Below are 133,468 nucleotides of genomic sequence, written 5' to 3'. Positions count from 1 at the left end.
GCATGTGTATGGAGACATGGTCGGACTGGAGATCTGGAGTTGTCTCCGTGGTTATGTGCATACGTGCAATAGCTCCATGAACTAGTATTTTGTCAGGTTTGGTGTCCTGCTCCCTCGGATGTTGAGCTATTCGAGTGGGCCCCTCAAATTTGACTTGAAGGTATGAGCTGTCTATTAAGTATTCTAGTAGTTTGGGGCCATTTTTGTTTGTCACAGGATCTCCCATCAGTTCGCTTTGGCTCTTGAGATCACTGGCTAGGATGAGGTTGTGGAGCGTCGCTAGATGCGTGAGGAGGGGGAAGGAGTTTTCTATTTTTTCGTCTGGTGGGTTGTAGAACGTTGCTATGTTGAAGGGAGGGTTTGAGTTTACGGTTATAGCGATGGGTGAGGTGATGTTATTTTGTAGGTGTAGGGGGATGGATAGGATAGTATGAGGAATGTGCTGTTTGATGATGATTGCCGTGCCTCCTGTTGGTGTTGTGCGATCGTTTCTTATTGTAGTGTATCCGGGGAAGTAGATTTTGTTGTTTTTGGTGAGGTTTGTTTCGTTTAGGATGATGATGTCCAACTTGTGATCTTTTATATATTCTTGAAGTTCTATTTTTTTTCTAAGCCCTTGTATGTTTATAAACATAATGTTTATTGAGTTGTCCCGCTGTATGTTTCCCTGCATTATTTGCGTTGTATCTGGTGTGGTTCTAGTCTGCTCCATTTAGGTCGTCTGAATTGGTCGTCTCTTTCCTAGTTTGTGTTTCTGCATGCGTGCTGGAGTGAAAGGCGATGTCTTCTGTTAGTGGTTCTTTTTGTATTGAAATATGTCCTTGGTTCGAGTATAGAATATTTATTCGGGATTTGAAAATGGCCTCTGTTGCCTTTCTAATGGTGTCTGATAGCTGTTTCTCTTCCTGTGGGGGGCAGTTTAATTTCAGAAGAAGGGCTACCCATTTCATAATTTTGGTTGTGGCATCTTCTATAACTTGGTGTATGTCTGATTTTTGTGTGGATGGCGTGCTGTTGGCAAGATTTGCTTCGTTGTTGTTTCTGGTTTCTTCTTGTGAGTGGTTTCTCTTCTCTGTTGTTGAGGTGTTTGACAGAGATTGGTTGTTTTCTGGTTCAATATATAGCTTGGGCTGTTGTGATTGTATCTTGGAGTTTTGTCGGGGGCGGTCGGGGCACGTGCTGGCACCGGTTTTGTGGTCGTCTCGTTTGCATGTCACACAGAAAACTTTATTTTTGTTGGGGCACTCGTGGTTATTGCTTCTATTTTGGCCACACCTGAAGCATAGTTGGGTAGCTTTACATTGCTGACAATTGTGATTATATGTGAAGCATCTGGTGCATGGTGTGGGCCGGCCTCTGTACGTGATTCTTCTACTTTGTGTTTACTATATCCTATTCTTATCCCGTATGCAATCAGTGTGCTGATTTGCTTCGGGTTTGTTGAGAAGATTCTTATTAGTGGAAGGTCCCCCTTATTGTTTTTGAATCGTGTGACATTTGTGAAATCGATTCTTTGGTTTCTTAGGTCGGTTTTGATGTCTTCTATTGTTTCCTTTGTATGTACTCCTTTTACTACTCACGTATATGTCTGCTTGTTTTTTGATCTAGGTTGCTCATTCGGTTTGCGGTCGGTGCAGTCCCACGTGGCGGTGCCTCCAAAATCTTTCTCTGCGATAACTTTTTTGAACTTGTTTTCGTCTGTCTCTGATGAAAACATTATTTTGCACCCATTAATTTTTTGACGTTGTAGATGATAGGGGTGAGGTTCGGGATTTTGGTTCTGATCATGTTTGCGATTTTGATATCTGTTAAATCGCTTCTCATGTTGCTTACTGTTATCATTGGTGAGTAGCGGTGCTGAGGGTTTTTTGTTTGTGAGGTTTTTTGTTGGCTGTCATTCTCCATGCTTCCACTTTTCTGGGGGGGAAGTTGTGCTGGGGGGCGCTCATTGGGAGAGTTCCAGATGTTTTCCCCTTGGTTTGGTGGCGTCGGAGTGCTGGTCAAAGGTGTACTCCCATTGGTTAGTGAGATGGCTGAGGATGCTCTTTCATTGGTCGTGTCTCTGGTGGATGGTGATCTCTCATTGGTCGTTGGGCCTGCCAAAGATGGCTTCTCATTGGTCGGTGAGCTGCATGATGGTGTGCTCTCATTGGCCGAGGAGTTGGCCAATCCTGCGCTTTCTCCGATGCTGGCTGTGCTGCTCCTGCTGGTTTCCACGTCCGACGACGTTCCCTCTTCTGTTGTGGTCGCAAGGTCTGATGTGTGGTTTGCAGGGTTTTCATATGTGGGCGTTATTTGGTTGCTGTCTTCTTCTTCATCTAGGTATGGGGATCTTGTTTCCATGGTTTGCTTCCTTGGTCGTTTCGGGTCTTTTATGGGGAGTTTCATGGATGTTGTGCGTGTGATGCACCCGGTCCTTTTCAGAGCCACTACCATTCTGTGTATTCTTATTTGTGTGTGGGGTATCCAGTCTCGATATTTCTTCATTTGTTTGTAAAAGCATGGGTTCATCTTCTCTAGCCATGGTCCTGCGTTGCCTGCTGGCGCGGGAGGTCATCTGGGGGGACTCTACTTTTTTCTCCTTAATATCATATATTGGGTCTTCCTGTAGACTCTTCTTCCTCCCTGCTGGTTGTTGGTCTTGATTTTCTGTTGGTGTCACCTGTTTTTGTAACTCAGCTCTGTTGATAGTCGTGTTGGGGTGGGTAGTGTGTTTGAAACCCCTATTGGTTGACACTTTCTTGTAGTCTGAAAAATATTGTTGCAAAGTTGAGAACATTTCTCTACATTAACGGAGTGATGAGGAAAGGTACTACAATATTATAAAGCAAATTTGCTCTGAATTTCATATTTGGAGCATTCCATGTATTTTAAGAAAACATAGTATTTACAAATAATCTTTAAGAATCGAAAAAAAGACACTTTGGATTGCTTTCAACAACTATTTTAATTTCATACAAATTTACTACATACAGTATGAGGCGTTTCAAATAGTAAGGACAAACTCAACATCTGGTCAGCTTTGTTATTTACCCGAAGTATAATAATCATAACAGAAATTTCAACAACAATAATAATAACTAATTGAATTAAGAACGTTTTGTAGAGTTCTTCATTCTGAAGAAAGTTTAAAATGTATTTTTTCCAAAGTAACTCTTTGTTGAGTTCACCATTACTACCCGGAATGTTTCATATGTTTCAAAATAGTGCACATTGATCATATACTGAACGCTAACCAACTTCCTGATACAGCCTGAGACACCAATTTATAATGAAGACAGAAACAACCTATAACAATATAAGACGAAGTTCAAGGAAGTTGGCCAAGGTGACCAGAATTTTCACTTGCGAAAACGGGACGCATACGAATCGGCTACGGGGGGGGGGGGGGATATCTGACTTCCAGATTGCATTTTGGGACTCAGCAGTGTTCTCAATTTACAAAATACACAAGTAAGAGTCAGGCCCGTGCTGGCCCACCGGGACACCGGGACGTGTCCCGGTGCGCCCTCCGAAATATCACAGTATAAATGAAGATATAAGTTTTTAGTAATAAATTCTTACAGTTTTATTGGTAAAGAACTCGCGAAAGGTGCAGTGTGCCCTTTACATTAGGCGCCCTTCCGAGACCACATCAAAGATGAACGATTTTATTTACTCTTCTGTATAGCACACTTCTGTATAATAAATACACACAGTTACTATTGGCGAAGGACCCGTGAAAGGTACAGTGCACCCTTTACATAAGGCGCCTTACGAAACATCACATTATAGATAAGTGGTTTTAGTTATCCTGTATACAAACTTTCTATAATAAATTCAAATACTGACTGGTAGTACAGAACCTGTGAAGAATACAAGGCGCCCTTTACATAAGATGTCCTGCGAAATATCACATTATTTTTTATTATTTTATTCTGTATTTCAGTTTTGTATTATGAATTCATACAGCTGCTATTCGCAGAGAACAGGTAAAGAGTATAATCACTTACAAAAATATTATAAAGCTTATATATCTATAAAACGACACAATGTGATACATGAAGAATAGTTCGGATAGTCAAACGTACGATGCATTTATGTAATACTACACTGATACTAGTCTCTAATTTACAATTTTACGGCATCGAAACTCTCACAGTCTTAATATGCATCCATATATCCGAGCATATTGATTGTTCCTGTGTGTTTTAAAGCAGTGTTCGGATAATCAGTACCCGTTGTATTTCTGAAATATAGTTGTATTAATTTCCATAAAATGTGGTCTTCCTGTCACCACGGCGCGTCCTCAGGTTGTGGATCGAGGAGAAGGCCTCTGGGTAGAGGTTATCTGTGAATATACTGAGTAAGAAGTAGCGGACAGACAAGGGGTGATCCTCCAGCTTGGGGATTTGGGTAAGGCTAACAACTTCATCCTGTAAAAAATAGGATTTTCAGATAAGTTCGCAGAATCCTCGGATCAGAACTGATAACTTGGCACGAACTTAGCAAAGTCAAATCGACATGAGATTTGGAACATGAAATATAAGAAGTCTCTATAGGACAGGCGCGTTAAAATTTGTGAAAAATAAGTTTAGAAATAGAGGTTGGACCTAGTGGGATATCAGGAAGTTAGATGAGAAGGAAATGGAGGAGTCAAGTCGGGAAATTTTTACGTTCTTTTATGGGGAACAAATTAAAAATTACCAACTAGAAACAGGGCTTTCCGTTCACAAACGAATACGTAATATCAGCAATTACATAGGTTGAATTTGTTAATGATAGTTTTTCTTTTACTTCTCTTAAGGGTCGGTGGTGTAATATTATTGCTTTAAATGCACATGCCCCAATAGAAAAGAAGGATAGCGATTTAAAAAATACAGTTTTTACGAAAGAATAAAATGGGTATTTGATCATCTCCTGCAATACCATATGAAAATTCTGTTAGGCGGTTTCAATGCGAAGGTAGGACGAGAGGGTATTTCCAAACTGATTAGGGAATAAATGTTTGCATAAGGAAGGTTGTGACAACGGCATTAGACTCGTGAACTGTGCAATATCCAGAAACCTTATCGTGAAGATTACAAAATTCCAACATCGCAAAATTCATAAATATACTTGGACTTCATCAGATGGAAAAATACATATTCAAACTGATCATGTTTTAGTAGACAGAAAAGAATAGTCTAGCACAACTGATGTTCGGTCGTTCAGAGGAGTTGATTGTGATTGTAAGAGAGAGACTATCGTTGAATAAAGGAAATATTCAATATCTGAAAACGGAGCAATTTATTTAATTTTTAAAGAAATAGAGGAGAGTAAGTGAGAGGAGAGCCAGATTGAAGTGCCGAATAGATTCTCGGTTTTAGAAGGTTCGTAGTGCACTAGTGTTCAAGATACTTGATTAAAATTAGAGATAACTTAAAATTTCAGCAAAAGAAATATTTGGGCACGCAGAAATACGTAGGAACAAACCATGGTTCAACCAGGAATGCACTAAAGTAGCAGGGAAGATAAAACAGAAGAAACAGCGTTGGCTATAAAATCCGAACGAAATAACTACATAAAATTTGTCATCCCGCAGAAAACTTCTAAAACTTTTAGAACAAGAAACGCGACTTTTGAAAGTTAAAATTAATTAACTTGCAGATAATAGTGAAAACAAAAATATTCGGGACATGTATAAATGCATCAATGAACTTAAGAAAGGCTATCAACTTCGAGCTTATATATTAAAGAAACCTAAAGGAACAGTTCTCACTGATACAAATAGCGTCTTAAATAGATAGACAGATTTCTTTGACGATTTGCTTAACACGTAGCCAAAAACTAATGCACGTGGAGAAAGGAAATGCATGCAGCATAACTGTATATTCCAGAATCTAACCAGACAGCGATAGAAATCGCTATTAAAAAATTAAACACACATCTCCGGGCGTAGACGAAATTCTGGTTGACTTGATTTTAGCTGGAGGGGAAAGATTGTAGAGGGGAATAATTATAAAGCAAGATATACAAACTCATTCTCCTTATCTGGAACAAGGAGGATTTACCACAAAAGTGAAGAGAATCAATCATTATTCCAGTTTAGAAGAAAAGCAACAAAACAGATTTAATAATTATCGAGGCATTTCTCTTCTGTCAACATCCAATAAATCCTCTTAAACATTGTATTAGCAAGATTGACTCCATACGCAGTTGAAATTATTGGAGATTATCAGAACGGATTTAGGTAAAATCGATCAACTATTGACCAGATATTTACCATTCGACTAATACTTGAAAAGAAATGGAAATACAATATCCTGGCACATCAATTATTGACTTTAGACTCGGATAGGAGGAAAACATTTACAACATGTTCACAGAATTTTGAATACCGAAAAAGGTAGATTAATTAAGATATGTTTAAATGAATCCCAAAGTAAGATTCGAGTAGAGAAATTCTTGTTCACGAGCTTTCACGTTGAGAATGACCTCAAACAAGGAGATGCGTTGTCGTCATTATTATTTAGCTTTGTTCTGGAGAACACTATAAGGCAATGGTTCTCAAACTTTCCGATAACGCGGACCCCCAGTGCATTCGGAAAGTGATCCGCGGAACTCATTGCAATGCTAACTGAAATTTCACATGGTATTACAAACTATACTGATTAGAATTACCACTGACAAGAAAAAAGATCAAGAAAAATACTGCAATAAGTAATTTATTCTAAAGATACATGATTGTTTCCTAGTGAACGAAATTTCAATTGAAAATACAGTAAATTTCAAGACTAAAAATCAATGTACATTTTTTTTAAAGGAAATTCTCTTGAGAAACAATGTTCTCAAATGTGGGGTCACTAATATGAGGAATGAAATTCTTTCTATTTGCACTGAAATCCGGAGTAAGTTTTGTCACCATTAATCTTACGTCCGATTCCACATTAAAACGATTCCGCATTCAGGCTTTAATACTGCAAAGAGCAGAAAAGGACTGTTCACATAAGTAAGTGGTAAGGAAAGGCATCAAATGTTGCAGTGACTTTTTAGACAACTCTTCATACTCACAGGGGAGAAATTTAGTAAAGTAAGAAAACATTTAAATTTACAAACGTAAGTATAATTTATAATTGCTTTCTTTTTAGTAACTGAAAAAAAATACTTCTTGCAAAACAACTGAGAGTTCCATTTTATTATAAAACATTTCAATTTTTAGGCATCGCGGACCCCCTGGCTACGTACCATGGACCCCAGGGGTCCGCGTACCTCACTTTGAGAACCACTGCAGGAAAATAAAAGACAGCAATCAGGTCCTAGAGTTGAATTGTATATGCCAGGTTATGGAGTATGCTGATGATGTAAATTTAATAGGGAATGATAGAATAACAGAAAGGAATGCAGAAATCTTAGTTAACGATTGCAGGCATATAGGCTTAAAAGTAAATGCAGAGAAAACTAAATAAATGGAAGTTTGTCGGGATCGTAATACTGCATTTTATGGATGCGTTAAAATACCAAATAATATTTTCCTTCGACAAAGTGGATACTTTCAAAAACCTAGGATCATTATTAACAGAACAAAACTATAATCACTAAAAAAAATTGATGCCAACTGAAAGCAGGGATTTCGTGCTATTATTCAGTTAAAAATCTTTTGTTGTCGCTAATTCTATTGAGGAATTTGTAGCTCGAAATATAAAACGATAATCATGCCTGTTGTGTTGTATGGTTGCGAAACATGGTCACTGACTTTGAGGGAAAAACGCAGACTGAATGTATTTGAAAACAAGATTCTTAAACCAATATTTGAACTCCAAAAGGAACGGGAATGGGGAAAGGCGGAAACTTCATAAGGAGGAACTGCGTAATTTTATACCGTTTACCAAACATTGTTAGGGTCATCAAGTCTAGGAGGCTCAGATGGTCAGGTTATGTAGATAGAATGGAAGAAATTAGAAACGCTTTCGATGTTGTAACTGGAAATCCAAATAGGAAAATGACCGTTAGGAGGACCGAGGCGCAGATGGGAGGACAATATTGAAATAGTTCTCGCAGAGATTGAAATAAAAAGTAGAAACTGGGTTCAGTTAGCTAAGGACAGAAATCAATAGAGAGCTATTGTAAACGCGGCAATGAATCTCCTGCGTCCAGGCGTGCTATATTAAGTTGTTGATACATTTAGCTTCTTTTTATTTGACAGAAATGTTATTACAGGAACTAAAGAGTTTTTCTGTAGTAAAGAGGATTTCGATTCGAGGTTAGCTATTTACGTTAATACTAAAACAAATTTGGTGGTGATTTTCATATAAAATGGCACCCATACTTTCTTTGAAAGTCTCTCTCTCTCTCTCTCTCTCTCTCTCTACATATATATATATATATATATATATATATATATATATATATATATATATATATATATATATATATTCCCGTTTCTATGGGCACCCTTTTAGTAGACTTGTCCACCGCCCTCATTAGTATCCCAGAACGGCCCTGGTAAGAGTGATAACACACCGTTTCTAACTTTACGTATAGGGCCTACCACAAAACAAATAATAGTTCCCGATTGCAAATTCTGCCCAGCAATTCTTTTAACTAGTTGAACACTCAGAATTCTCACTTGAGCCACGAACACTCAATTTCCATTTGAAAATTCAGAAGTTCTAGACACGGCTGAACCTTGGCAACAAGTGTTGGTACGGAAGAGAGTAGAATTTGCATTGACGATTTATATTTTGAATAATAATTACGGGATACCTAGATCATTTTTACTTAAAAACGGGACACTTAGGCGTCCCGTTCGAGAATCAGAAAAAAACGGGACAACGGTTGGAAAAAAGGGACTGTCCCGGCTAAAACGGGACGTCTGGTTACCTTGAAGTTGGCCAGTGACTGCACTGAAAAATATCATTTATTTGCTTGATGGAACTTGAGGAAAGCATCTGGAGAAACCTCAGACAGGATAGATAGTCTTCGGATTTGAACCTGGGGTCATCACATTAAGAAAGAAGATCGCTAACCACTAGCCTATATTTTTGATTGATTTTTTTTTATTTGATGTTTAGCATCTTTTTCAGCAGCGAGACAATATGGAACGTGGACCTACAGGTTAATGAGGAATCCGAACAACATGTGCTCCCGCCGATAACCGCTTAGGCACGAGGGAGCTACTACCCTACATTTGTTCGCTAAGCATTTCCCTTTTTAAAACCTCGGGTTTCCCCTCGCATTCCTGCGAGTAGCATGTTTCCAAGCAGGTTTTCTAAAAGAAATTCGAAGGAACGAACAAAATCTATATATATAAAAGAGAACGTACAAAATTTTGTCCGCTCATCACGCTAATACGGCTGAACCAATTTCTTTCAGTTTTGGGGGGTTATTAGGATTTGGACCCTAGATGGTTTTTATCATATCACTTTAATTTTTAATTACCAGTGTCTTGAGATAATTGACCATTCAAGTGTCCATAACGTACAAATCCTTTGTTATTAGTTCATCATAGGTAAAAATAAACGTATTTATATGCAACCCGCATGACCGTGTCACTCGGCGGGTTAACATAAATGACAGGCGATATACAGCGGAAAATAGCTTGAATCTTCTGTTTAAAATTTTTTAATTGATTTGCTTATTTTTACAGACACTTTTACAATATGCCAGCACCGGGATGACCGCAGCGAAGCGGGGCGGGTTAACATAAATGACAGGCGATATAATGTTAAGATTTACTGCAATCTTCTATGGTTTTTATCATATCACTTGAAAGCGAAAAAGTAAAAATTATCTAAGTAACAAAGTTTATTGCGTTCCGGGGTGACCGCAGCGAAGCGGGGTGAACGCTGCTAGTCTCGTATAATTATTACAGTTCTATTTTGAAATAAGGATTCGTATGTTCTGAGATATTATATATATATTTCTTATTACTTTAGTGAAAAATCGTATGTTCGTTGTGAATGCAGACTGTGGATAATCCTTTATCATGTAGGATACTGTTTCATTTTATCTTACAAAAACAATAAAACACAGAATGGAAGATACGTAGCTACACAGAAAAACGAAGTTCAAATCAACTTAAATCTTAAATTACTATAAACACAGCATCTTTATTTTGACATAACAAAATCCTATTGTTCGCAAAATCATTCAATTGTTGTGTAATATCATGCACTTACTTAAATAACTATTCCAGAGAAGCAATATACTCCATCATGACTGAATGATTGTCTTCTCACATTGTTTTAATAGGTAATAGGTTGACTCCCTGTGGGAGCTTATGTTTTCAATCCTAAGTTAAGATGCCTCATAGTACTCGCTTAACTTCCCTTGCTATAACGTTCGCTCAGTTCCTTCTCTGGCTAGAAAACAAAATATTGTTGAAGCATACTAAATAAAAATAAAAAGTTACCTATAGATTAAGAGAGTTTAAAAAGTTTAGGAATCAGTTTTATTCATAACTCACTGTAGAACACCCTTGTGTCTATTTGGATAGCGTACGGCCTTTGGCGCGGAAGACCCCGGTTCGAATCCCGGTAGGAGTCATGTGATTCGGATCCCAAGTTAAGCTGTAGGTCCGCGTCCCACATACTCTTGCTGCTGAAACGGACGCTAAACTCAAATAGAAAAGATTATATCATAACCAATTGTATTTATATTCATCATAGTTATATAGACCTCCTCATTGTTCAGCCGAGAAAGAAAAGAATATATTTCTCGAGTACGGCTCGACAATGAAGGGGAAGGGAATAACATGAACACAAGAAAATTAAACACTTTTCTTTCTGCATTAATAGCACAATATAATTCTTATAACAACAGTAACTACTAGAGTTCATAAATTTGCAACACTGTTTTTAGTTTGCATATTTTCCGTCGATCTTGTCATCTGTGGCGCACTATAATAGTAGACACTTTTTATTGAAATGGGCCCACAATTACTTTTATTTTATTTACATTTTGTGTGATGTTTTGTTTATGTAATGTAGTGAACTTATTTGAAGCTTCATTTATAATTTTATGCTCGTATCGTATATGGAGTAAGATAATTTTGTCTTAAAGTGGGCCCCCTCGAACGGCAAGAGCTTCTCTGTGGGGGGATGGGTACCCCAGGCCCCCAACAAGTTACTGCCCTGTAGTACCAGTGTATTACCATGAATTCATGTACGATTCCGTTAGCAATTGAAGACTTTGGGGCAAAAAAAGGTTAAGTCCTAAAAATGAAAATGTAAAGGAGGTAGCTTCCCAAGGGTTTCTCTTCGTCCGATTTTCTCCAAGGTATCGGGTTATTTCCTCAAGTTCGTTTTCCTCAAGCCCAGAAAATGTGGGACATTTCCTCAAGTGCCTTATCTTGATATTGATCATGAACTAGAAATCGAAAACAGAGATACAAATCTTGGCAAAAGCGAGAATGGGGGGATATGATTTCTATACGTGATAAAATAAATACAATATTGCCACTGGTTAGATAAAATTTTACTATTACATTTTAAGAATGAAGGTCTTTTATATCAAAGGACATCTGAATATTCCTCAACTATATAGACTACACAAGCTTTCAATTTACAATTCAATCATAGCAGGGGGTGCGGTGGCTCAGTAGTAGAGCGTTCACCTCCGGTCCTTGGAGTCCCTGGTTCGATCCCAGCTCGCGCCGTGTGGACTTTGTGGTGGACAAACACCGTGCTCGTGGGTTTCCTTGCGGTTCTCCCGTTTCCTCCCACTTTCTTCATTCCACTAATCTCTCATCATCGCCGTTTCCTTTGGCATAACCGGCATAACCGTGGGACGTAAAACTTAAAGATTTCATTTTCATTTTTCAATCATAGCAATTTCCACGTTTTCAGTATCCCATTTTTGAATTACGAAGGCAAAACCCTGCATCTGAACCATTCAAAATAAAAGGTTTCTTTAAACACTCAATAAATAATTACAGGCGATATTGTTTAAAATAAATTGTCCTATACGCACGATTGCCTCAGTAAATCATATTAGTTTCTTGGATTGTGTATAATATAATTCGAAACAGCTGTATTGAAGAAAACTATAGTAAATTCTCCAGTATTGAAAACAAAACAATATGGTAATGCATAGTGGTCGAAGTGAGACAGTATACGGTGGTATGTCATACCGTCTCTGTTTTTTCAGTAATGAGGACATACCATCTCTGTTTTTTCAGTGATCAAGACAATATATAAATAACAGATATGTTGAGTCAAAATCATAATAAAACATACCGCCTCTTTTTTTTTTTTTCACTTCGAACACTGGTAATACAGATCTTGATAAAACTGAGTCACACTATTATTTTTTAAAATATTTATCATTGTTTTGACCAAATAATGTACATGCATCACAAGATCTTTTGGTCTAGTTGACAGAACGAGATACAGGATAGATTTCCTGTAAATAAAACCCTAGGATTGCTACCCATAAACTATTTATTATTATATGTTTAATAATAATGTTATGACCTCATAAATTTATCGTGTTATGCTTAGCACCTAAATATACCATATCAAAATTCTTACTATTCTATTTCTTAGTGCTTCCCATGTTCTAGATTAGTGCTATTTAACCGGGGGTACGCGTAACCTTGGGGATACACGAAGATGTTTCTGGGGATACGTAATGCTGCCTTTGGGGGTCTGCTGGAAATGTCCGTTGACAGTTCACTGCAAATGAAATTGGATAACTTGTAAATTTGTGACTTTTGTATTTATGCTCGAAAAGAGTAAAATGAAATTAGTGACAGTGCTACTTGACAACTTCTTCCATTCCATCAACATGTGTGTGTGAACAGTGTTTCTTTGCATAAACATCAATAAAAACGAAACAGAAATTGCTTGAATCAAGAATCCGCTTTGATTCTCGCACTCTCGAAGATTCGACCAAGAATAGAGTAGTTGGCGTTCCGGAAACAAGCTCAGTTATTTCATTAACAGGTTAGTTCTAAAGTTACTTTTAGTTTTTGAATTTTTAACATTGTCTTCAGTGTACGAATTATCAGGGAGGGTGAGGCGAAAATCCTCTTCAGTAGAACTGGATGTTCCCCACATATTTTTAAATTTCTCATGTTAATTTTTTCGGATGTGCACTTATCCCCCTATAAATAGTGTTTTGATTGGCCCACAGATTGTCATTTTGTTGGGTCTCTCTTTGTCCCCCTTTTTAATCAACAAAACGTGCATTAAGTGTAATAAGTTCATTTCGATTTAATTTCTTTTAAACAGCTTCAGGAGTACACAATTGAATGGCGAATTGTGTCTAGGGGTACCCGAGAAAAAAGGTTGAATAGCACTGTTTTGGATCACTATGTTCTATACAGCATAATAATGCCTTTTGCGTACTTTAGATGTATTCAAAAATGTAGAATAACATCAATTCTACGTCGAATGGCTTTTAAAAGAAAACTGTTAATCTCATTAGAATTTGTCGTGTTTTCAAATGATGAAAATAAATTTAAACAAATAAATAGGTATTATGGAACTTTTGGGGTACGACACAACTGTAAGTTCCCGACAGTTACAGCTTCAAATCACTGAAGACATAAGCGATTTTAATAATAGAAATAAATGTTTCTTCTGAGTGCAAGGTTTTAAGCGCTCAAGGAAACTTATTTACTTTCACTTTCAGATACAACCAGAATGTCTTTTCAGTTTGAAAGATTAACAAGTAAAAGAAAATTTGGGGACAAGCCGGCCAGGAAGGTATCATCGTGTTAAGAATGAGAAAATTAGCCCGCTTAGTCAGGATACAAAGACTTGAAATTTGAATCCAAGTTCTCACGATTGAAAAGAGCAGCGCAAACTGTTTACCTTACACTCTTTTAACTTGGTCTTATACATAACTACTAGTAAGCTTACCTGTCAATAGCAAGTTTGACCAATGAACTAAAGTTTGAATTAAAATAGATCATTTCCTTCACAAGTGATAATAATATATAATTTATTCCACAAATATTGGAGGAACATGGTTCTAACAGTGTCAATAGAAACTCGGCAATTGATTAATGTAACTTCTCATTGTCCGTGTGACTTGTTCCATATCACAATACCTTACAAAGCACTTTTAGATTTAACGGATTTAAAGAATAAATCCTTGTAGTGATTCTACCTTGAGATTTGTTTCTAAAGAACAGTTCAACGAATTCATTGTAAAACAAACATTTCACACTCTACAGATATACCTTACGTTCATTTTCAGTTGGATTAATATAAAACATGTAACATTATATGCAATTTTGTTCGATAAAGTATGATTTTATTTGACACCCTGCAACAGCTCAAATAGCCAGCAGCGAAATATCACCCCTCTTCTTTCTTGTATTAGTTAAGAATTTCAGCAGTTGTGCTTCTTCTTTTGGTAAATGATCATCAGATTAAGAAGAAAGATAAGCACTTGAGGAAATGACACCTTTCTGGAAAGTTGGGGAAATAGACAGTTGAGGAAATAACCCTATTTCTTCTCCAAACTTAGCACATATATAGTGACCGAAATAAATTGACACGTATTTTTTGTTTCTTTCGGAAAAGAGGTTAAGGGGGATAAAGGCCCCATTTTAAAAAAAAAAAGTCCCAATTGATTAAAAGGTCCAATTTAAAGAAACGAAACTTTGCCGATGCAAAGATAACTTCAATGTAGGAAATACGGGTTTGGTGGTTTTTGCGAGAAAAGGGTTGCAAGAGCCATGGCCCTCTTCGAAATGAGAAAGGATCCCGCACAATCCTTATGGAAATTGGATTTCGGTGGAATTGCTTAAAACCATGGTATGTTGTAGATATGGTGTTCCTGAGAAAAAATCTCAATGAGCACAACCACAAGTCCTTGACCGTTTGGCCACTACAGGGCCACTTTTTTGAAAACAGGCGAAGATAACGATATTCTGGATTTCGGTAAAAATAACTTAACCCGTGATATGTTGTAGATATTGTCATGATGAGAAAAAGCCTTAATGGGGATAACCCTAATCACTGATCGTTTGGCCACTACAGGGCCATTTTTTTGAAAGCAGCCGAAGATAGTGATATTCTGGATTTCGATGAAAATGGCTGAAACTGTGATAGATGTTCTGATCCTGAGAAAAAGTCTCAACAGGCACAACCACCAATCACTGACCGTTTGGCCACTACAGGGCCACAGTTTTGAGAACAGCAGAAGGTAACTTTATTCTGGATTTCGGTGGAAATATTTAAAACCGTTATATGCTGTAGATATTTTGATCCTGAGAAAAAGTCTGAAGAATCACAACCATCCATCACTGAGCGTTTGGCCACTCTTTTAAACCGAACAAGAGGTAACGTTTTTCCGGACTTCGGTGAAATTGCTTGAAACTGTGATATGTTGTAGATGATGTGATCCTGAGAAAAAATCTCAATGGACACAACCACCAATCAGTGACCATTTGACAACTACTGTGCCACATATTTTAAAACAGCAGAAGGTAAGAACACTCCGGAATTTTGGTGAAATTGTATGAATCCCTGAAAAGTCCGATCCCACAACCGGAAAAATGTATGGGAAGAGTAGCGGCCAACATCATTTAAGCACGGACAACATTTAGATGATCATCTTCCAGGACAAAGGAAAACTTTGGAAAGCGCTGGACAATTTTTCTCATGGTCACGACATCTACAACATATCACAGTTTCATTCATTTACACCGAAACAAAAAATATCGTTATACCCAGCTGTTTTAAAAAACCTGGACCTGTAGTGACCAAACAATCATAATTCGATGGTTGTGTCTATTAAGAATTTTTCTCATGATGAGAAGATCTTCAACATATCTTAGTTTTACTCAATCTTACCGAAATCCAGAACATCGCTATACTCGGATGTTATCAAGAAAGTAGCCCTGTAGTGACCAAACGATTAGGGATTTGTGGTTATGTCCATTGAGTCTTTTTCTCAGGATGACAATATCTACAACATATCACGGTTTCAGTCATTTTCACCGAAATCCAGGTCATCACTATCTTCTGTTACTTTCCTAAAAGTTGCCTCCTAGTGGCCAAACGGTTAGTGATAGGTGGTTATTCCCATTAAGACTTTTTCTCAGGATCTCAATATCTACAACATATCACAGTCTCAGTCATTTTCATCGAAATCTAGAATATCACTATCTTCGGCTGGTTTCAAAAAAGTGGCCCTGTAGTGGCCAAACTGTCAGTAATTTGTGGCTGTGCTAATTGAGACTTTTTCTCAGGAGCACCATATGTACAACATAACATGGTTTTAAGCAATTCCACCGAAATCCAATTTCCGTAAGGGTTCTGCGGGGTTCTTTGTCATTTCGAAAAGGGCCATAGCCCTTGCAACCCTTTTGTCGCAAAAACCACAAAACCCGTATTTCCTACATTGAAGTCATCTTTGCATCGGCAAAGTTTCGTTTCTTTAAATTGGACCTTTTAATCAATTGGGCCTTTTTTTGAAAATGGGGCCTTTATCCCCCTTAACCTCTTTTCCGAAAGAAACAAAAAATACGTGTCGATTTATTTCGGTCACTATATATGTGCTAAGTTTGGAGAAAATCGGACGAAGAGAAACCCTTGGGAAGCTACCTCCTTTACATTTTCATGTTTGGGACTTAACCTGTTTTTGCCCCAGTCTTCAATTACACTATGTTTCGTTATAGTATTTGCGTTATTTTTAACTTGTAACTATTGATTTAGTTACATATATGGCGCATGCATAAATGATTTGTTGAGTAGTTAGACAATGATCTTCCTTATTAAGTAATAAATTTTACCCTAAATTTTCTTTACCTTTTGTTAAAGATTAGTTTAAGAAAGCTGCTGATTTTTAATGGGACATGACACTAGCCTACTTAGAGATCACATTTACTGGGGCTTCTCTTTCTGAGATCCTTAACGTGAAACCCAAGCCTTTGTTCCGTGTCAGTACATGTTAAATATTGCGGACTGCAATTCAACGCAAAAAGTTGAAACAAGCAATTGTAAGTGCTGCACCGATTATTGCAAACTAAAGCTCACTCTGATGCAATCCCGTAATAAGATACCCTAGCTATGAGCAGTGTTGGGTAAGTTACTTGTGAAAATGTAACGCGTTAGTAACACGTTACTTGCCTCAAAAAAGTAACTGTTACCTACTTCGAAAGTATCGCGTTGCTTTTAAGTCCGAAACTTTGAATATGTAAAAAAATCTTATAACTTCAATTTTTCGTATTATTATTATTATTATTATTATTATTATTATTATTATTATTATTATTATTATTATTATTATTGCACATTTCCATTTCCCCAATCATCGTAAATATTTAGAACTGTAGGTTGATAATAGTAGTGTTGCTATATCCTTTCATGTGGACAGTTACTTTATTGGAAATTTGATGTGCTTCGCTGACTTCATAAACGTAATACTGCACGTTCTAAATCTCTTTATGTAGGCGCAAGAACAAATTCTTACTTGACAGGTATTTTCATATAATTTAACACTGACTAAAATGCCATACTGCGTTAGAAAAAACAATGACTGCTTATTATTATACTGGTAAATTAATTATAACACTAGCTGAACCTGCGCTCTCTACACAGCCCATCATTCGCATATGAGCATAAATCTCCTCATTCCTCACAACATATGTACATGTCCCTTTACAGACACAAGTGAAAGACGGCTTGATAAAAAAAAATCGGCAAGGTGTATCATAAAGAGAAGATTTTTCGATTATTTTTTCTCAATATCTCGCACCGTTTGTAAGATTTGTGCCTACTTCCGGTTGGAGTTTCTAATTCATGTATGACCAGTGTTTTCTTTCTTCTTGCATGAAGTATGTAATAAGCAAACACATTACATATACAATTAATTATAATGTCAGTTATATATGGTATTCATTGGGCAAAACACTCAAAAAAATAAAGATTTATCTTAAGACTCGAGAAATGGTTATCCTTCCTTTTTCACTATTATTTGGCCATGGAACAAACGCCTGGAACATATACAACCCCAATATACAACATTGTGGTGGTGGAATGTATAACGAATAGGACATGATGCTTTAGTTTTTGTTTCTAATTTCAACGCTTCCAGCATACCCTAAAAAAATGTAATAATGAAATAATGGCCATGTTTCTTTAATAAAATATTCAATTAAAATATTCAATTTCAATCTACGCAAAATTTCCAATCGATCAGTAAAAACGGCATCTTTCTAGAGCCTGTAGTTTCCGAGACCTCATTGTCGAAAGGATTGACCACAAACATATAAACATAGTTTAAAAGAACTCGGAAGATGGAAGCACAACTCACATCCATTGATTTTAGAGAAGACTTATTAAAATACAAAGGCTTTGAACAATAATTTTATATAACAAACTTTATGAAAAAAATATAGTTAACTAATTTAGACTATTTAAAGTACAAATACTTAAAATGTCTGTCTCTATTAAACGTGAAATCACACATAACCGTAAATGAAAGATTTGAAAGCTAAAGTTATAGGTTGGAGCTCAGGCGCTTTTAATTGCTATTGTAGCATTTTAATAGATAGATGGAATAGATAGATAGATAGATAGATTGTTATGTAAAAATAAAAATAAAAGAGCAACATTGCACTATAACTAATAAAATAACACATGAACTGGGGGTGAATCAAAACTTGCCAGTAACTCTGAAATCGATATATGCTTTTTAAAGCTAGTTGCTCTAAACTCTATAATAAACTGGACTCTAGGATACGCAAACTGATCTGAAAGTACTCCTATATTAAATACCATCAACAAACTACTTTCTAGTAATAAGATAGAGCTGCTCATCAGAACACAGTTTATTCATATTGACCCCTTACTGTATATCGTTAATTATGGCACCCTAGCTGTTGATAAATATTTCTCGCTTTACTTCAGAGCAGGAATAAAAGTGAGGGGAACGCACGCGGACGCAGTCCCTCTACTTTCAGAAAATATCTGTGGCGTCCCCTCACTTTCTAAAGAAATATCAATGGGCAAAGATTGGCACGGAGAGGGCGTGACATCATGCTTCCCCTTACCTTTTCAGATCCACTTTTACCCCTGCTTCAGACACTTTACTTTTAAATTCTGTCCACCATCATTCTCAGCTTTTAAGAAAAAGTATTCTTTCAAATATTCGAACTGTAAAATATTTTCGTTCTAGATCTTTATAAAAACAACACCAATCAAAGTAAAATAGACCACCATTGCACTTATAGTTCAGTCGCTGAATGTATTGATTTGGAGCTGTCAAAATCTATGACAAAGCCTTACAGCTGTTTGCAATCAGTACATGTGATTTTCCTGATGTACTCATCTTCCAAAAACAGCAAGTGGCACTACTATCTGTTTCTCTGCATGTCGGTGACTGACTGTCGGTCAATGACATAATTCATGCTCCATTTCACCATTCTGAGAAATTCACTTACAAGAGAGAAACATTTGTTTCCGAAAAAAAAAAAATATATATATACATATATTATAATTACTTATTCGAAATGTAACGCAGAAAAAGTAACGCAAACTAGGTACGTTACTTAAATATTTGCAACGCGTTAGCGTTACAGTTACTTTGGAAAATATGTAACGCATTACTAGGAAACGTTACTTAAAAAGTAACGCGTTACTTGCGTTACGTTACTTCCCAAGACTGGCTATTAGCACGTTCTAATCTATTTGTCTCTTTCATTTGACATACTAAACGATAATTGGATGGTGCGTTGGCTTCAACCGTTTCGTAATATTGCTCAAAGAGATCATTGCTTACCTGTCTTCGTAAAATTCTGCGTACTGCAACAAAGACTGAGCATAATCGCTATTCCGATTATCGCAAAGTTTGCGTGGAATTGACGCACATTTTGCAGGATTTTTCCCAATGCTTTCTTGAAGTGAAATTGTTTGTTTATCCTTGCCGTATATGGCTCCTGAAATTTTGTACTCATATAAGTATAATATTCAATTCGCTATCCAAATTTATCTGGAATTATTCACAGTCTGAGTTTAACCCTATTGAACATAGAGCTTGCAACATTTGTTAAGTGAAGGTAGGTCGCGAGGAACTTTCGGATTCTCAGCGAAAGGATAGGAAGACGTGGACAAAGTATATAACGTCAGTTTTTGATTTAATATCGGGTATTCTGGATTTAAGGTAAGTTTTGAGAAAGGAGCACGAAGAAATATACGTTTTGATTTACTGAGGAATAGAATGTAACCACGCTAGTACGCGCTGTAATATCAGATTTCACACTATGACGTGGTAGTGTGGCTTGGGGAGTTATTTCCCTTTTGTCATTTTAGTATAATACCGAAATGATCCATAAACTTTTGTCTATATTGTAACTCCTCTATATATAGATAAATATACATGTAGAAATTGATGAATTATCCCCACAGAAATTGATACAAATACATGGGTTTTCGGTGAAAGAAATTATATTTTAATATATATATATATATATATATATATATATATATATATATATATATATATATATATATATATATATATATATATATATATATATATATATATATATATATATATATATATAAACTTTATAATGCACGCTTCAGATGCGCATCAATAATTAGGTCCGCTTTAAAAGGATACAGTACTAGAGTAGGTTAAGATAGGGTAGAGTAAGATAGAGATAAGTAGGGCAGGGGCAGGAACGGGTTAGCTTAAGGTTAGGGAAGTTTTGATCCATTTTCATAAAAAGTTTCTCTTTGGGTGAGTATTCCAGCTGGAGCGGGCATTGTATAGTTAACCCAAACAATGTAATATCTCTTAACGTTCTTTAGTACCGTACATTTATAGAACAAAAGGGTCAAGTTCCAAAGTTGGACGTCCGTTTCCAGCAAAATTTTTAAAATTTACGGGGAAAATGTGGATAATTTGATCGTTTGTGTGCTTGATAATACACCCTGTTTCAAAAAGAATACACGTATTTCGAATGCATATATTTATTAAACTTTTAGAAATACGAATATGAAATTTTACACACATATTTACGAACTTCTCAAGTTCAAAATTCACATTACATGTTCAATATGTCCTCCATCAGCGACACGAACAATAACACATCGATACTCAAATTCCTCCCGTACTCGGGCAAGCAGGAGTGGTGGTATATAAACGTCGTCTTTAACGAAACCCCACATGAAGGAATCACAGTGTCAAATCCGATGACCACGGAGGGTAGTTGAGACATGCTAAGTCGCCAACTCCTTTACGACCAATCCAACGATTCGGTAGAGTTTCATTCAGATAGTCACGCACTTGGCGACTGCAATGAGGGCGTGCCCCGTCTTGTTGAAAAATGAAGTTGCCTTCGTGCAGCCTCGGAAACAACAATTACTGCTGACTGCTAAACGGCAAGGTTCTAGATTAGTGGTACCCCTTCCCATTGAGCAGTAATAAAGACAGAAATCAACGTGCCCTGCGGGGCTCTAACCTGCCTTCACTCGCTAACGCTCTCTCGGCAATACTGTATAAGTTAAATGTATAAACTTTAGTACAGAAAAAAACCTACCCAGCTACTAATCTACCTTGGGGACCAGTAATCTAGATCCTTCCCCTGTTAACTGTGATTCCATTAAAGAAGAATGGGCCGTAAACAAATGATCGGGATATCGTACAAATCGGGATTGACTTTGGAATCTCCTACATGTTCAATGACTGCATGTGCGTTCTGTAGGTCCCAAGTTCGAACATTTTGTTTGTTTACCTGACCACTAATAAGAAAGGTCGCTTCATCACTGAACACGATGGGTTGTGCAAAAGTGTTATCATTGTCAATAGCATGCACAATCTCGTTACAAAATGCCACACGTTTGCGTTTGTCATCAGGACGCAGAACTTGTAATAGCAGTAACTTGTACGGCTTCATAACCAACCGACGTCTCAAAACGCGCCAAATTGTTGTTGGCACTTGTAAATGCTGACTGGCAAGATCAGTGGATTTTGAAGGACTACGTTGGAAAGCAGTTTGAATTCGTGCAACATTTTCTTCAGGAACATGAGGGCGGTCAGGACTCTTTCCTTTACATATACATCCTGTATCTACAAATTGGCGATACCATCTGCGAATGTTCCACTCATTCGGAGGATCAATTTGGTACCTCAACCTGAAACGTCTTTGAACTGTAATCACGGAATTGCACTTCGCAAACTCGAGAACACAAAATGATTTCTGCTGCGGAGTAGCCATTTTAAACATATGACTGTTACTAAGCAAAACAGAAGACAACTGACATGTAGCAGCTATTAATATAAAGTAGACTATGTATTCGTTTCTCCAATAGCCGAGCCGAGGCGCAGCGATCGAAAGTTTGGACAAGATAATTCTTCGTAATACGTATATTCTTTTGGGAACAGGGTGTATTTAAGTATCTCGAAAAATCTGTTTATTTGTTATATATAAGCGCTTATAAACATTGGACTATTATGCGAGCGGAGGGAACTACTTGGCGCAAGGTAACCGAACAGTTGCATTGTGGTTGCAGAAAGTGTGGAAAGGAGATGATAGCAAAGAAACGTGGCGAAAGCGGACGTCCAACTTCGGAATAAATGCCGGACAAAAGCGGTACCTATTTATTGTACGGATCGCAATTTGTTAAAATTTACTCAACATTCGGTGCAGTGTACGGTGCAGGTGTAGTTTCGGCCCACCACATTTTGGAAGATTTACAGATAAAATTTCATACTGGTTTACTTTGGGTGAAAATTTATAATTATTTCACTAATTTTCTTCTTATTGTCTCCTAAACATTTCCACTGGGCGACATTATTATCTCAGTTACCATAGAAAAAATGCAAGTTGAGGTGAGTTGATTTTGAGTTTAACGTCCCGTTCAGCAGCGAGGCTATATGAGACGTGGACCTACTGATTAACGTGGAATCCGAACCACATGAGCTCCCGCCGCGAATCGAACCCGGATCTCCCACGCCAAAGGCGCGTACGCTAACCGCTTAGCCACGGAGGAGCTCTGAAAAAATGCAAGGAAGCCACCAGAGGAAATTCATGAAAATTTACAATTCTTTTACAATTTGCGTGTAAATATAACTTTTGAAAGTCTAGCACGAAAACTACAGTGTTAAATAATAATAATAAACGAGGGTAGTGAAAGGAAATTGGCTTTGGGTATGCCACTAGCGATATAGTTCTGCAACATGTAAATAACTTCTGTTTTATATTTACAAGTGGAGCGTTACTAGTATGCAAGCATGCCAAGTGCTATTGAAACTCTTATCGTAGCCAAAACCCACTTCATTTTACTACCCTCGCATATCCGCATACACACTATCGCTGACGCGCCTGCTTCCTTCACACCCATGCCTGCACTATCGTGCAGGTCCACTGGCCTCACCCTGTCCTCATTCAGTTATATGGCATTCGTTTTCTAATGGCCACCTAGCACAGGCTGGTTTGTATTTTTATACTAGTTTTTAAGATATGCATTCGAAAGCCATATTTATATGCAAATACTAAAGGAATTTGTAGTTTTTCAAAAATTATTTCTTGTGGCCCCCTTGAATTTTGTATATATCGAGTGTGGTATTTTGATGTCGCCCAGTGGAATGCCTTCTGGAGATATTTAGATGGAAATTAGTGAAAAAATTATAGATTTTCAAGGGTTCTTTCTAGTGGTGCGGCAAAAGTAAACCTGTAATATTTATAATAATAGTTTAATACGTAGACTAGTGTATATATAATTGAAGTATGTAGGGTTCTTACCTGTGAGATTTATATCTATATCGAAATACATTAATCGGTTAGAGTGCATTTTATGCCGAACAAGTGATTTTGTCACTGGTTGTGGCATTGGAGGATTGGAAATATTTTGTTTTTTTTTTTTTTGTGTTCAGATATGATTGTGATGCTGAAGTGAATTCCTATCGTTTCCCGATATTGTGTGAACTGATTAATATTGACAATTGTAGTAACAGTTGAGATGGACGAGAGTTGGTTCGACAGACGCAAATTTAATGTCTGTCGAATGCGTCGTAGTCAGAAGTGGATAGTCGGTGGTACGCAGTCTATCGAGAATATGTGATTTAATTTACGAGGAATTTAAATGTAAGTTTCCATTCTGATAATTTGATGCTTCATTTCTGTTGCTACTGGTTGTGCTATTGGTGAGATGTATTTTATTTTTCTTCCTCATGCTGCATTGATTTATAATTAGTGAAGTCTTTTTTATTGCATTTTTCCTTCTTACGTTAGATTTATAGTGGTGATTTTATTATTTATTGTTTTTACTGATTCTTGAGTGGGAGGTTTGGGGGGCGTAGCCCCCCATTTAGATCTCAAAATTAATAGTCACAGTTTCACCAGAATTGATTACTCAGAATAGTTTAGCGTCAGTTCTCAAGGATATTTCCATTGTTCGTAGCAATTGAAGAGTAAATTCTTGGCGATTCTGGTAGATCATTTGGTTAGCAATCGTAATCTATTGTTGTTTCTTATCTTAGTTTGCTGGTGCGAAGTTTGATTACGATTGCTTACTAGGTGGACTGCAAAACTTGTCCTGAATTTATTTTTTGATTGCTTCGGAATCGATGGGATCATTTTTGTCAATTGATCTCTGAACTGTCCCGAGGAATCGGTTCCAATGAAACTTAGGTATAAAGTGCACTCTTACCCATTAATCATAGTCCAACTTATAAAGTATGGATTCGTCCATAAGCTAACCATTAATCACAGTATACAAAGTGAAGTATCTGATGTCATTGTGCTTACTCAACGATGTGCGGGCATTAAAGTGTTAAGACTTAAAGGATTATTATATTTGTGAAATTTACGTAAGTATTCTGTCATGTTATGTTAGAACACCAATGTGGGCAATTGTGCTGTATTGCGGTACCGTAAAAATCGAAAAAGTGCCAAATATACTACATTTGGTAACGTTAGATTACGTTACATAAGGTTAGGTTACAAGGCAGCTACATTACAAAGAAAGGGGTGTAAACTTTTTCTATGTGGAATAGAAGATTAGTATTTGCATATCAGTACGCCGTCCAGAAGTATGGCATGAAAAGCACTAACTAACTAACTCTATGGCCTATGGAACCCGGAGGTTCAGTGCCGCATTCACAAAAGCTCTCCACTGACTTCTATCCTTAGCTAATTGCATCCAGTTTCTACTTTGTATTCCTATCTCTGCGAGATCCATCTTAATATTGTCCTCCCATCTGCGCCTAGGTCTTCCTAATGGTCGTTTTCCGATTGGTCTTCCAGTCAAGACTTTGAAAGCGTTTCTACTTTCTTCCATTCTAGCTACATGACCTGCCCACCTAAGCCTCCTAGACTTGACGACCCTAACAATGTTGGGTAAACCGTATAAACTATGTAGTTCCTCGTTATGAAGCTTCCGCCATTCCCCATTCTCGTTCCTCTTGGGTCCGAATATTCTTCTCAGGATCCTGTTCTCAAATACTTTCAGTCTATGTTCTTCCCTAACCATACAGAACAACAGGCATGATTATCGTTTTATATATTTTAAGCTTCAAATTCCTCGACAGAATTCGCGACAACAAGAGATTTTGAACCGAATAGTAACACGAATTCCCTGCTTTTAGTCGACATTTAATTTCTTCGATATGATTTTCGCCTGTTAATATTGATCCTAAATATTTGAAAGTATCCACTTTATCAAAAGCATTATTTAATATTTTAACGCCTTCACAATTTGCCGTATTACGGTCCCGACGCACTCCATGTTCTCTGCATTTACTTCTAAACCCATGTCCCTGCAAGCGTTTAATAAGATCTCTGCATTTATTTCTACTGTTCTCCTGTCATCCCCTATTAAATTTACATCATCAGCATATGCCATAACCTGGTGAATACCGTTCAACTCTAGGCCCTGGTTGCTATCTTTGATTTACCTTATGGCGTATTTTAGCACAAAGTTAAATAATAATGGCGACAACGCATCTCCTTGTTTCAGGCCATTTTCGACGTGGAAGCTCGTGGACAAAAATTTTCCTACCCGGACTTTACTTTGGGATTCACTTAAACATATCTTAATTAATCTAATTAGCTTTCTCGGTATTCCAAGTTCTGTAAGAACGTTGTATAATGTTTCTCTCCTAACCGAGTCGTAAGCCTTTCTAAAATCAATAAATAGTTGATGTGCCGGGGTATTGTATTCCCACTTCTTTTCGAGTATTTGGCGAATGGTAAATATTTGGTCGATAGTTGATCGATTTCGTCTAAATCCGCACTGGTAATCTCCAATAATTTCATCTGCGTATGGGGTCAATCTTGCTAACAGAATATTTGAAAGGATTTTATAGGATGTTGACAGAAGAGAAATGCCTCGATAATTATTACAGTCAGTTTTGTCGCCTTTCTTGTGAATTGGAACAATGATTGATTCTTTCCACTCTTGTGGCAATTCTTCCTTGTTCCAGATAAGGAGAATGAGTTTGTGTATCTTGTTCCACAATTTTTCGCCTCCAGCTAAAATTAACTCAGCCGGAATTTCATCTACACCCGGAGATTTGTGTTTCTTCAATTTCTTTATAGCGGCTTCCACTTCCATTCGATTGGGTTCTGGAATATACGGTTCTGCGGTGTGTATCTCCTTTTCTCCACGCACATTAGTTTTTGCCTGCGTCTTCAGCAAATCGTCAAAGAAATCTTTCCATCTATTTAAGACGCTATCCGTATCAATGAGAACTGTTCCGTCAGGTTTCTTTAATATATAAGCACGAGGTTGATAGCCTTTCTTAAATTCGCTGATCCCCTTATACATGTCCCGAATATTTTTATTTTTACTATTATCTTCAAGTTCCTTAATTTTAGCTTTCAAAAAATCCCGTTTCTTTGTTCTGAAAGTTTTGGAAGTTTCCCGCCTGATATCTGCGAAATTTTGTGTAGTTGTTTCATTCGGATTTTGTAGCCACCGTAATTTTGCCTGTTTTCTCTTCTCTGCTAGTTTAATGCATTCTTGGTCGAACCATGGTTTGTTCCTACGTATTTCCGCGTGTCCCAATTTTTCTATTGCTGAACTTTTAATGCTATTTCTAATTTCAATCCAAGTATCCTCAACACTAGTACACTCCGAGTCTTCTAACACCGCGAATCTATTCGAAACTTCAATCTGGTATTCCTCTCTTACCTGGTTCTCTTCTAATTTCTTTAAATTAAATCTCTCCGTTTTCGGATATTGTATATTACCTTTATTCAACGATAATTTCTCCCGTATTATCGCTACTACCAGGTAGTGATCAGTGTCACAATCAGCCCCTCTAAACGACCGGACGTCAATTATGCTAGATTGTCTTCTTCTATCTATGGCATGAAAAGCACAGTGCAAGAAATACGGAACAGCTTATGTTAGGGAGCCACTAATAAGCACGATTGCATCTAACCGAGTGAGGGAAAGGCCAAACCAGTGGGCTGTGCAGGGGTGTCCGAAGGGAGCAGGCGCTTCAGCGACGGTGGGTACACGCGCAAATTAGCGTAGTACCAAGTGAATTTTGGCAGTGATACGAGTTTTAACATTACTTGTCATAATTTCATACTTTGTAACGCTACGCTTGTAAGCGTAACCACACTGTTTCTGTGCACCCTGTAAGAATTCACTACTGTAGTGGCCACCATATAGCACGTTAGGTTGATCAGGTTGCAGGCTCATTATTTTTGTATAATTCTATAAAACTGAAACACGATAGCTCACGACGGTGACATATATGCGCCATGTTCGCACTCCCTTTCCCGCCACCAGATCATAAAGTGTATCTCTCCGCCATATAATCCCTTGCACCTCGGCATACACTACCGCTTACATCAAAGACACGCTACAACAGCCATCACCTTAATAGCTTAAACTATTCCCCGCACCTGACTTCCATTCACTGTTATTCATAAACCTAAATAAGTTCTCCAGTTCACCCAATAAATTTTCTAAACTTGGTCTGGCGATACAACACTTAACCTGCAATGTGTAAGCAACGAAAACATATCGAGATATTACCTGTTACGTCCATAATAACGCACAAATACGTAATGCAGCACGTAACCATATACATTTTTTTTTAACCATGTACAGTGTTTATCGCTGTCTACGTTTATGTGTATATTAGGGATGGCCGGAACCGGTTCTTGGTAGAACCGGTTTTCAGGTCTGAACGGATCCGGTTCTAGAAGATCCGGTTCCGGAACCGGTTTTTCGGATCCAGGTCTGGAACAGGTTCTTCGGATCCGGTCTAGAACCGGTTCTTCGGATCCAGGTCTGCAACCGGTTCTTCGGATCCAGGTCTGGAAAATTTTCCGCTGGAACCGAAACTTTGTTACTATCTCTACCTAAACGCGAGCTGCTGGCAAGCTGTGAACAGTATGCTAGATGAAATGGTGGAAGCGACAGACAGGCCCCCAGGTGGCGGCAGCTTGTCTCATTTGGCTAAATAAACTGGGCAAACTCATTGGCTAAACAGGCAAACTGGCCAACTCATTTGGCTAAACACCCACTGGGGGCACAAGCGGGTCTGGGCGGGGAAGACACAAGCGCATGGTCCTCTTTGCATTATTTTTGAAGGTGAACTTTGTGCCTCCTTTACGGGTCTTTGGGGGCTTTCGGATCCAGGTCTGGAACCGGTTCCTAAGATCCGGATCTGGAACCGGGTTTTCATATCCAGATCTGGAACCAGTTCCTAAGATCCGGTTCTGGAACCGGGTTTTCGGATCCAGGTCCGAACCCGGTTCCAGAATCGGTTCTGAAAACCGGATCTCCGAGAACCGGTTTCGCCGGAACCGGAAATTTGTGGCCATCCCTAGTGTATATCCACCGTAGCTGACGCGCCTGTTCCCTACGAACGCGTTGCTGCGCGAACTCTATGCTGCGTACCTGCAGTGACTCTTTCAAATGCATTCGTCCTTTTAACTGACAACCTAGTACACGTTGGTTAGTGCTTTTTGTAAAATAGTTTTTACTAGTGCAAGTGTTACCCCCAGAATTGGCACAGATAATAAATTTAGCGAAAAAAAAGTATATGCGAAATGAATTTGTATATATATATCCGTACTATAAATCTGCATCGACCTTAGGATGCAAATATAGTGTTTCGGGGCGGAAAGGTAATTACAACAATTCTACTAGCTTATCAATATTTCCACTTCGATTGGCAACTTATTACCTGTACTAGGTACGCTTCCACAAAGGAAGTTATTTCATAATTCGTTTGGAAGTGTGAGATTGACGGAGAAAATTGTGGTGCAGATTTAGAATGCGAGTAGAGGGTTTTTTTCGTCATCATTTACATGTAAGATTACATATTGACACAGAATTTTTAATATGGAAAGAGCTATCTGCGTAGAACATGTAAGTCATCTATTACAGAGGAACAGAATTAATGTATGTTTTTTTACGAGGAACTTGTGTATAAGGAAACAAAACGCTGTTAGGATTAGGCATATATTTGTACTGCAGGTTTTTAGGGGTGTAGTTTATTAGTTGCTATTCTGAAGCGGATTGCTATGAACATGATTCGATGACGTTGATGTGTTATGTTGTCATTTTTAAATTGTCAAACATAGTCAAATATTTATTGTAATGATATTATTATTGCTATTTAGTCTGTTAGGGTTTAGATCTTCGCCCTTAATGTCTACTGTTTTATTTGCTCCTCATATTTTGTGGGTATATTTTGTCCAGTGAATACATACTTCGGGAGAGTAACTTTTTACTAGTTGTCCTTGTGTCAGCTTGTTCGTATTAAAATAAGTTTCAGTATAAAGGTTAATTTTGAGTTGATTCATTGAATTTGTATTATTTCGTTCACTCCGCCGAGAATGCTTTCATCTCAAGTCAACATGTGTTTCGAGATAGTATGCTTTGTTTCTGTTGAGAGTGAGTTGGTGCTGTTAGCACACTTCTGTGATGATTCGTGGTTTTATGCATTGTGATTGGTTGATGTTTAATGTCGTACGGTGTGTATGACGGTGTTGCCTATGTGGTAATTGTGAGAGCTACTCGGTTACGGGATACGGTTAGCACGTGGTTTTTCTTTGTATTTGTCCGAGGAGGGAAGTTACAATATTATGAGTCATTTATATATACGTATATGACTCATGTGTGTGTTGTTCTATTCGTAATGTGCGTGACTTGCAGTTGGTTATTTGAATATTAAAATAGTGGTATTTTAATTATATTTTGTGGAAGATGGATGCTAATTAAGATAGGAAGGATTACGTTATTTCGGGTTACAATTTTTTGGATTGCACTACGTGCAAATAATTTCTTTTTTAGATATTTCTGCTTTCAATTTTTGAGGTTTTTCGTTCAGAAATATAATTACATGATCATTGTTTCATTATTCAGATAAATGTTTTACATTTTATTTATTTTAGCGGGGTACTAACGGAACGAACTTTGCCCGTTTTTATTCTTAAAATGACTTCATTAGTGCGCACCTAAGCCGTCAGTACTTGTCTGCCTATGCTTACTCTGGTCTTCCGTTCTCTCCGCTGAGTCATGAAGCATATCCTCTTCTGCAAGCATACGTACTAAAGTGAACAATAGACATTCCTTTTTCGTTATTCATTTTATGATACATAAATTTGCAGGTGTATTATATTATTATACACAGGTGGTGGGGAGACCCAACATAATAGCGATGTAGAAAGCATTAGGTTGCTATTAACACGAAGAATATTGTATCAATATGCCTCCATTATTCTAATCTGTAAAGTAAAATTGGACCAAACAGGGTAGATTGATTTATATCACTCTGATTTAAATCAAATTCCGAAATAAATTATTTTAAGTGAAAATAAGTAAAATCCCATTTCTGTTCTGTTATTTCGATTTCGATCATAATACAATGAGACTCAAATGTATGGAAGCAGAGTATGAAAACGAGTATCATGCAGAGGATGATTAGGGAAAATCCCATTTTGAACGGGTAACGGGGAAATCCTGCTTTCTTCTCTTCGTAACATAGAATTTTTAAAAATTCCAACGGGGAATTCACCACGGACATTTGAGACGGAAATTCTTTTGTGTCCACGCCTATTTGTTTGTTTCCAGATAATAGGAGCATATTTAGAGGGCGTCAGATCCCCTTTCCAAAACAAAATAATAAGTTTAAAACTTAAGGCTAAATTTATGTACTAAATTCATAGAAGTTGCTCGGGATCGTAATGCGGCAAATCTTGAATGCGTTAATATATCGAATAATACTTTTGATAAAGTGAATACTTTCAAATATCTAGGATCAATATTAATAGACGAAAACGATATTCACGAAGAAATTAAATGTCGACTAAAACTGGGGAATTCGTGTTATTATTCAGCTCAAAATTTCTTGTCGCGAATTCTATCGAGAAATTTGAAGCTTAAAATATATAATACGATAATCATGCCTGTTGTTCTGTATGGTTGCGAAACATGGTCGCTTACTATCAAGGAAGAACATAGACTGATAATATCTGAGAACAAAATCCGGAGACGAATATTCGGACTCAAGAGGAACGGGAATAGCGGAAATTTCATAACGATGAACTACATAATTTATACGGTTTACCAAACATTGTTAGGGTCATCAAGTGTAGGAGACTCAGGTGGGCATATCATGTAGTCAGGGAGGAAGAAATTAGGAAGGCTTTCAAATTTTTAATTGGAAATTAATCGGAAAACGACCATTAGGAAGACTTAGGCGCAGATAGGAGGACAATATTAAAATGCATCTTGTAGAAATAGGAATACAAATTAGCAAACTGGATCCAGTTAGCTAAGGATAGAAATCAGTGGAGAACTTTTGTGAGCGCGGCATTGAACCTCCAGGTTCCATAGGCCATAGAATTAATTAGTTCATTTTAGGGAAATTTATGTACTGTATATGTATTTCGTCCCCCTAGCTAGTTCCGATTGTTTAAAAATAGGCCCTGCCAAATACTAGTAACTTCCATGAGAAGAAAAGTGTCATGTTGATAAACGTTGCTGTACTTTTTCCTTAATTCTTAAGAGACATTGTTTGGATTGAAATAGGCTAACGATTGAGGATTAATTCAAAATTAAACTATAATACTTTCACTTAAATGGCATAATTAAATTTTAATACTAATTCCTAATGTTTTTTCTTCAGTTCGCGACTTATTATACGAGAAGAAAGATTTGATTTATAAAAAAGACAATTTTTTTTGTAATCATGATTTTTTTCCCACCTTGGGACCAAGTTATTGAGGCGAAGGTGTAAAGGAGGTCAGTTTGTTTATACGACTATTACCTTTCTGCTTATACATCGATAATAGGTCGGTCTCGGTTTACGCGTTATATCTTTACGTATACTGGATATCCTAGCCGAGTCAGTCGAGGCCCGTCGCGCAGGACCGATCAAACTATTGACTAGGAACACTGTAACCATTATATCCAGAGAACTTCGAAAATGAGGAAAGAAAAGTATTTCGGATGAACAAAAGAAAAGGAGACATGATATACAGTGCGGTAATAAAGGTCCCGCGTTGAAAGTTTTGAAGCCAGAGAGAAGCGGTCTATCGCGAAAACAGAGATATACACGTGCAGATTTGTTGCTTAACTGAAGAAAGTGTTAACTCGCTTTGGCTAGCAGTCGAGCAGTGGGGTTCAACAGTACTACACACTTCGCAGTGGCTCGATTGTGTTTTCAGGTGCAGCAGAGAGAATAAAGTTCTCTGAAAACTGGGAAGATCAACTACGGAAAACCATGGCTTGCTACAGAATGTTTACGGGCATGAAGCATCACGGATTAGATTCAGATCAAGCACATTTGGGTATTATAAACACTTAATTTTTGAGGGTCGAGATCCTTTGGACGACACAACTGTGGACTGTACGAACCATACTGACTGTAATCATCTGAGCCTCCGGAAAATATTCGGTATCAATAGCGAGACTATCAGGCGTAAAATTCATGAAGGTTTGGGAAACAGGAAGCTGTGTGTCTATATTGTATCCACACCCCAGCAAGTGTCAAGCTATAAAAACTTCTTAATTCCAGTTTTTCATTAGGGCACATGGTGTATCAGTGTAGAGCGTTCACCTCGGGTACGATGTTCAATCAAGTGAGTTCGTGGTGGACAGCATTGTGTCAGTGGGTTTTCGTGAAGTAATTGTTTCTCCCACATTTCTATTCCACCAGTTATTTAATGATCATTCACTTTTATTACTCCTCAGTCTCTTTAGCCTACAATGTCTAAACATGGAACGTAAAACTATAAATTTTATATATTTGTTAATAGATGCTATAGGATACATATTTGTAAATGAAATAAGCCTACTAGTAACCTTGTTTCAGTAATAATAAAAATAAATTAATTCTCAGTACAGGATTAAGTTACCCGATTCTCGGTTCTGGATTCGGATCCACATACATATTGAATCAGTATTTGAAGTATGATAATGTTATTAAAACTTAATAGAAACCCTCATCTCTAAAATGAAAGTCGGGTCAGAGAGCATACAAAAATAATTTTATTATTATTGTTATTCAGATTCATGTCGATACCTAGCTGACTATCGGTCACTTTCCTGTTCCGTAGCTTGATTTTCACGTAAAAGAAGTGTTAACTGTCTGATAGATGGATTCATATTTTACATTCTTGTGCCAACTGCTACGTTATATATATATGTTTATTTAAATTACACCACAAATTAACATGATCATTACTAATAAGTAGATCATTTGTAGTCCTACGTGAAGATGTGGCAGTGTGTGATAATGTGACACCGAGGGAGAGAGAGAGAGAAACTGTTTGGAAAGAAGGTTATTCGTCTTGCATGCGCTATTGGGGTCTAGAAAGTGGAGTATACCCAACAGATGAAACTAGAAGGTGACGAAAAACACCTGCCTTCAAAATTTCCTTGTTGTTCCGACTTATTGCAAGTGATTGTAAATAAATATTTGGTTTAAAGTTTTTTGGCCAACCAAAGTCAAATTGTAGCGAACATTGAAATGCGCGGACCCTGTAGAGAGTAACTTCAAAAATAAGCGAAGCCTTGTAGAAACTGCATGTAGGCCTAATTCATATAGTACGAATGAACATTTTCACAAACCTTTTGTTACCGTTGGGGGCCGCGGTGGCTCAATTGTAGAGCGTTCACCTCTGGTGCTTGGGGTCTCGGGTTCGATCCCAGCCCCCGCCAAGTGAACGTTGTGGTGGACAAAACACCGTGTGCGTGGGTGTCCTCGGGGTTCTCCCGTTTCCTCCCACTTTCTTCATTTCACTATTTCATTCATTACTCATCATCACCGTCTCCTTTAGCCTAACCGGCATAATTGTTGGACGTAAAACTCAACGAGCTCCTCCGTGGCTAAGCGGTTAGCGTACGCGCCTTTGGCGTGGAAAGCCCGGGTTCGATTCCCGGCGGGAGCTCATGTGGTTCGGATTCCACGTTAATCAGTAGGTCCACGTCTCATATAGCCTCGCTGCTGAGCGGGACGTTAAACTCAGATTTCATTTCATTTTTTTCTTTGTTACCGTTGGTGAACAATGACGACGCTAGCTTTAATTTCTTCGGAAGGGGGAGGGTATACTTTTGGGGAGAAGTATTTTTGTATTATTATTATTCAAAAAGTAATAGTTTTATATTGCTTGACCTATATTACAGTACAGCATGTCACGGGGAAGGACGATGCTACCTTGGGCGCTCACCTCCTTTGCCGTCTAACATCGTCTCTGTTGATGAGTACACACAATGCAGTCATATTTTGCTATGGGGGAAAGTGTATATTGGGAAGCACTTTAGAAAATATGCGACTAGTTTGTTTATTGTAAAACTAAATCAACTGGAACCGTCAAAGGTGATGAGGAAGAAAAATTCTACCTAGATTGCCTACTGAGGATACTAAGGGAATGTCATGGTAAGTCGGTATTGTGTTAATTGCTTATTGTGTCATCAGTGCTGCGTAGAAATGATTATGCACAAAAGCTAATGGATTGATTGGTTGTGTGTTAAGTTTAGCGTCCCTTTCGGCTATATGAGACTTAGACCTACAGCTTAACGTGGCATCTAAACCACATAGCCAAGTATACTCTGTTGGGTATACTTGGGAATCTAACTCAGGTTTCCCGCACAAAAGGCGTATACGCCATCCACGATGATTTGGATGATTATGGTGGAAGTCCGAAAGTGAAAAAAAAAAAAAAAAAACCGAGAAAACTTACATACACAATGTTTGTCTACCACAAAGCCCACTTGGTGGAAACTGGGATCGAACTACGAACTTCAGCCACCAGAGGTGAACACGCTAAGTGAAGTCGAATGATTTCTGATATTGTTACTTTCTGAAGCATTGAGTGTTCAATATTGTCTGTATTTCTTCAGGTTTTAAAGGTACACGATGTTAAAAACCGTGTGTAAAGCCTCAAAGTTATTACGTAGAAACGAAGCCCGTGAGGAGAAAAGGTCAAAGAATGTTTTAATCTTATAATAGCAAGTAGAATCACCTCTCGAAGTATTCCTGTCTGTTTTGGAGGCATCCGTATACGGCTACTTTGTTCTTGTTATGCTGAAGCAAGTAACGTATTAACTGAAGTTAATTTCACTTAGAGTTTTCATTAATGGTGAAAGTCCACAAAATCCGATTTGAAAAAAGCATACATTAAAATGTATACTAGTTTTGGTAATACGCGAACCGACAATTAGTAATACGATTACAAGAAGTTCTATTTTGTGCTCAGAAATCTTGTGTAGTCAAATTAACTAAATTTTTAAAAAAATAAGCATGATTTTCGGTTTTTGCAGCTCAGATGACACATTTATAATTAATATCTCAGCTGTCCTTATAGAAAAACAAAAACCAAAACTCTCTTACAGTATAGACTGCTGCATTAAATTTAAGATATAGATAAGTAGCTGTACATGTCTTGAAGTTAAACAGCTAGATTTCTATATCCACTGAAAATCACACCTAAATTTTCAACCATACGCTATTCATCTCTCTTTTATCTTACGATTGCAACATTTTCCAATGTGTGCACAAGTTCTGGCTTCTTGCTCTATGTCCTGCAGTGTTCAGTTCAGGCTCTTAAGAGGGAGCAAAGTCTCCTTAGGTTTCTTTCCGACTCTCGAAATTTCCAGAAAAATATGTTTGTAATGTAGTGATGAAAGTAGATACTGCTGAAGATGTTAATCTATTCAAATGTTCTAGGATCTAGGAGGAAATATTCGTTATTTCATGACAAGTGAACCAACATAACTTTCTTGTGTGGGTTGTCTTCATTCTAAAACTAGTTTAGCCATAGAATAAATTCTATGTATCGCGAAATTGATACTAAAACTGACACAAATATTCAATGTTATAATATACCAGTTAAACAGATGACACACTACTTAGTCAAGGGTGGTTGCCCACTGATTCTATAGTCTGTAAGTACTCAGTACAGGCCAGGGTTGGCAAAAATCGTTTAAAGCGGAATCCAAACCGCTTCTCGGCTTACATCCGAGAGAAATTTTCCTCCATTTGAACTCGAAGCCGGGACTAATTGGACACAAATGCGATACGTCTGCCGACTAACTCAAGAAGGACATCTAACAAAAATATGTTGTACTGATCTTTACATACTTGTTAATATACTTGTCAAGAGTCATTTCAGAAGGAAAAATAAAAAAAAAAAAAAAAAAAAAGATAAACAGTTACACAAGTGAAGCCATTTTACAGAATTACATATAAACAACTTCAAAATACTGAAGAGTACAGAACAACTAATTTAGTCCAAGTTGGTTCACTACGACTTTTATTAGTTCAAGTTAAAGCAATACAACGACTTAATTTGCATATCAGTAAGAAAAGTGAATAAAGATACGAATTATTTGAGTCCACTTTGGCTCTGACCCATTTATACATAAATAAATACCGAAGATACTTCTGATTTCAATAAACGAATCTCGTGGGATTTGTATGCCCCTCCTCCCAAACAAAAAAGTACAGCATTTCGATTTATTTTATCAATAGTAAACATTATTAAAACAAAACAATACTTAGAATTTGTCTTTGATTGCAACTGCATAACAATAATAACATACTATAAAAAATCACAAAAGAAAGCTTTATAAACTTATATATATAATAAAAAGTTGCTCTTGTATAATCTCTTTGAGCAATGAATGGGGAATTTAGGTCTGAATATAATACGAATAATATACGGGAGTGAAACGTGATAACCTACAAATGTGTGATCATCAAGAGTTTACGAACACATACAATTTTACGAACATGTTTCGTTTTTTGGTTTAAACTTTTTTTTTTTTTTTGAAAAACCAGCTGGTTTAAACCAGCCAACCCTGGTACAGGCACACACTTAGAAATTTATTCGAGGAAGGTTCCAGTGATTTTGGGGAGTCGAAATTCAATATAAGGATATATTGGTCAAATTTGTAAAGTCTCACTAAAACTAGACTAATTTTTTAGAGAAATCCGAATTTTGGGGTGGGGGACAGACCCCCCACAACCCACCACTTGCGTACATCTCTGCCTCAGTGGAACTACGACCTCGGAGGGCTACGTTCGTTCAGAACGTTTTTCTTTAGGTGAAATGAGGATAGCCCATCGGGTATGTTTCTTGGGCAGATGAATTCTTAAGTAATACTTTGTTTAATTTTTTTTTTCTTTCTTTTTAAATTTATGTAAAACTACTTAGTAACAGCAGTCCTAAAGTGCAACACGTGAAATTTTAATAGTGAAGGCTACCTAATTAAGAATTTGTTTACTGTTCGTGTGAGAACGATGTAAAAGATGGTTTCTTTTACATTTACTTCATAAATTTGATACTGTTATCTTTCTGTTTTGTCTTCTTTTTCCCACCGAGAAAAATGACAATTTTATTCATATTAATTTTCGTGAGTGCACGCTTTGGTAACGCCCAAACTCCTTAAATTTTTCTTGGCACTCCCTTACAAGAAGGCTGAATTTAACACTGATCTCGTGCTTGCTTGTGTTGCGTTGACCATTGTTCCTACGAATATGAGATTTTTTTCCCGCTAGCACTTAAGCATTGAGCTGGAAGTACATGAGATAGGGCTCCTGTGGGTGGGGAACATCTGTGCTCAGCGCAAAGAAAGGGGATAGTAGAAAAATAAAGCTGTATGGCAGTTTCTGTGAAAAAAGTGATGAGATAAAATGCAATAAATTATCTCACCCCTGTCCTTACAGGAATTACGACAGAGCACTTCACTTCAATAACAGTAGGGCTAAAAATCATTGTCAATACATAAGGGTAGATTTCGATAGTATTTTGAACGTGATTTTACTATGTACACTCATGTCCAAAATTATTGTTGCATGTCTATAAATATGTTGTTGTAGGAATATCATTTGATAACGAATTCGCCCGGTATTTCTTTTAAGGTTAGTATGTGTATAATCGTCAAAAAAATGTAAGTGGAAAATTTCATGTCAAAAGAGCAACATTTTTTTTTACTCATTCTAAGTTTCATATTTATAATTCTTTTCCTATGAAATTTACCACAAATATACATTTCCCGATTATACACATAGTACCAGTATTAAAAGTACGCTGCAAAATCATTATCAAATTATATCTTACGAGAAGAAGAGTTATAAATATGCGACAATCATTTTGGAGATTAGTGTACCTTTGTTTTGGAATTCCAGTTTTAGCAAAAGAAAAGTACTGTCAGTTAAACAAATGCATTTTCAAAATTCTTTTTCTGCTTTGGAGTTTGGACACCTTTCGCGATATCTAACCCTCGATTACGGGTACCGATTCTCAGCTCTGGAACCAGGCACTCAATTCTCGGTTCCGAATCCGGGTATCCGATTCTCATTGCATCCGGAATTGGGTAACCCAGATGTGAAATTTTCTGGCCATCCCTAGTATCGTTCTTAACCTACTAATCAGCTTATCCATGTTCGAATTTTTATCAAGTATACTTTTCTTTTTTTCTTTTTTCGTCGAAGGAGTGACTATAAAATACAGTATTATAGTTTCAGCTGTTTTCACACCTCCCCCTCTTAAGATAATAAAACGACAAGTATGGTTCTAGAACAAAACGTATATTCTGAATTTATCTTCCATTAATAAAATTTAGAAGTAATCTGAAAGTACATATACGCGGAAATGCCAAATTTCAAGTTTGTCTGTTGGCAGTAGCTTAGGTTAAGAATCAAATGACGTAACTATGTAAATTTGTGCCCTGACTCCTAATTTTCCTTCTTGAAACGGAAAAGTATCCAGTTTTCGGATTTTTGACTTTGTGTGGCCAACCCCACGTTTCTCCGAATCTCAGGTTTCCATGTCTGCTGGAAGTACCCTATAAGTTTTGAGTCAAATGATGAACTATATATAACTTTTTCTTGACGCTTAATTTTCCTCCTTGAAGGAGGAAATTTGCTGTTTCCGAATTTCTTTTCTTTTAAGTGCATCACAAATCATACACTTGTGTCAAATTTCAAATTTCGATGTGTACAGGTTTCGAATCATTAACGTAACTGTATATAATTTTGCCCTTGCCCCTGGTTTTCCTTGTTGGAAATTTTCAGATTTCGTACTTTTTCCTTTATTTGCATCACCAATTCTACGTTTATGCCAAATTTAATGTTTCCATGATTACTAAAAGTAACCTGTAGATTTTGAATCAAATGACGTAATTTTGGTCTTTTCCCTTTGGAGAGGGAAAGTTCTGTTTTCGGATTTTTCCCTTTATTTTTATTACAAACCCTACATTTGTGTCAAATTTTAAGTTTCTACATGTACAAGAACTACCTTCTAGGTTTTGATTCCATGACATAATTTTGCTTTTGTCCCCTAATTTTTCCCTTGGAGGGGAAATATTTACTCTTTTCAGAGTTTTCCCCATTACGTGTATCACAAAATTTGAAAAATTTCTAATTCTGCCTTATATGCTGGTAAATTTGGACGAGACAATGAAATGAATTGATTTTGTAATTGTAATACAAAATCGAGAGCTAGATCCTGTAAATACATCAGTAGAATTTCTTTCTTCTTTTCGGGGGTCCATGCCTGGAGTAAAGCCAAATGACGTAGCATGAAAAATCGATCCGGGTCGTCTGTACTGTGACCTGAATATCTAGTTAGTTGGGGAATATTCACAGGTATTCGGGAGCCTGATTCTGCCATATTACTATCGTTCTCTCTATACGTATTTTTCCCAGATCTAGTTGTCGCCATAAATGCCTGCCAGCCTAAAACGAATCAATTTACCGCTAAGAGTAATGAGAGTGCTATAACAACACGGATATTATCTTTATATAATTCTTATAGTCTTATTAACACTAATACACTGTACTTCAGAAAGTTTCTAAGTCCGTTTCCGTTAATAAAAGTAGCGTCCCGTAGGAAAGTGCGTAAGAAATGTCTGAAAAATAGACGCCGACGCATCTACCATGTAAAATTCTCGTAGTTTATGTAAGGTAGAGCAAATATCGTACACGGGAGATTGGACTTTCCCATCACCTTTTATTATAAAAGATCCTTTTGAATGCAGGAATATATTACAATAAGTAGTTTCCTCTAAGAGATATTTTGAGGAAACTATAAGAAAGTGGAAGTGGAAGGAACCCAATGACCAAGCGTCGTAGGGCTTTTGTAGGTGAGATTACTCTCTTTGACCAAGCGTCATGAGAGGGAATGAGTTTGAGAGATTAGGTGTGTCTCGGTGACCGGGCGTCGTGAGAGAGAAAGGGAACCCAATGACCAAGCGCCGTAGGGCTTTAGGAAAGGTATCTCAATTGACCAAGCGTCGTGAGAGGGTAAGGTATTCCCAATGGCCAGGCACCTTAGGGCTTTTGGTGGTTTGATCAACCTGTGGAGATTGATGCTTCTTGAGGCGTGCTGCTGTCTTTTATCCTAAAATGTCGGCTACCTTCGGTGATCTCCGTCTTGCCAACTGTTGGCAATGGTGGGCGACTCCTCTTCGGTACTGTCGTCTGCGTTGAATTTGTTTACTGCCAACACGTGTAGTACACACATGGTTACTGCATGATGTGAAGACATGCGGAACTTTACACTATACAGTTGAGCCAAGTCTCAAGCTTCTATGAGTACGAAAGGACCCCATAGGTTTTGAATCCAGTGATTTAATTTTAACGTTGTCCTTTATTTTCCCCCTTGGAGGGGGAAATGTCCATTTTTTTGATTATTATTTTCTTCACGTATATCACAAACATTGTATTTGAGGTAAATTTTGATTTTCTGTGTGTATTGGAAAACCCTCACAGGTTTTGAGTTCAGTGATTTCCTTTGAGCCTAACCCTGTAATTTTCCTCTTGGTGACGGAAATTTCCAGTTTTTGGGTTTTCTCCTTTAGTTGAATCATTAACCCTGCATTCGTGCCAAGTTTTAAGTTTCTATGTGTACGGGGAGTACTCTATATTTTTGATGAGTCAGTTTATACAGATATAGGAGTTCATGATCCTGTGTCTCGTAAACGGTTAAAGATAAGAAAACAATTGAAATTTTATAAAGAACATTAACTTGTAAAAGTTAGTGACGGAGCGAATTTTCCTTGCACTATCTTCATGGGAAGTCAAGTTATTGACAGTGGTCGAAGTGAGACGGTATGCGGTGGTATGCCATACCGCCTCTGGTTTTTTGATGACCAAGACATACCCTCACGGGAGAGTAGATGCTAAATACCTTTAATAAATCCATTTTTATATACAACAGTTGACGAATAGTTTTGCACATAAAAAGATTTTATTTCTTATGTAGAAATAATTTCTAAGTTGATAACACCGACATTTTTGTTACTTTTTTCCCTACCTTTCGTTTCTAAAATGAGGTGTCTTCAAAGAAGTTCATCAAGTTTATATTTTGATGTGCCATATTGAATTGTTTCTTTCGTATGTATGTGTGTGTCTTCTTGTCTTAATTCATATAAATGTCGTGTTTTGAGCATGAGTGGATTTAGGGATTGTATGCTGTGGGAGCGATTCTTTCGGGGTTTGGAATACCCCTTGGTCAAGTGGGGGGGTCCGGGAGCTTTCCCACAGGAAATTGTTAATACAAAAACCCGTTTTTGAGCATTTTCATGTAATAATTCTGTATAATAGAACATATGGAGATATTTTAATTTTTTTCAGAAAGTTTTTGGCGAGGGATCAAAGTCTCTCCATGCCTCCCCCTATAACTAAAAAGATGCTCTCCAGTGGTTTTTAGTTATTATGTATATAGAGATACAATCTTTTAGGGAACATACCTTCACTGTATTTCAACATTTAGATAGCCGGTATGCCGAGTTAAAATCGTAATAAAACGTACAGCCTCTGCTTTTTTTTTCCGCTTCGAACACTGGTTATTGATGTTTAAAAAAAATGCATTAGTTGCTGGTTGTAGTATACACACTGTTCTCCAGCCAGAGAACTTGCCTGGCACACTGCCGTGGGCCTTAACAACACTTTGTAATCTTTAAAATTAAGTGTTCCTTATTGTCGATATTTTTGCCGTTTCGTGAATGTTTTTCATCGTCGGTATTTTGGCTCCTCAGTTTTACATACCTTTGGTTTTCTGATGTTTGATATTATACACTGTTCATGTTTTACTTGACAGTTTTATTTGCCATCTAAGTTGTAGCTGACGATGTTATGTGCCGTTTATATTTCAGTTGCCAATGTCGTAGATATCGATGTTTTTGTGATCGATTTTTAGTTATCTATTTTGGGTGGCGATGTCAGGCGTCGATGTTTTAGATTTTGATGAAATTGTGGTCTATATTTCAGGTGTCGATGAGTTGGTTGTTGATAATTTGGATGCCGATGATTTGGCTGTCGACGAAATGTACCGTTGATGTTTTGGTGTCGATAATTTAACATGATACCCAGCGGAGCTGAATAAGAAATAGCCTAGCGGTTTTGATGAATAATCTGTTAATCAGATGTTCATGCGTTCAAACCCTGTAAGATGTTCTTTTTTTCTTTCTTTCGTTCACGCGTATCAAAATTTTGTTTCGCATTGACTATGAATGCTGAACTTCATACCCTCATTACTACTTTCCTTGTGTGCACTTCAACCTGAAATTTTATATTTAGGTTATATGATGATATATAAAACCTCGATGTAATACTAAAATATTGAAAAAAAGTTAGAAATATGCTCTCTTCTTCCCGTGAAAGCGGAATTTCTAAAAATTCTTAGACACTTATCTGCCTGTTTTTAATAAGGAATGTAATGTTATACACCTAGTTTTATCTCCCTACCGTGAGATACTTTCTTTTTTTTTTTTTTATTTTCCAAACATTTTTTCTTTTTTTTTCTTTCTTTTATTTTGAACCTCCTTTCCTCCCTTAGGACAAATATTTAAATAAAAATGACGTGACCACAACCCAATTCAACGTATGTGTTAACTATGTTCAAGCTTTATTTCATTCTGCTTTTTGTTTGTTTTTTTACATACAAATATATTTATTTCTCTTTTTTTTATGGGATTAGGCATATTGTTTTTTTTTTTTCACTATAATCACTTTATTCTGCCCAACACGTGACGAGCGCACTACGCTTGCGCGACTACACAGGAACCCTTCTTTTAGCATTAGTACTAGCTCAGAGATTATAACACCACGTTCCTTGGGGGAGGAATGAAAATAGTAGTGACAAAATACTGATATTAATAACAGTCGCTAAGCACGGTCGGAGATATTCACCGAGGGAAATTTCGTAGCTTCATGAGAGATAGTAGTCTCCTTGGATCTTGAAATCCTCACCAGTTCAATCAACTCCGAAAATATAAAGTAAAGGATCTAACATCACAATTGTATTTTAGCTGAACCGTTGCTCACTTCTTTCCAGAGGTTTGTGTTCCACACTAGATTGAACCTGATATCACGTGTACTGGAACTATGTTCAGCATTCTGCTATAAAAATAGAGCTTTAAATAAAGCTGTAGCAGATTTTAAATTGGACCGATTCCATTTCAAATCGTCCAGGCAAGACACAATTGGTCCCCATAATAGTCTCAGATTTCATTTATATTCTTAATATGGGATCTACATGCAATACCCACATTTTTTTCTATTTGCTGGAAAAAAATTTCTCCTATGATATACAGCCTTCCAAAATGACGGCCCTCTTCTCGGATTGCTCGAAAAACTCAAAAACATGTCAAATTAAAAGTTTTATTGTAGAGAAACGAGTGTACTTAGTAACATAATCTCAATAGTCGGAAGAATATAATGTAGTGTTTTTCAGTGAAAGGGAAAAATTCGTCTGTTAGTCCAATGGGAATCGCGCAATTCACTCGCAGTGTTGCCAACTTTGGTGAAATTATGCTAACTTCAAACCTTTTTATTTCTGTTCTCACGAGCCATATCTACCTCTGCTCCTAGCATCGAAATCTACTCGATGAGGTCTCTTGAAAATGTAAAGGACTTAACGTTTCTGGTTATTACATCGTACGTTATACTATGATGAAAAGCTGAAAATTTCATTAAGACGCCATGTTTGACCGCCATTTTCTCAAAAACCCCACCTTTTAAAAATGTGAATTTCTTACAGCTATTGGAGAAGTACCTAAGTATTTAATACCCGTTAACCGTTCATGCGGCTGGAGCCCTTAACGTTCGCAACTAATTACTGAAATTTCGATTTTTGTACTTGGAATGTAAATATTTCCTATGGGTATTTAGGTCCTGTACACAAGGCGATTTGAAAGGGAGTATGAAAATTTTGAGAGTTGAATCCTGACATCAAATCAAGTAGAAAAGTTTTTATAAACGTGAGTGGAATTCCGCTTCTTTTTCGAGTTACAGGATTTCCAACTCAGGACCCAAAATCGGCTCGCGACATTTGGAAAATAAAATATATATTTCGCGTTAAATCAGAAACTATGCGCCAAAATTATGATGAAATTCAGAAAGTTGACTTGTATTAATATGATTATTTTTACATGCGTTGCAATGTAAAAACTTGGTAGAACTTTTATTTGTTTCCAAATGACCCTACGTGGTTTTTATTTGATATTTGGTATTCATTAATGATTGTAAACATCACATAAAGCGCAATTTTCCCAACATCACCACGGTTTTTGAAAACTTACATGTATTTCATTAAAAGGTTTTATCTCGTGTGTTATTAATAGTTTGCTAAAGTGAGTGTGAATTTTATTTGAAGTTTACAATCATTACTAAAACCAAAATGTTGAATGGAAACTATGTCCGTCTAATTTGTAATAATAATAATAATAATAATAATAATAATAATAATAATAATAATAATAATAATAATACTATTTTATTATTGCAGAACCTCTCGTAACGCTACACATCAAGTTCGAACTTGGTCATGAAGTTCTGCTGCAACCACTAAACAACTTGTTACGTCATTCGAGTGTCTTAGTGTTCTCTGGAACCATGAAAATTGTTTTCACGGGTAACATGACATTGTAGTGCACTAATCACAGTGTTTGTCTGAATAACAATGGACAAGTCCTGTTACAGTAAGGACAGTATTAAATGTGTTGATTATGCTAAAAGGCATAAGAGAATTATGTACAGAAATAATTCTCGGCAAAAATTGTATCTTGCGGTAAATATATGGATTGCGTACAGCGTGTCTGCCCAAACGAACTATTAGGGGAGGCTGATTATTTATGTCCTGTACTCAAGGCGATTTGAAACGCAGTATGAAAACTTTGAGAGGTAAATCCTTCACCGCAGTCTGTTTCACCGATAACGGCCGTTTTAATGGCGACACATTCATGTTTAGTACGTTAGCTGTCTGGTTAAGGGTTTCCAAATCTACATTCAGAGGAACAAATTCTTTATCTTGCTGGTGCATAATTTCATTTTTACAGTTTCTTCCGTGGTCACCAATATCACACACACACATTCACATTGTTCACGGTAAATATTCAAAACACCCTTTACACAAAATCATCCTCTCCTAATACTATGTTTTGGCAGCCACGCTATACGCAATATATATTATTTACCGCAAGATAAAATTTTTGTCGAAAATTCCTTCCTTACACAATCCTCTTATTGCCTTTTAGGATAATCAACAAGTTTAATAGGTCCTTACTGTGATAGAACTTTTCCATTGTTATTCACCCAAATACTGTAATTACTGCACTACAACGTCATGTTACCAGTGAAAACAAGTTTTCATGCTTCCAGAGAACACTTGGAAGATGTTCACACACCGAATCACGTAATGAACTGTTTCGTGGTTGCAGCAGAACTTCAACACTTACAACTTGTCCAGCAGATATCCCTTCGCTTCTTGAACAAATTCCAACTTGATGCGTAGAGTTACGAGAGATTCTGCAAAAAAAGAAATCATCTTCTTTTTCTTCTTCTTCTTCTTCTTATTATTATTATTATTATTACAAGTTACACGGACGTAGTTTCCATTCAACATTTTGGTTTTAGTAATGATTGTAAACTTCAAGTAAAATTCACACTCACTTTAGCAAACTATTAATAACACACGAGATAAAACCTTTTAATGAAATACATGTAAGTTTTCAAAAATCGTGGTGATGTTGGGAAAATTGCGCTTTATGTGATGTTTACAATCATTAATGAATACCAAATATCAAATAAAAACCACGTAGGGTCATTTGGAAACAAATAAAAGTTCTGCCAAGTTTTTACATTGCAACGCATGTAAAAATAATCATATTGATACAAACCAACTTTCTGAATTTCATCATAATTTTGGCGCATAGTTTCTGATTTAACGCGAAATATATATTTTATTTTCCAAATGTCGCGAGCCGATTTTGGGTCCTGAGTTGGAAATCCTGTAACTCGAAAAAGAAGCGGAAATCGACTCATGTTTATAAGAACTTTTCTACTTGATTTGGTGTCAGGATTCAACTCTCAAAAATTTCATACTCCCTTTCAAATCGCCTTGTGTACAGGACCTAAATACCCATAGGAAATATTTACATTCCAAGTACAAAAATCGAAATTTCAGTAATTAGTTGCGAATGTTAAGGGCTCCAGCCGCATGAACGGTTAACGGGTATTAAATACTTAGGTACTTCTCCAATAGCTGTAAGAAATTCACATTTTTAAAAGGTGGAGTTTTTGAGAAAATGGCGGTCAAACATGGCGTCTTAATGAAATTTTCAGCTTTTCATCATAGTATAACGTACGATGTAATAACCAGAAACGTAAGTCCTTTACATTTTCAAGAGACCTTATGGAGTAGATTTCGATGCTAGAAGCAGAGGTAGATATGGCTCGTGAGGACAGAAATAAAAATGTTTGAAGTTAATTTTCACCAAAGTTGGCAACATTGCGAGTGAATTGCGAGATTCCTATTGGATCAACAGACGAATATTTCCCTTTCACTGAAACACACTACTTTATATTCTTCCTACTATTGAGATTATGTTACTAAGTACACTCGTTTCTCTACAATAAAACTTTTAATTTGACATGTTTTTAAATTTTTCGAGCAATCGGAGAGGAGGGTCGCCATTTTGGAAAGTTTTATATCAAACGAGAATTTTTTTTTCAGTCAAAAGAGAAACTACGGGTCTAATTATTTTGTATTTAGTTTCTCATTTTAAAAAATAAAAATCTGAGACAGTCGTGTGGACCAGCCTGGACGATTTGAGATGGAATCAATCATTGTTAGCTGTGTATAACGAAAAAATCTATTGCATATTTCAACATCGATTTTTTAAATGTAAGTGTGTGTGCGTGTCTTTATGATACATCTTTTTTAAAAAAGGGCGTAATCATAGTCCATTTTTGTAATCAATATGTTCTTTTCGTTTTCATATGATACTGTGCTCAGTTGGTGCGGATATCTTCGAAAAATCAAGAGTGCGTTCGCTTTCATTTTTATGTGCAAAGCGAGACATAATTGAACACACAAACCAATGTGATGTAAATAGCATAACCAAGTGGCAATCACTAATGTAATGAAAAAGGGTTGCTTCATTTCGACTCTCGAAAAGCTTTTCTCGTCTCGTTTCGGAAATTTGCTAGTCTCGTTTCGTAAATTTATGTATAAAATCTATACCTTCATTTTTTTCCTTAACTTTATCTAGAAGTTATAAGAAGCATTCCGCGTGCACGAAGAGTGTGTTATAATACATTTCAACCACGAAGTGTGTGTTATAATACATTTAGTGCACTAGCTTTTCCCACAATGAGAAGCTTCTTGTCTCTTCTTTAAAATGAGACGAGAATTATCTCATGTTTCTCATCGTTCCGAATTTTAAAATTTACTTCTCATCTCGAAAACAAAACAATACGAGAAATTTTTCGTCCTGTGAGCAAGACTAGTTAAAACTAACCTTATTGTCATCATCCTGTTTTAGAACTGAAGAAAGCCTGGAGAGCGATTCAAAAAAGGTTTCTCCTGTTTAAAACAGGACATCTTCAACGTCGTCAAAACAATTATAAAGTAAAAAAAAAAAAAAAAAAAGTTTCAAAACAGAAAAAAAAAAGATCCTGCTGTTTTATGAAAACTTAGACTCTTTCTGAAAGAATGTCCTGCATTCGATAATGTTTATTTGGTAATTCTAGGCTAACGGGAACTCATGCTTGCTGATTACTATTCAATATACATTTCGTAGTGACAATCATTACGTTTGGAATAATGTTCTGAAAAGGTACTTCCAATTGCAGGCCTTCGTATGACCGCTGTCATTTGTAAGGAACCAACTGATTCTGCTAATTTTTCGTTAATTGTTCGTCGAATGCTGAAACTGCGCTGGATCTGAAGCACAAAGAAGGGAGAAACAAACAGGGTCAGTGGAATTTACCTGAAAGTACATACTTCCTCCCTCACAGTGAGAAGCATATGTGGAGTGTGGTGCCTCCTTCAGGAAAAGGCATCTGGGAACCAAAAAGCCTACATTTATACAAAACACTTATTTTGTAATAGTAACAAAAACAAAATGTGAACAATGCTGTATGAGAGTAGTTGATGTAATCGTGGCACTAAATATACATGTTGGAATAGGCCTATCACGCAACTACAGTTGTAATTTGCTTAACCTATGAGTTGGCAACATTACTAGCACTCGAGGAGGGAACGGAAGCTGTCTGTTGGGTCGGTTCTCAAGAATTCTTCTCCATAATAGGGTATTCTACTAATAGATTCTAACAAGCAAAGTAGGTTATTTTAAGCATTATTAAATTTGATCAGTTGCTACTTTGCTAATGAAACGTTTATGTACTTAATTCTTTCCGAAATATATGCAAAGGAAAAATAGGTTTTGACCTAAAATTCGACATGTAGTAATGTAATTAGTTATGGTGATTTACAAATAAACCAGGAAAGAGGCGGTTTTTCAGTGAGCCACTTCTTTATCGCTACTTTAGTCAGTTGGTAACAACATTATATTCACGGGACATCCAACTTGAGTTCCTCAAGACTTCAAGTTCTTAACGTATTTCAGATTCTGTCGAGAATCGAATTCAGGATGTGTAGTTCAAGGTGAAATGTCACGTATCTATTCAAGAACCTTGTGTTTTAGTATATAAAGAATATTTTTGCTAATTTCAACTACCTTGCGCTTCATTGCAGTTTTAGTATACAAGATTGCTTGATTTACCACGGAATTGTTCATAATGGTTGCTACATTATCTTCGACAAGTCTAAATATATTATTTCTTCTACATATTTATATAATGAAACGTAATACCACAGTGACATTTTAAAGTATGATGTCTGTTTTGTTTGGAACTAAAGATGAGTATTTAATTTGTAAAGAAAAACTAATTTTAATTATATTTAGTTTATTATTGATAGAAATGAATGTGCTGACCACACACAAAATAACTAAACATGCCATGTTGTTCACCATACCTGTTTATGAACTATATTGGAAGAGAACTTAATTAATTTAATTCAGTTTTCATCTGTAAACATATTCCTAGTTTTTATTAGTAGAAAAATTTAAAACTGTCTTTATTCAAATAAAATCCATCTTTATCGTCTTCTTTTGACAAAACACACAGAAAGTCGAATCACACAAAATTTTAATCATATATTATTATTCTACCTGATCATTGAAAATATTATTAATAATAAAGCATGGCGCAACGAAGAAACGAGCACCGGTCGTGTGGGTGTGAGTTCTGTACTTATTCAGTGAGCTACAGAACAACATAACAGAGCTCGTGTACTCAGTAAATGTGTGCCTAATACTCGTAAGTTTCAAGTTGTGGTAGAACGTAATTTTATTTTCTTTTTATAAATTTTTATGATATTTCTGTAGTGTCTTGTGTGAACTGCAATGAGAAAAGTAATGCATTTATAGTTTTTGTTAGGGATTGGGCCTTTAAAACATTTAATAAAATCGCGAGTGGCAGAAAGGTAGATATACCGATTTCATTCTTATAGTAAGGACGAAAGATATTATCTTGCGAGGAACATTCATTTTTTATTGTGAAAGATAATACACATAAAAAAATTGAAACGCGTTGTAATTGGATTAACGGTCTTTTGTAGTGTTTAGTGATTGTCTTTGTTCATAATGGTCGTACTACTTATTTTGTGTAATCGGTATATATATGTAATATGCTCAGAAGGTGTATAAGTGCTTCCCAAATTCCTGTTGTTGTGTAACTTGTTTTCCAAGTAATGAAATTATGCCCTTCTGAGATAGTCTTAAGAGTAGGATCTACAATGGTCCTAGCGTAGCAGTTGAAGAAGTTACTGAAGAAAGTGACAGCGACTACTGAAATAAATTAAAGATCAATAACTTCTTTACGGATACAAATGTAGTAGTATTAAATTTCATATTTTTCTTTTTTCTTTCTAACAGCAGTTTTCTAATGATTTTTGTCAAAACCATTGCCTCTAACCGAGTGACAGTCATCGAGTCATTCCAGGAAAGCCAAGACCAACCAAGGGTTGCGTGCTTAAGTCACGAGTCAAGTCTTCGTTAGTTGTCTTTTCTATTGCTCGATTCTTTTCTTAAATTATTGAACGAAACTAGTGTGAGCTTTGTCAATGAAACGTACAATATCTGGTTACTGGGTTTTAGGATATAACGCTGTCTTCAACATTGGCTACTTCGGAGCTACAGTATGGTTCAGAAACAGCGATATTGAAATGAAGTTTATGCCACTTTGTTTAGATCTTACCAATTCTTTATACCAAGATGGGTAGTTTCTAATTTGGAGCTTTTCAAACTAGTTCTTATTTTCGATTAGCTTATGTCGTTTCTCAGCCCATTTTGTTTAGTACTGGCTGGAAGCATTCGTCGTTGTCAGGTCCTAATTCAGAACCTGGATAAAGAGAGTAAGCACAAGTCTTTGCCAAACCCTCAGTACAGAACATTGTTAAAAGAGAGGGAAAAATGTTTTTACTCCATTCTCTGGTTTTTATCCTCTGCTGTTATGTAAGCCAGCACAACCACGAGGTAATGGGGCTTTCATACACGCAACATGCTGTGAAAAATTACGAGAAACTTACTTACATTTCCACCCCCCGCAGATTCTACCCTCTCGAGCCGAAAATCGAAAAAATAGGCTTCGTACAGAGTTGGGTCTGGTGAAAATCGATCTGTGCATCAAATTTGGTGAGTCTAGGTCACTCTTGTCTGTATGAAAACCTGACCACATACATTTTCATATATAAGTATAGAAGACCTATTTTTCATGTTTAGATCAAATCTCTATTTTGTGTATCGTGTTTTCAAACAAGCTATATTTTAATACGTACTTTAACACATGGTAGGTGTATAATAGTGTGTACTAATATAATAAAATAATGTGTGTATCTTGTCTATCATCAGCTTTTCGCGTAGAAAGTAGTTACTAGAGCCATCAAATTTGGTACAAGAATATATCTTCACTAGAACTATTTCTGTGTGAAGTCTCTGCTTTCGGATTTCGTCATGGGGGAGAGAACAAAATGTATGTAGAGAGGGAGATGATAAATATCTGGGACACCGGATATTAGTGTCAAGTTCATAGTTCCAGGGTTGTTAACATGAATAACAACACTCCCGACGCCATTTAAGTCCAACTTTTGCCCCATCATGATGGGAATTGCGGGGCGTGAAAAATAACATGTCCGAAGTGATTGATATTAATGTCATATCCATAGGTTTTGGGATTGCTAAGCTAATTGACGAGTCCTGATAATATTTGAGCTCAAGTTTAGGCACGAAGGTACTTGGCAGTCAGTCCGGGAACTGACAGGGACAACGCCAAAGGCATTGCTCTTCCTTATTTATTCACTGATTTCTTCAAATATGAGTACTATATAAACTTTATCATCCTCGTTCGGAAGACTAATATTTCAGCTAGTAAAATATAATAGTTATCTGAACACGTCTTCCTTTTATTTGTTAATGCTTATTTTCGGTAACTTATGGGGCCGCGGTGGCTCAGTGGTAGAGCGTTCACCTCTGGTGCTTGGGGTTCCTGGTTCGATCTCAGCTCACCCCGTATGGACTTTGTGGTGGACAAACACCGTGTGCGTGGGTTTTCTCGGGTTCTCCCGTTCCCTCCCACTTTCTTCATTCCACCATTTCACACATTACTCAATCACCGTCTCCTTTAGCTTAACCGGCATAACCGCGGAACGTAAAACTGAAAGATTTCATTTTTTAATTTTTTTTTAATTTTCGGTAACTCGTGGCTGTTACCTTTCGCAAAAAACGAAAAACTACAGATTCTTCTTACTTACATCCGTGCTTTTTTTTTTCTTTCTTTACCTTGATATTGTATTCCCAAAAATCCTGTTTCAGTATCCTGTTGGTATTTTTATTTTGTTTCGCTATCAAGTTATCTTCCGTTATTGTTGTTCTTTCTTGTCAGATTAAATGGAAATAATGAAAACAAACTAAAAATTATGATAATCTTGAGCACAATAATTCTACTAGTGCATTAATGTTACGGTATTGCCAAATCCCTAATCGAACTATTTTCTATTCATGGATTCCAAAAAATCTTTTATATTATATATATATTAATCTTTATAAATATATCCTAAATATGTTAGTGCGTAATATTTGTATTTCTTGGGCAGTGTTGATTCCGTGGTCTGCCATATTGAGTTATGTGATGGAAAAGTTCATCTAGTATGCTAACATCCTAGTTTAATTGCGAAAAAATAGTGGTGGTTTTGTGCTCAAAATCGTCATAATTTACAGCTTGTTTTCTTGTTATTTACATTAAATATTATAGGAAATAATAACTGAAGATAACTTCGTAGTAAAACAAAAGAAAGTGAAACAGAAAATTTTGGAAATACAACATGAAGGTAAACAAAAACAGGAATGTAACTGAGTTGAATCTATTTTTTTTTTCATCGAATTTTTTCCTCCTCAAAATGTAAGAGCCAAGAGTATCCGAATATTCATGTTAACAAATGAAAATACATAATCAGGTAAATATTTTATTGTGCTTATTGTACACTTCTCCAAAATATAATTGCATGCCCGATTTTTTCTAAGTCCCTTAAAATTGTAGGTTTGGCAACATCGCAGTCCACGTATTGAAAAGAAAAAATAGCGCGACTTTCCAACACAGCTCACAGTTTGCTGTTTGAAATACTCAGTTGTCTTTTTATAACTTAATGTAATGATACATGTAGAACATCATAGTACTTGGTAAATGCAGAAAACCTAGTTGTAAGTAAAGCACACACACTTTTCGACCACAATAACCGTTTAAAAAAGGGAGGGGGGAGTTGTTAAGAAATTCGTTCTCTATTCATAAAATAGGAATGAAACTTCAAAGTTGTTTCGATAGCCATGCGAGCTAAGTTCTTGCTTTCTGTGTGGATTTAGTACTTTTAAACCTGGTTCGAGTCCCACTTGATGCTCTTACTTTCGTTCATTTATTTTTGCCGTACACTTTTATAGTATATATATTACACGGAGGTGATGGACAACTTTCTAATATATCCAAAAATAAGAAGGTGTACAGGTGTAAAACCTTCTCTATATATCCCATTGTGATTCCTTCTTAGTGCAAATTACTTCTTGCATCGATCCGTAAGATTTTTGTAAACCTCAAAATAAATTCGGAGTTGTAGTGTCCAGAAGATCACTTTCAGCCCTAATACCTCCTTCATCACTACCAGAACGCAGTTCATATTATTATTATTATTATACGCTTCTTTAGCGTGGGAGACCCAGATCGATTCCCGGCGTTAGTTCATGTGGTTCGGGCTTACGTTAAGCTGTAGGTTCACTTCTCATATAGCCTCGCTGCTGAAAGGGGCGCTAAACTCAAAATCAAATATATTATTATTATACGCGTCTTTGATGTGGGAGACCCGGGTTCGATTCCCGGCAGGAGTTCATGTGGTTCGGGGCCTACGTTAAGCTATAGGTTTACTTCTCATATAGTCTCGCTGCTGAAAGAAACCCTAAACTCAAAATCAAATATTATATTATTATTATTATTATTATTATTATTATTATTATTATTATTATTAGGCCTGTTATTGTTATAAGTAGGAAATAGAAAAAGGTTTTAGGGTACTAAATTTGGTGAGACATTTTATTTCCTCCCAGTTTGTTGTTACACCCCTGGGTCGTAACTTGTGGGGCATCAGGCAGCTGCCTTTTCCAGAGAAGCTCCCTGTCGTTCGATGGTGGCCCATGTTAAGATAAGTTTTTTTTTCTCCATATACGATATGAAGATGAAATTATAAATGAAGCATCAAACAGATTCACTACATTATATAAACAAAACAGCACACAAAAGGTAAATAAAACAAAAATGAGTCTGGGGCCCATTTCAGTAAAAATGTCTACTATTAGGTGCCCTAGAAATAATATGTGTTAGTATGGCTTTGAGATTTGTCAATATTGCCCCCTTAATTAATTTGTCATGTATGAAACGGGCTCAGGGGCGCAACTAATGGAACCGCAGACCTTGTCGTGCGGGAGAGCCCACAGGCTCCGGGGGTCCATAAAGAGTAAGAGAAATATGGAAAGAGGGTGCCCAAGAATTAGAAAAACAACTTTTCTATGGGACCCTAATACGCGTCTTAATGCTTGCCCTCCCACACACACAGAAAAAATCTAAGTTACGGCGCTGGCTACACTTATGGACTGTATGTTGTTATATTGGTGTATCAGAACCATTTTAGATAGGTTTTCACGACGATCTCACATTCTTTTTTACTTAAACGTCGTAATAGCTCTCAATAGTATCACCGTTTGCTAGAGTCTATCTCACAAGAATGCCCTCAGTTTCATGAAACGTTGGTCATAATCTTACCCCGAACAATCTCTCATGAGTATTTTGCAAGCGGAGATGAGTTGTTTCTCTATTGCTTTCAATCGGTGTTTTACAGGTTCCAAGTAGTAGTGTTGTCAACGGCTAGAGCAGCTCGGCTCCCGGCTCAGTCACCACCGAGCCGAACTGAGAAGTGAGCCGAGCCAACAGCTCATCCAACCATGCCGGCTCTAGCCGATGGTTCATTCCAACTGAGCCGGCTCGAGCCAGTGGCTCACCTAAACCTAGCTGAGCCGAACCGATCCGAGACGGTAGCTCATCTCTACCAACCCGGTTCTAGCCAATGGCTCACCTGAGCCGAGCCGAAACGAGTCAATGGCTCATTCCAATCATCCCGACTCGAGCTGTTGGCTCAGTTGAACCGAGCCAGAGTTCAAGCTGCGCCGGTGGCTCAGGACTCAAGCCTAGCAGATTTGACACCATTATTTCCAACTCGATAAAGTTTTTGCATAGCTATCGTAAAGAATTAATCGATTTAAGCAGTGTTTAGTAGTTTTCATCGGTTCAAGTGAGTAGGGCCATGGTTGTCATACCCTTCTTTGGTTATGACCCGAGTACTCTAAATCATATCCCCAACTTTAACAGTTTTCTGAGCATACAGGAAACCAACTGAGAAACATGATAAATTTCCTTCTATCGCTTGTTGAAATCGAGGAAAGCAAGATCGCCTAGAGTTGACCCGAGAGGTACACGTAAAAGGCAAGTATACAGTATATGCATCATTTGCCAACATTATTTTAGTATGAGCAGTGATCAGAAAGTTGCTTTTCAAAAGTAGCTACTCTACAGCTACATGATAAAAATTGTAGCTCGCTACAACTATTAGCTAGTTTTTCAGAAACGTATTCGCTACTTAAGGTCTTGTCAGAAATATAGTTTACTTGGCATCATGCGTTATAATAATATGTCATGGCATCTACAAGCGTAACTGAACTTAAAAGTTTCGTTAAAATATTACATAAAATCCTTGTCTGTCAATATGCATTTCACAGTAAAGTATGCATTTTGCCTGCTCTTTTTAATATATATATATATTACCCCCTCCCCCCAAAAAAATGTATATGCTTTCGCTGCTAAAATGGCATGTAGGTTTATTTTACGAGTCATTATATCCTTTTGACCGATCATCAGTATGCAGTTTATTTCAGAAAATTTTCTTGTAGTTTTGTTACAAAATAGTTGGAGAAAAAAATAAAAAAAACAATCATATTTTCTTCCTATCATCATATTAACATTTACTAAAAATTGTGATGAAATTTTGGTTGCAAAATATTTTTGTGTCCTGGAAAAGGTTTATTTGTAGCTTTAGTGCAAAATTCGCTACACACTATAAAAATATGTAGCTCAGCTACAGCTACAAGCTACAGGTTTAGACTTGTAGCGCCGCTACATCTAGAGCTACAAAATTTGTAGCTAGCTATTGTAGCTTCTCTAAAAATAGCGCGCTACTTCCGAACCGACTATGAGTTATATATAAGTAACAACTATCACCTAGTATAACTTGTGTCATATACTGTATATAAATAAAAGTTGATGACAAAGTAACGCGATACATTTTAAAAGTAACTTAACCAACAGATTGAACTCTAGACAAGATATTTCACGTTTTTGTCAAATTATACTTCTATATCATCATTTTGGCTTTTGATGTGCCTATATTAGGCCTATTCAAAATTATCCTATATATATTCAAAAGTTTGGACTACCTTTTAGAAAATTCATTTTCGATAATTCATGAATCTTCACGCTTACGCTGTGAAGTATGAGAGAATATCAGGTGTCGTTGTTACCCAAATTATACTCATTAAACACTTTTACTGATATCTCCAACAGAACAGCAGAGTGCATAAACAGTAAATAAAATGTGAGTTAATTGCCACTTGAATATCTTTTCTCCAGTGAAAATCCTACGGTGCTGTATGGATGCGAAACATGGTGTTGTAAACAAAACCTGTGAAGTTTTATTTTCAATAATAAAAAAACCTCGTTCTTTGTAGTGTTTGTTTTCCAAATGGCCAATAAAAACCATGGCCCTGCTCACCTGAATTGATAAAAGCTGCTGAACACTGCGTAAAGACATTAATTCTTCAAGATAGCTATACAAGAAATTTATCGAGTAGGATATTTACACCTGACTTTACAAGAACTTTGTTTTGTAACAATTCTCTTCACAGTCGAACCAAGGATTTTTTAAGGAGAGATCAGATACAGGAGGACTCACTAAGCCGGACATACAGTCACTTCCATAAAAGTGACAACCAATCTAACCTTGAGCGACGAAACTCGGTCCATTTGAATGCGTTGAATAAAACGCGCCGACTCTAATTGTGCAGTTGGTTTTAATTGGTCGGCTCGCGACTTGTTCCCCACAGAGCCGAGCTCAGAAAGACCGCTCATATGTCACGTCTACCGAAATGTGGCCGACCTCAACCGAGCCGAATCGAGAGGGTGGTTCATCTGAGCCGAGTCGGACAGAGCGGATAGCTCATCGCAACATAACCGGCTCTGTGGTGCGTATTACCGAGCTTTTTTGGGTACCTCTACTAGTAAGATATCACACCAAAAATTCAACTAGATATGTGTCAATTGTTGAGGAACCGTGCAACTTCTAATGCTACTGTGAGAATTTGTGTTGCAGATTTCTAAAAGGTCAAAGGTATTTTTTAATTAACTTCGCTGCAGTGAACCTTCAATAATACTGGTCCAGAAAACATTGATGTTACCCATGACAGTATTGCAAAATCAAAACTTTTGGTGTGCTATAGAAATTATAGGCATTTTGTATCAGAAGTTACAACATCCTTTGATGAAGTCTTGAAGATACAAATGTGGCAGAGCATGAGGAAAATATTGACAAGGCAGGTTTCCAAATCTGAATACTGAACACAGTTGGCAGCGAGTTCAGTGTTTCTTCTAGGTGTACGTTTCCCCTCGAAGTTGAAACATCGCTCTGCGCAGGATTTAAGATATACCAAATAGTGTCCCACTATGGCCTCAGCTCCTTTGATTTCTCTTCAGACAACCTTTTCTATAGGAAAGTGTGAAAGATATCTTACTTTTGAGCACATCATTTATCTTTCAAAGAGGACACAATCAGTTTTTAATATCATAATTCAATGTATGGCTTACATCCACTATACAAGAAATCCACTATCGGTTTTGAACCTGAGACAAAACCGATTTGAAAACAGTAGAGAACATACCTCATCTCCTCTCGTAAAATACTAAGTGAGAATGTTCGGAGTAAGGTGATGGCCAAGGTATTTAGTAACTGAGTGCATTGTTGTGAGATGCAATTGACTCTAGCAAGCGTGGATACTATTCAGAGCTATTAAGACTTTTAAGTGAAAAAAAAAAAAAAAAAAAAAAAAAAGAGATCGTCGTGAAAACCTATCTAAAATGGTTCTGATACACCAAGACAACAATAAAGTCCATACTGGAAAGAAATAAAATGTCTCACCAAATTTTAGTACCCTAAAACCTTTTTTCTATTTCCTAATTATAATAATAATAGATTTTGAGTTTAGCGCCCCTTTCAGGAGTGAAGCTATATAAGAAGTAAACCTACAGCTTAACATAAGTCCCGAACCACATGATTACCCGCCGGCAATCGAACCCGGGTCTTCCATGCCAAAGATGCGTATAATAATAATAATAATAATAATAATAATACGAATTGCGTTCTGGTAGTGATGAAGGAGGTATTAGATCTGATACCGATTTCCTGAACACCAGAATTCCGGATTTATTTACAGGTTTACGAAAATTTTATGGATCGATGCAAGAAGTGATTTGCACTAAGGGGGACTTACGTTGAGATATATAGGAAAGGTTTTACGCCTGTACATCTTATTTTTGGATAAATTAGAAAGTTGTCCATCACCTCCGTGTAATACATATACTATAAAAATTTACGGCAAGAATGACTGAAAAATTACAAAATAATAATAATAATAATAATAATAATAATAATAATAATAATAATAATAATAATAATAATAATAATAATAATAATAATAGTAATAATAGTAATAATAATAATAATGCATCGACTGTGATTCGAACCAGGTTAAAAAGTGTTGCATCATCACAAAAATAGACTATATAACACGCATGGCTATCGCAACAACTAGAGAACGCTCCTTCAGTTGTATTGATAGATAACGAACTCATTGACTACCCCTGCTTTTATGTCGAATTTTGTTTCTTGTTGAAGTATGTGTGTTTTCTTTTTTAAAAAACAAAAAAGTTTGCTGCATTAATGCTAAGGTACTGTTTTGTACTAGAAGTATCGTTATTAGAAGTAACAAAAGAACAACTGAGAATTTCAAACAGCAAACTGTGATGTGTGTTCATAAGTCTTGTTTCTTTTTTCATTCCTTCCCCACTTCTTACTCAGAATGCGTTGTTGCCAAACTTAGAATTTTAAGGGACTTAGAAAAATTCGGGCATGCAATTATGTTTTGGAGAAGGTACATTAACATATAAGAACGTAAACGAAACTGATCATACATTAACGTTTTATACATGCTGTAGTTGTTTTTGTCACCATTCAGGTAATAGCATTTGCTCTCTTTTATATAATTCTTCTTTAGGTCGTCATAATGGCAAGAGGTCAACAGAAGTTGCAGTCTCAACAAAAAGCTGCTGAAAAGCAGGCGAAGATGAAAAAGCAGCAAGGGCATAATGCCAATGAACAGAAAAAGGCGGCGATGAAAGCTCTTGTTCACGTTTGCAGTGTATGCAAGGTGAGATCTTCGTTTCCACGTAGAACAATTTGAAAGAAGCTAGAATAAAAAGGCAGTTTTAGTTGTACAAAATATTAAATTTGTGTAATGGAATAATGTTGTACTATAACATATGGACTCATTTATTTTGCTCTAGTAGTGTACTTTCTGTTAAACTACTTTACACTCTTCATATATGAAAGATCGGTATGTATCTTTGCATCAATTCGAATTATTCTTGCTTTGTCAGAAGAAACTAGTATCGACTTAGAAATGAATTCACCTTGCGTTGGTTGCTGTTGCGTTTTTCTTAACCAGGGTGTCTATTGGTCACGAATGTCACGGAAAAGTCACGAAATCAGAAAACGGCCATGAAAGTCACGAAATTTAGCTTTTGGGTCACGATTTTTTTTTAACTACAAATGTAAGTACAGATTGGAAAGTTTTTTGTTCTGTAAAACGTCAAAATTTACCACCAGAAATGTCTATGGTTGGCTTTAGAAGCTACCAAATCGCAAGCAAAGTACGTTTCTATCGCATGGATGAAAATTGGGCCTAATTCGCACGCAAATTCGCTCTTGAAAATGTTAGAAAATTTTATGAGTTGGTAAAGAAAAAGTCACGAAATTGCATTTTGGAATTTTAGTAGACATCCTGTTAACACTCACATGGGAAGGTCCCACAAGTTGTCGCTAGACTCTGATTGCCACATGCCACATTTGATAGAGCATCATGAAAAATGAAAATGAGCAAAATTTAAGGTGCTATGGACCAGAAGGATAGGAGCTACGGGGCTTCAAAAAATTATATCATGGAATTATGTACGTTTAAAGTATATATCTTGAAAACCGTTAAAGCAATCAAAACAAAAGTTGCACAATATAATGAGAATAAAGTGCCCTATCGAAAACCATAAACAGTGGTGCCATAGGTGAAGCAGTGTTGCTAACTCAGCATAAAAATATTTCGTTTGAAATAACAGCATATATAAGTGTGCTTAGATTTAAAATGCACTATTATCACTAAACATAACAGTGAAGTGTAGTGGTACAGTGTTGCACACTGTTGGAGCCACGTGTGCTGAAAATGTACAATGGAGAAGTCTGATATTATGTTAACAAAGAGTAATGAAGGAATGTATTAGAAAAAAGCGAGGGTTTCTCATTATACTTCTGTAGCCCCGGTGAATAAGCAGACAACTCGTGAAAACAAAATGATACACGTGAGGAAAGAAACATGTGTTTTCTAATTCTGTAAACTGGTTCTCCAGATTTCTTATAAACATTTGGAAAAGTACTTTCTTGGTTTGTCTTTCGTATGAAGTGACATATTCTTTTACTTCCTCTCCTACATACCATATGATTATGTTTGTGCACTATAATATTACCATATTCACATTGGAAATATAATTATTTTATTACTACCTCATTGCGTTTTTAGTCGACCCGGATAGCCGTCTGGTCTAGAAGGCTAGACAACCGACATATTAGAGATCGCGGGTTCCAATTCCGCCTCGGACATGCTTTTGTTGTACTTTTCACCTTACATTTCGTTACCTTTTTCATTCATAGTGGTTCGGATCTCACTTTACACTATAGGTCCCGTCCTATATAGCTTCGGAGCTGACATAGGACGTAAAAATGGCATCACTCAGTTTCGTTTTTCAAATGCATCAATATTTTGTAACACTGCTGACATTTTACTATGTTCTACTATCGGTGTTATGCATTTGAACTAAATTTATAGTATGAGGCCCAGATTCCTTTATTATCATCTGTTGCCACATATCAGACTTCTCCATTGTACATTTTCAGCACACGTAGCTCCAACAGTGTGCAATACTGTACCACTATACTTCACTGTTATGTTTAGTGATAATAGTGCATTTTAAATCTGTGTACATTTGCATAAGATACTATTTCAAACAAAATATGTTTTGCTGAGTTGGCAAAACTCTATATCTATGGTAACACTATTTGTGGTTTTCGATAAGGCACTTTGTTCTTATTATATTGTGCAATTTTTGTTTTGATTGCCTTAACGGTTTTCAAGTTATTTACTTTAAACGTACATAATTCCATGATATAATTTTTTGGATATTCAAATTTTGAAGCCCCGTGGCTCCTACCCTTCTGGTCTATAGCATCTTAAATTTTGCTCATTTTCATTTTTCATGATGCTCTATCAAATGTGGTATGTGGCAATCAGATTTTAGCGACAACTTGTGGGACCTTCCCGTGTCAGTAATCTATATAATCTAAATTTTAAGAAAAACCCACAACAGCGATGAAATGTGAGTTCTTTCCTAAGTTAAGTATCAGGATGTCTACTGACCTAGAAAATCTGGATTTTTTTTTTTATTCCTGAAAAAACTGGAATTTAATAAACTTGGATTTTTCTCAATGTTACCTTTTTCTCTGTATATAATAGAAAAATCCTCACTTTTCCTAAAGGCTTATGTTCTGTGAGTATGTTGATGGCGACCACGGGGATACCTGAGCTGAGTTCTGTCACTGCATCCACTTTCTTGTGACACTTTTTTTTTCCTTATTTCTTTACGCTTTTCTCTGTCAGTTGCCGTACACCTAGAAAGTCTTTAGGTGAAATTTCTATTCATATTTTTATGTGGCAGTTTGCTACAGTACAAATCTAGAAGTCAGGGAAAACTGGAAAAGGAAATTTTACGCAAAAGTCAGAGAAAATGGCACTTGAACTGGAAATGAAGAAAAATTGGAAACATTTGCTCAAGAAGTGAAACTTTAATTTTTTACCTATTTGTTACGGGAACCCGATAATTAAAGCGCGAAAGCCCAATGAAACAAACGAGAGCAAAACATTTGCGCCGTAACACACTCTTGTTGGCATTTGCTGTTAGAAATCCTTTTTTTGGAACCTAATTTTCAGCATATTCTAAAATTAAGCAGTAACTTCTAAAATCTATTTTTACGAACCTATGGTTTCTTAGTGGCAGAGCCTGATAGCATCGTACCACAGATTCAGAGGAGCAAGATGAAGTTGTTAAAATTAAGTTTTTAGTTTTCATTTTCAGGTATTAACTTACATTAATCTAATTAAAAAAAAAAAAAAAACTTCCCTTTCCCTTAATGTTTCCTGATTGTGGAATTGCGAAAAAATGCAGTTGCACAAAGACAAAATAGGGTACGTTACGACTTTTAGATTAGGTTCGTGTTTCCAGCAGACATTACTTCATGACCTACGCACGTGTGACTATTTCACAGTGTCTTTGGACGAAAGCCTAAACAGTATCTCGGTGCACTAAAATGACTTCGCAGTTCGTTTCTGGGACAGTGGAAAAAATAATGTCGACGCGATACTTAACGTCATTAATCCTTGGTCATTCTACTGCCCAAGATTTGCTAAATGCATTTTTAAACACTTTTCACGGACAATAGTCCCTATTATTCTAAGTTACTATAAATTTCTTTTGATGGCCCCAATGCTAATTTTAAATTTCTCAGTGACTTGAAGACCTTTATGAGTGGATGGTCGACAGCTCTTGGATGCTAGTTACATATTGTTAGCGGGGCTTCCAAGTCTGCGCACACCGAAGCTGGTTGGAAAATAACTGAGCTTTTGAGATAATTATACTATTTATTCAAGAACTTCCCATCTAGAAGAGCAGACTTCATTTCGGCCTCAGGAACACAGAAGTTTCCTCTTAAGTTCTGCTCCATTACGTGGATGGAAGATTCAAGTAATCAATCGTCAAATGTTCATGGTTTCTGCTGTAAAAATTTATGTCGATAAAGTGAAAACAAAACTACCTGAAACACCAAACTTGAGTAAAGTCAAGACCAACATGAATGATGTACTTTTACCTGCAACACTGGGGTTGCTTTTACTTCTATCTGTAGAGGTAGAAAAAATTCTCGTTAAGTACCAGACACAGTCAGTCCCCTACTTCGGTTTGTTTGGAATGACTTAAACTTTTTGATACGGATTTTGTTAAGCCGCTTCGTAAAAGGAAATACTTCAAAGAGTGCAACTATACCAAAGAGTTTGATCTCATTGGAAAATCTTAAAACCACTTAGGTTAGTTGATCTTGGATTTTCTGCTGCGGCATATTTTAAAGGGGAATGCAGAAATTATTTGCAAGAACTGTGCAAAAAGCTTATGCAAATATGCCCGTTGAAGTTCAGAGTTACGAAAGGCACCAATTGTTTATTACCAGAAACTATTGCCAGTGAATTGCTTCAAGAGTCGTGAATCACTCTTGCTCTTGAAGCATTTGTGGAAAAACATCAAATGGCAACTGTAGTTACAAACACGGTGAAACGAGAGTATTTAAAATTGTGTTCGAATTCTGAAATTACACAAAAGTTGTCATTTATATATATAATAACGCTGCTGCAGTAGAAAAAAAAAACTTCTTTGTTAACAAAGAGTGCTTCGTGGAAAATCTGCAGGACAAGAGCTTGGTTGCTCAAAGAAGCGTATTAGATACGGTACATGCTGCTGGAGGGATATCCAGTGTTAATATCACAAGACCACAATTCATTACCGTTATGTTAGAAATGCATCAAGCAGAGAAATGAGTATATTTGAAAACCTGTACTGGAAAACAAAACAGAAAATATCAAGAAAAGATTTAAAGAGAGAATAAAAATGTTAGAAAAAAGGAATAGTCTCCGACTGATGCTGAAGCTAAAGTATTTGCTTTGGGTGAAGAATCAAAAGAGTTAAAGCCACATTGAACCCCTAAAGTATAAGAATAAAGATTATGAGACTGTGTTCTGCAGTTTATTTGTTTTTTGCAATTACTTTTTATATATATTCTCCTACTTCCAGTGAACTGATAATCCGTTGTATGAGTACATTTGTAAAAATGAAATAATGAAGAATATGCAGTAACATGTAATCATAAATTAACATTGCATAGGTTTTAAATTAATAACTTTTATAACTTCTTTACGTAGTAAAAACAAAATATGAAAAAGTTATAATTATCAAGGGATATGAATCACACGTTAGTTAAAGGTGAGAACTCTGTTTGCCTTTGTCAGTTACTACACATTTTTCTCAACTGGCTTTCTGGTAGGGGAACAGTAACAAATTTCTTTGTTATATATATATATATATATATATATATATATATATATATATATATAATTAAAAAAAAAGTGGAAAACATAAATAGACCTCTAAAAAGCCTGGTGTTTAAAACAAACATCTAGTAGACTCTAAGTATGCATCCTAGAGCATCTACCAGTTATTATAGTATTGACTTTTTACATTTAAAACTATTCACCACAGGGTGGAGTTTAAACGCAAATCAAGTTAATTTTGTAAGGAGACCATTTGAGTTTAATCACAAAATTTAAGGATGTAAGTGTCGAGCGTGTGTTTATCAAGATTGCAACTGGTACCTGTACAGAGCTTTACGAAAATAAAATTCCTAATTGAAAAACGGTTCTTAGAAGATTTAGCTTTACATTTGGCGTATTCGATAATTAGTTTTAGTTAACGTCCCATTGTTATGCACCGAGGCTAAAGGGGACTGTGATGAGATGGATGATAATGGTGCAATGAGAAAGTGGGAGAAAGCGGCAGTACCTGAGAAAACGCACGCAAACAGTGTTAGTCCACAATAAATTTAAATTTGCATGGAATGTGTTCCATGAATGTGAGTCAGTTGCAGTGTCTTAACGTATGTAATAGAATAGAGCTTGATGGTCAAATAGCGGCCCGCAAATATGTTTCATATAGCTTGCAAATAAAAACAAAAACTATATGATTTGTTCCTTGTTTTTAATTCCATGCGTAACAGGAAGAGTGTAGCCAGCTATCATAATAAACTTGTATGAAGACTTAATTTTTAACTTGAAAATATTTTCTTAACCTTTTGGTTACGAAGCCCATCTCCAAAACAAAACCATTTTTACAAGGCCGATTTTTAGAAAAATGCAGATTTCATTTCTAGTTACTTTAAATTAGTGCAACCAAAACAAAATTATATTGTTATCCTCAATCGCAATTAAGTAATTAACAAACGCAGAAAGAGAATGGAAATGAAGCCTCCACTCTTTCTCATATAAAATTTCGAATCTGATAATGGCGCTGGATTCCTACGGGATATAACAATTTGTGTAATTGAAAACAAAATTTGTGCTTCTACCTTGAAATAATCCAATTACAAAGCCACATTATCATTCTGGATTGCAAGGATGTGTCGTACCTCCACGACAATGCAAAACCATACGTGGCAGGGACTGCCAGGAATATCATTCACCGACTTGGCTTAGAGACAGCACGCCATCCACTATACTTGTCGAAACCAAGCACCCACAGATTACCGTGCGTGAAGTTTTGCTCACAGAAAAAAATCAATATCAGGTACTTACGGCATCTATTCACACAAGCTGGACTATGATAATTTCATTATATTTGGATATGTCTAATACACAGGATTTTAAAGTGGTTGTGATACATTTGCTAAGTCATTGCAGATGAAAGATTTGAGTGACCGCTGACGACTAATACAATTGCCAATTTTAGTACTTTAATGGCTTGTATTTAGTGTGCAAGCTGGGGAATTAATAAAACATAGGTTATGTACTGAAAGAGCACAGAGGCGCTGTTTCCTGTCTCTACGTTCCTTTGTTCGTTCACCTAGTTCATTAACACCGCTCGACAGCAGCTGTGTGTCAGTGTTAACACCGGACCTGTTTTAACCTCAGCACTCGATTGTTGCTGTTAAAGAGAGAGAGAGAGGAACGCTAAAGTGATAGGCATACTGGACCACTGACATGTGTTAAAATTGAGTTTTATTAATACATCGATTTTTTCTTAATTAGATATATGAAATAAGTAACAGCATATCCGCAGCGAAATTAAATATCGACAGAAAGCAGGAAAATTGTGTTATTCATTCCAAACCATTTTGTCTTCGCAAATTCTGCCGAATAGTTTGAAGCTTACATAAAACGATAATTATGCGTGCTGTGCTGTATGGTTACGAAACAGTCGCTTACTTTGAGGGAGAAACGCAGACTTGAAATTATTTGAAAATAAAATTTTGAATAGGGGCCGCGGTGGCTCAGTGGTAGAGCGTTCACCTCTGGTGCTTGGGGTCCTGGGTTCGATCCCAGCCCCCGCCAAGTGAACTTTGTGGTGGACAAACACCGTATGCGTGGGTTTTCTCGGGGTTCTCCCGTTTCCTCCCACTTTCTTCATTCCACCATTTCATTCATCACTCATCATCACCGTCTCCTTTAGCCTAACCGGCATATCCGTGGGACGTAAAACTCAAAGATTTCATTTTTTAAAAATTTTGAATTCCAAGAATGTAGGAGGATGGGAACGGAGAATGACGTAAACTTCGTAACGAGGACGTGCGTAATTTATACAGTTTATTTAGGGTCATTAAGTATATTAGGCTCAGGACTGCATATCATGTAGCCAGGATGGAAAGAAGTTGAAACACTTTCGAATTTAACTGAAAACCTAATCGGAGAAAAACCATTAGGAAAACCTAAGTTCAAAAGAAAGGACAATATTAAGATGGGTTTCGCAGAAATAGAAATAGTTAAGAAGTAGAAGATAGATTCAGTTGTCTAAGGACAGACGAAAATGGAGAGCTTTCGTGAATGTGGTATCGTATTTTCAGGCTTCATACGCCATGGAATTACATATATACATACACTTAAACATATTTAGAGTGCACAATAAGTTTTGTATTTACGTATTTGTAGACCGATATATTAAATAGTAAGTTTTCTTAAAAATGGCCTTTCGAATAGTCTTTGCTTTGTTTAACATTAAGTTTATTTTCTTTCTTAAATATTCCATTTCTTTCTTAAACTTCCATTCTTTCTTAAATATTTGTTAATAATGTAAGAAAATTTAACAATACGGCAATTTTATAAAGTAGACGTTTTAATATATATAAAATGCTATTGAATAAGCTAAAAGTCTTTTTCAAGTCCTTTAGCAAATTCGAAAATGTAAATACTCGACAGATATCATGTCTGGAACTGTTCTTATAGATTTCTGGGCTATAAGAAACCCTAGAAAAACCTACCAATGTATTTTACAGGTCAATTCACCTAAGATCGCCAAAGTTTGTACGCTCACCTGCTCACGACAATCGCTTCCTCTACCAACGGTTGCGCTCGATGCGGTGGCCACCAGCCTGGACTATCACCCTGCAACGCAATTTCCACTGAAGTAGTCCGTGTCGAAGGTGTGTGAGGAGAATTGTAGACCACACCGCTTGACAAGCTTTCAGAGCCCCCTTATAGTGGTGGGATGCCTTCGCAGACGCAAAAATCCATCGGCAACGCCTCTGGTGTCTTCACAGGTATGGGCGAGAAGGGTATAACAAACACACCAGTCTCCGTGGCCATACGCCGATAATACGCGACAAAACTGCGAACAGTGTGACTGGATGCTTTGTCCATATGGATCCACACCTTCCGAGTGTCCCTGCCATGCAACTGTGGGATGTGTGGTGTGTATAAGGGTTCCATGATTTCCATTTGAAATTAGGTTGCATTCACCTTGGCCTTCGAATCCACACGATGCATTGGCAACTTCCCATGGGCGCAGAAACCTGCCACCACCATCAAGCCTTTCGAAAACTTCTCTCGACATTCACGGACAAACTCGCCGCGGCCGTGTGCATCATGTGGTGAATAAAAAATGGCCCTGGGCTTATTGGTGTCATCAAGGTAGATCCAGGCTTCATCCAGAGTGACAACCTACTGCAATTTGTCACCTGAAAGGTGCTGTTCATAAACTTTCTTGTGTTCATGAAGCCCCATCGCCTTATGACGTTTTTTCAGTCTCAAATTGTCCCTTATGATACAACACACCGTGCTCTGTGATATCCTGCATGAGGTTCGAATGTTGCTTTGGGTGGGTGGGTTCTCATTCACAAGTGATGCCCTGATGTTTCTTACAACGCGTGGTATCCTGGCTGGACATGTCCGTTTCCTTTTCACTCTCAGCACTTGATATTTAGGGCCGGTGCTTTTACAGCGCTGGCTTACCCTTGCTACTGTACGCTTGCTGACATTGTTACCCCTTGCCGCACACATTTTCACAATTACTGACGCACTGAATTGTGCATCGGAAAGTGCATATATGTTCCCTTCCCAATAAGGTGTCACTTCAACAGACATAGCTGTTCACCACAACAGCTTTCACATAGCGTTGTACGTGACTCACTACTGGTTTCAGGGGCTATTGACTTCTGGTTCCTTCTCCTACGCTGTGCTCATCAGCTCTGTAAAATTGGCTACCTTAGGCGAATTGGCCTTTTGTAATACACTTCTGAAGTACTAGATTATTTACTTTTAGATTTCCAATATTTTTATTGTATTTGTGGTTCATGGAAAATGATAAACAGCTGAGAGTGGAAAAGGGTCTACTGTTTAAAATTAGTTCCTAACCATTTCTTTTTATGTATTTTACTGGGTATTTCAGCTCTGTCTACCGAATAGAGAACTATACGTGCCATATACTTGACCACTGATCAGTTTTATTTTAAGATGGTTAAAAATAATTAGAAATACTAAATGTATGTCGTACTTGTCTCTTCAGAAGTCGTTAAATTATTTATCGCAATAACATGAAGCATATATCCTTTTTAAGTTTGAAAGTGTTTCTCTTTACTTCAATCTATATATATAAAAGAGAACGTACAAAATCCTTTGTTCCCTCATCACGCTAATACGGCTGAACCAATTTCTTTTATTTTTGGGGGGTTATTAGGATTTGGACCCTAGATGGTTTTTATCATATCACTTTAATTTTTAATTACCAGTGTCTTGAGATAATTGACCATTCAAGTGTCCATAACGTACAAATCCTTTGTTAGTTCATCATAGGTAAAAATAAACGTATTTATATGCAACCCGCATGACCGTGTCACTCGGCGGGTTAACATAAATGACAGGCGATATAATGTTAACATTTACTGCAATCTACTATGGTTTTTATCATATCACTTGAAAGCGAAAACTTCCGGGGTGACCGCAGCGAAGCGGGGCGGGTTAACATAAATGACAGGCGATATAATGTTAACATTTACTGCAATCTTCTATGGTTTTTATCATATCACTTGAAAGCGAAAAAGTAAAAATTATCTAAGTAACAAAGTTTATTGCGTTCCGGGGTGACCGCAGCGAAGCGGGGTGAACGCTGCTAGTATCTGATAAAGCAAGAGTACTGCCATATTGAATTTAGTAAAATTCCAGAGATGGGCATATATGTTCAGAATTCTACAGTTTCTATCTATTAGTCTGTCTTTATCTGTCCTAGATCTCTGGAACAAAAGATATTAATCTCTGAATGGATAAGATATTCAAAATTTGTAATAGTTCTTGCATTAATTAAAGAGTTAAAAAAAAAAAAAACTAAATTTCACTTATTTCTCAATAATATTTTTTCCCCCTCGGATCAGTAAGCTGAATACGCAGACACTACAGTAAATGCGTTGGTTGATCTAGAATTTAACCTGTTCATCATACAGCTTAACGTAGGGGCGGAAAGCACATAAACTTCCACGAGGAGTGAAACTCGGGACTCCCGCGCTGAAAGCGCGTATGCTAAACGTACAGCTATGATGAAGTTCACATTGTAAATGCATGTTGTGGAATTGCCGTTATAATGAACCTCAGGGCATCTGCGTACTTGTTGCTTCTACAAGGGCTAGAGCTATTTTTAGAACAAATGTAGATAAAAAAAAAACTTTTATTGAAAATAACGGAAGCTGCGTTTCCCAGTGAAAAATAGAACATTTTTGATGACATGTACTAAAAAAAAATTACTCAGTCAGGCACGTATGGTGCGTTCAGATCACTAGGAAATCAAGTCACATTATCGAAGTTAGCAGAATAAGAGACCTATAGTTTGTACAGAACGCTTAAGAACAGGGAAAAGTTAATACTACCTTTACATTATAGGTTATTTACAATATCTGGACCTGGACATGAATTCTTTTAAGCTCTGAGAGGAGCTTCAGATACTGATCGTAAAGATGGTATGTCCAAAATGACGAAAAATGGACTTACACACTGAATGCACCATACTAATTATCAAGTACAAACTCTAACAGAGAAAAAGAATAACATTAAGAAATTTAGATAGCAATTGCAAAATAACTCGTAAGTTTTAATTAGTAATATAACTGAAAAGCCAAGTAACTTCATTGCTCAGCCAGGTAGTAACGGTATGATAAGAGGATAATGCAATCCTGTTTATTTCAGTGTTCGAGGTCAGAAACATGAAGAAATATAATACATTACGAAGACGTAGAAGATCAACTTAAAGAATTTAGCACGTATGTCTTCTCTCCACCGTTCTTGCCTTTTTTATTTAAAAAAAAAAAAAAAAAAAAAAAAAAAAAAACTGGCAATGATATTTTTGCTTAACATTAACACTCGCTGCCCTTTAACCAGAGGTAGCAGTATGAGAGTGTATACAGTGTTTTAAGAAATACGTGACCGCTGCATAGTAAAGAAACATACATAGGGAGGGAGCAAATCTCAAGCAACCCCTTTCACCAAATAGCGGCTGAGCTTCAAATAAAAAATCATTCACGGAAAGCTTACGGTCATGTATATCTTTTCTTAAACTATTGTCCTTGTGATACTTGGGTGACATGAATTCGGTCCTCCAATGGGTGGTGCACAAAGTGATTTGTTATTGGGAAGGTTGGTTCGATATATGAGCATTCCTCGATTGTGAAGATGTATGGGAAGTTTTCGCTATGTAAAACTCTTGATGAACTTGACATCATTGTCAGTGTCATATAAAGCTGTTAAACTACCAAACATGCTGCGGTTAAAGGCACTGCATTCGGTGTGAGATGCAGAGAGTACTTCACTCGCAAGTCTTTATTTAACAATACGGTATGAGTGTTTCAACGGTTACCCTGTTTTTATTCTATAGCATCAAGTTAAACGTTAGTTCTGAATGATTAAAACAAACTGGTAATCGTAGTTTTTTTTTTTTTTTTTTTTTTGTAATCACAGTGATCACTGTTATTATATACAGTGATAGCGAGAAATGAAAAAAGAAAGACAATTATGTTTTTTCTTTATTGATGTCTTTTACATTTGCCAGCTGATTTGGGAAAGTAAGCTTTATTTTTCTTCAGTGATTTTCGTTATTCAATCACAGGATTCCTACAGATCTTGAAAGTCATGTAATATCATGAAACACTACATTTGGCCAAGGAAGCATAATAATCAAGAAAATTTACCAATTACACGTCTTAAAGAGTAAAGAAACTACAAATAAGATATAGCAGGGTGCTTGTAGGGAGAAGATGCATATTCAAGAAATGATAATATTGTAACGCTCTTTAGGTAGAGACAAATGTAAACGAGATTGTTTCTCTCCCCCGTTTATTATAAAAGTCGAAGTTCATACAAGCTATTGTACAAGGTGAGTCAAAAGCCTTTGGACACCTGCATAAGTTTGAAAATCGACGGGAAAAGTAAAAAGTGATGAGGGGCCGCAACTTTTGGAATGTGTGTCATTCATGGCCGTCATCTTGAAATCCACCATTTTGAATTCAAGTCACTTTTTTAAATGGGAAGGGGGTGTATGACATCAAATAACACTAGCTTGAGCTCAGGAATCTAGTGGTGTATTTTTTTTTTTCTATCTTGTACAGTTTAGAAGTTATTAATGTTCAAAGGTGGGAAATTACCTTGATACTGAATGCTGCAACACATGTTCTACATGTTGTCCATCCCGTGCAATACACAACTGTAGTCGCCGCAACCACTCTGACTGCACGCGGAGGAGAATGTCTCCTGAAATTTGGTTATAGGCTTGTTGGATGCGTTCCTCCAGGTGTCTCAAATCACGGATTGTCTCAGCATGCATTATCTGCTTAAGATGTCCCCATAGATAAAAATCAAGGGCACTAAGTCAGGGGATATGGACGGCCGCTCCACGGGACCACGGCGACCAATCCACTTCCCTGGCAGTGGTTCATCCAACCATTCACGGACACCAAGTCCATAGTGTGGAGGGGCTCCATCGTGCTGAAAATAAGATGGGGAAATGCCGTCAGCGTTCAGTGTGGCAGGGAACACAAGGTCCTGTAGCAGCATCAGATACTGTGGTGCAGTTAAGGTGTTGTAAATGAAAAATGGCCCAATGATGCGGGTGTCCCATATGCCACACCACACACACCATCACCTTCGCTGGACTATGTTCTCGACTCGGGTCAACCCAGTTCGGATTTGCGTCACACCAGTATCGACAATTATGTCGATTAACCTCCCCGTTCAAAGCGAAATACGCCTCGTCGCTGAACAGTATGCCCTTGGCAAACGCAGGATCCAGTTCGTGGTGTTCAGTAGCTCACATGCAGAACTCCAACCGGCGCGCAGTGTGACATTTTGCCAATTTAGGAGGACAAAATTATTATATCAAGAATCTGTCACGTTAAAGTGACTTAAGGTACGTATCTGGGATACAGTAGTAGAAATAACTGAACCCATGCTATTGAACCCTATATTTAAAAAAAAAAAAAAAAAAAGTAGGCCTAGTAGTATCAGATCCACGTCAGCAATAACAATTTTCGTAGACACACATCAAATAAAAAGTAAGAAAAGATTGTTCACATAAAGAAAAACGACAACGAGAGGAAAGTTGATTGTAGAAAACAGTAATGACCACTAGTTATTGAAACAAAGCATGGAAACATTATTTTTTTTAGCCTCTACTTTCCCCTTCCTTGGCCAAGTTCTTTTGGTCTTATTCATGACAGATGCAACTGCCTCTTACCAATTTGTTCTCTCTCTTTTACTTTTTCTTTTATTTCGTTTCTTTCTGTTTTCTTGTTCTGAAGCCTCAACAGGATGAGCGAGGCTGCTAGATTTTTTTTTTTTTTTTGCATTATACTTTAATACTTTAAGCCATGTCATTTATTTTCTCGTTTTATGAAATTATAATATATTACTTTTATTACAAAAAAAAAAAAAAAAAAAAGTTCGTCATGAAAAGTGGACTCGTATAATTTAGAATAAAAAAGAAACAGGCTGAAAATAGAACAAAGAAACAAACAAACAAACAAAAAGCAATTATTTAGTATACTACTTTTTGAAGCAGAATCCCTGTTTCCTTCTTGCCTAAGTTTTAGTTAAATGGCCAACGACAGTGCCTCATGGCTCGTTTCTTCAATGAGAATCTTCACTCTACGTTTCTTTGACTTTCGGCTGCAGTCATTGAAGAATTTGTGTGGCCTTCCAACATGACCTTGGGATGTACTAGGCTGTGATGTCATGAGATAAGGGAATTGAAGACTTCCTTCAAGCTAAGAGGAGTTATTTTGCAGAAAACGTTCGAGATGTCTTGATGCTGTTTTCCATTTCACTTCAAGTTTGTGACTGAAAGTCCTAAGTGGCGCCTTAAAAGATGATAAATCATCATCAGATAATGGGGAGTAGCCAACTGATAGCTCAACATGTGTCATTAAGGCATCAAATCTCGTTGAACTTTAATTATGTACCCCTATCTCAAATAAAGTGTGATAGAGAATTCGTAGCGCCATTGTAATTGAAAACCAAAATCCTTTAAGTGCGTAAATTTGCGCAACAACTCTTTTTTGGAAAGTCTAAACTCTCAGCAACAACTTACATTCAATTTAACACTGGAATAATGCGAAATAATATACTAACACTCAAAACTCTTTTTTACATTTCAATATAATTGTGTGTTTAACACTTACAGTTTTCCGTACGTTTTTTCAGAACGAACAAAATGTTTTGAACCGAAACACTACAATACAGGACAGACGTAATATGATCACCAATACATGCCCACTTTCCTTTTGCTGTTACACAACTCGTGTGATCCACACTGGGCAAGCGAAGTCGCATCACAGATTTTTGAACGCGCACTGTGAAACTATTGAGCAGGTGTTCCGACAAGCTTGGACTTATCTATGGGCTAGATTAAATAACAAAATTGGAAACAAATGTTGTTTTGATAAACTGGTTATTCTATTATTGGAATAACTAGCAATTATATGTATATTTATAACTTGAAAAAATGGATTTTGTCCTCCTAGATCATCAAAATGTCACACTGTGCAGCGATCAGGGTGATCCTCGTTCAGTTTATATTGCATGTGCAGCTTGTAAGGATGCCACTGATTGGCGTGCAATATCCGGACAACGGAGGATTGGCTTATTGCACATGCTAGGGACACACGACGGGTACTTCGTTTAGGACTTTTCACAAACGACGCAACAGCTACCGTTGCAGTTTCATCATTGGTCGCCCACTACGTGCCCTATCTTGAACAGAGCCCGTCTCCCGGAATTTGGTGATCACGTGAGCCACCGTGCTGTGCGATATCGGATCTCTGTCTCTGTGCCGTCTGTTGTAATCAGCTGCTATTGTTCGGTAGCTGCGTTTCCCTGATTATTTCGATCTTCTGTTCACGTGTCAGACCCATTTTAGATCACCTGGAACAAAGAGAGAGCTGCGTCAGTATCAAGGTAATTTCCCACCTTTGAACATTAATAACTTCTAAATTGTACAAGATAAAAGAAAAACAAATTACACCACTAAATTCCTGAGCTCAAGCTAGTGTTATTTGATGTGTCATACACCCCTTTCCCATTTAAAAAATGACTTAAATTCAAAATGGTGGATTTCAAGATGGCGGCCATGAATGACATACACTCCAAAAGTTGCGGCCCGTCATCAAACCTCTGTTCCCATCATCACTTTTTACTTTTACCGTCGATTTTCAAACTTATGCAGGTGTCCAAGGACTTTTGACTCACCCTGTACAGTTCACTTTACAATCAAAATCCAGAGATCTCTACATGCGTACCTTAATCCATATGGTGTATGATGAGTGTCCGGTAGGAAATTTCCCAGCCTACAGCAGCCGAGAAATTTAAAACTTGGTGGGTACCAGCTCGCAGCGACCTAGAGTAGGGATAGGAGTAATCACTCAGTCCACATAAACCGAGAGGGTGTTAGGAATAGTCTTTCAGCCCACAGCAGCCGAAAGAGGGTTAGGATTACTGATGTTGGTGAGCTGCTGCTCCTTTTATTCAGATTTCGGGAGTCTTCGACCTCCTCCGTGTGTGGCGCTGGTATAGTCCATCTTCGGGCCACATGATAATGATGGAGCGTCGTCTGCTTGTTGCTACTGCTTGGCACGTGGAGGGGATATTACACGCTCTTGGAGAGGGTAAAAAATATTGTGAAACATTACTTTTTTCGTAAAGTTCACAAATACGGATTGATCGTAAGGTAGACACTGTGAAGAATAAAAACATTTATTCATATTGTTAATTGACACAAGACACTTACATTCAAACACTTCTACTATATTTCACATAAGTAAATCCCCATGTTAGGCGGGTTTCCGTATCCAGACCCCTAACTATGGAAACGTTTACGATTACTCCAATCATTTCACGCATTCAACCTGTTCTATATAAGCTATTAGGACGTAGAGGACGTAGGATTGAAGACGTATATATATATATATATATATATATATATATATATAACGTGTGGTAAAAAAAAAAAACAGTCAAAGTTTAATGGGTGGCAACATTGGTATATGGAACAGGGTGGTGGGCGTAGCCACGCCTACGTGTACAGTGATATCTTGACAGGTAAACAGAGAAGACTCAGAAGGAAACAGACACGTGCAGAGCCATGGCTGCGTCGGAACAAGAGGAAAGGCGAAAAAAGTTGAATTGTTCCTTGAACTGCACCCTGATGTTCCAGTTGCGGAAGTGGTGAAGAAGTTCGTAGGGCTTGGATATGCCAGGTCGTGGGTTTATAAAACAATAGGAAGGGTCAAGAGTGGACAAGGGTCAAAAAGGAATGCGGGAAGTGAACGCCCAAGGATTACTTTGGATAAAAACCAAAGGCGGTCCCTTGCACGCAGAATGTCATCAAGGCCTGGTGTATCGTACAGGTGGATGGGACGGAAGTATGGTCATCACCATGCAACGATGAAAAAAGTAGTGCAGAGCATGGGGTACATACAAAGGAAGCAGCGAAATGTCAACGAGGGCCAAGCAAAGATATTTCCTTCCTCCCCTTCCAATTGAACTCTCTGCCTACTGCGCATGCACCAGCCGTGAAAGATCATAAATAACCCTGATACTTTCTATAATATTGATGAAAGATTGTGTAATAGAACCGAAATCAACAATATACATCATTCGTCAAAGTAACGAATAACATGTTCATAAAAAGAAAATACATATATTACGTCAAGGTAAATTAGGCTTAAATTTCAGACAATAGAAAATACACGTTATTCTGTAAGAAGAGTTGTTACCCGAAGCCTTACGTTAGCTGTAATTCCTAGTTGTTGCCTCAGCCGAGTGGTCTAAAGCGTAATTCACCATTCGAGCTTAGTTCGAGTCCCTGCAGAGTACAGTGTTTTTTTTCTCTCTCTCTCTCTTTTTACCTGTTCTCGACGTTTCTGTTTGTGTTCCTGTCGGATTCGATTAAATAGAATTTCGAATAGAGACCAATATATATGATAAATGATAATATATTTGCGAATCTGCACTCATCTAATATATATTTTCGAGATTTTGATTTTGGAAATGAAGTGTGTATAATATTGAATAGTAAATATAGTAAAATAAAATATATTCGGATAAATATTGATTAATTAATTGGAATTAAACATGGCTTTCCAGTCAGGATTATATAAAGAGAACTTACTTATAAAATGCAATGTGAAAAAATTGAGGTTTAATTTGATCAAAAATCGGTAACTTACAGGATATTTTTTACGTTGTTAGTGTTATAATTATGTTTTTACTATAATTCTCTATAAGTTATGATTTTACCATTTCAAAATGTAGAACGACAAACAAACGTAATAATATATTTGTTGCGAAAGGCTTTTAAACAACGATGATTTCAGAGAGTGATCTAAGGGAGAATTTGAGACCCCTCTCGAGCTAAGAAATTTCCGTCTTCGGGACCATATCTTCATTGTGCTCAATGTGAACTACTAGTGTTACACCCACATATTGAGAATTTCTCGAGGATAAATTTCTGAAATCACCACTGTTTATAAGTAGTTTGTTATAAATCAGAGGATAATAATGGAATAGTGAATATACTTAATATTTTTTTCAGTTACGGATTTTAGATTTGCAATTCAGATAATGTTCTGCTCTGATTGAATTTGAAACAAAAGAAGTTTCCAAAGAGTTACTCAAAGAAATATTCTCAGCCTCGAGATGAAAATAGGAAGGCATTAAAGAAGAGAGACTTCCTACTGGGTGTGAACACACAAACATGTGATTGATAGACTATTGACCCAAACCACTCGAGCATTTCATGTGTCTTTGCAGACCTTCTTTTGAGTTTCGTGTAAAGCATTTCACTGCTCCACACTCACTTTTGTTTATTCTGATGTGTTTGCGGTGAATATTTGGACGTTACAGCTCTTGCAATGTATAAAAGTGTTTTTCAAATAAATCACATTCAATGTGATCTTAAACCCTAATAACTTACATAGAACAAATTGAATTCGTGAAATGACTGGAGTAATCGTAAATGTTTTCATAGTTGGTACAGTATAATCCCTGTTAACCGGCCACCAGGGACCGAGCTTGGGTCGGATAACGAAAAAGTCAGTTAAAACGAAAATCGCAATTTTTTAGGCTTTCAATCATATAATATATCTATAATGTTTAAAAATAGGATTATACTATTAATTATGAAAATGTAACTACCAAAATCAGATGCTTTAACCACAAACTGCTCCAGTAACACTCAGTTGAATGAAGTACAATACTGTATATACTATGTGTATTAAAGCACTTGACTATCACCACTGTAAATCATAAAATACAGTAATTTAAGGTGTGTTTGTATTGACTGAAGAAAAGTATAAAAGTGAAAAACGCTGAATGAAATACGACTGAGTGAAAAATGCTGAAGGAAATAAAATTAAGACAAAAACATCGTCTGGTCGATTAGTTAGTTATCTTTATTGTTGTACGGTACATTGCTGTTAAGCTCTGAGCCAAGCTGATAATGCAAATCAGATAAAGAAAATTATTTATTAAAATGTTTTTCTTGGAAGATGGACGGTTAATCCGAAGGGCGGTTAAAGCGAGAGCGGTTAGGAGAGCGTCCACTGTAAATGTTTTCATATGCAAACCTGTTTAATGTGGGGATTTACTTATGTGAAATATGGTACATTAAAACACTGCGAATGCATCAGGGACATTGATATGACGCTGTGAAATAAGGTGAGGCTGCTTGATAACTTGTGTTGTGTTTAATATTTATAGACCGCACCGGTGATTTTCATTGGACATGTACTTAAATTCATAGTTGGTACATCAACTTTGGGTTTGTATTTAGAGAGTTTCTCTTGGATTGTCATAGAAATTTCAGTTACAGAATATTGTTGCCATGGTCACCGAAATATATTTTAGTGGATGATACAAAGGCATATTAAAAACCAAACAACAATGATAGCGCCAAGGGCTATAGGTATAATCACTTTTAGCATACCAGAGGAGAGGTAAAAGTCACTGTATAATACCTTTACGTAAATAATATTAAAATACGTCAGTCCCAATTAATAGTGGCACAATCAATACAGTGATCGAAACGATGATCCAAACGAACGTGGAATTTAAATAGAAGTCCGAACAACGGCTAGGTAACAAATTTTGCCCTCTCCTCAGAAGTGTTTTCGTAGAAGTGATAAGGAAGAATTGACTATTTGCTGCTAGCGTAGTATCGCTGTTTGGTGATGTTGAGTGGTTTCCTAATTGTTAAATATGGATCCATTGGTGAATATAAGTAAGATTTCGTTTTTGTTAGTGTAGGCTTGAACGGGCAAATCGATATTGAATTCCATAAAACAAGTTGGTAAAGACAATCTTGGAATCTCGCCTGCTTTTGGATTATACAAATATTGGAGAAAATTTGATGTGCTTGGCAAAGAGGGAAATCGAATTAATAGATACCGGCGCTAGTTTGTATGACGAAGTCCAGAGTTTTTAGGCGAAGATGAGTCGTCTGCGTGAGAAAGCCATTATTAAAAGTCATTTATAAAACAGTAATTTTTATTGTGTATTACTAGCTTGGATGACGTCTAAATTTGATAAAGAGGGATCAAAAGATGCTTTAGAGCGTTGATAAAAATTGTCCTCCTTTTCTATTATTGAGCTCCCGAGGTTAAGATTTGTAGACCTAGCTGTAGTCTCTTCCAAAACGGAAATAATGCCTGCATATGAATCGTCTTTTCGTTGTTTTACTGCTAGGTTTTTAACCTTTTATGGCTTATATATCGACCATGGCGTCGACCTTCGAAATTTGCTTTATAAATCTCTAGTAAAGCTTTTCACACATTTTTTTTTTTTCATTCATTCATTCAAGCGTGGAAGCATCAAAGAATATGTTTCATGGGCACGCGTGCGATGCCTGGGGGCAGTGAAGTCGCAAACATGGAAGAAGAAAAAATAGTAAATTTTAGAGCTTTTTTTTTTTTTTGAGAAAAAAAATCCTGACACATCCCTGTGTATTATGGTTCGTACCTCGTTGTGTTCGTAATAGCAATGTTTCCAACTGTACCACTCAAATTTATACCACTATTATATACCAGAAGCGGGAAAGTCCTGTGCAAATTGAAAAAAAGAAAAGAAAAAGAATTTTCAAGATAAATTTTCCCGTGAATTTCTTTCCTCAGGTACACGATAGGAACATACAAGTGGTACCGATTGAAACCTAGCCTCATTTGAAACAAAATGAGGTACTAATCATGATTCTAGGATAAATAGAGGTGTCAGAAAAGATTGGATTAATTTTTTTTTCATATTTACATATTTTTAGTCAATTAGTTTGGTAAAGTATCTACACTATTATCACTATCATATTTATCCTAAAATCATGAATCTTACCTTTTTCTTTTCGGAATGAATCAGCGTTTCAAACGGTACCACTTACATGTCGGTATCTTGTATCTGAGGAGAGAACATTACCTAAAAAGAGGATTTTTTTTTTTTTGTTGAGAAAATCCTTTTTTGGGCCCCTTTGCAAAATATCAATATATAATATCTGTGCAAAGTATCAATCTGATACCTTGAAAACTGAAGGAAAAATATTTCCCTACGTGTAAAGAATATCCTACGTTCCCCTATATTATAACAGAAACCCATAAAAAAATTCTGACACACCTTAGTTTTCAAGAGGTTGATATATTCCACAGATATTACACACAGTATGTAGTATGTTTTAGGTGATTCTGAGATACGAGCGTTAACACAGGGGCACCAAAAGACCCTAAACTTTGAAAAAGGGATCTTTTCACAAAAATTTCCCCTTTTGGGGGAATTTTCTCGTCGGGTACGTGGTACCGACATGCGAGTGGTACCGTTCGAAAGGCTGGTTCATTCCGAAAAAGAAACGATGTACGATTCATGTTCCTACAAAGAATAGTCTTTATGCTGAAGGTGATTGAATAAAAATTTACTGAAAATTTATTATCCAGGAAAAATTGGTAAGTCGGCTAGAGCATAAAGACTATTTTTCCTCATACCATTCTTCGTACCTCATTCTCTTCACAATGAAGCAGTTTTTTTGTATCGTTCGCATGTTTGTGTCATGTACCTGAGGGGAGAAATTCGCGATAAACTAGGACTTTTTTTAAAAAAAGATTCCCTTTTTTATAAAAGCTAATACTTTTCAAGAAACAGTAGAACGCAATGATGATTGGCTCATGACTGTAAAAAGTTGTATTGAATATGCCAGAGATTTGTTTGCGAAAGACGCAGTGTACCACACTACTTACAGTGTAAATTTTAGAACAGAAAAGGAGATCCCAGGAAAGATGAGCAAGCAGATGACATCAAGTGAAAACGAACCGAAGAAAATGGCAGACCCATGCAGGCTGAAAGAGCTGATGCTTTCTTGCGAGTAGTTGAGTATTTGGGGATGAACGATAATAGCAGGTTATCATATGTTATTTATTAAAGGTTATGGAACAGGAGCTGTGCTATTCAAAAGAGCAAAAGTACTCTGTTAGATACATGAAAGCTAAACTATTGGAATTATTTGAGGAAGGAATTAATATAACTGAAATAAATAGTGAAGTAGAGTTGTTACAGTACTTTCGAAAAGACATCTACTAGAATCTTTCAAGACTTTTACCAAGAGAACATACGAAAAGATACTGCACTTCAAAATATGAAACGCAATACCAGTGACGGTACAGGGTGTCCATGGTGCATCTGCAAGCCTAAACCAACCTGCAATGGAGTTTGCATCAGTTTTGGTTGAGCTAACTGGATTATACCCTGACCCAAGGAAGCTATTTTGGTTTCAGTGTGTGCAACTGTAGCGATCTCTTAGAAATACTCTACACCTCAGGAAAAAGGACATAGCACTTTCAAGATTGTACCCGTCAGTGGAAGAGTAGTACTATTTTGATGTTTCCATGGAATTTATTGCACATTTTTATTAATTTTGCTGCAGTTGTTACTAATCTCAACTGCACCTCCACAGTACTTTCCTGATGTTCTTCTCATAAAAGTCTTGAAGGGTTCTAGATGATGTCTCTTCGCAAGTACTGTAACAATTCTACTTTATCCTTTATTTAAGTTATAGTGATTCCTTTCCTGCTTTCATCGTTCATCCCCAAATACTCAAGTACTCGCAGGAAATCATCCTCTCTTTAAGTCTGCATGGGCCTGCCATTTTCTTCGATTCATATTCACCTGATGATATCCGCTTCCGCTCCTTTCCTGGAATCTTCTTTCCTGTTCTAAAATTTACACTGTAAGTAGTGTGGTACACTGCGTCTTTTGCAAACAAATCTCTGGCATATTCAATACAACTTTTTACAGTCATGAGCCAATCATCATTGCGTTCTACTGTTTCTTGAAAAGTATTAGCTTTTAATGGAATTACACAGTAATCCTTCCACTTACCGTTATATCTATCAGGCTCACCACAAAACAAAAAGTTAAGAGCAAAATGAAATGCTGGCGAATTTGAACGCAGAATACTTGCAGATGTCTCTTCATTGGACGGTATTCTAGATTGTGTATCCTTCTTGATTTGACTGAAATTTGCACATAATTCACTTGCTTTCTGAATTCCTTGGCATTGCTTCTGAGATAAATAAAATTAAAATAACCAGTTACAGTTCAGTATTCAACCATTCAACCATTTAAAAACAATAACCACAAACAGAGTTACATTTACACTTACAAAAAGAATAAAGAACCTACTATGTGTAGATAATTAATAAAGTACAGGGTGTCTCAAAAGTCCTCTGACATAGGTTAACACTGTTGTTATCAAGGTTACAACAAAATGTAAGAGGGAAAATCGTCTCCAAATATGTTTTCAATCTAAAGTGAAGGAATCTTTTAAATCGGACGAGCCGTTTGGGCTATACACTGTTTATACGCCCAGTGTTAAATGAAAATGCAACGTTAACATTTACCGGGATCCACAACATAAGTGAATGAAGTTACTGTCTTTTACGCTATCGTGTCAATGGCCAGGCCCCATTTGAAACATGCCCCTATTCATCATACTTTTACAAAATTTATCCACCTCCTGTTAAATGGCAAAATTGCATTTTCATTTAACATTGGAAGCGTAAAGGTGCACAGCACCAACGGCTCGTCCGATTAAAAAAAAAAAACCCTTCAAAATAGATTGAAAACATCATATTTGAAGACGATTTACCCTCTTATATTTTGTTGTAACTGATAATAACAAGTTACCTCATATCAGGGGACTTTTGAGACACCCTATATATAATAGTATGTTCAATTCCTCATTCGAAAGGACACATAATGTTGAACAACTTTTATCATGGATGTTGAACCTGTAATTTTGTTACAGAATCACATAATTACTCCGTTTGTTATTTTGTCTGTCGTAAATGAGCATCAACGGCGGCCATATTAGATTTAACGACGCTCCATATCGAATATTCTTGAGGACTTTTTCAGATTTGCTTAGAATGTGCTCAGCATCGTTTTGGTGCATGTTTCATTTGTATTGCAATTTGTTCAAGGTCAGTCCTTAACTTGACTGGACTATGATGACACATTTCTGTTCCAACTGTTCGGAGTACAGGTTGACATGGATATGAAGTGAATTATCCCCCTCATAATTTCACCAGAGACAATACATCACCTCGTATTTGAAACGTCCCATCTGGCGATAGGTATCTGACTCCTATTCAACTATTGCTTGAGAATATTCGCTTTCCATCGCACGTTATCATTCTGTTTAGAGAACGCAGATGACAGGCGTTTTCCAGTTGTTTTTGCAACGTATGCTCTCTCCTGTACGTGAGGTAAGCTAAGGTCAGTTTGTGAGACAGAGTTCGTTAGCTTCTGATATTTTGCCGAGGTTGTAAAGATGACAAATCACACTGGACTATGAGATGCCGATCTAACCTGATAACCTGTTAATCGTCGGATTTGCCTCCTGCATGTTTACTATCTATAAACGTGATAGTGAGCACCTTCGATACGGTAACACTTTAGATTCCGGAAGTTACATTTTATGCAGATGCCATTATTTTATTTCATTTGTTGTATGCATCTATTAGCACGTTTTACACGAAATTGTTATCTTCGTTAATAAAAAGTACTTATTTGATGAATTACAGCTTTTAAAAGCGATTGAAATACAAAAATACCTAAATCTAAATAATGTACCATATGTTGTAGTATTTCTGTCTTTAAAATGTATATTCATATATAATATGTGTGTATACGAAGGAAAATTATATATTTTTTTCTAATTGTAGGCACAGATGCCTGATCCTAAGACTTATAAGCAGCATTTTGAAAACAAACATCCAAAAAATCCTCTTCCAGACGACTTGAAAGATATCTGACGTCCTGCACAATGGATTTCTTTGATGCAAGTTGTTCTTCAGCTATGAGAACATTTTCTTTTGTCTGCAAATGTTGGCTGCCAAGTGTTGGAACTTGTGAACAAATTTTGCAGAATGATTTTACTTCTTCAGTGCCGAAGCAAATGGAGATTGCGTGGCTATTACGTTAGAATCATCACTTTACAATAGATTAAAACAAGGGGAAGTATTAATTGCTTTTCTGTATGCGTTGTTAGTTGCAGAGCAATTGATTTTGTTAAGACCATTTTACAATGCTTACCAGGTTTGAACTTTCCAACAGTTGGCTGGCCAAAGTGTCTGGAAGTTTTCATTTTCTTGTTCCTCCTCTAATATTTCTTTTAAAATTTCGTCGATGCACTTGTGGGGTTATATTTGTAATAAGTATTATTAAATTTAGCGTGGGCAAAATTACATACTTTTGGTTTTATATATAATTTCTAAGGTGAGGCTGGAAAAGTGTAGTGTTCCTTGTAAAGTGCGTTTTTTTTTAATAGTACAGCTTTGATTGAAATGGGTGCATTCTACATCTGACACTGATCAAGAAACTGTAACTATTCTCAGTGGTGTATGAAGTAATTTTATATAAATAAACGTTATTGAAAAGTAGAGTGCAGTTACTCTTTCTTTTGTGTTCAAATTTCCATGTACAGTTCCGTTGGTTGGAGTTGTTCTCCCTTTCAGTATGTATTATACTATTCTGGCACATCCGTTACAATTTGCTTAGAACATGAAAATCACAATAGGCTAAATCTTAGAAATATGGCGGGTCGCAGTTACAGCTGGGTTATAGAACAAAGTTAAATGAAGAAGTTAAAGAATTAAAAAGTAAATAATTAAATAAATGAATATTGGATCTTTGGCTGACAGAAGTATTTGAGTAAAGAAATACTTTTCTTGAAAGAGTCGAAAATAGTCAGTGGTCAGTGTAGTTACTTTAAAAGGATTACACTTAACTGCCTTGTCGATTTCATTTAGATAAATGTGAGTAACCTAGTTGGCCAAATAATAAATATTATAAACCACATTAAGTAGTGTTAATTATCAGGTAGTGACATCTTAGATTCTAGATATAAGCAAGCACTGGCACAAACATACATCTGCTTTCTGTTCTTTCATTAAACCTACTATTAACCCATTGAATCCCAACCCTGCAGATAGAGTGCAAAGCCTCACGACCATGCTTTGTGGAGGGTATTTGGCAACAAATAGTGCAAACAAATAGTCAACGACGTTGGTTGCTAATTCCATAATTGTTTTAAAATTATTGTAATTAACATTTGGGTCTCCTGTGGTTTATTGGTTAGAGCGTTGGACTCATGTCTACGTGGTCCTGGGTTTGAATCCCAGCCTGAGCACTCCGAATTTTTTTGCATTCGTAATAACTAACATTATTCAATTCCTCAGTAGATACATATAAAGCGGTATTTAAGCTGGATCGCTAGTCACCTTTAGGATAAAACTTTCTCGCTAGATGGCAGAGCACATTGCGATACATGCGATGTTGCCACATGAGTTACGGGTAGAAGAGTGTTTAGACACGGTCGCATTTTATACATAATTTACAACAAAGAGAAATGAGAGCTTTCATTTTACCCAATACTGCCTGCTTTAAAATATGAATTAATTATATTCAACGCTCAAAAATGGTGTTTTATAAGCGTAGTTGTAATCCTTGGTGTAAAACTTATCTCTACTTTAAAGATTTAATATATGGCTAAAATTCCATTGTTTTTTGGTCAAAGGTCAACTCAATTTGTATTTAGGGGAAAATTATATCATTTCTATGGTAATAGTTTCTTAGAAAACGGCAGTTAAACGTTATACATTTATTTATAATTAGATGGCTCTTCGGTGCAGATACGTGTACAAATACAAAATCATTACCTACGTAGATAGGACAAAACAGATTCTTAGTATGTTCAAAAATGTTATTTTATAGGCGAAGTTGCAATCCTTGGAGCAACTTTTCTTTAGGGGCTTAAATATCATGGTTAACATTCCAGCGCTTCCCGGACAAAATTCGACTTAAACTGCATTTAGGGGTAACGAAAACTATTTTTATAGTAAAATTTTCTCTGCAAATTACAAAGATATGCGTTTATCTATAACTAGATGTCTCAAAGGTGCAAATTAAGAATAAGTATACAAATACAAAACCATTAAACAAATCCGATCTTTTCAAGAAAACAGACAGTTCTTTCAAGCGTGCTATTTTGTCAGTTGTATTCTCCAGTGCATATATTTTGTAAGTTGAATGTCTTAGTGTAACTTTACTTTAGATGGCATAATCATCAGGCCCCTATCCAGGGGGTCTAGGCAGGCCGGGCCCCACTAACTTTTGGCTGCCCCCTAAAATTTTCACGGTAGGCTTGTAGATGAACTATAATATTGTTGGATCGAGCCCCCTCTAACTTCAGACGGACCCCCCCCCTACAATTTTGGAGTGGCTACGAGGATGGTAATTATTATGGCTAAAATTCCAACGTTTTCTGGACCAAATGAAATGAAAACGTTAAATGAAAACTATCACCAACTTTTACTAGGTTGCTTACTTACATACACAGATTTGTTCCACAATCCAGGTGGAATGAGGAATTTGAGATAGGGCTTTATGCAGAGTCGTTTTGACGTATGATTAGCGTCATACTAAAGACCTAACTACTGCAGGAAACATATGCTAGTCGAACTCTTTAGTAATCACGCGTCAGAATGACTCTGCATAAGTTCCCGCAGCGAGTAAAACTACGCGATTAGCACGGGTGTTAGGGTGCCGAAGGCGCTATTTAAAATTTTCTAGTTTAATATTCCACGATTATAATCCGAATCTAAAAGGATCAGTGATGATGATTATAGAAATGGTGGACTGAAGGAAGTGGGAAAACACCGAGAAAATCCACGCACACTATGGGTCCTACATAAAGTCTTCCTGGCGAAAAGTGGGATCGAACCAGCGATCTCGTGTTCCAGAGGTGATCTATCTACCAAGCTATTTACAGCAAGTTTTATTAAAATCTACTAGTATATTTAACCTACTTAATTTCTCCAAGTGTTTTGAAAGTACTTGCTTTTGCACCTTGATTGCTGTCCTTCATATATCACATGATCTTCAACAATAATAAGCTCAAGTATGAATTCTGTAATTCTTGTTTATAGTGGCATATATTCAAAACAATTTCACGCTATCTTTTAGTACTGGTTCATACTTGATACTATGTACACCTGAAGGTAATAACAGTTCCGAATAGGAACACTTTTATCCAGAAACATCTGCAGGATTTTTCCAAGGTCAAGGAAGCGGCAAAAGCCCGACACACATTGATGCGCATAATGCACGATGCAAAACAATTATTATTGAGGCATATTGCATAACTTTGTGGACTACATTAAATAGGTCTATATTAAATATTCTAGTAGGTGTAACCAAATATAATGTTCCTTCATGTACGTTTCTGGGTAAAAGCGTTTTGAAACAACCAAACACCTTTCGAAAATGCAGGGTAAAGCGATTGTCCCCTTGCCTCCGCTGCGGACGCTCATGGCCTGATCATTGACAGCGCATACGGGTCTATTGCTTTATTCAATGGTGTCATTCATCTAGTTCGCCCGAACCGGTTATTAAAATTTCTCAGGTTCTTGTAACCGGTTGTTAAAATTGTATCTCCACTTCCATATCTGGTACTTACAGAAACAACAATTTTCAAGTGTTACGAGGTGTCAAGAAACCTTTAAAACTTAAAAAAAGGAAAATATTGAGTAAGTATGGAACAAATGAATTTCATTTTTCTACACAATCCACTCTGCGCTCAATATAAGTTTCCCATTACTTACAAAGTGTCCCAATGCCTCTAAAGATCTTTTTAAATTGGATACGCAATCAGTCATACACCATTCGTTGCACCTCTTCATCTGATTGCAACTTCTTTATCTTTAGTGCCTTTCACTACTGAGGCGAGATTCGATACGAAAGGGGGATGAGATGAAGATTTTCAATGATCGCAGCCATTGCACAAGCAGTAGTGTGAGGCCGAGTATTATTATTTTATAGAGGAAATTTGTTTTCAGAAGTCCGTGTTACTTCGTATAGAAAGTTTAGGATCTTTTTGGAGATCGGAATACAAGATATTATTGACTATCCGTTCCCTATGCTGTAACGCTCGAAAATGTCACCCTTTTGGTCCCAGAAGATAGTACTAACTTCCCTGCAGATGGTTGTGTCCGATAATGGATACTGCCATTGCATGCTCGCTTTCTTACTTCCGGAATGTAATAGTGCACCCATGTTTCATACCCAGTAACGAATCTCTTCTGAAAGTCACTACCTTCTCGTTTACGGCGTGGCAAAATCTCGTGACACATCAACACATCGCTGCTTTAGTTCGTTTATCAACTGGCGTGATACCATCCTGGCACACCCATTCCAAAATCTGAGCACAACGTGGATAATGTTACAGATTGAACAGTGACTTATGCCAGTGTTGTAGCTACTTCATCCAGTCACTCTGCATTGCCCCTTATCACACTTTCAATTTACATTTCAACAGAGCAAAACGGTAAGCGATAAGAAATTATTTGTTGATATAAATTCAGCGTCCCAAGCATGGGTTCCATATCCACTCCTTATTCTTATGTTGAAACCGCAAGCGGTAAACGTATCACTTAGAATTCGGAATTCATGGACAATATTCGTCAGAATATTGGATCAATTAGAGCTAGACATAGATTACTCACTTCTGGTGGGTCAGGTTTTTGGCTGGATCAGTTTTTTTTGGCGCCAAGTGAGCTTTGTGGTGGACAAACCATAAATGGAGTTTTCTCTGAGTCCCTCCCCTTCTTTCATTCAACCATTTCATTCGTTGTCATCATCACATTCTATCTTTCCTTCAAAGCACAATGATAGGACGTTACAGAAAAAAAAAAACTCATGTCTCTCGGTTATGCCATATAGGCTAAACGAGACGATGATGATAAGAATAAATTAAATGGTAGAATGAGAAAGTAGGGTCACAAAGATAAACTCTGAGAAAATCAACACACACACAAATGGCGTGTGTTCACCAAAAAGCTCACCTGGCTAAGCTGGGATCGAACCAGTGACCCCGCATGCAAGATGTCAATGCTCTACCACGGAGTCATTGCAGCTCCGGAGTAGAAAAAGGATTTGCATTTCTACATGAGTATTTGCGTTTCTCCAGTGAAGCTATAGGGTCTGAATACTTTCTTTTCATTATAGGAAAAAAAAATCAAGCTTTACGGTTTTATGAATTTTTCAATACTAACTAGAGAAGGTGGCGGGATATTACTCTGACTTCGTTTTGATATTATGCTCAGTCGACGCCTTTATATATGAAACAATTAGGCAGCTGGAGAAATCCTCGATCACAAGCGTGTTCGAATTATGAGAGTTAAAAGTTCAAAATTATACAGATTTTGCAGAAAGTTTGAAGTACCATTTCTTGAGATAGACACTTCAGTTTTGATACCCAACACAATAGTAAGATCAAAACGTATGCATTTTCCAAGATAAGGGCAATTATTTGGAATGATGTGAAAGGTAATGGCGTCTTACACCTTGCAAATTGCATCTCATTTGGCATACTGGGCTAACCAGCAGGAAAAGTGGATCTGAAAAGGTGGGGGGACGGTAGGTAGCGGCATGACGCCACGCCGTTCCCCTGCCTATCTACACCCATTATAGTTTTTTTTCGGAACTGGGGGGACGACTTAATTTTTTTCGAGGTGGGGGGCGGCATTCCCGCATTCTCCTTCACTTTTACCCCTGGGGCCAATAGGTTAATAAAATGTATTTGATACCCCTATTCGACTATATTGTTATTCAAATATCACTTTCCTGTGTGGCCACCTTCAAATTTAACAATCACATTTGTCTTGGAAACGCTTTGCCAGGCGTGCAAAGTTCAATGAAGAACGACGTGATATTCATAATTAAACTTGTGATGATCTATATTGTTGTGTTCTTCCCATGTCCGTATCCCCGGGGGGTCTAGGGAGCCGGGCTCCCCCGAAATTTTTACTGCTCCCCTAAAATTTTCACGATAAGCTTGCAAATGAACAATAATATGGTGATGAACTATAATATGGCTGGATCGGTCCCCCTAACTTCTACCGCTCCCCTACATTTTTGAACTGACTACTGGCCTGGTTCTTCCCCTTCTGTAGCTAGGTCTAAACAGCTCGAGCAGCGCCACACAGGTTTACCCTGCCGCGGTACTCCGAATCCTGTCGGCCTATGCTTATGCATCGCAGAATACGGTGTTCGAATACATTATCGCTAGCCATTTGCTTAGTTTTCAGCAACTGGAATGTCGAATATGGGGAAATATTGGTCAAACTCCAGGAAATATTTTAAGATATTCAACGAGAAAATAGACCGAAAAATTTAAAGAAAAAAAAAATGGTTAGCGGGAATGTACGCTCAAAGTTGTGAACCAGGTGACTTTTATTCTCGAGAAAACCGCTGTTTGCATACATCATCTCTAGCCGATCTTTTTTTTTATTTTATTTTTTTTTTTACACATTTCTCGCGACATACCGTAAAATATTGTCTGGAGTTTGGCCACTATTTTCAAACAATCGCCATCAAAATCCGTTGAAAATTTTAAAAAATGGCTAGCGATGAAATATTGAAACACCGTCTTCCACAATGGATATCATCATGTCCATGGATTTTCTCGGGTACTCCTATTTCCTCCCTTCTTCTCATTCCATCAATTCTTCCATCATCATTCACTTCCTTAATCATCGTGTTCCTTAGCCTAAAGGGTATAATCATCGGATGTTAAACTGAAATATTTCATTTTTTCCACAATGCACAGAGGCTGGCTGGGTTGGAAGTCCCATTGAAGTTAGTTCCGCGGCTAAGCGTTCTCGGAGACAAATGTTTAGTGATTAGGTGGCCACATGGGAAAGTGACATTTGAATGACAATACAGTTGGTTTCAAATAAATTTTATTAGCCTATTTATCCGGTGTGCCAAATAGGATACAATTTGCAAGTTGTAAGACGCTATTACCCTTCAACCTTTCCCCAATAAGTTCCCTTATCTTGCAAAATGCGTACGTTTTGACCTCACCATTCCGTCGAGTACCAAAGAAAAAAAAAAGCGTGTATCTCAAAAAATGGTTTATTCAATTGTTTTTTTCAAAATCTGTTCAATTTTGAAATTTTAACGCCCATAATTCGAACAAGCTTGCGATCGAGGATTTCTCGGGTTGCCTAAATGTTTCACATGTAAAAAGGAGTCGACTGAGCATAGTATCAATATGATGTCAGAGTAACACCCCACGACCTTCCCTAGTAAGTGGAATTAACTACTATTTTCCACTAAGGGGTTCAGGCAACTATTCGTGTATGTCTGAAAGCTCAAAAACATATATAGATTATTTTCAAGAAGATATAATATTTTAGCTAAGCAAATTAAGTTTCAGAAAAAAAGAAAGGAAAGAATAGAAGAAAAAGAAAGAACACATATTAGGCTACATATTTAACGTTCAAAATGATCGTCAAAATAAACTATCTTTGTATTATTATTTTTGTATTACGTGGAATAAACAGTTAAAAATTGAAAAGTGCTTAGTTGTTTCTTCAATTTATTCTCCTTTTCTCTTTGCTTCCTTTGGCTCTTTGATCTTTTACTTAGAGTTGGATTTTTCTTTTATATATATATATATATATATATATATGTGTGTGTGTGTGTGTGTGTGTGTGTGATTCCTTCCGTTTCCCCATTTTCCACTTTTATTAACTATAATAGTTTTGTCACAATTGACAGGTTTCGCCTCTGGACTTCAAACGCTAACAAGGAATTGCCCTACTACTGTGACTGCAACAGTACACATGTAAGTTTGGCAACGAAGCATTATGGCGTCCTGCGTAAGCATGAGATTCAGCCGCTAAAACTATTTCCGCAAACACAAAATAATATTTGAATAAAATGCAAAACATAACACGATAAATGGTAATATAATATCCATATTCCGTAATGAGACAACTACTTGTAAAATAATTTATGCTTGTAAGTAAAAATTTCATAAAACTGAGCACAGGAGTAGCAAAATCTAACAGCAAGCGCCATCTTGCGTACTCATCTTAAAACTGATAAAGTTTTTCTCTTATATGTTACTTTTTTAGCTAACAGAATACATAAGCACAGAAAATAGTATCTCATGTTGTAGCTGACGCATAACTCTTATTTTATAGTGTAATACTTATAATATATGCCATTTCTTTACGCGCTGGTTAAGACAATGAACTAATGCATATACTGACTTCTGGGTAGCGATCCACCTTAAAAACAAATAAACACAAGATAACGTGTGTGATGACAATCTACATTGAATATTTGAAGAAAATGTGAGGCTAACATGAAATAGCCCTCCTCTTCCTCCATATTCTACTGCTTTTGTGATACATAGTACACAAGAACGAAAACACGTTTCATAAATAGCAGAGGTTCGTATTCTCAGCACCAGATGGCATAACGATCGTGCTTTGCTCATTGCTTGCAAAATTCATGTGCTGTAATAATGAAGCAGGAGTTCATAAACTTCGGTCCTCCCCGTGCAGAACGTTTTCATGGCTATTACCGTACAAGAATATTTCCTCTTAAGCCGTTGGAACCAGCTACATACGGGCCGTACATAGTGGTAGTCAAGTGGTTAATAGTAAGGAAGTCTGTTACACATCTCCGTGTTAATATAAAACTTATACTACTTTTGTAGGTCAAACTCACCGCTAGTTAAAAATAAAATCGTCATAATTATATATAACATTAATCTATATCCTGTATTTAATATCACTCAAAGAACATTCTATGCTAACCTCTTTTTTTGGCTAGTCCCAAGAGCACAAGCATTGTCTGTCCATTGATATAACTGTTTTATATTCAACATCTACCTTCTTACATTTTTTTTAACATTCTCTCTTTCTTTTTTTTCTCTGTGCTACCCAAAATATCCGAGAATGTCATTGTAAAAATCACAAAACTATACTTACGTCCTAATGTTCTCCGTCACCTTCAGAATGGTTCCTTCGGCATGTGTGCAACGATCCCGTTGTTTCTACTTTTGGAAGCACTCCTGGAAGTCTGCAGGGTGAAGGACCCGTTGCGATTTCTCTTGCATGTCTCCCGGGTTCGATCCCAGCCCCCGCCAAGTGAACTTTGTGGTGGACAAACACCGTGTGCGTGGGTTTTCTCGGGGTTCTCCCGTTTCCTCCCACTTTCTTCATTCCACCATTTCATTCATTACTCATCATCACCGTCTCCTTTAGCCTAACCGGCATAACCGTGGGACGTAACACTCAAAGATTTCATTTTTTTCGTTTTTTCTCTTGCATGTCTTTAATGGAATCAAAACGTCGCCGTTTCATCGCGACTTCCATAATTGAAAACAGGTAAAAGTCACAGGGGGCTAGGTCTGGGGAGTAGAGAGTGGGGGACCGTTGCCATGTTTTTGGCCAGGAATTCCCTCACAACGAGTGAGGTGTGCCCGGGCGCGTTGTCATGGTAAAGCGTTGGTCTTTCGTTTGCCATAGCTCTTGCCGTTTGTGCCGAATATCTTCCCTCAGTATCTTCGGAACCTTGCACTAAAACTTCCCGTTTACATTCTGACCAGGTGGAACAAACTCCTTATGCACAATTCCTAGAATGTCGAAAAAAATAATCAGCATCGACTTGATGTTGCTGCGAACTTGTCGAGCTCTTTTCGGCCTTGGGGAGAATGGCGTCTTCCATTGTGATGATTGCTGCTTCATTTCCGGGTCATAACTACAGACTCAAGATTCATCACCTGTAATGACTGTGGGTAAGATGTTTGGATGCTCTCGAACTCTTTGTTGCAGCTCAGTGCACGTCTCAATCCTGAGGTTTTTTTGGGTCGATGCTGAGATGGCGAGAGACAAACTTCACCGCAATTCGTCTCATGTTCATGAGTTTTCATTTATTTATTTATTTTAAATTAGGTTTGGGCCTGAAAATGTTTCTTCCGTTTCTCAATCTTCAGCTCTCTCTTTTAACTCGCAATATTTTCTTCCATTTTTCATATCACTGATCAGTTGTGTTCTTGCTACTTCTCGTTTTGCTTCCATATTTTCTTCAATTGCAGTATAAGACAATTTCTTCGGAAGATGTGTCCAATTCGATTGGCCTTCCTGCGAAGGATGCTGACTAAAAGCATCCTCTTCTCTCCTATCCATTTTAAACCATCTTCATTCACTATTTTCTCTGTCTGTTTCATCTGCTTCATCTTCGTCCAACACCGCTTGATCAGAAAGAAAAAAGCTTAGATGAATTTTAAGAGGGTAATAATGACACACAAACTGATTTGGTTGAGAAATGATATATTTGAAACCGGGTTTCAGGTTTGTGTGTGTTTTGGTTTGAGTCACAATAAATCGCTCATCCATTAAAGTTTTGAGCCAGATTTTTTACTGCTGCTTGAAAACATAAGGATGGTGCCGTGAAGAGCAGCCATCTTGAATCCTCACTGTGAGAGAGTTAAAATTTGTACCTCCCACGGGGAGCGTATGATGTAGGGGTAAATGGGTGGAATGCCTTAAGTGAACATTTTTGCTTAGACTTCATTTGAATGCTGTGCTATCTTTGTCTTTTGTGATGTATATTTTGTTTCACAGTGCATTCTGCTTATTAAGCTATTTTTGGGATTTAGGATTGAATTTCTGGACTTTCGGCATGTAAGGCCATTTAGCCCGTCACGTATGAGGAATGACGTCCCTCGGCAAGCACACTATTCGTGGAAGGGGATGAAGAAAGCACTGGGGAGGGAAGGAAGCAACCTGGGACCTGTAAGTTAGGTACCACCCGGGGATTTGCCTGGTGTGAATGAGGAAAACCTCAGTCAGAATAGCTGGCCTGAAAAGCCTTTTACACTTTTTCGACCGAGTGCCCCTATCGGGAATCGAATCCGGGACCGCTCGCACCGAAGGCGAGAGTTAAGCTATTTTGTTGGACTTAGGCTTCCAGTGGCCGTTCCGTATGTCAATAGTGCTGATGCTGTAAATAGGACCTGTCTTATCAATCCAGAGTTCCAACACATGTTCTGTTGTAATAGTTTATAGTTATTTAGCGTTAGTCTTATTACCTTCTCCTATGTTTGTTTGAATATCACAGTCTGTTCTCTTGGTTTTTCTATTTTCTACGTCTTCGACCAAAGCTTTGGCCGCTTGTATTTTTTTTTATTATTTTTTTCGTATGTGATATATTTTGAATTAAGTTTACAGGACAATATACTGTGCTATAAACAATAACTGGAAGGCTTGAAAAGGCATTCAAATGTCTTTGAAATTTAGAAATAAATTTCTCTTTATTTTGCGTAAACAAAGGTATAATTTTTTTCTGGACCACATAAAACTATTAGTTTTTAAGTGGAATACAAATTATATACACCAAATGAAAACTTGAGTTTTCTTCATTTACACCCAATCACTCCCATGGGTTTATGTGCATCAGCAATGGCTTTAATTATTTTGCATTCAATTATCCCCTTGGAGGTAATTGTGTGGAAATCAGATCACAAAAATAAAAATGTTGCAGCATCAAAAGTAAAGTAAAGATGCCAAACGCTTACCACTACCACAGTAGGTATAGAAGAACCTGCGACATACAATCAGTTCTTAAAAACTAGAAAAACACTTATAACCTGTGAGGAAGAAAATGTTTACAAAAACATACCTTCCAATTCCCCCGTTCTACCCTACTTGAAATTATGGATCTCTTTAAGTTCACTTTGTTTACTCTGACCCTTAAAGGCACGTTTCCACGGGTTATTCTCATGACTTTCGGTTTTTATTTATTTATTTATTTATTTTTAATGTTCATTTCCATTCCATATAGTCTCCTAGTGTCAGACATTTTGTCAATCATCTGTCTTCTTCGGTTCTAGCTATAATAACCGTATCATCTGCATACCTGATCTAGTTAATTATCTGGCTTCTAATCTTGAAATCTCAAATTAATGCCTCCTTTATGAAACATTCAACTGTAAATATTGAATCATTGAGGCAACATACTATGTCCTTGCTGACCTCTCTTGAAAATCACCACACTATTGGTTTCTTCTTGATTCAAGCGCAATTTCATTCATTGTCCTATGTAAAGGTTGCGAATGAGTCGTCAGTCTCTCCAGTTGACCCCGATTTCGTTAAATATTTTCAGAAGTTTGTCCAATTGACGCAGTCGAAAACTTTTGTTCATCGATGAAGCACAAACAACTCTTCCTTTACATCAAGAACTCGTTCTGATATAATCCTCAAGCCAATACGTCGTAGCATCTCTAGTGCCTTTTCCTTTCTGTAATTCAAATTGATCTTTCTCCAACATTCCTTCTATATTACTTTCCAGCCACCTTTTCAATATGCACGCAATAATATTTTAGTGAGGCAATAAGGGTAATGGTTCTGTAATCGCTGCACCACTTTGCTGGATTTTTCTTGGGTAATGCAACCAGTGTAGCATCAAGAAAATGACCGTTTTGCACCCAAGAGAAGTAAGTTGGTAATTTCATTGCATTCTCTCTTAATCATCTGAGCAAATCTGCTGGCATGTCTTACAGTTATGTCTTCAGTGGTTTTCCTCCTTCGCATCGCTTGCACTATTTCACTTTTCAATATACTAGGTCATTTTTCATCATCATCCAGTTGTTTATCTTTTGATTGCAATATCTTTGGGGCGGTTCTTCTAATCATATTGATCTTTTATGTACTCCTCCCAAATTCTAAGGATTATTTGAGGTTAGTGACCACTTGACCTTGTTAATCTTTGATTTGAAACGTGCGTATACTTTTGCTAGCTTTCACTCCTAATTCTTGTGCTTTATATCTGATCATATCTATTGCTCAGTTGAAGTTCCAATATTTCTTCACAAATGTGTTCCATGTACATTTCTTTGGCTTTTTCCGTCTCTCTTCTCAATTCATTATTCAGCCTTCTGTATTCTTTGACGTCCGTAGTTTTCATTCTTCTGCTTTCCTTCATCTTAAGCATCGCTTCAGTTATTCATGGTTTTCTCGGCAAACCTAGTACAATCTGTTTGACTTTTTCCCAGCTACACCAATCAAAAAAGGAAAAACTCATGTAAAACTTCTTATGAATAATGTGATAGCGCTGTATCTGGTCCAGTTCGGATTAAAATCGACTAGCATGAAGACAGAACGTGCAAACGAACCGTTTGAAACACCTGTGCACGTAATCGGTGATGTGGAGCCGGCGATCTCTTCTACTTCCGACTTCCCGTCGAAGTATTCTCTGTCCACTGTACTCATGGATTAACTTTTGCCTACTTTCAACCCATCTTGGAATCATAACGTAACAGAATTCTATTGAAAACATCTCGGAATTACACTCTGTAGGGAATCCCTTACAAACCCAATACTCTTTTTAGAATTCCGTATGTATAACTTCCTTTACGGTGATATGGACCATCACTCAACAGTTTCTCTTATTCAGAATAGCGCATGTTCAAATTTAGCTTTCCCATGATTTTGGACAGCCCCAACTCTGAAACTGTGGACTTTGCACACAGAGCTATATGAAATTTCTCATATTTTGATGTATAAGGAACCATCCCTTACTGTTTATCGGTAAAGTTCATTCACACAATGTACACACACACACACACACACACACACATATATATATATATATATATATATATATATATATATATATATATATATATATATATATATATATATATATATATATATATACAGGGTGATTCAATAAGAACGTACCAGGCCTATATCGCAGCTAATACTGCACGTAGAGCCTTCAAACAAAAAGTTGCATTACCAAATCGTATGTGTAGAATGCAATAAAAATAGTAGCGAGATCAATGGCGTCTCGTGAATACCTCCAACGGAGGGCAACTTCAAAATTTGAAATGGAAAGTGGTATAACTGTTGGAATCGTTGGAAAGGACATTAAATGTCATGCAACTTTTAGAGGACAAACTTTGTCATATCCTTTCCCATTTAGCCGCTAAAAGCGTTGTTGCAGACTTGTATCTGACTACCCGTAGCAGGCCTTTATCTCAGCTAATAATTCACATAGAGCCGTCAAACAAACAAACAATCAAATCGTATGTGTACAATGCAATAAAAATAGTAATGATACCAGTGGCGTATCGCGAATATCTCCAACGGGGGTCATCTGCAAAATTTGACATGGAAACAGGGGTTGGTTGTGCCTCCATTGAAACAAGCGCACAAAAGGAGAAACGTCGAGAAGAAACAAGTTGACATATTTCTTCCTCTGTGGCAGCAACACGATCGCATTACCAGGTAAAAGTCAGATGATGCGAGCGTTTCTGCATGCGGAACCAAAGGGAAGAGTAAATACTGGTCTGAAACGAACGGGACGTACAATTATATACACGACTCAAAAAGTGCATTACCACCTGTAATTCTCCTTTTCCTGCAATAGCAGGCAACCCAAAAAGCTCGGCGGTTGAGTTGGTTGCGAATTCGAAAGACGTTGGACCAAATCTCAATTTTGTAACAAATATATCAATTTGGTAAACTGCAAATAAGAGAATAAAACAAATTGTTAAGAATGACAATTTTATTATCGTGACGGAGTTGGATGACATTAAAAGTTACAAAATGTTCTTACTTAACCAGTTCAAACAAGATAAATGGAAAGAAACAGAAATCAGAGGAAAGCATTTCTCTTCTTCCTCTAACAAAAAAGAATCTCAAAAAAGAAAAAAATACATAATGTAAAGGTATAATATAAAAGCCCCACCCAAAATTTTGAAAGTTGACACCGGAAAAGCAAGAACAACTGAACCGAAGTGAATGAAATTGTGAACAGATATTGCAGACGTAAAATGAGGGAATACGGGTTTCGTATTTTCCTGAAAAAAGGGTTGGGTGGGGCCCGGACCCTTATAAACATTTGATCACGAAATATCAAAAGTGCTAGTAACAGTGTGTCAGATGTGTGTAAAGGATATGAAGAATTGGAACATAACTTTGTGTATGGACAAGAGGGAAAAAATAAATGAATACGAGTTTTTTTTTTGTTCTGCGGAAAAACGATTTGAAGAGGGCAAAAGTCCCCATACAAAATTTTGAAATTTGACGCCCGAGAGGCAAAAAGAAGTGAACCGAAGTGAATGAAATTCTGAACAAATGTTGCAGACGGAAAATGAGGATACGGGTTTCGTATTTTCCTGGAAAAAAGGTTGGGTGGGACACAGACCCCTCGAAACCTTTAATCACCAAATATGAAAACTGCTAGTAACACTATGTCAAATGTGGGTAAAGGCTATGAAGAATGCAACGAAACTTTACATATGGACAATACGCAAAAAAACAAAGGAATACGTTTTTTATTTTCTGCGGAAAAACGGTTTTAGGGGGCAAAAGTACCCACCCCGAACTTTTGAAAGTTGACGCCCGAAAGATAGAAAGAAGGGAACCGAAGTGAATGAAATTTTGCACAGATATTGTAGACATAAAATGCAAGAATACGGGTTTCATATTTTCCTGGAAAAACGGTTAGGTGGAGCACGGACCCTCCAAATCTTTGATCACGAAATATCAAAATCGCTAATAACAGTATGTCAGAAGTGCCTAAACGACATGAACAATTCAAACAATACATTCTGTAGGGACAATATGCAAAAAATAAACGAATACGGATTTTTTATTTTCTGCGGAAAAAGAATTTTAGGGGACAAAATCCCTACCCAAAATTTTGAAAGTTGACCCCCGAAGAGCAAGAAGTGAACCGAAGTGAATGAAATTGTGAACAGATATTGCAGACGTAAAATGATAGGGTTTCGTATTTTCCTGAAAAGAACGGTTGGGCACGGACCCCTCCAAACCTTTGATCAAGAAAAATATTAAAAGTGCTAGTAACAGTGTGTCAGATGTGTGTAAAGGACACGAAGAATTGCAACGAAACTTTGTGTATGGACAATACGCAAAAAATAAATGAATACGGGTTTTTTTATTTTCTGCGGAAAAACGGTTTAAGGGGGCAAACGCTCCCACCCAAAATTTTGAAAGTTGGCGCTCGAAAGGCAAGAAGAATTGAACCGCAGTGAATGAAATTGTGAACAGATATTGCAGACGTAAAATGAGGATACGAGTTTCGTAATTTCCTGGAAAAAAGGTTGGGTCGGGCACGGACCCCTTGAAACCTTTAATCTTGAAATATGAAAAGTGTTAGTAACACTATGTCAAATGTGTGTAAAGGACGTGAAGAATTGCAACGAAACTTTACGTATGGACAATACGCAAAAAACAAAGGAATGCGTTTTTTTTATTTTCTGCGGAAAAACTGTTTTAGGGGCAAAAGCTCTCACCCTAAATTTTGAAATTTGACGCCCGAAAGGCATTAAGTAAACCGATGTGAATGAAATTGTGCACAGATATTTTGCACATAGAATAAGAAAATACGGATTTCGTATTTTCCTGGAAAAAAGGTTGGATGGGGCACATACCGTTTCAAACATTTGATCACGAAAACATTGTAAGCGTTAAATGTGCCTCCTGAAATACTATAAAGTACTATATATAGTTTGTGCTCACTGTTGATCTGACAAATTTGAAGAAATCTGATGGATACACATGTGAAACACGAAAGGCCTTATTTTACATATCCAATATCTACATACAATTTTATTCGCTTCGGTACACTCCTTCGGCCACGAAACGTCTCGGTCGACCCAGAAGTTTTTTCTTTTCATGAAAAAAACGAAACATGTATTACTTCATCTTCTACAATATTTGTGCACAATTTCATTGACTTCGGTCTACTTGTTTTTGCCTTTTAGGCGTCAATTTTCAAAATTTTGGTATGGGCGTTTGCCCCTAAACAGTTTCTCCGCAGAAAATAAAAAACGCATTAGGTTTTTTTGCATATTGTCACTACACAAAATTTCGTTCCAATTCTTTATGTTCTTTAGGCACTTCTGACATACTGTTATTAGCACTTTTCATATTTCATGATCAGAGATTTGGGGGGGTCCGTTCCCCACCGAGCCGCTTTTTCGAGGAAAATACAAACCCCGTATTCCCTCATTTTACGTCTACAATATTTGTGCACAATTTCATTCACTTCGGTCCACATGTTTTTGCCTTTCGGACGGCAAATTTCAAAATTTTGGGTGGGGATTTTGTTCCCTAAAACTATTTCTCCGCAGAAAATAAGAAACCCGTATTTGTTTATTTTTTGCTTATTGTCCCTACACAAAGTATTGTTTCAATTCTTCATGTCGTTTAGGCACTTCTGACATACTGTTATTAGCGATTTTGATATTTCGTGATCAAAGATTTGGAGGGATTCGTGCTCCACCTAACCGTTTTTCCAGGAAAATACGAAACCCGTATTTCTTAATTTTACGTTTTCAATATCTGTGCACAATTTCGTTCACTTCGGTCCACTTGTTTTTGTCTTTCGGGCGTCAACTTTCAAAATTTTGGGTGGTTGGTTTCCCCTAAAACAGTTTTACCGCAGAAAATAAAAATACACGTATTCGTTTATATGTGTAGTATCTACCTGCCAAATTTTATCAAATTCGGAGAGTTACACTTGGGAAGTGTTACTTGTCAGTCATTTTCCTTGTTCCTCCGTCAATAGGAAATTGTCTGACAAGGGTCCAAATGGATGAATCGAGTTGCGGGATGAGACGCAGTGCGACTGATAGAGGATGTGAAAATATGTATATGCGAAAAGTTATAAGGACTGAACGTCATAAGAGACGGAGGGGTCACAATTGATGAGAGAAGGGCTATGCTATGTTATTGAAATGCATCAAATAAACTCGTGAAAATAGTGAAAGATGGACAATGCAAACGGTGGTAGTTTCACATATTGACAAAAGAATAGGCAGATTAGATCACGAAATCCATCTTGAAATCCGCCATTTTGAAATCTGTGATACTTTTGGAAATGGAAAGGTAGTGATGTGATATATCAGTTAGGGCCAGCATGTTCTCAAAAGTCAATTATGAACTTTTGTGATCGTTGTCTGTACTTATTTGTTAGATTTAGGATAATTTTCATAGTTATTTACGAAAATCTAGGAGACTGATACTCGTATGTTGAAAGTTTGGACTCACGAAAACACATGTAAGTTGAACGTATCCAAAGCCAAGAAAACTAATCTCAAAATTTGATATCCAAGTTGTATAATATTATATTTCACTGTCGACTATCAAATTTTACTGTTTGTTTTCTTGGTTTGTAGATATGTGAGTTATTTCTTGTCCATAATACGACTAATAATGCTAAAAGACTCAGAAATCGAATTTAGTTCGTACCTTCAACATTTCTTACAATCAACGTACAATATTGTAGTTCTCAGCCTTTCGAAAATTATGAGCCCCATAGACTTCTTCTTTCTTACAAATAATAGTATCAATAATACAACCTATTAAAAACTGTAACCCACTGACAAACTGTAAGCAACCCCTGTAAAATGAAATGAAGTATTTCATTTTAACGAACCACGATTATGCTCTTTAGGTTGTGAGACAATGATTAAGGCAAATAAATGTTGATGAAAGATATGATGGAATGAGAATTTGTAAGGAAAGTGGAATATCCCGAGAAAACCCACATTCGATACGATGGTGTCCACCACAAAGTTTCTTGGATGAGGATCGAACTAGAGGCCCTACGTACCAGAGACAAGCTGTTTGCCACTGAGTCACCATGTCCTCCCCCAATCCCTAAGAAACGCGGGCATCCAATTAAGAATAATTGACAGAAAAACGTACTTATAGGAAAGGGGGGCAAGAGTACGCAAATTTTAATTAAACTTATATATTTTGGTAAAAAATAGTTACAACGGAAAACTTTTACATGGAACACAAAACTTGAACTCTACTTTACGAAATGTGAACTCAACTTTTATATACCTCTATTCTTAGAGGAACTAGAACTCATAAAATGAAAACATTCAAATTCGTACTCTTGCCCCTATATGTGGGGCAAGAGTACGAAATCAAAGGGGCAAGAGCACGCACCCAAAAGAGTATTAACTATTATCACAGATGAAAGTGCTTACTCCTTTACATGATGTGCATTGTTCATGCCCCCATTCATGGCATCTTGCGCACTTGATCCAGTCTTCTACAGTGGTGGATCACTGTAGATGATATTGCATAATGGACACTCGTACACTACTTCCTCACTGACCTGGGGAGTTGTAGCTACAAATTCGGTTGTAGCTTTCCTGGTGCAAGATGATGTTTGCCTTTGCTCTTTGGAGGGCGCCGTTTCGGAAGTAAGTTCTGCTTGAAAGGAGAGGATGTCAGAATCTCTGACTTCGAGAAGATCAAGATTTACTGGTTGAGTGCTTGGTAGCAGTTGGAGGAGGGCTGACAATCACCAAAGGAGTGCATGATGTAGATGGTCCACATGGACCCCTGCTTACCTCCAGTAAAGATCAGTTTACTGGTTGAAGGTTTGGTAACCGAAGAACGAGCAGCCAGCAGAGAAGTGTTTGATGTGGACAATCTGCATGAGCTCCTGCTTGCTTCTAGTGAAAATCCAGTGTTACTGGTTGAAGGTTAGGTAACAGATGAATGAGAACGAGCAGCCGGCAGAAGAGTATTTGAAGTGGACAGTACGCATGAGCTCTTGCTTGCTTCTAGTGAGGATCTAGCGTTACTGTTTAAAGGTTTGATAACAGATGGAGGAGGACGAGCAACTGGCAAAGGAGTGTTTGATCTGGATGCACCGCATGGGTCCCTTTTTACTTCCAGTGAATCGTCCGATGAACGATTTTGGGCTCTATTCAGGTCTGATGCTTGATTTGTTGCTTCAGGAATGCTTTCGTCTTCAGACCTGGCTTCTACATTTAAGTCTACCACATTCACAATAGAAGGAAGAAAATCTTCTTCAGTGAACACATCTGGATTCAGTAAGACAACTCCAGATTCTTGAAGGCTGGATACCAATCGTTGCCGTATTTATGCCAGTTTCGTACATGTTGTAGATATCCCGTGGAGAAAAGCCGTTTTGTCTTACAAGATTTTTAGACAATTAAAAAAGCATTCAACTTGTGGCTTGCTAAAACCACGAGCTCTCCCCAGACCAGTCTTTGAAGGCTGTTGCAAAGCAATTGTTAAATGTCTACGACGGAAAGACTCTGTCCAATCTCTTTCTGCCATTCGATTCACATCGCTAAAGGATATGGGGCAACTAGTTACGTTCAGCAAAATTGTATGCCATTCTTCTTAGATCTTTTAAAGTTAATTCATAGAAGAGTTGATCCAGTAATGTGATATATTCCACTAATTTGTTCTCCATTTCTTCGGTAAATAGGCCTACTGGCTTTATTGTACCTAAAGACGTTGCAGATTCTCATTTAAAAAAATCCCTAATTCTCCTCATATCAGTAATGGGAATGCATAGGATACAAAAAAAATCAGATAATATTTAGACCCTTTATAAAAATATATTTCCCAATTCAGCTTATTCCATCAGTTACAGAATGCTTGTCACCTACGAGGGTAACTTGAGAACTTCTCGACCAATCCTTGATGAAGCTACATATTGTCAAATGTTAGGTTAGCTTCATATATCTTTATAGGATCCCATACCCATCATTGGACTGATATCGCCTTATGCAGAGTCGTTTTAACGTATGATTACTAAAGGACTGACTACTACAGGAAACATACGGTAGTCGAACTTTTTAGTATGGCACTAATCACGCGTCAGAACGACTCTGCATAAGGCCCATTGAAATTTCTTACTGAAGACTACTGACATTTAAGATAAAAGAGGACAAAGCATAGTATTTCTGAAACCTAAATAAAATAAGCAAGCGTAACTTTATTAAATAACTGCAGATGTCACTATCTCACACGTTTATCTGTTTCGAAAACAAACACCACCTTAGATACTGTTATGTAAGGAATGGTATTTAGAATAAAAAAAGTATCCCCCGTACATAAGAAAATATCAGGATTCTTCAGAATTCTTAACGTTAGAGGCTACATATGGGAACCAGTATTCGTAAAGTTTGCCGTCACTCTCTATTACAACGGAATCTACATTCTTTTTTGATTGTTAGATCTAAATCAAATTGGATTCTTTTTCATAGAACAGACGGGGCAAGAGTACGCACGCGTACTCTTGCCCCGTAGGTATCTGCGTACCCTTGCCCCCTCACTACACAATTGACTTTCCCGTGATGTTGTACAGCCAACTGTTGGAAGAAAGTCAATTTACTCCATCCTGTCAAACAATGGATATGTTAGAAACTAACGCTTTATAGTACTTTGAAATCGTTATAAAATTGTGTAAATTATTCATTAACTACTTATGTCCCAATAGTATATCAAACTATTAGAAAAACATAAATAATTACCTAGATAGCTTGTAGTTTGCCGCAGCACACTCAAACTTGTTTAGGTTCTAGACACCATTAACATCAAACTCCACGTGACGCATTACTGCCATACGCGAATATATTCACCTGATTTTAGGGAATCGTATCCTTACCCCCCACGTACTCTTGCCCCCCTCTACTGTACCATTTTTGCACGAAGAAAACTCCTAGAATCCCACATCCAATATCGTATTTAATTGTAGTTAACTTGCCTCAGTCAACGTTTCATAAATTATCCCAATAATTCTTCAATTTCTTTGGGATGACCTTTGTGCTCCCCTGTACCATACGAGTTGTGCATTAATGGAAGCTATGGCTAAAAATAATATGCATTCCTTTCCCCCGACTTTGATCCGACATTTTGTTCTCGAGCTACGGCTGTTTTGGGAATTTTCCGACAGGTTGTCACCTTGGTGTCAGGAATCAGCTCCCAAACGTTGTCGGTGTTATTTCTATCCTGTTTCTGATTAGCTTCTGTTTGCCAATCAATTTCCAGTATTCCCAAAACAAACCAAAAGTGAACTAAATTCACTAAATCGCCGTCTCCCTATGCTTTCTTCTTGTATAGTACTTATTATATATTTATAATGTAGTTGACAGAGATTGCCAATATTGATTGAAATATCTGGTTAAAATGGTAGTAGAGGAATTCCCTCTTTAGTACAGAAATTACCTCCTTGCATCCTACCGCTATTTTAGGCGAGATGGGATTAGGTAAGGTTGGAATTCCCATCTCGCCTAAAGTGGTTGACATTCTTATCTTGGAGATATAAGTGACTGATAATTTGTTAGGCGAAGTGGGATTAGGCGAGATGAGCTGGAATCATCTGTAAAGGTAGGGGGACGGTAGGTAGCGGCATGTCGTCACGCCGTCAGTAGTAGTCCCCCCCGTTGGCGCGAATGACTCATCCTCACTCTCTTTTACGACCGGGATTTTTGAAATTCGTTCCCTTTTACGGCTAAGATGAATGCTTTGGTACCTCGATTCTGATTGGCTGAGAGAGGTCACGTGACGTTAGGCCCCGCCCACGCGGGAAATTCAAATTTTCAGGTCACGTGGTATGACGTCATGAGTCACCCTGCGGGGAAATCCCTCATTCTCTTTTATGACTAGGATTTTTGAAAATTGTTCCCTTTTACGGGTAAGATGTGTGTTTTGATTGGTTGACGGCTGTCACATGATCTTAGACCCAGGGATATTTGAAAATTCGTTCCCTTTTACGGGTAAGATGAGTGTTTATGATTGGCTGATAGAGGTTACATGATCTTAGACCCGCTACACGGTGAACAGGTCACATGGTATGACGTCATGTTTTACCCTTGCGGGGAAATCCATTACTAATTCGTTTCCTTTTACGGGTAAGATGAGTGCTTTGGTACCTTGATTCTGATTGGATGATAGAGATCACGTGATTTTAGATCCTAGGATTTTTGAAATTAGGGTGTCCTTTCTGATGTATACTTTGGTATCTCGATTCTGATTGGTTGATAGAGGTCACATGATTTTAGACCCACCACACGGTGAACAGATTACATGGGAATACCCCTCACTCATTTGTTTCCTTTTACAGGTAAGATGAATGTTTTGGTACATCAATTTTGATTGGTTGATAGAAGTCACATGATCTTAGCACCCCACAGCCCATGAGTGAAATATAGAGCGATATGTCGGTGATCACCCTAGACCTGTATTTTAGAATTTTGTTCCCTTTTATGGTTATCCTTAAAGTTCCCATGGAGGGTTCAACCTCCTCCTTAAATAACCCTTTTTTTGGTATCATGATATTGTACTGAAGTTTACATTAAATATTATCGTTCTCTTTGACAGATAAGATGCTTACCAGCTTTCTTACCTTGATGGAGATCTTGTCCTTGAATTAGTAGCCTATGTCTCTGGAAGTAACAATGGTGAAAGAGGGGTGTCGCTTGTAGATTTCTTATAACACATTGTTGTGAGTTTAAGCGATTTATTGCTCAGTAAGCGCTTCATTAATGGAAACAGTGTTGCCAGATTTTTCTTACCTAAACAGCTCCAATTCTTTTCGAAACGGTTCCGCAGAGTACAAGAAATTTTAAACTAAAAAATTTTTCGAACTAAAAAAATTTCAAAACTAAAAAAAAATTTAAACAAAAATTTTCAAACAAAAAATTTTCGAACTAAAAAATTTTGAAACAAAAATTACAAAATATTTTCGAACTAAAAATTTAAATAATTTTTTTTAACAAAAAATTTTAAACTAAAAACTTTCGAACTAAATTTTCAGATCAAAAATTTTCGAACAAAAAATTTTCGAACCAAAAAAAATTTCAAAAAATTTCGAACCAATTTTTAAAAACAAGTTTCGAACTAAAGTTGTAAACCACATCTAAAAATTTTCAAATCCAATTTTTTTCGAACTAAATTAAAAATCAAATTTTGGACACTAAAAAAATTCTTTAATTATTTTTTCGAACAAAATCATGTAAACCAAATCTTGAATATATTTTTCACCTTAAATTTTCAAGATTACCATGATTTGAAAACAAGTGTTCAGGGTTTCAAGAAATAATAAAACATATTTTTTCAACTTGTTGTATTTAACGAAAGGTATGTGCTCTCTCATACAATTTATTAACATAATAAATACAGGATCTAGTTAATGAATATTTTGGACGCGTCATCATCTTTGAATCTTGTAGCCGTATCCTGTAAAGAAAAAGAAGAAACGACGGATTACTTTATGAATTTCTTTTTTTTCTGAAACAGTAAAAATGAGTCAATATTGATAAGAGAGAAATAAAACTTACTCGTAAATGATGGATGTGCTTAGGCTCATCTTCCTCCTCGGGTACGAGATGACAGCATTTTTTTCACCGATGGATGTTTATGAACTCTTCTGGGTACTGCATTTTTCTTGGTGTTGCTCCTTTATGGTCAAGGTTCCTCCTTCGGTACGAGATGACTGCATTTCTTCCACTGATGGTTGTGTTGATGGTTTATAAACTCTTGTGGGTACTTCATTTTCTTCTTGGTGTTGCTGCTTTGTGGTTAAGGAAGGGAAAGAAGAAAAGGAAAAGAAAAAAAGAAATGGCGGCCTTATTGGGTATTTACAGTTTTTTCTTCTTCATCTTCTTTTTCCAGTTCCATCTTCTGTTTTTTAACGTACCCGTACGGAACCGTATCATAGGAATTGAATTCTTTAAATCGACGTTTTGTGTACTGGATACTGTACATTTTTTCTTCTTTGCGTGTGACGATGGTATGGTCTTTGGTCCTGCATATCTTATGGGGGATAGTGATGGTGACTTGTCCACGGCATTGATTTGTAATCATTTCTTTTAGCGTGTTGAAATTTAATTGTTGTCCTGCATTGTAATTTAATGTAAATCCTCTAATTTTGCATATGTAACTGGTGACGTTGGTATCCGGATTGTATATTTCTAGGCTGTAATTTTTCGGTCCTCCACTGACAAATGTTTTGATGTATGCTCGTGGTCCGTAAGACTCCATCTCATTCGATAAGCATCCCAAGTACGTTGAAGGTTCAATGGTTGGCTCCCCGGGCTTCTCCGTAAATATCACAGAATCCGTGTCGAAATATAAAACACGTTCCTGCAACATTTCCAGGTACTTGTACAGTTCCAGACGTGCCTGACATGTTGTAAATGCACCTAACACGACATTGGTGTTTCGGTTTTGAACAGACACATGTTCATTGTACTCCCAGAACGCATACAACATCGTATCATTGATGGGTACAATTTGATGGAGTTTAATGTCGGGGGAAGTGAGTTTTTCATAAAATTCTTCCGGCCGATCAATAATTGTGGTCTGGCTAAAGTTTGTACGCTGGCAAAGCTTTCCCCAAAGAGAGTTCCCACAAAGCTTAGATAAACTTCTTCGTGCAGGATTATTTTCAATTTTGGACGGATCCAATGCAATACCTTCACGCTCCAGGACGGTTTGTATGAATTTTGATTTGTCTTCTTCGGTCACACAGGAACTGGGCCAGCCAGACGCTTCCATTTTTGATTTTAAAAACGTATTGATATATTCCGTGAACAAGCCACCTGTTTTCGTGATGGGACCATATTGTTCAATGTCATAATCCCAAATTTCAAAAATTTCCACTGGTTGATATCCTAATTCTACTGCTTTCTGGATTTCATATGATACCCATGTTCCAGTGAGGCATCGCTCCTGGTCGTTGTGTGTACACGTTGCTGTAGGGTCTGGGTTCATTTCTTCGGCACACGCAGCACACAGTGGAAAGAGTAGTTTCTTGTTACATCGGTAAGGCAGGAGACCATGATAAAGATGGCGACTTGGTAATATCGACATTTTGATTAGACCATTGACTTTATTTATTGGTGGTATATTTTCATCACCCTGTAGATAAATTCGTGGATGGCCTACAGGGTATTTAGCACACTTATTGATGTAAGGATAAAGCGAGACAATATCGAAATATTTTATTACTTCCCCCGCTTTTTCGTCGACTTGGTGGTACAATTTCACGCAATTGGTCCTTCCTCCAAAAAAGCTATCTCTTGGATTTAATGGTCTGCGGTTCATGTACGGGTGTTTCTTCAGATACGTCGCCATTGCAGGATTTTGTTTTAAGAACTGATTAAATTCGCACTCCCACATTTCATGTACAATGTAGCCCAATTCACGCAGTCTTGCATTTTTGCGTTGCGTTCGTTCATAACGGAATTCCATGGTGTCTTCTGGATTGTTGTAGATGGGCTGATTACGGCCTGTAGTAAAACATACTTTACACCCGTGATAAAAGCAGCCGGCATGCTCGTAGATGTGCTCCTCTAACGTCTCAGGATCTTGGTAGTAACCATCAACATGGAATCCCGCAATAAACACTTCTTTTTGTCGGGCCGCATGTAAGATTTGTTTTCCTTCGCTTTTTTCAATGTAGGCCAGCCATTGCATTGCAGCGATCGATTGGGTACTTCTCCATCGATAGCCATGTGCCGGTAGAATTCCTATGGTATTAGGTTTAAGGAAATTCCGGCGGAATACTAAATTAGAAGCACTGGCAATCGTGATCGTCTCCAAGAAGGGATTCACTTTGGTTTCTGTTTCAAATGACGTCATAAACGAAACGCATGCTTGTCGCAGTACATTGACATCTTGAATACAATACTTGAGAATTTCTTTCTGGAAATCAAACGTGTCATTACGATGATCGTTGTACCACTGCATGAACTTGTTTCTGTCTTCGACGGCCATTTCATCTGCACCATAATACTTCGTTTCTGGAAGTGGTCCAATATATGATTGATTCTCCTTGGTGTTGAAGAAATGTGGGAAGTAGCCTTTGGTTGCGGGTAAATTGAACGCTTTTGACAATTTACTTAATGCCATAGGTAGGAAGTTCAACGAGTCAATGAACGTCAGATTATTCAAGGTTAAACTCAGTATCTTGGTCCCATTTAATATGACGTCGGGTCTCCATTGGCATTGTTCTACCATAGCCTTTAGGATGAAATGTCCATCGTAGCCCTTAGCGTTGTGCGCGACACAGAAAATCCTATTTATATTGGGACGACATTCCCGCAAGTACTGGAGAAAATTATAAACTGGATCCTCTCCTTGGAAAATATGCTGGCGCTGACCACACGTACTGCAAGACTGCTGGATATTATTGTTTTCAACACATGCATAACATACTTGTTGTGCAACCAATAAATTTGGAATGTGTACATACGTATTATCGCCAATATTCGTGTCCTGCATAGATTCTATATCATAGAATATCAATAAGGCTTTCTTTGCGTGCATGAGTGAAGGAACACCAGGTTTCAAGCATTGGCGATCGGGAAGCATAAAACATTGATGCGATCCCGGAACAATCTTCTTACAAACATTGCAAAAGATCTCATTGCAATCATGAAGTCGTTGTCCTGTATGCACAAAGGAATATACTCTGTAGCATCTAGTACATTGCTTCACCATTTTGCATACAGGTTCCCCTTGATGATATACAATATTACGATGATTATTAAAACATTGTTCCCCATAAAATTGCCGATTGCAGTCGTTGCACAATATTGGCGTTTGGTTCTTGTCGCATAGAGGTCTCTGTAAACATTTGGAGCACGTTACAGGACAATTTTTCACATGTTCATTGCGTTTACTATACTTTTTATGGCACGCTTCACAGTAGAACTTGGTTGCAAAACAAGCAGTTAAGGATTGGATGATGTCAAAATGGTCAGCCAAACAAATCAAATTTATGGGAGTGCGATTTTCGTCGTTGGGCCCCTCGTACATGATGTCACGGCCTGTGAAACTAGTATACACTGTAATTTTATATTCTTTGAGGTATGTCTGGAATTGTCGAATTTCATTTACACTGGCACCATGATCCAAATTCACTCCTGCATTTGAACATAACGCATCGACTTCTTGGTCCACAATACATTTCGATTGGCGTTGATATTGCCAATATCGTTGCATATCTACATTCTTGTATGCCTTCAGGCCAATAGCAATAACAAGGGCGTACGCCAGGCACCTTGAATCTTGATTTTTTACACGTACAATCCCTCGCTTGCAACGTAACAATTCTTCATTTTGAAGTATTCCTTGCCGCAAACCGCCGTAGCCACGTGGAATATCCACACGATGGAAATGAACCGTGAATGGCTCGTGCAGGAGAAATGCATTGTTACTTTGTAAAACTCTTTCGAACGATGCCCACATCGTTTCCAGTGTCAAGTTTCGTGCTTGGCGAAAACTCACCCAAAACGGTTTATTCGTGTTACGTGGCGATATTACCGATAAACCAACCATCGCCTCATCGTCGACATTGGCTAACAAATGGTCTAGCATTGCTTGGAAACTGTTATGTACATATTGGATAATATCGGTTCCTACGGGTGGTGCGTTGAATTGAATTTCGAGCATTCTGCCCTCGATGTTAAATCGTCTATAATGACGAGTGATTTCATTGCGAACAGTAAAACCCGATTCGGCCATGGTTAAAAATGAAAGGAGAAAACAAACAAACAGGTACAATTACGGTAAAACAAATATGTAATGGGAAAAAGGAATTGAGCAGCGTGAATTTACTACAAAAGAAAAGAAGAAAGAAAAATCTTAATCACCTGATAAACAGGAAATCATAACGTTTATGATAAATTCTTAACTAAACAATTCATGTAAAGGTCCTGAGTTTGATTCCTGGCGGTGGCGTTCAGAATCTCATTATGAAAGCACATGTACTAGAAATCAAAGTTTTTTTTAAAAAATAATTATGTTACTGAAATGAGTGTTTTATTGCTGTCAAACTCGAGAGCACTAAATCAGCATTTAACTGACCTACCATTCTATAGTGATAAAAAGAATGCATGAAATGAATGAATGTTTCATCAGTACTGAGATGTTAGAAAGCACGCGTAAGCATTTTTTTTCCCCACTCACAACGACCTTTAAATGATGCGTTTGCAAGTTGAAGAGATTCATCAAGCATTAACGATACACATACGTAATTGTCGAAACAAAATCTGTATAGCGTATTTTTTTATTATTATTGTGACTAAGCGGTTAGCGTACATGGTTCGGACGTGGAAGGTCCTGGTTCAAGCCTCGGTGGGTTTGCTTTCCACGTCAGGGGCATGTCAAGCCTTTTCTGTAATTTAATATTCTCACACGTTATCATACATTCTTTTCAAAACTAAGCTAAATGGTTGACGTACACACCTCATAATACATAAACGTACATAAATCGTCTATAATGTCGAGTGATTTCATTACGAACAGTAAAACCCGATTCGGCCATGGTTAAAAATGAAAACAACAAACAGGTACGGTAAAACAAATATGTAATGGGAAAAAAGGAATTGAGCAGTGTGAATTTGAGTTGATATTTTGATTTTTTAGTTTAGCGTCCCTTTCAGCAGCGAGGCTATATGAGACGTGGACCTACTGATTAACGTGGAATCCGAACCACATGAGCTCCCCGCCGGGAATCGAACCCTGGTCTCCCACGCCAAAGGTACGTATGCTAACCGCTTAGTTCGGGAAATCATAACATTCATGATAAATAATTAACTAAGCAATTCATGTAAAGGTCCTGAGTTTGATTCCCCTGGCGGTGACGTTCAGAATCTCATTATGAAAGCACATGTACTAGAAATCAAAGTTTTTTAAAAATAATTATGTTACTGAAATGTGTGTTTTATTGCTGTCAAACTCGAGACCATTACATCAGCATGTAACTGACCTACCATTCTATAGTGATAAAAAGAATGCATGAATGAATGAATGTTTCAACAGTACTGAGATGTTAGAAAGTACGCGTAAGCATTTTTTCTACTCACAACGACCTTTAAATGATGCGTTTGCAAGTTGAAGAGATTCACCAACCGTTAACGTAACACATACGTAATTGTCAAAACAAAATCTGTATAGCGTAAATCTTTTTAACCACATATTCATGCACTCGTGGCTAAGTGGTTAGCGTACATGCTTCTAACGTGGAAGTCCCTGGTTCAATCCTCGGTGGGTTTGCTTTCCCACATCGGATCGCTGTCAAGCCTTTTCTGAAATTTAATATTCTCATGCGTTATCATACATTCTTTTCAAAACTAAGCTAAATGGTTGACGTACACACCTCTGGCCCAGGTTCAATCCCGGGGCGGTTGCTCGAATATCACGTTAAGCTGAAGGGACGCTAATGGTTTCAAAGGGTATCGAACCATATTATTCTCAGGCATAGTTTCTGAAATTTTGTAATGTATTCTTTTCAAAACTAAGCGCACACATCTTTGGCCATGGCTCAATTCCCGACGGGTGCTCGCTGAAGGGGCGCTAAACCATATCATTTATCGTGCTTACTTCTAATGTGTGGGGATCCTGATTCGTACTCCCACTTTCCCATTCCACTAATTTCTTCATAGTCTAAATATTTCGTACTAAAAGTAAAACACTGTATTCGTGATCCGCCCACAAATATAAAATAAAAATGATTTTCGAATCTTGTGTGAAAAATAAAATCTCACTGAACTTGCCTCAAATTCAATGAACAAAAAGTCGGTGCAGTAAAGCTTCTTAAATAAAGACACTTTTCAAGAACAGACCTTCTCACACGATAGTTGAGAGCGGTGTAGGATTTGAAAAATGAAATTTAGATTTTTATTTAGGTCGCTGTGAAAACGACGTCACCGTCAGCCAATCAGAAACGAGGAAATTTATAAAATGATGTCATAACGAACCAATCAAAACGCTCGCTGCTTTTGTCATGAATCACGAACCAAAACGATGTGTAACAATCGATCGTGACGTCATTCACGTTTCTCAATAGTATCGCAATTCCGATCCCAAATGATTTCTACATGTCACTACTTGTCGTAACTGTGACGACATTTCATTTTCCTCATATTCCATACGAGAATGTCAATGTTTGCTTTTTTCATGAATCATGCTGACACGTTCGTAGTAAAACTAAAGTAATGCGATCCGCTGACGTTTGCATTTTTTCAATCATATGTGCTTCTATGTCGTCAAACAAAGAAGTCTATCAGCATTTTATTTTAATCCACGTTACACTGTCAGATTTATTTTCTTAAAGTATATGTGTATCCTTTTCAAGGACCATGGTTCGAAACCCACCAAGCATGATTAAATCCGAATTCATTCATAGCTAAGCGGTTAGGATACACATCTTTGGTTTGAAAGACCTGAGTTTGATTCCTGGAGAAACATTTCTTAGGATTTTTCTAAAACTTGGTTTCAATTTCTAGTTCGAAAATTTTAAAAGTTTAGTTCGATAAAAAGTTTGATTTGAGAAGCGTTACACTGTCAGATTTATTTTCTTAAAGTATATGTGTATCCTTTTCAAGGACCATGGTTCGAAACCCACCAAGATCGTTAAAACCGAATTCATTTAAGCGGTTAGCATACACATCTTTGGTTTGAAAGACCTGAGTTCGATTCCTGGAGAAACATTTCTTAGGAATTTTTCTTAAACTTGGTTTAAATTTCTAGTTCGAAAATTTTAAAAGTTTAGTTCGATAAAAAGTTTGATTTGAAAATTTTTAGATGTGATTTACATCTTTAGTTCGAAACTTTTGTTTTTAAAAATGTTTTAGTTCGACAAAATTTTGTTTCAATTTTTTTTAGTTCGAAATTTTTTTTGGGTTCGAAAATTTTTAAATTTTTTTAGTTCGATTTTTTTGGGGGGTTCAAAATTTAATTTTTTTTAGTTCGAAAATTTTTTGATTTGAAAATTTGGTTCGAAAGTTTTTAGTTTAAATTTTTTAGTTCGAAATTTTTTTTGAAATTTTTGTTTCAAAATTTTTAGTTCGAAAATTTTTTGTTTGAAATTTTTTGTTTAAAATTTTTTAGTTCGAAAAAATTTAGTTTAAAACTAGCAGCGTTCACCCCGCTTCGCTGCGGTCACCCCGGAACGCAATAAACTTTGTTACTTAGATAATTTTTACTTTTTCGCTTTCAAGTGATATGATAAAAACCATAGAAGATTGCAGTAAATCTTAACATTATATCGCCTGTCATTTATGTTAACCCGCCCCGCTTCGCTGCGGTCATCCCGGTGCTGGCATATTGTAAAAGTGTCTGTAAAAATAAGCAAATCAATTAAAAAATTTTAAACAGAAGATTCAAGCTATTTTCCGCTGTATATCGCCTGTCATTTATGTTAACCCGCCGAGTGACACGGTCATGCGGGTTGCATATAAATACGTTTATTTTTACCTATGATGAACTAATAACAAAGGATTTGTACGTTATGGACACTTGAATGGTCAATTATCTCAAGACACTGGTAATTAAAAATTAAAGTGATATGATAAAAACCATCTAGGGTCCAAATCCTAATAACCCCCCAAAAATGAAAGAAATTGGTTCAGCCGTATTAGCGTGATGAGCGGACAAAAAATTGTACGTTCTCTTTTATATATATAGATTTCTTGTACTCTGCGGAACCGTTTCGAAAAGAATCGGAGCAGTTTCGGTAAAAAAAATCTGGCAACACTGTTTCCATTAATGAAGCGCTTACTGAGCGTTTAAAAAATCGCTTAAACTCACAACAATGTGTTATAAGAAATCTACAAGCGACACCCTTCTTTCACCATTGTTACTTCCAGGGACATAGGCAACTAATTCAAGGACAGGATCTCCATCAAGGTAAAAAAGCTGGTAATCATCTTATCTGTCAAAGAGAACGATAATATTTAATGTAAACTTCAGTACAATATCATGATACCAAAAAGGGTTATTTAAGGAGGAGGTTGAACCCTTCATGGGAACTTTAAGGATAACCATAAAAGGGAACAAAATTCTAAAATACAGGTCTAGGGTGATCACCGACATATCGCTCTATATTTCACTCATGGGGTGTGTGGTGGGTCTAAGATCATGTGACCTCTGTCGGCCAATCAGAATCGAGGTACCAAAACACTCATCTTACTCGTAAAAAAGGAAACGAATTTCAAAAGTCACAGGGCTTAAGATCACGTGACCTCTATCATCGTGGTACCAAAGGATTCATCTTACCCATAAAAAGGGAACGAATTTCAAATATCGCATGGTCTAAGATCACGTGACCTCTATCAGCCAATCATAAACACTCATCTTACCCGTAAAAGGGAACGAATTTCAAATATCGTAGGGTCTAAAATCACGTGACAGCTATCAACCAATCAGAAACACACATCTTACCCGTAAAAGGAAACGAACATTAAAAATCCCGGGTGAGGGATTTTCCCCGCGGGTGACTCATGACGTCATACCACGTGACCTGGAAAGTTTGAATTTCCCGCGTGGGCGGGGCCTAACGTCACGTGACCTCTCTCAGCCAATCAGAATCGAGGTACCAAAGCATTCATCTTAGCCGTAAAAGGGAACGAATTTCAAAAATCCCGGTCGTAAAAGAGAGTGAGGATGAGTCATTCGCGCCAACGGGGGGGACTACTACTCCGTCCCCCATGCCCGTCTTTGCCAATTGTAATTGCTTAGGAACTGGGGGACGCCGTACACACTTTTTTGGAGGTGGGGGACGGGGTACCCCGCGTTCCCACGCACTTTTACCCTGCTGCTAAGTATTAATTGTGAGGACTAACGAAAAATATTATGTAATAATAATAATAATAATACTATTACTACTACTACTACAATTATTTTTATTAATAACAAGATCTGAACAGATATTTTTCAACTTTCTATTACAATTCATGTGGGCTTCCCTGAATCTGGATATATTTTTATAAGGAATAACGAGGCTTCAAACAACAATACGATTTGTATAAAAGAAAATAGGTCTTATCAGTTTTTTTTAGGAAGAATAAGCAACTGACAACTGACCTTGTGTCTATTTTTTAAACATAATGTTACCAGGAACAAAGCCACGCCTGAGGCCAGCTTGCCTTAGGCAGCTTCAGTACTAAAATTAAAACTCATTCTGTCAATTTATGTGTAGCTATCAGTCAATCACACAGGTTCTTTGCAACGCTGAATTTTACAAGAAAGGTTTTGTTCTTCGGGTAGGATGCAAAGTGCATCCATCGTACGTTGTAATCCCTTCCCCTCTTTTGCACACTGTGGGAAATATAACTTGTATACTGTAGTGAGTTTCAGAAAGGAAAAATGAAACGAAATCTTTGAGTTTTACGTCCCACGATTATGCCGGTTAGGCTAAAGGAGACGGTGGTGATGAATAATGAATAAAATGGTGGAATGAAGAAAGTAGGAGGAAACGGGAGAACCCCGAGAAAACCCACGCACACGGTGTTATTTTTTAAAAAAATGACATAATCAAATAAGATTGAGCATGAAAAATATTCGTTTAATAGTCGTCGTACTTAGTTGTCTGCACTGAAATTCACATAATGTGCTTTCTTCTTTTCTAATATGGGCTCCGAGCTTCTTCGTGGCTAAGTGGTTAGCGTACGCGCCTTTGACGTGAGGAACCCGGGTTCGATTCCGGCGAGAGCTCATGTGGTTTGGATTTCACGATTAATCTAGGTCCCGTCTCATGTAGCCTCGCTGCTGAAAGGGACGATAAAATCAACTCAACTCATATTGAGCACCATATGAGATATAACTCCGAGGGGAATTTTGTCCCTTGAAAACCTCCCAAAATTATCAACGGTACGAAATATGTCTGCAATGCAACATGTCAAATCATTTCCAACTCTATGCTCTGTGACCTAGTTTGGTTTTCGTGTTTTCAGTAAACTAGAGAGACAAAAGGAAAAATAGAGGTTTTCTTCCAGAAAATTGTGTTCGAGGGTGGGGGGTCACTGAGGCCCATATCCACGGGGAGTCTAGGGGGCCGGGATCACCCTAAATTTTTACATGAGAATGAAATATGAGTATTAACACTTTGAGCGCCAAGGGTCAAAATCAGAATTTTCCTCTTAGGACCAACTACATATTTCCTATTTTACCTTATTTGGCCGTGTGCATAAATTGTATGCACAAAAAGTTTTTACCTGTGGGCCATGTGCATATATTTTCTACACGATTCAGTGTACAGATTATAGGCTTGTGTAGAGATTTTCTATACAATTATCGTTGAAACAAATGTACAAACATTTAGTACTGGCCCCTGGGAACAGCATATAGCAATAGTCCAATAATTACTCAAAAGTTGGTACCACTGCAGGCAATCAAAGTTCATTGTCTTTAGAAGCTGAATTGTAGTGCATTTCAGTTAACATTACACTGTTGTGAGAAACACCTGCTCCGTGTAGTAACTCTTTTTCACCTAAATATGGCAAACGAGGACGCAGTAATGGATATTTTAGAAGGAGTGGAAAGTGATATGAGTGACTTGAGCGAAGATTTATTTAGTAACAAAACTAATTTAGATGATCCTCCTTTTTCACCACCCAAAACTGTGTATGATTCTTCTAGGGATGATGAATATGTAGATACCCTTAAGGCATGCCGGTAAAGAAGACATAAGTCAGAGATTGGTGAATCGATATTTAGTGGTCATCAATTGAGTGATTCCGAAATAGATCCAGAGGAGACCGAATCAGGGACTAGTTGCACAAAAGAGATTTTGTGGTATCCCGTATTTGGAAACTTGCACGAGTTCCAATGTGATTTTGATGGTGGTGTGACGGGCGAGGTTATTGATATTTTGCAAGGTACAAAAGACGTGCTATAGTACTATGAGCTATTTGTTGATGACTCAGTATTGGACTTAATTGTAACTGAAACGAACAGATACGCAGATCAATGTATTACTTTTCACATTGAAAACGAAACGTCAACTGATCATGGACGATTGTCCATGTGGTATGATACAGATAAGAGTGTAATACTCCAGTTTTTAGGTTTGATTTTGTGGATGGGGTTGGATGTAAAAATAAATATTAGGAAATATTTATCTAAAAGTCCACTATATAAAAACAATATTAGTAAGTGTATGACTCGAAACCGGTTTGAATTACTTCTTAGTATGGTTCATTTCTCTGATAACGAATCAATGGAAAACAAATCTAACCGAATGCATAAGATCAATCCCCTTATTGCCATGCTGAATGAAAAATTCAAGACTGTGTACATACCCGAACAAAATGTCTGTATTCATGAGACAATGGATAGTTTCGAGGAAGACTTAGTTTCAAGCAGTACATGCAAGGTAAGAGACAAATACGGGCTGAAATTATTCAAGCTTTGCGTCAAGGGTGGATCCACTTAGTACGTAAAGCTCTACGGAGGAAAGGAGGCCAAATCATCAAAGCAAGCTATGCCAACGAAGATGGTAATGGAAATGAGGTGTCCATTATTGAATGCCGGTAGAACGTTCTTCACAGACAATTTTTACAAAAGTGTTGTTTTGACTAACGAACTCAATGACAATCAAACACATTTGATAAGAACCTTAGAAAGAGACAGAAAGGTAATCAAAAAACCTGTAGTTTCAGCAAAACTCCATAAGGTGAAATTATCACTCTGCATAGCAATACCAATGTGATCGTTGGGAAGTGGAAGGATAAGCGTGATGTTTTATTTGTTTCCACCAAAGACGTGCTAACCATGACAGAAGTTACATACAAGTACAACAAAAACACAACAACAAAAATACCATCTACGATTTTGGAATAGAATGAAGCAAAAATCGTATATTGATGTATCCGACCAGATGGCTTCTTATGGAAGAACAACCCAGAAGGGAGTGAAGACACATTTCATTCAGATGCATGCGTGCCGACTACGTGGGTGCTCCGGGACTCAGACACCCACACAAATAATCTTGTGGGTGCGCCGGACCCACAAGATTTTTAGTTTGGACCCGGGTTTGAACCCGTTTCTATTGCGTTTATGTCAGCCTTTTTAGCACAGAGCTAGGGCGAGCCCCAAATTACATTTATAGTACCGGTATATTTTACTTTATCACAGAATAGTCCTTTATGAGATAAGGGCTATAAGATTTAACTAAAAATAAATCAAATCAGATACTAGAGACTTCCCTGAAAACACATAACACGTCCTGGCATTGATATACATCCACACAAATTTTGGAAAGTTCCGATGGACAACCTACTTGAAGAAAACACATTCTCCAAACATCAGGTAAGAAAAGACGTTGTTCTACAGAATGCTATACACCAAGCTGTCTCAGCGCTATGGAAGAGCAGATGCAGCGAAGCACTAAGCAAGTTTAACTGTGTGTCGCGGATGTTCAGAAGGCAAAGCGACTAGTCAAGATTGTTTTTTGGAAAACACATTGTAACTGAAAAATTGAAAGCAATGGTGACATTTCCTGCTAACTATGAGATAAACTGTGACTTGTTCTTATATTTTCTTAAGAGAAAATCTTTGTTCTCTTCATTATAAAAAATAAGAATGAACATTTCGAAAAAAATATACTTTTCGAAATGTTATCTCCAAACATTTTGTAATTTCGAGCAGTATAAGAAGTTATTTACCAAAACTTTGGAAACAAATTTATCATAAATTTCAATAACATGAAAATTTACTTCGCAATTTTATCCCAGGGGCCATGTGTATATAATTTATCCACACTTGTATTTTCGCAAAAAATCATCATAACCTATAGTCAAATATATAGAACAACAACAAAATTAATATTTTTTAAGAAACAAAGAAGAAGAAAAACTGACTCGAATCAAGAAAAAATGAAATATATGCTTTGGCCTCCAGGAGAAAACCAAAGTGTGCATAAAATATATGCAATGGCCCCCAGGAACAGACCAAGTGTGCATAAAATATATGCACATGGCGCTTAAAGTGTAAGTAGTCAGCCATTAGGTCTTTTTTTTTTATATAGAGTGATACCAGATTCGACTCCTCCAGTAAGCTCAACTTTCAGTCCTGCGTCATTTGCAGGTCTCGTCTCATACAGATACGTTGAAAAACCTCTAAACATGTGCTATGACTAGTATGCGAACTAAAATTTTTTTAGCAAAAGAGAGATAAATTTCTTGCTTTGGACTCTGCCCTGTAATCCAGTTTTTCTGGAGAAGAAATAGTATGGTTGGGAACGGCCAGTGTTGGGTAAGTTACTTGTAAAAATGTAACGCGTTACAAGTTACTTTACTTTCTCTTAAAGTGTAACGCGTTAGTAACGCGTTACTTGCCCCAAAAAGTAACTATTACATTACTGCGAAAGTAACGCGTTACTTTTAGGTCCGAAACTTTAAATATGTGAAAAAAATTACTTCAATTTTCCGTACTACTATTACTACCGCTATTATTATTATTATTTATTATTATTATTATTATTATTATTATTATTATTATTATTATTATTATTATTATTATTATTATTATTAATTATAACAACACTATATAAACATGAAGATAGGTGGTTTGTATTTGAATAGTAAAAAAGTAGTTGATTGCCAACCTCGGTAGTCGTGAAGTCTAGGAGTCAAGGACATTGTTCACGAGCTTCTGAATTTGAAAAAAAATGAAATGAAATCTGTGAGTTTTACGTCCCACGGTTATGCCGGTTAGGCTAAAGGAGACGGTGATGATGAGTAATGAATGAAATGGTGGAATGAAGAAAGTGGGAGGAAACGGGAGAACCCCGAGAAAACCCACGCACATGGTGTTTGTCCACCACAAAGTTCACTTGGCGGGGGCTGGGATCGAACCCGGGACCCCAAGCACCAGAGGTGAACGCTCTACCACTGAGTTCTGAATTTGAGTTGAGGGTCTAGGTTGAGTATTCGGCTTGAGCCAAACACTGTTAAAAGTTATAGGGCACTGGCCAAATATCTTCAAAGCTGCTCAGTTCGGGTTAAGAATTGTCAACGACTCGAGGAGCTCAGCTTACAGCTCATTCACTATCAATCCGAACCGAGAAGTGACCCGAGCCAACAGCTCACCCAACCGATTCGGCTAGAGCCCTCAGTTCAGTTGAGCCGAACCGAGCAGATGACTCATCCCTATCAAGCCAGCTTGAGCCGATGGTTCAGCCCAAGCGAGCCGGCTCGAGCCATCTTCTCAGTTGAGCCGAGCCGAGCCTGTTATAAAAAAATCTCTTGTGGTCTCGCTATCGAGATGAGACGAGACGCGAGTGTGATATCCCCTCTCGTAAGCAACACTAAAAGTATTCCATATTACTGTTTAGCTTATATTTCTCATGGCTTTCACTTTCCAGTGTAATCAGGCGATGATTTCAAGACGAGTTACATCGAGCGAGCCATTTATCAAACTCGATTGGACTCGAAACTCGACTTAAATTCGAGTCGAGTCGAGTTTTAGAAAAAATGGTTGCTTATCATTATTCTGCTAAACTAATTATATAATAATAATAATAATAATAATGTTATGTAAAATTAAAAACACAGAATATAGAGAAACATTGCACTACAACTAATAAAATGAGAACACATGAACTGGGGGTGAATCAAAACTTGCCAGTAATTCTAAAATCGATACATACTTTTTAAAGCTAGTTTCAAACTCTATAATCAACGGGACTCTAGGACAAGCAAACTGATCTGAAAGAACTCCAATATTACATACCATCAGCAAACTATTTTCTAGTAATAAAGTAACACAGAATACAGCTCATCAAAACACAGTTTATTCATATTAACCCCTTACTGTATATCGCTAATTATGACACCCTAGTTGTTGATAAATATTTTCCGCAGGGGCACTTAAGACACTTTACTTTTAAATTCTGTTCACAATCATCCTCAGCTTTTAAGAAAAAGTATTCTTTGAAATGATCCAACGGTAAAATAGTTTTGTTCTCTATCTTTATAAGAACAACACTAATGAAAGTAAAATGGACTACCGGTACCACTGCATTCGTAGTTCACTTAATGAATGTATTGATTTGGAGCTGTCAAAATCTACGGCGAAATCTTCCAAGTGCTTACAATCAGTACACGTGATTTCCCTAAGGCTGTCCTTATCTTCCAAAAGCAGCAAGTAGCACTATGATCTTATTTGTTTCTCTATGTGTCGGTGACTGTCGGTCACTGACATACGTAGTTCATGCTCGCTTGTTTTATTCTGAGAAATTCACTTACAGGAAATAAACATTTGTTTCAGAATAAAAAATATACCGGTACACATATTGTAGTTACTCATCCGAAATGTAACGCGAAAAAAGTAACGCAAACTGGTACGTTACTTAAAAATTTGTAACGCGTTACCGTTACAGTTACTTCGACAAAAATGTAACGCGTTACTAGGAAACGTTACTTGTGTTACGTTACTTCCAAAGACTGGGAACGGCCTATCAGATTCAAGCTCCGAACCCACATTAAATAAAACTTCCTTTATAACCTTGGTGTTCTATAAGGACGAAAAACAAAAATATACTGGTAGCTCCAGTAATAGATATTATATCAAAGAGATTTTAAAAAATAGGTGGTTTTGAAATAGAGGAAGGACAGTACCCGAGCTTTATTAGTATTACTAGCATATATTACCCGCTTCGCTTGGTTGAAATGAAAATTTAAATGAACAACTCCGCATTTCATGTGTTCAGTACCCGTGAAATATGCTGTTTTCGTTTTTAATGGCATGGATTTAAACAGCATCGGAAAGATCATTGATCATCTCGGCCACCCCAAAAATCATGGATTCGCCACCAAGATTGGTCATTTTCGGTCATTTATATGTATATTTCCCCCTCCTCATGGCATCGAAAGTGTCACTGTTCATCTCAGCGATCCCCAAATATGAGGATTCAGCACTAATTACAGTGAAACCTGTCTATGTTGTCCATCGAAAAGTGGCCAACTTACAGAAAATAAGTGTGATTTTGTATTTTTAGAATAGGATTTCTAGTATTACTTGATTGTAAAATTTTAATAAGCAGTGGCACGACAGCTACTTATAAATAATGTATATAGAGTAATCATAAAAATATACAGTACTAGAGAATTATACTATAGTATGCAAGAGCGCCGATTACTCTGTAATTTTGGGGGGGGGGGCATTCAGATGCAGAAGGTATATATGAAGATTTTAATACAAATTGCACTCAAATTATACCAAATATTGTACACTCATAAATAAAATAGGGGCCACTTGAGCTTTGGAGGGCCCGGACCCCCTTGGTCCCCCCAGGATCGGCGTCCTTGATAGTATTTTTAATATATATGTATACCTTTCTCTTCCTGAAAACTAGTCTGGTACATTGGATTATTGGGATTGAAAACACAATAACACAAACATCCATGAAATAGAAGTGTATGTACGCAGTTTATTGAAATTGATATTATAGCACATTGAGTTATTCAGTTTGAAAACAAGAAAAGCAAAGTTATAAATTGAGAAATTCATATGCAATTTATATTACTTCTTTTCAGTTCTTACTGAATGGTGGTTCATTCTAGACATATTTACTTTATTCTTGTTGGCAGATATGCACATTCTAATATTGTAGTTCACTACCTCTTGTTAATGAGCTAGAATGAGCTAGTGTTTCCCTCGGAGCAAAAGATGTTTTGAGAAAATCTTGAGGGAATTCATATCTCAAAAACTCCGCTATCTTTTGATTAGCCGACAGGTGCCAATAGTTGACAATTGAGATGGTGAGTTTTAACCTTGAGAATTTTCCGGAATTACTAAAGCTCCCCACTGATGAGAGGAGTTGATAGAGCTAATGGTTTTACCAAAACAGACAGGGTAAACAAATACGTACAACCATTTCCTGAATTCCTGTACGTGCTTTTTCTTATTCACATCTTTCTTCACCACCCCTTTATGAGGGTAGTGTTCTGGCCATTGACCTCCAAGAAGAAATCGTGCGAATCTATGCTTTGTGTCCAGTCACAAATACAGAACATCTGCCTCTCATATGGGAATTCGAAAGAGTTAAGATAAATAACAAAACTGTATTTTTCGTGGTCAAGATACGCAGGTAAATTTATCATTATCATCATAGGGTAAACATTGCTTCAGTGTGGCCAACTTATAGGGTAGTAAGTAACGAATATCTTATGGGAAAATGCAGGTTCAGGAGGAACCAGACCAAGATAAGCAGGTGGCCAACTTAGAGAGGTGGCCAAGTTGACAGGTTTCACTGTATCGGTCATTTTCGATCATTTTTAAATATCTCTTCCTCCCCCTCCCCGAAGTTGTGAGGTTGAATATGAATTTAAACGGGATCGAACTGTTCATCTAAGCGACCCAAAAAACTATAAATTCGACACTGATAGTGGCCAATATCGATCATTTTATATATCACTTTCTCCCCTTCCCGCAGTTGACGGAGCTGATTTTGCATTTAAACCGGATCGAAAATATCACAGTTCATCAGAATGATCCCGAAAACTATGTATTAGACACTAATATTGGTCATTTTCAATTATCATATATAGCTCCCCCTCCCCCGTGCTGCAGCCACTCCTAAAACTATTGATTCGACACTAATATTAGTCAGTTCCGATCATTTTTAAATGTTTATCCCCTTTCCTCCATTGTACCCTCCCCCTCCCCAACTATTAGGGCTGAACTTGGATTATAATGATCTTATATGATCTTGGATTATAATGAACTAGGAATGTCAATATAATGATCTTAGGGACCCTGAAATTTATAGATTTGACTCTAATATCGGTCATTTTGGATAATTTTTATATATCAACCCTCCCACCCCCACTGCTCCGCCCCCAGATCCCGTCTTTACTCGGCCTACGGCCTTGTCCTTTCTGTTTTAGGCTTTAGTGGTACCATTAATGATCTCAGCGACTTCGAAATATATTGATTTGACTCTAATCTCGGTCATTTGGGATCATTTTTACATATCTCTCCCTTCCACTCCTGCCGTTAGAGGCGCTAGTGGCGTTACATAAAAACAAGACACCGTTCAAGACTTACAGATGAACATTTGGAATCATTGTTCTTGATGAACTCAGAAAGAGACATTCTGCCCCAAAAAGACAACAATATTATTATTGACAAAATGTGTGATAAAAGCAAGGAGATGCGAAGGCTCCTTCAAGCATAAAGCAGTGACTTTACTTTCATTTTCCAGTTTGGTTTTTGAATTTCTTTTTTCGCTAGGTAGGTATATAATTCTAAATATACTTTTATTAATTTGTAGTAAATGTTTCATGTATACTTTTTATTAACGGTTTTAAAAATAGATGAAAAATAAGTTAATGTTATGATTAACATAGCTTTAAAAGGGCAGAGGTATGAAAAATAGCATAAGCACCAAACTTAACTCAAATCTTCAGTTATAATTAGGCTGTTAACAAATGTAGCCGAAGAATTTAAACAACTGGTTTGATTTTTGTAGTCTCAGTTAAAGTATGCAGATTTATATAGGCCTAATATACGAGGCGTGTTTTTTAAATGAGGCCGCTTAAACATAAGTACACAACGAAAGGTTATTTCAAAAAAATAAATGTATTTTCAGAAAGTACATACTTTACTCTATTTTTCGACATAGTTGCCAAGAATGTTCAAACACTTATCATACCTCTCAACCAATTTCAAAATACCCTCTTCATAAAAACTTGCCGCCTGCTCCGATAACCAAGAGTTCACTGCCGTTTTCACATCGTCGTCATCATTGTAACGGATGCCACTGAGGTGTTGTTTGAGGTGGAGGAACAGGTGGTAATCGCTCAGCGCAAGATCAGGACTGTACGGTGGGTGGTCTAAAACTTCCCAGCCAAAATTGTCCAACAAATCGCGGGTCTGACCTGCAGTGTGAGGTCTTGCATTGTCATAAGAAGTCGACATAAGAAGTGGAAATACAACAAGTAGAACAGGCACGTAAATTTTCAAACTATGTAAGCATATATATATAAATGTATATAAAAAATTAAGATTATTTGAAACTAGCAGCGTTCACCCCGCTTCGCTGCGGTCACCCCGGAACGCAATAAACTTTGTTACTTAGATAATTTTTACTTTTTCGCTTTCAAGTGATATGATAAAAACCATAGAAGATTGCAGTAAATCTTAACATTATATCGCCTGTCATTTATGTTAACCCGCCCCGCTTCGCTGCGGTCATCCCGGTGCTGGCATATTGTAAAAGTGTCTGTAAAAATAAGCAAATCAATTAAAAAATTTTAAACAGAAGATTCAAGCTATTTTCCGCTGTATATCGCCTGTCATTTATGTTAACCCGCCGAGTGACACGGTCATGCGGGTTGCATATAAATACGTTTATTTTTACCTATGATGAACTAATAACAAAGGATTTGTACGTTATGGACACTTGAATGGTCAATTATCTCAAGACACTGGTAATTAAAAATTAAAGTGATATGATAAAAACCATCTAGGGTCCAAATCCTAATATAGTACAGTAAAATTAGGCAGAAAAACACCTAAACCCGGGCATCCAAAAAAACAAAGGTTTGGCTGTTCCAAATTATTTATTACCCTTTACTGTAAGTGTGATAAAAAGTCTCCGCAGAAATAGTGTCGGGTTTGGGAGAGGGAAGGGGTAGAAGGAAAGAGATTAGAAAATTATTTTTTCTCTTTGTTAAAGATACAGTTATATTTTTGCTCCACAGATGTCTCTAAATTACAAAATCTCGACATTTCCTCTGCGTATTGTTATTTTTAAATCAACAGGCATAATTATTATTTTAAGATTAATGTTTAAAAAAATGTAAACGACATTCTCTTGTGTATCTACTTTACCTTTTACGTTTAAAACCTATTTCTGATAATTTATTATGTCTTCCAAAGCCAGGCACACTGATCAAGTATGTAGTGAAATTAAGCAAGATGGTGTGAATGAGAAATTCGAAAAGGAAGTAGTGTTGGAAGTGCATAAGGAGTGTCGTAGGCGCTACACTTTAAAACCCAAGCCACCCCCAACAGTTCTAAATCCTGAACTTAGACAAACTCCTCGTGCTCCATTTGACTTCAAAACACAGTGTTTCTTGTGTGGTCGCCAATGTGTGGACGTATCGAAATGCAGATATCCATACCAAGAAGAATGGAGTGAGGTACAGACAGTTGAGTTGATAAACGGTATCCGTGAAGACTCAATAAGAAGAAAGTGTGCTTGGGGTCGAGAAGTACTTCTCAGACTTAGGAATGTCATTGACCTAGTCCAATGTGATGGTAGGTACCATATGTATTGTTTGTCAAGATTCAAGGTGGAAGGCTCAAGTAAACCTGGAAAGCCAGCAACTAGAGGCGGATCAATAGCAGACTCTGAAAGAGCTGCAGCATTTGATAAATTCTGTCAATATTTAATTGAGAATGATGAATGCCAGTACACGTTGAAGGAATTACAAAAACTGTATAACGATCTGAACCCTAACGTGGAATCATACGATGACAGCCACCTGAAAAAAAAAATGATCGGGCGTTTTGGTTCCAACATACATGTAACAGATCTTCCCGGAAGAAGGGTCGTAATTTGCATCAGTGGAACAGCATCCAGAATCCTGTCGGACGTCTGGTACCAAAATCGGCAAGTTGTTGAAAAAGATGATGAATTGAGAGTGATCAAAACTGCAGCAGCAATAATTCGACGAACACTGAAATCTCAAGCTTATGATTGTTTTCAGTTTCCAACTCTTGAGCAAATTCAAACGGGAAGTTAATCTTATTCCAGAATTACTGAAGACACTGCTTTATGAAATCATTAAGCCTACCAGTATAACAGAAGAAAATTAAAAAAAAGTACTGAACGCAAAACAATCGCTATTGCTCATTCCATAATTGCACTATCTCGGCCAAAATCATTCGTGTCCCCTGTTCAATTCGGTACAGCAGTGTTCCTTCACACAAGGTTTGGGTCCAGGCTCTTAATTAACTTACTGGCAAATATGGGGTTCTGTTCTTCTTATAACGAAATATTAAAATTCGAAAGGTCAGTTACCAGTGAGGACAAATTAAACATCTGCACTCAGTGTTGACACCTGTGTACCTCGGAGGAATGTCAGAACAAAAGAAATTGAACACAGTGGGTTAACAGAATTACAGATATACAAACGTCCAGATACATCTGGGTATACACGTATAACTGCTTTAAATTGGAAAGTAATACAAATTAAACCTTTATCAGCTATTACCACCCACACTTTGAATATGTTTTTGTTGTCTTGTATTTGGCTTAATGGTTCGTGTACCGATAGTAGGCCTGGTTGGAGTGGTTGTATGAAAAGGCTGCATGCTGGACAACCGTATGAAACATCAGCAGTTTTGGCTCTTCCATTTGTGAATTTAGCACCCTCAAACCCTTCCACTATTTACACCGTTCTCCTTTATGCTGCTCAGGAAGGTGCTAAGCAGGGTCAGGCTTGCACGATGGTTACGTTCGATCAACCATTATATGCCAAGGCTAGGGAAATTGTAGCTGCAGCCCCTCTCAGTAGCCCTCTGAACTCACTTTTCATTCGCCTTGGAGGGTTTTACTTTCTCCTTTCTTTTATAGGATCAGTAGGTCACATAATGGCTGGAAGTGGTTTGGAAGAGGTGTGGAGTCAAGTATACGCAAAAAGCAGCATTCCACAAATGATGCAGGGGAAAGCATATTCAAGATCTATTCGTGCTTTGTTCCTAACCCAAGAAGCCCTTATAACAGTTTTCCTTCAGACACACGATCCTGATGTTAACAAGGAAGATTTAAAGGCACTCTATTCGCAATTAACTTCTTGGACAATGGGTGCTGATGAGATAGTGAGGTCTACTGCAGTCAAGAATTTAGCAAATACTTTAGATGAGCAGCTGCAGAATTTCAAGGAACATGGTAGAACACAAAAATTGTGGATTCAATTCATAGAAATGGTACATCTTATCAAGATGTTCATAAAAGCAGAGAGAACTGGAGATTTTTACCTCCATCTTCACTGTGTGCAGCAAATACTGCCTTTTCTCCATGACACAGGACACTTGAATTATGCGAAATCAGCTCATGTGTACTTGCAAGATTGCCTACATCTACTGAGTATATTACCCGAAGAAGAGTTGACAAATTTATCACCAGAGGGTTCTTCACCATTCGCCGAAGTAACAAATTTTGGTGCGGTGTTTGGACCGATATGACCATCGAACAAGTGTTAATGCGAGCGATGAAAAGCAGCGGTGGGTTGACTGGTGGCAGCAACACGTAGAGTTACGTGATGCAAACCAGAAGCTAAATGCCAAGCACCTAAAAGTTTTAATAACTTGGTTTCGACTGCACAACCCTTTTACAAAACCTCCTCAGCTGTCTTCTCTCTCTACAGGTGTATTGGCTGACTCTACTACAAATTGTGATGAGGCCAGTGATATTGGTCTTTCTGCAATAAAAGAGATCGAAGGGCTTAAATTCAGTGAAATCCATTTAAAAAGAAAGTATACCGTCAAATCGTTAGCAGCCGTGACAAAATCTGTCACCATCCGAAATGACACCACTCACGTCAACCCCAACCAGTTGCTCCATCGCATGGTTTGTAGTGTGAGAACAGAAGAACATTTAAGACAAATATTTAAATATGAACTATGTACATACCCTCCCTTACTGTTCGATGAAACTGGTTTGATGAGGAAAGGAACCAAGTCTTCAATCCTAAAAGTGTTACCAAGTGCAGGAACCAATCCACCTCCTGATGATGAGATGGCACTGAGGGTATCATATGTGGTCGATGGAGGGCATCTTCTACATCGTGTTGTTTGGCAACGCCCTGCAACGTTTCAAGTAATATGCCGACAATATGGTGACTATGTTCTCTCCCATTCGGAAGAGCTACTGTCGTGTTCGATGGTTATAGGGAAGAACTCAGCACAAAAGATGAGGAACATCTGCGAAGGTCTCGCTCAGCTAGCAACATAGATGTGAAAGTAGAAGTCCACACTCACGTCACCTTTGTCCAGAGTGATTTCCTTGTCAACCAGAACAACAAGGAACAGTTAATATCCCTTCTGACATTACATTTGAAGGAAAGAGGGTGTCATGTGCTTCAAGCATATGGGGATGCAGACACTTTGATTGTTTCGACAGCAATCGCAGAGGCTCAAAATGGGATGGAGGTGCGAGTAATAGGTGATGATACTGATCTGTTGGTTTCGTTAACTACTCTTGCTCCCCCATACTGCAGCTTACGCTTAAAGATGATTGTGCCTGGTAAAGGAAATCAGTCAAATAAAATTTACAATATTCAAGAAATGCAGCATGAAATAGGGGACATGAAGGAAGTTCTGTTGTGTGTTTATGCCTTTTCAGGCTGTGACTCTGTGTCCTCAATATATAGGAAAGGTAAGACAGTCCCATTTAAAAAAGTTAAAAGTGATGAGGAACTCAGAAAAAAATTGCTTATTTTTAATTATCCTAATGGACAGGCAGACGATATTGCTGAAGCTGACCATGATTTTTTTCTATCTTTATATGATTCCCACAAGACACGAAATTTGAATGCTTTACGTCACCAGATTTATTTAATGACAGTTGCAAGACAGCCAGTGCAAGGTGAGTTTAAGTTAGCTACTCTACCTCCAACGAAAGCTGCAACAAGGGAACATTCACTGAGAGTCTACCACCAAGTGCAACCGTGGAATGGATTCAAGAAAAACCCACTAAAATGGGGCTGGAAGAAGGTCAGTGGATATCTGCGTCCAACACCAACAACTCTTGCTGCTGCTCCAGAATGGTTGCTACGCCTCATCTCTTCTTGTTCATGCACAGAAGAGTGTCTAAGCGACTGTGATTGCCGAAGAAGTGCTCTTCTGTGCACAACCATGTGTACTAACTGCGCTGGATATGGATGCAGTAATACAGATTTTGCCACTGATTCTGATGCAGAAGAAGATGTGTTGACAGATGACGAGGATATGCAAGAATTTTCTGAGACAAATTCAGATAGTGATGAGAATGATGAAGAGAAATGAAAACTCTTTGTGCTTAATGCGTTAAGGTAATAATTTTCGTTTTAGGTTTGTCTAATTATATATGTTTTTTTGCTTTCTATACAGTAAACTCTAATTATCCTTGTAATTGGGTGGCGCGGC

At 37.2% G+C, this 133,468-nt stretch overlaps 1 protein-coding gene across 2 annotated transcripts; it reads left to right on the top strand.

Moving 5' to 3' along the window:
* The first annotated feature begins 19,926 nt into the window (after positions 1 to 19,926).
* LOC145683914 (zinc finger protein 706-like) lies at positions 19,927 to 85,303 on the top strand. 2 transcript variants are annotated; one of them, XM_081755589.1, is made up of 4 exons: positions 19,935 to 20,082; positions 34,530 to 34,782; positions 59,670 to 59,822; positions 84,587 to 85,303. In XM_081755589.1, exons 2-4 carry the CDS (start codon positions 34,780 to 34,782, stop codon positions 84,674 to 84,676), a joined length of 246 nt encoding a protein of 81 aa, XP_081611715.1. In that variant the 5' UTR covers positions 19,935 to 20,082; positions 34,530 to 34,779; the 3' UTR covers positions 84,677 to 85,303. The 2 variants fall into 2 exon arrangements, with proteins under 2 accessions (XP_081611716.1, XP_081611715.1); XM_081755590.1 differs by lacking the exon at positions 34,530 to 34,782 and having other exon boundaries at positions 19,927 to 20,082.
* The last annotated feature ends 48,165 nt before the right edge of the window (positions 85,304 to 133,468 follow it).

Source organism: Thermobia domestica, chromosome 4 (assembly GCF_964235325.1).
Source record: "Thermobia domestica chromosome 4, izTheDome1.hap1.1, whole genome shotgun sequence".
Lineage (NCBI taxonomy): Eukaryota > Metazoa > Arthropoda > Insecta > Zygentoma > Lepismatidae > Thermobia > Thermobia domestica.
This window is presented reverse-complemented; position numbering and strand designations above follow the sequence as displayed.

What these genes read in the sequence shown, in the direction of transcription:
- LOC145683914 (XM_081755589.1), top strand. An exon ending in ACGTTTGCAGTGTATGCAAG is followed by an intron (nt 59,823 to 84,586) that starts GTGAGATCTTCG and finishes TTCTAATTGTAG; the next exon opens with GCACAGATGCCTGATCCTAA.